The following is a 144179-nucleotide window of genomic DNA, read 5'->3' as shown; positions in this document are numbered from 1 at the left end:
TTGCTCTGCATTATGCATGTAACTAATGAAAACGACTATGCTTATTCCAGTTATTTTGCTTTATTTTTTTGCCCTCGATTAAACAGACTTCTGGTTTACATTTAATCCCGACCTACTGGTGTTGAGTTGCAAATTTTTTTTTACCAAGTTTGAGAATCCTGCAATTTTTAATTTATTCTAGTTACTGAGATAGATTGCAACTTGGAATATTTTAGTGGTGTCTTACATAATTTGAAGTAGAAAAAGTAGTCTAAAGTGATTAAATATATGTTTTAAAAAGAAACTCCTAAGTAACTCAGCAATTCTCAAGGTAAATAGGTTATGCAAAATTTTTGCTGAGTAATGGGAACACCTCTGGGTTCATAAATCATTTAAAGCTGTGGATGGGTATTAGTGCACTGGCATAAGGTACATCTGGTAAGACCATGTGTGGGCTAGGGGATCTAAGAGCCATTGTGGAATTTTATTACATCCTTCCTACCATAAGAAGGTTGCCTGGAAGTGTAAAGAAATAGCAGAAGAAAGATATTGGTGAGAATAACAAATAGTTCAGGGACTTAAGGAGAAGGTGTAAGTGGTACAATATTTAGCATTATCAGTCATGTTAGGAAACTACAGGTGAGAGGTCTCTGTGATGAGATTCTACCACAGTCCTGGTCACATAAGACCACTCCTGGCCCCTTTCCTCTCTTCTTATCCTCACTTCTTATCCCACTGTATAAGCCACAGATAAACACACAAGTACAACATAAATATAAGATATATAAGTATATATAAAACAAATGTGTTTGTGAGAGAGCGAGAGAGAAACTCTTTTAAGTAGGCTCTTTCTAAAAGGCCAATCAGATAAAATGGCATTCTTCATTTCCTCTATAAAACATGCTAATGCCTACAACACGCTGGTAACTCATGGCTTATAGTCCATTCTTCAGCATATCTGGGCACTTCCACTACAGTAGTTGAGCTGTGTGTTTATCCATACTTAATTTTTTTTTTCCTAAAAAACTTTTATGCCTGTAGTACTTGTAACTATATGGTACATTTACTTAAGTATATGACAGTTTATATTTCCATATTCCAAGTATTATATTCACAATCAAGTGTAAAATAGTTGCTATTTCTATGAGAAACAAGTAGAATATCCTTATTTCATTCTGTGATTCACAGTGATGTTTTCATAGCTTTTGTGTTTGTTTTGGACTGAGGTAGTACTGATGCCGTAAACCTGGTCTCTCTTCACTGGTGCCGAATCAAATCTTGGAGACAGAGTTTTGGGAGAAGTAGAAAAGAATAGTTTTATTGCTCTGCTAGGTAAGTGGGACACAGTAGTCTTGTGCCCTTCAAAAACTGTGTGTCCCAACATGGGGGAATCTGGTGAGGAGTTTTACAGCAGTGGTTCAAGGGTGGGGTTGCTGATAAGGATCAGGTGTGTAAAGGGCTTGCATTCCATTAATCTGAGCTCAGGTAATCTGGTGAGCTTCTGTGGTTCCTTGAATCTGGCCTCAGGTAGTCTCCTGGTCGTCTCTGAATAATGCTTCATCAAGTACTTAGCATCTTCCATTTGTTGGCAGTTTTAGTTCTTCAGAAGAGCTCAAAACTATTGTTATGTGTATCCGATGAGGCAGAACGAGGATTCTGTCCCAAGGCTGCACTGTTGTTTCTGGACTGCTACTGCCTTGTCTCTGCATCCCCTCCCTTCCCTAATTAGCAACTGTTTGAACCTGCCCTTTGCAGCACAGGGAAGGTCATAGAGGCTGAACAGAAAGGCTCCCCGTGCCCAGGAGCCCCACAGGGTCCTGCTCGGTTTCAGTACTCGTTTTTTTACAGGTAAAATCCTTACTTCTTCATGAAAATGTTTCTTGTTGCTTGGCTTGTAATATGTTTTCTGGTACATTTGTTAGACCCAAGCGGTCTACGAGGGATTCCAACTCGCCCAAGAACCGCCAAGAGTCGAGAGCCGTTGCAACACGCAAGAGGTTTATTAGGAGCCGATGCACCGGGGTTCCCTGAACCTCATGCAGGAGGCCGATGGGGAACCCCTAAAAGCGGAATCACATACTTTTTATAGGTTTATTTACTCATAGGGCGGGTATATTCTCACAATGATTGGGTAAATGTGGTGACTTTTGAATTCATTGGCTTAGGAACTTTTGTCCCACCTTCTGGCCGTTATAGTTGTCTGTTCATTGTGGCGGTTAGGGCGTATACCTGTTACGGGCAACTGGAAAATTACCCGCTGTCTGGCAAGTCCCCGTCAACTGAAAAACTCCAAGAATTGGTTTCGATAGGGAGAAGGAGTGGCGCACGATAGGGAGAAGAATTGGTTTCGATAGGGAGAAGGAGTGGCGCACGATAGGGAGAAGAATTGGTTTACGGGAACAAGTGAGGGGGTGGAAAGTCCCTAAAGGCCCCACACATTTTGATTTTTAAATTGTTTTTTAAAATACCTTCATCTTTGGATGAGATAAAGAATATAACAGTTTGTTGATTGTTAATATGTGAAGAATCCTTAGGCTGGATGGTACTTGTGTTACTTTTTACTTGAGATATACAGCACTGAGATATGCAACCTTGCTGTCGGCCATCACTCCATTATCTTTTTCTTTGTCTAGCAAGCTCTATTCTATCCCTAATGGACGAAGTATCTAGGTTCTTTTTTGCTTCCATTTTCTGCTTCTGTGATCCTTTGATGTACTGGAAATTTACAATCGCCAGAATGTACTAACACAAGGTTCGTCTTGTCTCTCTTTCTACATAAATCCCCTACTTTGGAAACTAGATCACCAGTATAAAATATTTCCCATTAATGGTCTCCCGCTTTAAAGGATTCATTTGCTACTATGTTTATTAGTAAATATAAAGGGAAATTAAAAAGCAGAAACATTTTGTTTGTTTGTTTCTCTATTTGTAGGTGGTTGGCAGAAGCTGATTCATAGTCCCTTAGCTAGCCAGTTTTCACGAAAAGACTTTCTGGTATTTTGGCATTGTTTAGTTTAACCCACTGAATGACTTAATATATAAAACTTGTGTTTTTGTGTTTTATAGTATAGACTATACGTCTTTTTTGTTTAAAAACTATTCAGTTCTCCTTAAATCAAAAATTACTTTTGTAATTCTGGGAACTTATTTAACATTGTCTGTATTGACTGTATTTTTTATTTAAGTTCTGTATTATATTTGAAGGGCAGAATAAATTAGTTTTGTGACAAAGGTAAATTATATTATAAATATGTGCTTAGTTGATGAATAAATATAACTGTGGCTTAAGATATATTATGACATAGTATCTTTACTCCTTTTTAAGGAAAAAAATGTTTTCAATTGTGATATTTAAGGAAGGTCAATGCTATCAAGTTAGTATTGCTACACTAACTGGTGCTAATTCTTTATTTACATCTCACTTTTTTTCTGAACGTTGATGGATGACCTAGACTGAGTACTAATCCTCCTCAACAGAGAAAGATCAGCAGTGGGTCAACTCTTAACATACAATAAATGGTTAGGTCATCCTTCTCTGAGTTGCTCAGTGATTTCTGAGGAAAACTCAGAACGATCTGATCCAAAGTAAAATAATTACAGTGATTTTTATGGCAATCTTGAGATTAATTACTGATGTTCTTTAAAAGGTTATGTGCGTTTTGCCAATTATTATGTTTCCTGAGGAACAAATGCATAATTATAGGAAACTGCTGCATCCTTATTTAAGAACATTAAAGGATATAATGATACCTAAAATCTAGACTGTTACTTTCAATTCAATGTGTACAGATTTCCTGTGTGCATTTTTTATATTAGTTTCCATTTCTCTCACTGATGGGAATACTTTCCAAGGTTTTAGCAGTGATGTGGCACTGATTGCACCATTTTTCACCTAAGCAAGTGAATATAAAGATAAGCCATGAAGCACAAAATATGCAGCTTTCTGAAAATTGCTGTGTTTGGTAAATGTCTTTCATATATTCCAGCAATTTTTAGTACAAATAATCTGTTCTTGTATTTTCAAAAAATTTGTAAATTATTTTAAAACAACTGATCTGCTTGATGTTATTCTCCAGCACATTGTTCTACAAATTGTTTATAAACATTAAAAACTTTGGATACTTCAAAAATAACTTTTGATTCTAAACTCTTAATTTAATGAAGTTTCAAACTGATGTCTAGACTGTTTAACATTCATGATGTCAGCAGAGTCTTGTAAAAGAATCATGAGGCATTAGCCAAAGGGAAAGACAGAAGAGGAGAGAAATAATCACTTTGAGATGTAATTAACCTCCTGTACCTTCCAAGATTTTGATAGTGATGCCTGGGGGATGGGGAGGGAAATCTGAGCTCTGGAAAAATTATTGGAGGATTTTCCAGGGTGTGTCTTCAGCTACTTACGTTCAATAGAGTGAATTTCTATTCTATGGTTCCTTGAAGGCAATTTGTGTGTTTCTATGATTATGTGTGTCAGGGTGTTCCTCTGTCCCTTTGTAACTTCTAGGAAAAATCAAATGAGAATTTCAAAAGTGTCAATGATCCAAAATGTGTTACATTAATACATCTGGGAACAGAGATATTAAGAAATGCTAAAGAAGTTATTCAATGTTGCTCGCTAAGCCAAGAATACTGCACACTCAATGTTTAAGGCTAAGGATATTTTAAAGAGAAGAATTTAAAATATCTGGTTAGAAGATTAAACCCTAAAAAGTCCCTGCATGTTCTATGTGTGTTGAAAATAATATGTATTCTGATGTTGGGTCCAGTGTTCTATAAATGTTAATTACGTCAATTCCGTTGATATTGGTGCTTAAATTATCACCCTCCCACCCTTTGTGCTATTGCTATCATATAATTCACTTCCACATATACTATAATCCCAATTATAGACATTGTTGTTATCTTTGTTAAAAATCAGTAGTGTTTAAAGAAGTTTTTTAAAAGTCCTTTATGTTTATCAGCATATCTATTCATTTTTTGTGTTCTCCATTTATCACCATAAAACTTGATTTTTAGCTAGTGTTTTTTTTCCCTCCAACACAATAAAAAAGTCTTTAGCATTTCTTTTTCTTTTGCGGTACGCGGGCCTCTCACTGTTGTGTTCTCTCCCGTTGCGGAGCACAGGCTCCGGACGCGCAGGCCATGGCTCACGGGCCTAGCCGCTCTGCGGCATGTGGAATCTTCCCGGACCGGGGCACGAACCCGCGTCCCCTGCATCGGCAGGCAGACTCTCAACCACGGCGCCACCAGGGAAGCCCTAACATTTCTTATAGTGCACGTATTTTTAAGTTTTTGAATGCCTTTATTGAATGCATTTATATAATTTCAAATGCTTTCCTTTTGATGACAATTTATTCTGGCATAGAATCCTTGATTGACAGGCATTATACTTCTTGCATTACTTAAAAGGTTTCTTTTGTCTTCTTGCCTTAGCCATAATTTTTTTTTTTTTTTTTTTTTTTTTTTTTTTTTTTTTTGCTGTACGCGGGCCTCTCACTGTTGTGGCCTCGCCCGTTGCGGAGCACAGGCTCCGGACATGCAGGCTCAGCGGCCATGGCTCACGGGCCCAGCCGCTCCGCGGCATGTGGGATCCTCCCAGACCGGGGCACGACCCCGTGTCCCCTGCATCGGCAGGCGGACTCTCAAACACTGCGCCACCAGGGAAGCCCAGCCATAATTTTTAAGATTCCTTCATTGTATCTGATATGTTTTTTTCACTGAATCTAATGTGTTTTTCTCTTTCTGGCTGTTCTCAAGATTTTACTTATTTTTTAGCAGTTTGATTTAAGCTGTGCTAGGTATAGTTTTTTTTTAAAAAAATTTGTCGTTATTACTATTGCTGTTATTTGCATTTATCCTGCTTGGAGAGCCATGAGCTGCTTAGATACGTGTGTTGACATCTTCCATGACTTTATTATCTTTTCAAGTATTTCTTCTGCCACATTTTTTTGTTGTTGGCCCTTCATTAACCTGTGTTAGATTGTTTGATATTATCTTGAAGATCTCAGACTTTTAAAAAATTTTTGCACTTTCTCCACATTATGTTTCAGTTTGAGTAATTTCTATGCACATGTCCTAAAATTCACTGTTTTCTCTCATGTCTAACATAATTATATGCCCATTGAATGAACTTTTTATCCCTGATAGTCATAATTCCACATCTAGCATTTCTGTTTTGTTCTTTTCTTTATGATTTCTATCCTAACTGAATTTCCCAACTGTTCACATATATTGTCTAACTTTTCCACTAGCTGTTTTAATCTGATCTAATAATTCTAAATCTGGGCCATCTCCGAGTCTCTTTGCATTGACTACTTATTCTCTTAACAAGGGGTCACATTTTCTTGCTTTTTTCACGTCTTATACTTTTTGATTACATATTGGACCTTGTGTGTAGAAAATAAAAACAGGAGATAAATAATACTTATGCCCCAAAGTCATGCTTATTCTTCTTTCAGGACATTAGAGTGGGGATTTGAGTCACATTCTGTAATTTAACTGGGTCTGGAATTTTTTGTTGCTTTAGTTATATTCAGTTTATTTTTGAGGGTAGGATCATAAGCTCCCTTTTAACAGCATTTGAGCTCTGAGGGCTAGAACTTTTGTCTCAGATTTTCTGCCCTGTATTCCTATTTTAACCCCCCCACCCCCACCCCGTACCTTCACCTTAGGAGTGTCACTCCCTGTTCTCCTACCTTTTCTCCAATGGTAGATGGTATTTTGATTGGCCCTAAAGGGACCTCCTCAAAGTCACCTATCTCCTCATAATCTGGGAATTTACCAGATGACTGTGCTAATGACATGGCAAACACCAAACGTAAACAATAAAAATGGATTAGTATTTCACATCAGAGACTCCCAGAGGATGGACTTCACCATCCTGAAGTTGGTGCTGACAGGGTAACTGGAGAAAAGGCAGGACTACAGAAGTGCAAGTATTTATACATTAATTAGGGAGGGATTACATTGCATATGAGTTGTCAACCAATTTGTTATATTTGAACTGTAACTGGCACTTGAAGGTCTGCCAAAAAGGGAACTTCTTTTTCTAAATTTGTTACAGCATGCCATAAGGATTGCTTATACGTGGGGTTATTTGAGATGTAAGTTAATGATGGAGGGAATTGGAAAGTGAGGGAACTTGGCTCAAAAAGGCCTTATGTCAAACAGTTGTCACTCAAACATCGCAAACCGGTTGCCCTTCTCATTGCAGATTGTCGATATCTCACACAAAATGTAAGACATAGAGTGTGGAGTGTTTCCACGTTCTTGCTGTGCCCTCACGTGACATACAAAAGGAGCTGTTTGTTTGACTCAGTGGAGGTTTCTCTCAGTTATCTGCCATACCATGAATGTTTAAAAATTTGCTTGGTTTTCTTGTTCCACCCTCAGGCTATATCTCACCAGTGCACCTGTGCCTCACAGGGATGCTTTCTTGGTTCTCTTCCCCTTCCCACAATTTTTGAGCTTCACTGAAGCCTGTTAAAAAAAAAAAGTTGGCAGGTGGGTGCAAATTCGCCTTGTATCTGAGGCACCTGGGGATTTTAAACTGTCAAGGGAGCTCTAGCTCAGCCTTTTCTAATTCACTGAAACTTCATCACGTCTTATTTTCTGCATCTATGATGGTTTCCTCCTCCTTTCTCTGATCAATCAGAAGAAAGCAGCTTGTGTCCATCACAGCTGAGGGAGATATTACCTACTGGATTTTAGTTTATTAGGTTACTTTACAATGTCAGGTCTTTGGGCCTAAAATAAACAGGATTTTGTAGGTAATGCATCTTGTTCTCACTGTTAGAATGAGAGTTATTATTTCTCTAGTGAGACTCCCTGAGTATGGGTCATACTTTTACTGACAGCCTTTTAATTTTTGTTTAAGACTCTACATTTTAGATAATGTGTTGTGGCAATTGTGGATTCTGAATTTTTTTCTGAATTTTCTATAGTGTATTTCCTGGACTCATTCTATGAAATCTGTCTCCTCCTTGGTGTGCAGTTGCTCATGTCTATGCTTTATGTTTTAAATTATTAGTTTTATTTTTTTCTTAATTTCTCAGGAGTTAGCCCTGTGTCTGGATATCATAAAGGTCAGCCAATTATTTGGGCAGAAGTTATGTTTATATTTTTTGAACCTGGAAGGATTCCACAGTCTGCTGTTGGATCTCTGAGACACTTGGAGACTGCACCCAGAGTTCAGCCATATTCAAATCTGTCTTAGCTTTTACTCTGTGCTAGGCCCTCCCAGAGCTTCCTTGCATACATGAAGAGTTTCCCAGCAAGGTATTTGAGAGGGGCTTATTTTGCCTTTCATAGGTTCTCTCCTTTATTTGAAACCCCACTAAAATTCTGGATGCTGTGTCACCCCATTTGTCATTTGTATCCCAAGTTCAATGGTGACCCCACGTCAGAGCTGCATGTTTCCCTCGTTCCTTTCCTAAGGAATTTGCTGTTTATACTGACAGTGCTGCTGTGGGTTTCGCTCTCCACTCCAAATTAATTCTTCCTCCTCTGGTAGTAAGGCTGCTGATTTTCCTCCTAGATTTATGAGATCATACCAAATAAAGTTTTTTTCTATTGATGTCTAATTTTATAGATTACTTCTGTATGCTTTTAAAATTTATGTAAAAACAAAAACAGACTTTATTATTTTGTGTCTGAATTCATTCATGTTGTTACATGTGACAGTATTTTTTTTTTCTTGCTGTATAGTATCGTGTTATATGGAAACACCCTATGTTATTTACCCATTCTTCTCTCAGTGGGTATCACTGGGATTTGCTATTGTGTTTAATGTTGGTAGGAACGTTTTTTTCATTGCACATTTCTTTCAGTGCCCGCAGTTCTGTTGAGTTTATTCCAAAAGAAGAACTGCTGGGTTACACCTTTAGTAGATGATACCAAACAGTTTCAAAATAGTTATACGATTATATACCCTATCCAGCATTGTATGAGAGCTCCACTTGTTACACAGACTCTCTAATACTGTATTGTTTGCGTTTTTCGTAGTAGCCATGTTGGTGTATTTTAAGGAATATCTTATGAAAGTTTAATTTGAATTTCTCTGATGACTAAAAATCCTGGGCATTTTCTTTAGCTGTTTGAATATCTCCTTTTATGAAGTGCATTTTCCAGTCTGTTGCTGATTTTTCTACTAGAGTATGATCTTTTTCTTACTGATTTCAAAGTCTTTACATATCCTTTAAGTCCTTTTTCATAGCCACAAGTCTGATTCCTTGGGAAGGAGACCCTGAGGTAGAGGTGCAGGGAGGAAATTTATGGTGGAATGGTCCCAGGATCAAAAACTTTGGGGGAATGAAGGAAGCAGGATTGAGGAGAAATGAAAGGAAGGTGTGCTCTGACGAAGTCACAGAAAAGGCCTCAGCTGACCCCTCTGGACTGCTGGCACTGCAATGTCTCTGCAGAATATTAACAAATTGGGACATGTGAGCCAAAACTTTACACCATGGTATCAAGTCACTAGATGCATGCTAACTCTAGGAGGAGGTCTGATATTAGCCAAGATTGTTGTCTTAAGCTAAGGACAGTTGCCAGGAGGGGAGACTAAGCTGGACAGTGTCAACTATTTAACACTCTTCAGCAGTTGGTGAAGTGAATGCTGGTGGCCTGCACACTACAGAATCTACTACATTTAGATATATGTATTGCAAATATTTACTCTCACTCTACACTTGACTCTCTTCTTGGTATCTTTTGGTAAATAAGTTGTTACATTTAATGTCATAAATTTTATCAATTTTTGTATGGTAGTGTTATTGTTTGGGATTTTACTTGTAGAACCTTGTATACTGTAACACTGTAAGGAATTTTCTTATGTTTGATTCCAAAGGCTTTACTGTTCACCATTCCATTTATATCTATAATTCATCTAAAATTGATGTTAGTATATAGTGTGAGATACAGGTCGAGATTGTCTGCACATGACTACCCAATTGACCCGGAAAACACTTATTTAAAAAAAACTTTTCCCATTGTTGTACTTTTGTCATAAATGAAATATTTGTATGAGGCATTTCTTAAAAAATTTTTTGTTTTGGTCTATTAGTCTGTCTTATCTCTTGCCTATACTATAATGCAGCTATGTGGATATCTGGAGGATCTAAAAATACATGATAATTCAATATGTGAATCTTGTTTGAATTCTGGTTCATGTTTTGAAATGACACAGGAAATTTAGGGACAATTGTGGAGATTTGAATGTAGACTATGCAGTAAGTGACTTTAGAAAAATATTGTTAACGTATATGGTAATTTTAAAAAGTTACACAGAACACTATTCTTATTTTTAGTATTTTCATGCTGAAATCTTTAGGAGTCAAGTGTCCCAAGATCTGTGGGTTATTTTCCCATTTATCAGCAAAAAAAAGAATTACACAGATGAATAAAGACTAAAAAAGCTACATGGTACCAAATACCAAATTGTGTTTGTTTTTTTATTTCTACAGCTTTTATTTTCAAATTTTTATAAAAAGTTGGGAAATTCAATTGGAAAGAAATTTCAGTGTTCTTAAAGGAATTCTAGGTAAGCTTTTATAGAGTTCTAAGTAAATTCTTATAATAAGTCTAATTAAACTCTTAAAATAGCCATAAATACTAGTAATCAAACCAATAATACTTCTAAAATATTTACTTTTAAATTAACATTCTTTATTTTATAATGAATGCATAATGCATTTTATAAAGCATCCCTTTTATAACAATATAGAGTATAGGCTATATGTGGAAGGGACAAAAGCCCATGGAAATGATCCTAATTGAGAATTGATAAAAAAATATGAACATGGAATAACTTTGCATTTATTTGTATCATATTCAGTTTTTTTCATCAATGTCGTAAAGTTTTCGAGTATATATCTTTTACTCTCAAGTTTATTCCTAGGTATTTTATTCTTTTCGATGCAATTGTAAATGGGATTGTTTTCTTCCTTTTTCTTTTTGATAGTTAATAGTGTATAGAAAAGCAACAGATTTCTGTATATTAATCTTACATTCTGCAACTTTACTGAATTCATTTATTCTAATAGTTTCATGGTGGTGACTTTAGGGTTTGTTTGTTTTTTTTTAACAAGAAGGAATTTTCTTTTTTTTTTTTTTTTTTAGATGTTGGGGGTAGGAGTTTATTAACTTATTTTTGCTGTGTTGGGTCTTCATTTCTGTGCAAGGGCTTTCTCTAGTTGTGGCAAGTGGGGGCCACTCTTCATTGCCGTGCGCGAGCCTCTCACTATCGCGGCCTCTCTTGCTGCGGAGCACAGGCTCCAGATGCGCAGGCTCAGTAGTTGTGGCTTACGGGCCTAGTTGCTCCGCGGCATGTAGGATCTTCCCAGACCAGGGCTCGAACCTGTGTCCCCTGCATTAGCAGGCAGATTCTCAACCACTGCGCCACCAGGGAAGCCCTACTTTAGGGTTTTTGATATACAGTACCCTGTCTTCTGCAAATAGTGACAGTTTAGTTTTTAATTTCCAATTTGCATGTCTTTTATTTCTTGTACTATGACCAGAATTTCCCATACAGTGTTAAATAGAAGTGGTGAGAGTGGGCATCTTTGTATTATTCCTGATTTTAGACAAAAAATCTTTCAGTTTTTCACCATTGAGTATGATGTTAGTTGTGGCTTTGTCATATATGGACTTATGTTGAAGTATGTTCCCTCCATATCCACTTTGCTGAGAGTTTATATCACAAAATGAGTGTGAACTTTGTCATGCTTTTCTGCATCTATGATAATCATCTGATTTTTATCCTTTTGTTAATGTGGTGTATCACATTGATTTGTAGATATTGAACCCTCCTTGCAATCCCTGGAGCAAATCCCACTTGATCATAGTATATGGTATTTTCATGTATTTTGAATTTGGTTTGCTGATATTTTGGTGAGGATTTTTGTGTTTATATTCATCAGAGATATTGGACTGTAATTTTTTTTTGTAGTGTCTTTGTCCATTTTTTATATCTGAGTCATGGTATTCTCATAGAATGAATTTGAGAGTGTTCTCTCCTTTTCAAGTTTTTTGGAATAGTTTGAGAAGAATAGGTGTTAACCTATCCCTATCTATATTTTTGGTAGGATTTCTCTCTGAAGCTATGCAGTCCTGAATTTTTGTTTGCAGGGAGTTTTTTGACTACTGATTCAGTTTTTTTTTTTTTTTTTTTCCCGGTACGCAGGCCTCTCACTGTTGTGGCCTCTCCCGTTGCAGAGCACAGGCTCCAGACGCTCAGGCCCAGCGGCCATGGCTCATGGGCCCAGCCGCTCCGCGGCATGTGGGATCTTCCCGGACCGGGGCACAAACCCGTGTCCCCTGCATCGGCACGCGGACTCTCAAACCACTGTGCCACCAGGGAAGCCCTGATTCAGTTTTAATACTAGTAATTGGTCTGTCCAGATTATCTATAGCTTCCTGATTCAGTCTTGTAAGATTGCATGTTTCTAGGAATTTGTCCATTTCTTCTACATTGTCCAGTTTGTTGGCATATAACTGTTCATAGTATTCTTTTTTGATTATATTTCTGTGATATCAGTTGTAATTTCTCCTCTTTCATTTTTAATTTATTTGGGTTCTCTTTTTCTTAATGAGCCTGGTTAAAGGCTTATCAATTTTGTTTTTTCAAAAAATCACCTCTTGGTTTTCTTTTTTATATAGTCTCTATTTTGTTTATTTTTCTCTGATTTCTATTAATTTATTCCTTCTGACTTTGGTCTTTGCTTGTTAATCTTTTTCTAATCCCTTTAGATGGTACGTTAGGTTGTTTATTAGAGATTTTTCTTGTTTCTTGAGGTATGCCTGTATTGCTATAAATTTCCTTCTAGAAGTGCTTTTGCTGAGTTCCATAGTTTTTAATATTGTTAAATTGGTCCGTACTACCCAAATCAATCTACAGATTTAATGCAATCCCTATCAAAATACCCATGACATTTTTTTTCACAGAACTAGAACAAATAATTCTAAAATTTGTATGGAACCACAATAAATCCTGAATAGTCAGAGCAATCTTGAGAACAAAGAAGAAAGCTGGAGGTATTGTGTTCCCTGACGCAGACTATACTACAGAGCTACAGTAATAAAAACAATATGGTATTGACACAGAAATAGACACATAAATAAATAGAACAGTATAGAGTCCAGAAATAAGTCCACACACATACGGTCAACAAATCTATGACAAAAGAGGCAAAAGTATACAGTGAGGAAAATACAGTCTCTTCAATAAGTAGTGTTGGGAAAACTGAACAGCTACATGTAAGAAAAAATGAAATTAGAAAATTTTCTCACACCATATTCAAAAATAAACTCACAGTGGATTAAAGACCTATATGCTTATAACCTGAAACTGTAAAACTCCTACAAGAGAATATATGCAGGACACCCTTGACATAAGTCTAAGCATGTTTTAAGATCTCTCTCCGCAGGCAAGGGAACAAAAGAAAAAATAAACAAATAGGACCTAATTAAACTTAAATGCTTTTACACAGCAAAGGAAACCATTGACAAATGAAAAGACAACCTACTGAATAACAGAAATTTTTGCAAATAATATATCTGAAAAGGGATTAATATTCAAAATATATAAAGAGTCATACAACTTAATATCAAAATCAAACAACCCCAATTAAAAAATGGGCAGAAAACCTGAATAGATAGCAATACTTTTCTGAAGAAGACATACAGATGGCCAATAGGCATATGAAAAGATGCTCAATATCACTGATCATGAGGGAGATGCAAGTCGAAACCACGATGTGATAATACCTAACACTTGTCTTTTTGATGATAGTCATTCTGGCAAAAATCATAAATGTTGGCAAGGATGTGGGGAAGGGGGAACCACTTGCTATTGGTGGGAATGTAAATTGGTACAACCACTGTGGAAAACAGTATGAAGGTTCCTCCAAAAATTAAAAATAGAACTACCGTATAATCCAGCAATTCCATTCCTGGAATATATATCCAAAAAAACCCCCTGAAAACACTAATTCAAAAAGATATATACACCCCAATGTTTAGAGCAGCATTATTTACACTAGCCAATATATGGAAACAAACCTAAGTGTTCATTAACAGATGAATGGTTAAGAAGATGTGATATATATAAACATACACAATGGAATAGCACTCAGGTGTTAAAAAAAAAATGAAATATTGCCATTTGCAGAAATATGGATGGGCCTGGAAGTATTATGTTTAGTGAAGTAAGTCAATCAGAGACAGACAAATACTGTATTTTTTCACTTACAGATGAAATCTAAAAAAAATGAATGAATATAACAAAAAAGAGACAGACTCATAGAGAACAAACTAGTGTTTATCAATGGGAGAGTGGTGAAGGGAAGGGCAAGATAGAGGAGAGAATTAAGAGGTACAGACAAGTATAAAATAATATACAAGGATGTAATGTGAAGCACAGATAATATAAACCAATCTTTTATAATAACTATAAAAATATTGAATCACTGTTGTACACCTGAAACTAATACAACAATGTAAATCTGTTCATCAATAAACATAAATATCTAATGGGCATTAAAAAATAACTGACATGATTTATATACTAACTGGGCATGACTTATTAGGAAACATTAATATTATGAACTAAATCATTATATTTACGTTTATCTTACACATTAGCTAAATATATATGATTAATCAGGAATTAAAACTCATGTGCTAACACAACATTAGAAAGCAACTATACTCCAATAAAAATTTAAAAACTCATGTATGTACAATGTACAATGTTCTTACAGTATTTAGGAGATTGAAACCTTATTTGAATAGAGCAGAAGTGATAACTATGAAAATTTATTATTGATAGAAAAGAAATTTCAACATCTCCAGAAATTTGTTGCCAGTTCTTCAATGTAGAAATTGGAATAACATCAAGGAGGCTGTTTTTGACTATAAATCCTATGTTCAGATTATCTGAAATTTAAATCTAATTAAAAAGCCATTTACATTTTTTATCCATCCAGTATAAGAAAGTCATACTTAAAATAAGAGTAACTTAGTGAAAGATTATTGTGAGGCATTTTGTGATGTAGACAACATATATAATTTAATAAATTACAAGAGCCAAGACTACTCAAACTCTAAAAACCCTAAAATTTAAATTAAGCAATATTTCAATGAGTGATATATTGATGAGATGTAGCTATTTAAGAAAGTAAGTAGCTTTGTTTCTTTCCTAAAGTATAATAAGATTCCCAGTGAAGTACTGTAATATCTTTGCAGCATAAATAGATGAACACATTTGAGATTTACTCTTTAGCTTAAATGTATGTTTAATTTTATCCAGAATAGTTGTAATTAGAAAATGTAGCTTCTAAAAATTAAAATTTGCTCATAAATATTTGAGGAACACAATGTCAAAATAAATACATCCCAATATGGTTGCCATTTCCATAGAAAATAAGATATCAGAAAATGTAAGCATCAGAATATCATAACGAATTGGCTCCTATAAAAGCAAGACATAATTATTTTATGTATTATAAATAACCGAGTCCCTAATTATGACTAAATGTCGAATTTTATGTTATTTTGTTTAATTTTATTAAATATAATTATGCTCAATTTGAACATATTTGAAATTCAGTGGTTAAATATGATTTTATATAAATTTAGGGAATGATTTTCTTTGATATAATTCTTGCTTCTAAGAAGTAAATGCTACATGGTTCTTAAAATTATGTTTGTGGAAAGATAGCCCTTTCCTAAGGCATAAGGAATCTGGGAGTTTGTACTTATAGTGGCCGCAATGACACTGCATTTTGGGGTCTACTGAATAGGGATTTCATAAGGGTGAATAGATTGCTCTGACATGATATCATCAGGAATCCCAAGAACAGTCTAACAGCTTCAGTTAGTGTATGGATGCTTACATCAGATAACTATTGGAAGAGTAACAGAAGCTTATAAACGTGACTCTTAACATTGTACAAGGGATGAGTCACAGGCTTCTTTTTGCTTTAGCTCTCAAATCCATAAAAACCAGGGCAATTCACATGGATGATTTTGTGTAGCATCTCCACAGATTTTTAGCCCCAGTTTCCAAAGATGTGTTTAGGAAAGGTGCAGCTATGTTAGTCTTTACAAATTGACTTTTCAGTGTCTCTCGTGTGTTATCCTCTTGTCTTTAGTAGTACTGATATAACAAGCTAGGTATAATCTTTTAGGAGTTTTTGCTCACAGTCATTTGCCATACATTGCTAATCTGAGATACATACAATTATTACCTAATATTCAAATCATTAGAAAATCTTCATTTGAATAAAATTAATGCAAAGTTAACAAATAATTTTCAAAGGAAAGAATGACTGCTCCCTTCCTAGGGAACTGAGAAACTAGGGGAGATCTTATTATAATATTGGAAAAAATGAATAGTAAAATATCATGAAGAAACTTTCTCATGGTTGCTTCATTTTCCTTGTGTATCATATCCTGGATTACAGGAAAATTCTGATAGTAATTTTTTCTGCTACCAAGGTACAGTAATGCTCTGGGTACACTATTCACCCCGCCAGTCTTAACAGTTCTTTTCTCACTTTGGAGCCTGACCTTGTAAATGGTAACATTTAAAATCACTTGTTACTTGGTTGTATTAAGAGAAAACAAGATGTGAGAAGAAGGAACAGCCTGTAGCCTTGACTGCATTATTAGTAAATTGACCATATTTTAAAAGTTGCAGCAGACTGTAGAATAAGAACAATGTTTATTCATAGTCATTAATTGTCTAAAAGCATGAGAGACAGTACAAATATGAACAAATTTTGAAAATTAAGAGTACATGCTTGAGTGTGTCAAATAAAAACAAATCCGGAATTAGATAAGGAGAGAGTTTTTTTTTTTTTTCAAAAAGACTATTGCAATGTGAAGAACCACTGTGATCTTAAGAGTCGTGTAGCACCTCAAAATCAAACCAAAGAAATATATTTTCTTTTATAGGAAGGGATAAGCAGAGCTATCAGGTACTTATAAGGGGAAATTGGGGAAGCAGGGGTCTTGACCAGACAGCATGAGTTGATAGGAAACGTTTCTTGCTAAGGTGACCACATTCTTGGAATGAACTCGTAAGGGAGGGTGTTCTGCGTTTCAGTGCTGGCTAGACTTGGAGGCAAGATAAAGTTCAGGGGTCTGCATGGAGGAGAGAAACCTGACTAAACTTTAGCCAAGGCAAAGCAGAGAGTAAGAAATTAGGCAACTGTGGACACTTGTTTAAGTGCAGTCAACTACTCCTAATACATATACACAAAACAAGAAAATATTCTGCTACTTCATGTTAAGACCAGACTACAAACCTTGGGCCAATTTTATCTTTCTAAAACTATACTTGTCTCTCTTTCATAATATACACAATTTTATGTATTATTATATCTTATTATCCACATATGCCAAAAATACATACACATATATAGTGTTACCAAACAGCAAGTTGAAAATATAATTACTTTTGTTCATATCCATTATGAAATGTTTATAATCCATTGACTGAATTTATCATCTTAGTTTGAATGGTGTAAAGAAAAATTATGTATAGATAGATGAGAATATATGAGTGAAAAAATACAGGGAATTGTCGAATTTTAATTTATTTGATGTCTTTAGAAATACAGATCATTAAAAAAGTATTGCAGTATTTCATTATTCCAAAACACTAAGGTATATTAGAGACTTTTAGAAAATATTTCTAACTTGACAGCATATTAAATTATTTATTATACTGGGAATTATTTTAAAAATATGATAACTAAAAACTTTATTTGGATAGTGCAAATAGGTTAACTTTGAGATCTAAGTATTTTGGGATGGGATAGGCCAGAGAACAACAAACATGTCTACTTTCTTGGCAGATTTCACCAATATGTAATTCACAGAATTGTATTTATATCTAGCAGCCATCTAACCTACTATTAGCTCTTTTCATTACATATAATATATGACTAGTAACTTATAAGCTATATCATATCCCATGAAATTTTCTCTGAATATTTAATCTCCTCAAGCTGGATTTCCCAATCTAGTCTAACAAATTTATATTAGCCTTGGTAGATCTTAGGGATATAGCAAAATAATATGTTAAACAGAAGTAATATTTGTTCTCATGGCTACCAATGTTGCCTTCGGATCACTTAAATTAACAGACGTCACACTGTAAACATTTACAATTACCCCACTAACATAATTATTGTTATGCTTTATTAAAGATAACATTAAAAAATTATTAAGTCATTACAGGGACCCTCTGCTACCACAGAGGAAAGCAAATAGATATAAGTAGAACAACGGAAAATGTATTACTCATGTACTTCAGTACTTTGTTATTCTAAAATGCATTTCTTAAAAGTGTTTTCATCCATGGCATAGAAAGCTTGTAGTTCTTTCTCTCATCAGATTGTCTCACTACCCTTACTTCGTGCTGTGGGATCCATGGTAGCTGCTTAGCACTCTCTGTGAAGGGAGTGTTTCCTCCTCTAACACACCGAGCCCTCTGATGCCAGACTGATTCCTCCTAAAACGCTACTTTTGCTGTGCTAATCTCCGTTCGTTTAAACCCGCAAAAATCCCCTAATGGCTTGTCACGTTGAGTTCATGTTCTTATGCCTTGTCTTATCAAATTATTCAAAACATGTATTAAACTTTTACTTTTTGCTCTCTCTCCTCTGGAATTCTCAGATGACTGTTGTCTGGGCTCATTTTGAAACAGTGAGGGTATAGAGCAAGGAACTACAGAATCAGAGACTGAAGGCAAGGTGAGAGAATGGAAAAGGGGAAACATCTTCAAACAAGAAGAAAGAAAAAACAATATTGTAATCTTGGAACTTAGAATTCAGCTGATAAAGCTGTGAGATTGGAAGAGAGACTCCCTTCCCCTGGTGCTATGGGATGGTGGTTTAGAGGCAGTGGGCACCAGGAAGCAAGAGTGTTATTTCTCAGGCGTTCATGTCATAGGTGGGGAGATCATTGAGAAAACAGCATAGTACAGAGAGAGTGTCTGAATTAGAAAGTTATAATTGAGGAATATGATACTTCTGGATTTGGAAGGAGTCTATGAGGGATTTTAACTTAGTTTTATTGAGATGAAATTTGCATTGGATTAATCTCACTGTTTGTTCAGTGAGTTAGAGTAAAAATTTAAATTTCCATTTCCTGTGTGCTTTGAAAGTGACACTTGCCCCCACCATGAAATCCTATGGTTTAGGATTTATAACCTCGCTCACATAGTCATTTTAACCTGATCTGCATGTGTAGAAACATCACAGGAAGAATATCCATTATATGATGACTAATGCCTTAGACTTACCTCAGGACTCCTTTCAGGGAAAGTTTCATAAATTCTACTCAAATTTCTTCCAGCCTAGGATTATACATTCAGTTATGTTATTCACATAATAAATTAGACACTAAACTTAATGTTACAGACTGCACCTTGAATTTTAATAATTAGTCCTTACTTGGCATAGTATCTGGCATTCAGGAGGCACATCTAAAAATAATGAAATGTGCCACTTATATTTTAAGCGAATACCACCTTCCAGCTATGTACTTGATGCTATTTTAAGAATGAAGGATAACCAATGAATCATAAACAAATAAGCTAAAATCCTTGGCTTCATCAAATTTTAGTTCCAGTGAGTGGAGATAATTGATACATAAAGAAATGAAGATAAAATAGGGTCTAGTGGCGATAATGGAATAGATATAAAATAAAAGAACCATGGAAAGTTCATCAGACATATACTTCTGTGTTTCCTTATTTTTAAGCCTATTTCTTTTTTCTTTTTTTTTTTTTTTTTTTTTGGCGGTACGCGGGCCTTCACTGTTGTGGCCTCTCCCGTTGCGGAGCACAGGCTCCAGACGTGCAGGCTCAGTGACCATGGATCACGGGCCTAGCCGCTCCGTGGCATGTGGGATCTTCCCATACCGGGGCACGAACTCGTGTCCCCTGCATCGGCAGGGCAGACTCTCAACCACTGCACCACCAGGGAAGCCCTAAAGCCGATTTTTTAAAATAGTCTTTTCTTCCAGTCTCACAACCTAGAAACTTCTGAGTTCTTTCCCATTAAATTCTGGAAAAAAAAAAAAAAAGATTAAAGAATGATTCAGTACAGCATTAGTGTCTTAACAGAGGAGTTCATTGCACCCTCTTGAATGAAGGAATAGGCAGTTCTTGCAGAAGTGTGGGGGCAAGTCATAAGAAGGCTGAGGACCAGCACTGCAGGTATAATGCATAGAGTAAAGGCTCACAGGCTGGAGCATGAATAGTGTCTTCCCAGAAAGAAGTGCTCAGTGTAACTAGAAAACTCAGAGCACAGATAAACATGGGAGGAGATAAAGTGCAAGAATATGGCTGGGACCCAGATTATGTAGGGACCTCTAAATCATGCTACAGAGTTTTACCCTTTGCTGATCGAGATGCATAGTGTAATAATGTAGCTCTCAATCTGGGCTGTACAAGATTATCACCTGAATTATTTCAAAAATATCATTGTCTAAGTTCAGCTCAGAGATACATGAGGTGGAAAGACTATTACTTCCACCTTTATGATAAGACAAAGAAAAAGATAGGAAAACTGAAAAGTAAATGACTTTTCTTAACCCATGAGAGAATGGAGAGCATAGAGCAAAAACTAAGCTCTAGTAAGGGAAAAAATATAGCATACTTATAAAACCCAAGCATTTGTATACCTGGGGCAGATGTTGCTGGATACGTTTTAAACTATGGAGTAAGACTCAGTTAAAAAGCATTAACAAAGCTGAGTGTGGGCTGACATGAATGTGAAGCCCTGGGGGCCACTGATACAAGGGAAGTTGAACTCTATCAGGCTTTTCCTCCACAAATCACCCCAGGGAACAGAGCAGGGAGAGAACTCAGGTCAAAGAGTAGAGTAGGATATTAAGAGGAACCATCTGAAAAATAAGATGTCACTAAAGAAATTTGGTGTACTGAGTGTAACCATAAAAACAGTAAGCTTCAGTTTCATCCCATTTCCTGACGAGAGTAACACAAACACTCATACTAGAGACTTAACAGAGGAAAATATGTGCTCACTTAGAAAATAAAATATATTTAACTCAGTATCCACTGGCCCATACAATTTGTCCAGCTTTCAATAAACAACTGGTGCAATATAAGGTAAGAGAAAACACAGTAAACACAGTGCTTTAAGTAAAAAACAGAATAATAGAGGTAAAGAATGCTTTTCTTGGGCTCAGCATTAGATAAGACAGAGGCAAAGAAAAATAAGTGAACTTGAAGATAGGTCAACAGAACTTAGTCCAACTGAAATGCAAAGTGTGAAAGACAAACAAGAAAGGAAGCAAACAAAAAAAAATACACAGCAGAGCATTCAAAAATTGTGGAACAATATCAGAAAGTTTAACATATGCTTAACAGGAATCCCAGACCCAGGCGATAAATGAGTCTACTCAAAGAAATAAAAAGCATTGCAAATAAAAATTTTAAAAGATAAATTAATTTTTCTCTTGGTATTGCTCTAAAAGATGACTATTTAAAGCAAAGTAGTGGCATTCATTGTGTACTTATAGCATATGTAAACATTTTACAATAATAGGATGAGAGAGAGGAATTTTGTAAAGTCCTTACAAAAACATGAAGTAGTGTAATTGACGGCAGTAGATTATTTTAAAGTGTCTTATAAACACGTTGAAAATTCCTAAAAAGTGTTTTTGAAGAGGTACATAGAATAATTCAAAATAGGAGATGAAGTGGAATATAAAACAAAAAATTAAATACATAGAAAACATACAAAGTGGAATAAATATACAACAAACAGAACAAATGAAAAAGAGCTAAAATAACAAAAGGAACAAACAGACAAGGTCTAGAAGGAGAATATTAATTCAGTCTTATCAATAACCACTTTCAATGTATAACCAAAAAAAAAACGAGCAGCTACATTGATTTCCAGCAAGTAGATACCAGAACAAGGAATACTATCAGCAATAAAGAGGTAGGTGACATATAAATAGAAATGTAATTCAAAAAGAAAAAATACCAACTATGTATGCACTTAAGAGAGTTTCGAAATTATGTGAAGCAAAACATACAACTGTATTTGCATACTTGAGCACATCTCTGTCAGTAGTTGATAGAATAAGAGGATAGAAATGAGTTAGAGCTGTTCAGATCATCTATATCCTATCAACCAACTTTAGCTAACTGACATTTATAGACCTAAAAAAATATAGTCAACTCTTTTTGATGATGATTCAAAGTCATTTTAAAGGAGAAATGGTAGCCTTTACAAGGATATGCGTATGCTAATAAATTAACCTCACACTTAGACAAATATTAACTCAAATCACACTATATTCTTAAATGTAGAACGTGAAACTATAAAAAATCTAGGACAAAAACTTGTGTGACCCTGTGTTTGATGATGAGTTAAGGTGTTTGCACAAGGGAGTATTTAGGATGATGGAACTAGTCTGTATGGCACTGTGATGGTGGATACATGACCATGCATTTGTCAAAACCCATAGAAGAATACATCACAAAGATAAACTTTTAATGTATACCCATTTGAAAATATATCAACAAGCATATAGGTGAGGTCCACAATGGAGTGTAAAGTGTAGCAAAAGAAGCTATTTTTATTACAAATGTATGATGTAATCTCCCTGAAAAGGATAAAAAAGAAAGGGGCAGAGCTAAATCTCTAGAAAGAGGGTCTTGTCTAGATACAGTAAGGCTAAGTATAAAAATAGCTATACATAAACAGTGATTTGTGTTGGTAAATATGTTTTTCACAAGAGTATGGCTTAACAGTCTGGAAACAACTTTACATGCACACTAGGATTGAACACATAAGCAAGTAAATTGTACGTAATGGGAGCCAGGTTTCCCACTGCCAGAGAAAGAATTTACAAATAATCAAGAGAAAGGCTGTTATGAAATCTGTGGTGCTGGATCAATCAGAGATATAGCTATGAATGCATATTTATTTTAATATACTTATTAATAGATACAGAGATAGGTATACTTATGTACGTATACATGAGTTAGTATACATACATGTATTTTCTCTGTGGTTGCCTAGAAGCAGTACCATCCCAGTAGCAATGAATTCATCTAGATCTTGTTTCCTAAAGAAACTTGGGCCCTTGAAGAAATGTCTGATTCAAAGTCTAAGATAGGAAAATGTAAAGTAAACCTGTTGCATCTTGTAGTGCCACGTAATGTACAAAAACAAAAAATAGCATATTTCAAAAGGAGACAGGAGATAATCTGAAAGCACTCCTAGTGGCCAAAGATGAAAAATAGGGGCAAAAAAAAAGGATTATAACCAAAGAATCAAATAAATATCCATGAATCCAACTGATATAAGTAAATAGAAAATTTCCCAATAAAACATGCAAAAAAAAAAAAAAAAAAGGAGGGCTTCCCTGGTGGCGCAGTGGTTGAGAGTCCGCCTGCCGATGCAGGGGACACGGGTTCGTGCCCCGGTCCGGGAAGATCCCACATGCCGCGGAGCGGCTGGGCCCGTGAGCCATGGCCGCTGAGCCTGCGCGTCCGGAGCCTGTCCTCCGCAACGGGAGAGGCCACAACAGTGAGAGGCCCGCGTAACGCATAAAAAAAAAAAAAAAAAAAGGAAATAGAAAATCACCGTTAGAACACCACAGTAAAAATAGCTGATGATGCTAAAATAAGTTGCTAAAATTAGTGGGTGAAACTTTGAGAAACAGGATATTTGCAGTTTCAAAAAATCCTCCCAAGACATTTATTAATTAGTATGGTGGTTTTAGCTTATGTCCACAATTTCTCAGATACTCTTTCCTTTTGGAGATAGATTTAATTCCCTGTTCTTTAATATGAATAGAGCATATTTAATCAGTCCTAACTAACATAGTATAAAAAAGGAAAACTTGACAGAGGAGAAATTCAGCTGGCATCACCTTAACCAAGTATCAAGTTAGCATCACTAATAATGTCATATTGATAGGATGTATTCCATGATATAATGCAATGAGAAGGGCACATCACTTCTGTGATATTTTTTCCAAAAGTTTCCAACCTCGGTGTAATTATGAGAAAACAGAAAAACCCAAATAGATGGATAGTCCACAGGTAGATGGATATTCTAATCAGAACTCTTCAAAAAAGTATCCAAGGTAGTAAAAACAAGGAAAGACTGAGAAGCTTTATGGATTAGAGTTGCCTAAGGAATCATGAGGACTAAACGCAGTATGGTGGCCTTAACTGGATCCTGGAGCAGGAAAAGGATGTTAGTTGAAAAAATGGTGGAATCCAAATAAAATATCTGGTTGAGTTAATATCAAAATCAGTGTTAATTTGTCAGTTTCAGTAAATAAAGCATAGTTATATTAGATGTTATACAAGAACTCTCTGCAACTCTTCTATAAATCTAAAACTGTTTCAAAATAAAACTATTAAAATTTTTAAAAACTCAATTCCTGTCTTTACTACCAGATATTTTTAATTTAATTGGTTTAAGCTTGGGCCTAAGAAAAAGTATTTCTGTTAATTTTTTTAAAGTTGATGTTTTTAAAAATGAATATGAACCAAGTTTTAATTAAACAATAGTAGTTATTACTCTAAAATAAATAACATTAACCATTTTTGGTGAGAGGAAATATTATTCCTCACTCATGATCCAGTGTTATATCTTGCTTGACTCTCTTGAGTATGCTGCTTTTTTAAAAACTGAGTATTCAGTTCTAGCTGCATGACAGCTTATTAAAGTTTCTTGGATAATTTTAAACATATACTGTTACTATTTATTTAACTTTTAATAATCAACTTTTATGTAGTATAAATTACATGAAATAAAATGCAATCATTTTAAATGTACTATGGAATAAATTTTGACAAATGTATTCATCCATTTAACCACCATGTCAATCAAGATACATAACATTTTTACCACAGGAGTTCCCTATACCCCTTTGTATTAAATTCACAAAGCCAACACCAAAACCAGGAAGATGCTGATATGCTTTCAGTCACTATTAAATAGTTTTAGCTATTTCATAACTTAAATAAAACAGGTTGTAACATTTTGTAACTGGCTTCTTTCACTCAGAATGAGCATTGTTGTTCATCTTTTTTTAGACTTTTGAGCAGTGTCCAGTTTGGGGCCATTAAGAGTAAAGCTACTATAAACATATTGTACAATATAAGTCTTTGTGTGCCCACATGTTTTTATTACTGTTGAATGAATTACTAGGAGTTAAATTATGAGGTTATATAGTAAAATATGTTAAACTATTAGAAACTGTGAAGTCCTTTTTGAAAATAATTATAAAATATTCTACTCTCACTAGTTATTCATGGGAGTTCATTCACTTTACATCCTTGCCAACACTTAATATTGTCAAACTTTTAACATGTAATCTTTCCAAGGAGTGTGTATTGGTACCTCATTGTACTTTAATTTGTATTTTTCGTACTAGTTATATCAAGCACTTTTTCATGTGTTTATTTACCTTTCATATATCTTCTTTTGTAAAGTCTCTGTTTAATTTTTTTTTATTTTTATTATTGAAGTATCAGCATTCTTCATATTTTCTGTATATAAACATTTTGTTGTATATATGTATTGGAAATATTTTCTTCCAGCCTGTGGCTTGCTTTTTCATAAAATATTCTTCCAAAAAGCACATGTTTTAAATTTTGATGAAATATATAATTTATCATTTTCTCTATATTATTTTTTTTTATTTTTCATGATTAGTGACTTGTTCTAGATACAGTATTTTGTGAAATTAAAACTATTTTTCCTCTGTTATAGCTACCTGATTAGAAGCACTGCTTTATTTAAAAAAGCCACCCTCTTGGGGTTAGACTAACATAAATTAAGATGGCTTGTGTCTGGTCCACTCTCTCAGAAACTGTATGAGTAAGTTAGGTAGTTAGGTACTGGAAGCTTTAAAGCAAAAAAAAAAGAAAAAAGACTCAACGTACATCTGTGAACCTCTGGATGCTGAGCCCTCAGTTTATTCATAAACCAGACAGTCATGCTGAAAAATACATGGTTATTCAATGTCTCTGTATTTTTCCTTAAAGGATTGAATTATAACCTTCTACCAAGGGCAGGGGACATAACAAAGCTTGTTTACAACTCACAGTGTCCACATCCTATTAACATACAACAAACAATCTTCTATTACTTCTGAGTGGGTTTTTTGTGTTAAATTACTAGTTCTGGTGAACTTAGTGTTTATTGTCTTTTTTAATGTTGCATGTTTCCTTCTGGGTAATGGTAAGAGGGTAAGTAACTAAAGAGTGAATGAGAATGAAACCTCTAACCTGTGGATCACACTGTTTTCACTGGGGAGTTTGTTTGAACAGTCTCCCACATCTGTTTGGGAGTCCTTAGTAAGCACGGCTGACAGAATCACAGAATATTTCTGGAATGCTGTTTACTTGGCAAATAGTTGCAGTCAGTGTCTTTACAACCACATATCAAAAATATTTTCATGGGAAAATATCATGCCGAGAATAGGATTCTTGGGAGACTACAATGTTTCGGGGCATAGTGAGGAATAAAATCAGCTTTGTTAATACATCAGAACAGAAATTATATTTACTATCTAATATAAATTCAACTTGAAAGTCTACCAAATAAATTAACTTTTGGTTTTGTTACCATATATATATATATATTTCTTTCTAAATTTTTATTGGAGTATACTTGATTTACAATGCTGTGTTTCATGTGTACAGCAGTGGATCAGTTATACATATATATGTATCCACTCTTTTTTTTTTTTTAGATTCTTTTCCCATATAGGCCATTACAGAGTACTGAATAGAGTTCCCTGTGCTACACAGCAGGTTCTTATTTGTTATTTATTTTATATACTGCAGTGTGTGTGTATATGTCAATCCTAATCTCCCAATTTATCCCTGCCACCCTTATCCCCAGGTAACCATACATTTGTTTTCTACATCTGTGACTCTACTTCTGTTTTGTAAATAAGTTCATTTGTACCCTTTAAAAAAAGATGATTCCCACATATAAGCGATATCATAAAATATTTGTCTTTCCGTGTCTGACTTACTTCACTCAGTATGACAGTCTCTAGGTCCATCCATGTTGCTGCAAATGGCATTATTTTTTTCCTTTTATGGCTGAGTAATATTCCATTGTATATATGTACCACATCTTCTTTATCCATTCCTCTGTTGATGGACATTTAGGTTGTTTCCATGTCCTGGCTAATGTAAATAGTGCTGCAGTGAACACTGGGGTGCATGTATATTTTCAAATTATGTTTTTCTCTGGGTATATGCCTAGGAGTGGGATTGTTGGGTCATATGGTAGTTCTATTTTTAGTTTTTTAAGGAACCTCAGAAATTAACTTTTATTTTTATGCCATGGCTAAGAATCAAATGATAGCGATTCTTCATGGCTATAGCTTATGCTTTAATTTATATGTCTGTTTTCAAAATTATATACGTACATATATAAATACACACTCACGTAAACATACATATGTGTATCACATACACACACATATAGAGACAGACTGACAGAGACAGAGATAGAATTTCTTTTTTTTTAATTAGAATAGTGAATCTAGGAATGAAAAAAAGCTAACAGGTTTTTCATGACAATTGTTCCCTTTTTCTATACACCTATATTACATGTACTCTGTACCATATGAGTCAGGATTTATGTAGTGTAATTATTTACTTGTACTTTTGGATTATCTGTCTTCCCAAATACACTCTATTTATACTTTAATGTATCATTAAAAACAGGTCATGACCACTTGACTCTCTTTCCTTAGCCATCCATCCTGGGTCTCTCCCTCACCCCTCTCTCAGGATAAGAAGGAACACTTTAGTTGGGATTGTTTATTGCAACAAGCTAAGCAGAAATACAAATTCTTTAAATAAGATTTCTTACTAAACAGTAGAGAACCAGGCCAGAAAAAAGTACAAGAGGCAAGAGAGTATAGGTTGAAAGAAGCACAGCCAGGTGGGTCCTCAGGATCAGTCTGGTTATGAAACTGCCTAGAACAATAGAGGTTCATACTCTTTTCAATTTTGAAAAAATCTTATACTGTGTGCATCTCTTCATTACTTTGTTAAAGAGGCATAGGTCCCAGGAAGGAACAGCCTAGTATCTAACAATTATCAGTGCCTACATTCTCCTGCTTGGAGATGCTTGGAAATTTCCTCCTCCCAAGACACAGCAGTGGTGGTTTTACCAAATAAGAAATTTCTTTGGATTATGGATAAGTATTGGGTTGGCCAAAATGTTCATTCGGGTTTTTCCAATAAGATGTTATGGAAAAACCTGAACGGACAGTTTGGCCAGCCCAATACATTACTACTGATTCTACAGACTCTATGGTTTTCCAGTCATGGGCAAACTCCCCCATGGTGCACTGGGCAGCCTCTTGGGTACCTGTACGTCAGGGTGAGGTTGAGAAGAATGGGGCACAGCTAAGCAGGGGCAAAGCCTGTGAGCTTCGGAGAGGTGGATGAAGTGGGCTTCACTGCTCAGGCTTGAAGTTTGCAACAGAATGGAAAAAAAAGTGGTCATGAAGCACAATCTGAGTCTCCTTCAGATGTGAAGGTCAGAAGGTCAAAATGTGCCCTTTTCTCCTCTATTTTCACTTAAGCCATGAAGTGAATGCTATTTTATATTTCCCTTTAGGTCCTAAAAGTGTTCAGTTTTTGGGGGGAGGGGGTTTCGTTTGCCATAAATACTTACAAAATTTCATCTTAGTATATTTTAATAAAATATATGTGAAACATCCTAATATAGTACTTAATACATAATAGAAAAGCATCTTCAAATATACTATCAATATCTAATAGTGTATATTTTTAGTAATTAATATTAATTAATATTGATGATCAGTCTACTCTTCAAGACCTCTGTCTAAACACCTAGAACAGGGCCAGGTACATGGCAAGCACTTTATAATGCTCAATGAATACATGAATACATATTTTTTCTCCATTTATTTTCCTTCCTTCATTTTCTGTATTCTTTTTTTTTTTTTTACTTCATGTCTTCCTTGTCTAAGGCACTTCTTATAAGGTTGTACAATAAATAATAAAGAAACAACATATTTTGAAAAAAACAGATGCCAACTTACCAGGATGGACAAAGAGAAATATATTGTCATACATTATATGCAGTTGAATATCTCTATCTTTTGAGGAAAAAAACAGGTATCTTCCATTCTATAGTTGAGGGAACTGAGATAGAGAATAAAAACAATAAAATTCGTCATTCATTGGTTTTAATATTATCCTTTATGATAATATTTTATTAGAGTTGCTAGAATATATAAAACATAATTGATATTAATTTACTTTGAATCTTTCATTTTTCCCCATTAATGTATTAGCAAGATGGTGAACAATTAAAGCTAATGTGACAAAAATTATCCATAAAATTAATCACTAGAATAATCAAAAGATGACTATAATTTATTTTTCCTGCCTCAATATTAAATTTTGAAGAAATTTTATTTTCTAAGTTTAATAAACTTAATACATGTAACAAACTCTTTGTGATTTATGCCAAGAAACTGAATCATATGAGAAACAGTCAGAACTGGGGTATTGTTATTTTAACAGGGGGACGAGTTTTAATGAACAACTTTTAAGTCATATGAGTTGTGTATGGAAATGTGTGTTCATTTGTCTATGTTAGTGTCGCTGTGGGAGGGTGGTGTTTTCTTGATTTTCTGTGAAATTAAGGAGGTAAACAACAGAGAGATGGGATGAATTGAATCCACTGGTGCTTTTTCCTCTTTTTCTCTTAATCAAAGATAATCCTATCTATATATGTTCATATATTTGCCAATTAATCTTTATTTTTCAGCATGACTTAAACTCAAAACCAAATTTAATAACTAGAAATATTGGTAAAAAGCATCTGAAATTATAAACTAGTGATATTTCAATGGGTCATGTGTCCTTCCCTAATTTCAACAGCATTACAAAAAATATGCAATCAAAAGACAGTGCTGCTAAATTAAAAAAAAAATTTCATTCTTATTCCATTAGTTACGTTTCAAGAAAGTCTTCAGATTTAAGTCTCATAAGTATCAGCAACTTCCCTTTTTCAACTGTTCTATATGTACTCAAGGAACCATGAGTACATTTCTAAACCATGTTTTTCATTCGATATTTTGCGTGACTGAATTAGACTAGGAACAATTTCAAAAATTGATATAGATAAGTAGATACAGTTAAATTGGTAGATAGGTAACTACTATGTTATACACCTATAATCATACATACTGGATAGCATAAACGATTACCTAAATGATTTTTTTTAAACATCTTTACTGGAGTATAATTGCTTTACAATGGTGTGTTAGTTTCTGTTTTTATAACAAAGTGAATCGGCTATACGTATACATATATCCCCATATCTCCTCCCTCTTGCATCTCCCTCACATCCTCCCTATCCCACCCCTCTAGGTGGTCACAAAGAACCGAGCTGATCTCCTTGTGCTATGCAGCTGCTTCCCACTAGCTATCTATTTTACATTTGGTACTGTATATATGTCCATGCCACTTTCACACTTTGTCCCAGTTTACCCTTCCCCCTCCCTCCCCATGTCCTCAAGTCCATTCTCTACGTTTGCGTCTTTATTCCTGTCCTGCCCCTAGGTTCTTCAGAACCATTTTATTTTTTTAGATTCAGTGTATATGTGTTTCTCTCTTTCTGACTTACTTCACTGTGTGTGACAGTCTCTAGGTCCATCCACCTCACTACGAATAACTCAATTTCATTTCTTTTTATGGCTGAGTAATAATTCATTGTATATATGTGCCACATCTTCTTTATCCATTCGTCTATCAATGGATGCTTACGTTGCTTCAATGTCCTGGATATTGTAAATAGAGCTGCAATGAACATTGTGGTACATGACTCTTTGAATTATGGTTTTCTCAGGGTATATGCCCAGTAGTGGGATTGCTCGGTCATAGGGTAGTTCTATTTTTAGTTTATTAAGGAACCTCCATACTGTTCTCCATAATGAGTGGCTGTATCAGTTTACATTCCCACCAACAGTGCAAGAGAGTTCCCTTTTCTCCACACCCTCTCCAGCATTTATTGTTAGTCGATTTTCTGATGATGGCCATTCCGACAGGTGTGAGATGATACCTCATAGTAGTTTTGATTTGCATTTCTCTGATGATTAGTGATGTTGAGCATCCTTTCATGTATTTGTGGCAATCTGTATATCTTCTTTGGAGAAATGTCTATTTAGGTCTTCTGCCCACTTTTGGATTGGGTGGTTTGTTATTTTCATATTGAGGAACATGAGCTGCTTGTACATTTTGGAGATCAAGCCTTTGTCAGTTGCTTCATTTGCAAATATTTTCTCCCGTTCTGAGGGTTGTCTTTTCATCTTGTTTATGGTTTCCTCTGCTGTGCAAAAGCTTTTAAGTTTCATTAGGTCCCATTTGTTTATTTTTGTTTTTATTTCCATTTCTGTAGGAGGTGGGTCAAATAGAATCTTGCTGTGATTTATGTCATAGACTGTTCTGCCTATGTTTTCCTCTAAGAGTTTGATAGTGTCTGGCCTTACACTTAGGTCTTTAGTCCATTTTGAGCTTATTTTTGTGTATGGTCTTAGGGAGTGTTCTAATTTCATTGTTTTACATGTAGCTGTCCAGTTTTCCCAGCACCAATTACTGAAGAGGCTGTCTTTTCTCCACTGTATATTCTTGCCTCCTTTATCAAAGATAAGGTGAGAGTTAGAGAGTTCTGAGGTTATCAAGCATCTTCCATGAAGTAGCTTCTACTAAAAATCATTTCCCATCCTTTCTTAAGTTATTTAAGTATTGCTAAACTAGATGACAGCTCCTGAATTAGTAGATGCTTATCAGTTTATGAGTCATTTTCAAGTAATATGGTCCTTTTATTTTATTTTTTTGTGGTACACGGCCTCTCACTGGCTCACGGCCCAGCCGCTCTCGCAGCCGCTCCGCGGCATGTGGGATCTTCCCGGACCGGGGCACGAACCTGTGTCCCCTGCATCGGCAGGCGGACTCTCAACCACTGCGCCACCAGGGAAGCCCGGTCCTTATATTTTAAGTGAAGGCTTCTAAAGGAATAGTGATTTAGGTAGAATAAGTATTCTTCTTGTAAACAAGATAGACTTGATTGCAGGTCAGCAGGAGCAAAGGATATTCTCGTATTAATTGGCCCCATCATATCACACCATATAAGATTCAAGCTACTGTGACTCACTGAGGTGATGCTGAAGAAGAAAAGTGAGTTACGTTCCCAAGAATTTACCAGAATTTTATGTTCCTTCACCTCTTGTATAGTTTGAAATATTTTAGTATTTGAAGACTGCAGTACATATGTCTTCTACAAATGAAGGGTATTCCTTTAGTCATTGCTTAGATCTCATTCAGTGATAAAACTGCAAATCTATAGTTAAAATGTCACCTGCCTTTGCCTCTTCATCCTGGAAAGATAAAAAATGAACCTATTTAGGGTAATACTAAAGGATAATTTTTGCAATGTTGGTATATATTGCAGAATGTACACTGTGGTTTTGTAAGGTGCTTAGCTAATTGTATAGTATTCAGTAAAATGCCCTAATGAGTCACCCACTGTATAGTGAAGATATAGCAAATCTTCATCATTCATTTGGTGCCTAGACTGCATAATTGAAATCATTGGTGACAGTTCACTGCTTAAACTGAAGATTCTAGAACTAGGAGGCAACGGTGGTTTTGCTGTTTTATTTTTTAATTCCTTTATTTATGATGCTTGATGAATAGAAACAGGTCTTATACATAAAAAATAGAATAGCCAAAGCACATAAGCAACAGCTCTGCCCATATATCATATTAACTAAGATCAATTTTTACTTCAAAATAACATATTTGAGGTGGTAGTTAAAACTGCTTTGATCACTAGTTTGTTAAGGTACAGTTGATGTTGTATAGGTGCATTATTATAAAATCTATTTTTCCTGAATTTAGACATTTGTTAAGCAAAAAATGAAACTCTATAATTTCTGTATAAAGGACTACAGCTTAATGATGAAAGTTTCATATAGCCTTTGGGGGGAAAAAAACAGTTGTTGACCAGGGATATATAAAGGACTTCCGAGCAATGCCGATCTTGCTCCTGGTGATACTGCCCAAGTTGGGGAACATAAATTTTTGTGGCAGTAATTCCAACAATTATGTAATTGTTGGAGCTCAGCAACCCAGGTTTAAAAGCTTAATTATGTTAACAAGGCACAATGTAATCAAGAGTTAATTGTACTTGTAAATGGAATGGTGGATTCAGCTCTAATTGAGTCACTGTCCCGCTTGAGTACCTCTTTTGCTCTCCGTCGCTTGCTGAATAAAATCTTAAGTCCTTAGTTTGGCATTCAGTTCACACACTTCCTCCCAACTCTCTCATACATACACACTTTTCTTCATCCCATTCCACTCTTAACAATGATTATTTTTCATTTGCTTGCCACTTTATTTTTTTCCAGTATCACGTGGCTTATTCCTTTTTTAAACTTTTAATTTTATATTGGAGTATAGTTAATTAACAATGTTGTGTTAGTTTCCGGTATACAGCAAAGTGATTCAGTTATACATATACATGTGTCTATTCTTTTTCAAATTCTTTTCCCATTTAGGTTGTTACATAATATTGAGCAGAGTTCCTTGTGCTATACAGTAGGTTCATGTTGCCACTCTCTTAACTGAATGGAGCTACTCACCGCTCCATGGAGATGACCTTTTTTTTCTAACCTTTATACTTTTACTCATATTTGCAAAAGACATCTGATAAAGGACTATTAGCAAAAATATACAAGACTATAAAAATTCAACAATAAAAAAACAAGCCAATTAAAAATGGTCCAAAAATATTAACAAACACCTCACAAAGAAGAAAATCAGATGGCAAATAGACATATGAAAACCATGTTATCAGAAAAAACAAACATGTAAACAATGAGAACACTACAGTCATATTAGGGTAACCAACATCTGACAACACCAAATGCTCCCATTCATTGTTGGTGGGAATGAAAAATGGTACAGCCACTTTGCAGACAGTTTGGTGGTTTTTTAAATTTAAATTTTATTTTATTTATTTTTCTAGCTAACTAAATATACACTTAACATGTGATCCAGCAATTGTGCTCCTGGTAGTGACATAAGGAAGTTGAAAAGTTATGTCCACACAAAAACCTGCACATGGATGTTTATAATAGCTTTATTTATAACTGCCAAAACTTGGAGCTACCAAGATGTAGGTGAGTGAATAAATAAATTGTGGTCTATCCAGAAAATAGAATATTATTTGTCACTAAAAATAAATGTGCTATCAAGCCATAACAAGACATGGAGAAACTTTAAATGCATATTACTAAGTGAAAGAAGATAATCTGAAAAGACTATGCACTGTACAATTCCAGCTATAATATTCTGGAAAAAGCAAAACTAAGGGGATAGTAAAAAAAGGCCTGTGGTTGCCAGGGGTTGAGAAGGTATGGTAGGGATAAATGGGTACAGAATAGAGAATTCTTAAAGCAGTGAAAATTCTCCATATGATATAATTATGAATAAATATCATTATACATTTTTTCCAGTCCCACAGAATGTATAACACCAAGGGTGAACTATAAAGTTAACTATTGACTTGGGCTGAATATAGTGGGTCAGTGTAGGTTTATCCATTGTAACAAATATACCACTTTGATGGGGGATTTTTTTATAATGGGGAAGGCTATGTATGTTTGGAGACAGAAGATATACAGGGTATTTCTGTACCTTCCCCTTAATTTTGCTGTGAACTTTAAGCTGCTCTTAAAAATAACGTCAATAAAAATGATAGATAGGGGCAAAATATCTGAATAGGTATTTTTCAGTTTTTGTTTTTTTTTTTTACAGCCCTTAAATGCTGTCAGGCTCATGCATCAGTTGTAGGGAATCTTCCTTTATCTACCTCTGGGAAGTTTTCAACCTCTGGGAAGTTTTTTCAACTATCTAGCTTCCAATACAACCTCTATGCTGATAAATCTAAACATGTACATCTTTTGAGTTATATATATGTATCCTCTTGTGAGTTAAATTTTCACTGGAATATTCATGGAGAGCCTTGATTTGAGTATTTCAAATTCTCCTCCCTCTTCCCAAACTGCTTTTACTCTAGTGTTCCCTGTTTCAGTATATGGCCCTATAATTCAACTAGTAACCCAAATCAGAAACTTGGGCATCTCTTCTAACTGCTTTTTAGCCCCACCCAGGCTCCAATCATCTTATATCCAGTCAGTTGTTCCACCTATCATTTATCCCCTAAATATCCCTAGACTCCGTGTTTTTATTTCCTATTTCTGTAATCATCATGTTAATACCAGCCTTAAATATGAAAATGTGCTCTTCTCTCTCACCTATAATCTGCAGACACATCACTCTCCCCAAAAGATGAAGTAAAATAAAATCTGATTTTATCACTCCCTGGCTTTAAAGTGTTTCCTTCAGTGGTACTTCCATACATGTAGGATAGTTACACCTCTTGAACATGGCTTCCAGGGCTTGATGTAGTCTACCCACCTCTTTAGATTCTCTATGTCCATGCTCACTCTCACTTTTTCTACTCTAACCAACTAAACAACTTTCAGGTTTTTGAGCTGCTATGCTTCCTTTGGCACTGAGCTTTACTCCCATTCTGTGTTTATTCTCCTCCCCAAAGTCATCTGGCCAGCTTGTGCACATCCTTTAGGTGTTTCCTGAGCCCAGAATTCATGATTTTATATACAGAGCTGAGCATAGCATCTGGCATGTGGTACGTGAAACATATTACATGTTTAATTCTTAGTAACTATCTATTGAATGAGATTCTTTTGACTCACAATGTCATACAAGGCTCTTATTAGACTTTCCTTTACACTTATAATTTTATATAAATATTATTTAATCAAGTACATCCTAATGCATGGAATTCTTTCTCCAGTCTTCCTTGTTTGACCTTCTTGGATCTCCCCACACACACACCCCCAAGGATGTTTAAGGACTAATCATTTTATAAATTGTAACATTACTTTTATTGCTAATGCTAATAGTAACATTAATCATAAAAGTAATGATATCATCTAATATTCATTAAACAATTATGTGCATGATTTTTGTGGTAGAATTATGTTGTGTATTCTTTTATATAAATATAATGGATATTGTACAAATGTATGATAAAAAGAACTGAAGATTTGGCCTCTAGGGAGATACATCTGGTTATAGAAATATCAAGTTAGACTTTAATATTCATTCTATTTCATTTTAATTTTTTACACTTGTAATCAATCCATTAAGTGTTTGTACAGTCAAACAGAAAGACAAAATATAAATTAGCCAATGAGCTGAATAATACATCCTTGGTTCTAGGTAAATAGAAAATGGGAAACATCTTGTAAATAATAAGAACTTGCTATCATTAATTTAAGGGAATATTTCCCAAAAACCATGCTAAACTTCTTACATGAATTATTTTATTCAAATTTCAGGTCAGTAATGTTGACATTTAAGAACTGTATTCAAGTCTAGGTAATTTGTAAATGATGAAATTAGGAGTTGTTTCTAGATCCTTTTGGTGTCAAAACCTAATTATGCAACCACTAAATTCAAGAGATAACAGAAAATTTGTAGAGAACTGAGCAGAAATGAAAGCAAACAAACCTACCCATTACATTTTCAGAAAGCCAGATGCCCTCAATATATAAAATTATATTAATTTTTTTTCTTATACTGGGTAATTTAAACTAATTTCCTCAGTTCTATAGTTCAGCTTAAAAACTAATTTAAAAATCATATTATTTCTTCTTCTTGTAGTTTTTACTATTATAAAGTAACATTTAAAAAAAATAACATTTAATAACTTATGTTATTAGTCACTTCTGTGTTGGCTTATTTATCCTGCTCTATTTAATATGGTAATTTATTCAAAATCTGACTATGTGTTTTGTTTCCTCAGGAAACAAAAGTACTGTTTCTTTACATACACTTTTTTTAAATTGAAGTATAGTTGATTTACAATATTATGTTAATTTAAGGTATACAGCAAAGTGAGTTATATAATTTTTCAGATTATTTTCCATTATAGGTTATACAAAATACTGAATATAATTCCCTATGGTATATGCTATAGAATAAATCCTTGTTGCTTATCTATTTTATGAATAGTGGTTTGTATCTGTTAATTCTATGCTCATAAATTGTCCCTCCCTCTCCCCTTTAGTAACCGTGTTTGTTTTCTATGACTCTGTTTCTGTTCTGTATATAGATTCATTTGTATTATTTTTTAGATTCCATATATAAGTGATCTCATATAATATTTGTCTTTGTTTTACTTCACTAAGTATAATATTCTCTAGGTCCATACACATCCATGTTGCTGCAAATAGCAATGTTTCATAACTTTTATGGCTGAGTAACATTTCACTGTGTGTGTGTGTGTGTGTGTAGATATATATATGTATTCTTAGGCCAATCATCTGTTGATGGGCACTTGGGTTGTTACATCTTCTTGGGTCAGTCATCTGTTGATGGGCACTTGGGTTGTTACCATGTCTTGGCTATTGTAAACCATGCTGCTATGAACATTGAGGTGCATGTATCTTTTTGATTAGACTCTTCATTTTTTCTGGATATATACCCAGGAGTAGGATTGTTCGATCATATGGTAGCTCTATTTTTAGGTTTTTAAGAACCCTCCATACAGTTTTCCATAATTGATACACCAATTTACATCCTCCCAACAGTGTAGGAGGGTTCCCTTTTCTCCACACCCTTTCCAGTATTAATTATTTGTAGACTTTTTGGTGATAGCCATAGTCATTCTGACCAGTGTGAGGTGATACCTCACTGTGGTTGATTTGCATTTCTCTGATAATTAACAATGTTGAACATCTTTTCATGTGCCTATTGACCATCTGTATGTCTTCTTTGGAAAAATGTCTATTTAGGTCTTCTGCCCATTTCTTTCTTCTTTTTTTTTTTTTTTTTTTTTCAGTACGTGGGCCTCTCACTGTTGTGGCCTCTCCCGTTGGGGAGCACAGGCTCCAGATGTACAGGCTCAGTGGCCATGGCTCATGGGCCCAGCCGCTCCACGGCATGTGGGATCTTCCCGGACCGCGGCATGAACCCGTGTCCCCTGCATCGGCAGGCGGACTCTCAACTACTGCGCCACCAGGGAAGCCCCTGTCCATTTCTTGATGGGGTTTCCTTTTTGTTTGTTTTTATGATATTGAGCTGTATAACCGATTTGTACATTTTGGATATTAACCACTTGTTAGTCACATCATTTGCAAATATTTTCTCCCATTCTGAATTTTGCCATTCTTTTTGTTGATGGTTTCCTTTGCTATGCAAAAGCTTCTAAGTTTGATTAGGTCCCATTTGTCTAATTTTGCTTTTACTTTTTTTGCATAGGGAGACTGATATAAGAAAATATTTCTACAATTTATGTCTGAGAATATTTTGCCCAGAATAGAAGTGGTGAGAATGGGCATTCTTGTCTTGTTTCTGAATTTAGCGGGAAGGCTTTCAGCTTTTCACTGTTGAATATCATTTTGGCTGTGGGTTTGTTGTAAATTGTTTTTATTATATTGAGATATGTTCCCTCTACACCCACTTGATGAAAATTTTTATTATGAATAGATGTTGAATTTTGTCAAATGCTTTTTCTGAGTCTTTTAAGATGATCATGTGGTTTCTGTCTTTCGTTTTGTTAATATATCACAATGATTGACTGGCATATGTTGAACCATCTTGTGACCCTGGAATAAATCCCACTTGATCATGATGTATGATGCTTATACATATTGTTGGATTCAGTTTGCTGATATTTCGTTGAGGATTTTTGCAGCTATATTCATCAAAGATATTAGCCTGTAATCTTTTTTTGTAGTGTCTTTGTCTTGTTTTGGTATCAGGGTAATGGTGGCCTCATAGAATGAATTTGGGAATGTTCCCTCTTCTTCAATTTTTGGAATAGTTTGAGAAGGATAAGTTTAAGTTCTTCTTTGTATGTTTGGTAGAATTCCCCATTGAAGTTGCCCAGTCCTAGACTTTTGTTTGCAGGGAGTTTTGGCTTATTATTATTATTATTACATATTCAATTACACTTCTAGTGATGAGTCTGTTCAAATTATCTGTTTCTTCTTGACTCAGTTTTAGGAGGCTGTGTGTTTCTAGAGACTTGTCCGTTTCTTTTAGGTTGTCTAATTTGTTGGCATATAACTTTTCATAGTATTCTCTTATGATTGTTTGTGTTTCTGTGGTATCAGTTGTTATTTCTCCTCTTTCATTAATAATTTTATTTATTTGGGTCCTCTCTTCTTCTTGGTGAGTCTGGCTAGAGGTTTATTGATTTTGTTTATCTTTAAAAAAGAAACAGCTCTTGGTTTTATTGATTTTTTTTTTTGATTTCTATTTCCTCTCTGATCTTTTTTATTTCCTTTCTGCTGCTGACTCTGGGTTTTGTTCTCTTTCTAATTCTTTTAGGTTGTTGGTTAGGTTGTTATTTGAAATTTTTCTTATTTCTTGAGAAAGGCCTGTGTTGCTGTGAACTTCCCTCTTAGAAATGTTTTTGCTGTATCCAATAGATTTTGTGAGGTTGTGTTCCTTTTCATTTGTCTCAAGGTATTTACTGATTTCTTCTTTGATTTCATCATTGATCCATTTATTTTTATTTTTTTTAGTAGGTTATTGTTTAGTCTCCATGTGTTTTTTCTTTTCCCACTTTTTCTGTGGTTGATTTCTAATTTCATAACATTTTGGTCAGAAAAGGTGCTTGAAATAATTTCTATCCTCTTAAATTTGTTGAGGCTTGTACTTCTTAATTTGTAAGGATACAAAACACAATAACATGAGAACAACTACAGAATGATCTATGCATGAAGCTCCCTCTAAGCAAATAGTTTTAAAATTTCACATTTCATACATCACTGATATTTAGCAAGTGGGCATTATAGTAGGGCATAATGGACTTCTAATTGGTCAGGTGACTGTTACATACCTATATCAACTCTTCATATAATACATAACAAATAGCTCCATAGATGTATTTTTACTACAGTTGACCCTCGAACAACACAGGTGTTAGGCACACTGACCCTCCCCCCAAGTTGAAAATCCATGTATAGTTTATAGTGGGCCCTCTGTGTCCTTGGCTCCGTATCCTATGTCTTTTTTTTTGATCCAGCCAACCACGGATCATGTGATATTTAACCACTGTATTTATCAAAAAACTCCACGTGTAAGTGGGCCTGCTCAGTTCATGGGTCAACTGTATTTAAAAGTATAAATCAGCCAAAATAGACATCCAATCTTCAGTTTACATTTACTGAGTGACAATCTACACCAGGCACTATGATAAATGTTTTTGTTCACTAATTATGTAACTCTTCACAGCAACTCCATGAGGTAGCAACTATAGTTAACCCTTTTAAGGAGCACCAGAGATTAAGTAAATTTCACAGAATTACATAGATAATAAGCAGGGAGTTGAAATTCCAGTCCACCACTATTTAATACCAAAGCCTCTTAAAAAATATGAAATGCATTCTTGTCTCTTTTTAAAGTAAAATACAGTTAGTCTAATTCAGAATATGTTAATTGTTCTTGATCCATGGAAGGTATTTTTCCACTGTTTAATGGTGGTTGATATAAATCGTAAGTAATTCTATACTACTTCTCTGATCTAGAATCCAAAAGTTACTATTTTTTTCTACATGAATATATTGAAACCAGAATATAGCTATTATTTTGTGAGTTAGGGAAAGGAAGAAATCATTGAAGGAAAAGTAGAAACTTGCAGTTCAGTTAACTACTTGATTTTGCTTGTGTATTTTAAAGTGAGATATATATATTTGCGTCTTGGACCTAATTATGAAAAATTTAAGGAAATCAGACATATAAATTTTTTGACTTCTAATACATAGCAGTATTGTGTATTGAATGTGGTGATGGCATAATCTTGATATTAATTTCAGGAATAAATATAATTCCAATGAGATTTCTTAAAAAATGAATTCAAGATTCCAACTGAAAAAAGTAAAGAAAAAAAAGAATACATGGGACTTTTTTTTTAAAAAAAAGAATAAGATTGGTGAACATGTACTCTCAGACATCAAACACATTATCAAATTACAATAAAAACAACAAGGTGGTAAGATCTGAAGAGTGGATGCTCATTGGAGCAGAAAAGAATGTCCCCTGGACATAGTAGTCATTTGTTATACATGATAACTTTGGCATCTCAAATCAATGAGAGAGCTTTATTTAACAAAAATTCATGATTTTCTGTCACATATTAAATTCCAGGTAAATTATACATATGATTAGACACTTTTTATAAATGAATGTAATAGCACATTGGAAATATTTATCTGATCATTATGGAAAAAATAACTTTTTTTTCTTTTTTATTGAAAAATAACTTTCTAATCACAAAAGCAAAAGTAGTTTATCACACCATTGTAAAGCAATTATACTCCAATAAAGATGTAAAAAAAAAAAAAGTAGTTTATGATTCCATTCAGAATATAGACGTTGACAAGAGAAAATTGCTTCCATCCTAACAATGAGGAAAAGACACAGAATTTAAATATATAGTCTGGGGAATTCCCTGGCAGTCCAGTCGTTAGGACTCGGTACTTTCACTGCAGCGGCCCGGGTTTGATCCCTAGTCTGGGAATTAAGATCCCACAAGCCTCGCCATACAGCCACAAACAACAACAAAACACATACTCCGATAAAGCCCATCAAGGAGCTGAGTCACAAGATAACCAGGAGCATTTGAAAAGATGGCAGGCCTCTCAGAGAAAGGACAGGACACAAGAAAATTGTGTCTTTTGGAGAGCACAGAAGAGGAGGCTGTCATACAAGTCAGTAAGACATGACTGCTGGGAAGAGGCGTGAAAGTACACTTTAATAAAAGCTACTAATGTGCAGGAGGTTCTGTGAGAAAACAGCAAAAAGCTCAGGAAATTAGGATTCACAGAGTATTGACATTTTTAAAGGTCAGGACTCAGTTGCAGAGAACAGAATCTACTCTGGCTAGTTTAAACACCAAGAAGTTTATTTACCGTGTACTTAGGTCACATGCTAAATCTTTAGGAGCGCTGAGGACACAAGTTAAGGTGGGCTTTTAGGAACTGTTCCGAAGCCACACTCCAGTCCTCACCTACTGAGGAACTGCATCTTCTCTTATGATCATGAATCTGCCTGATGAATCTGAAAGTTTCAGCAATATCTGGAGCTAGAACCAAGTCACCACTCTGCAGTCAAGAAGCAGACAGGAATTGAGTGTTAATCGCAGCCTGCATTGGAGCAATTACATGCGTACCATCATCCTCACCAGCGGATCAAATGCCCCATACCTGTGATATCCATGAAGCCAATGGCTATACATGCCAACTGCTGCTAGTGTTTCCCCAAGAAACTCCACCCAGACCTTATTTGCCAGTGAAGACAAGAGCAGAAATAAATTCTCTGTCTCCCTTCTGACTTCCACATTTAGAGCACATATGGCTGATCTCTTCAGCCAACCCAGGCTGCAAAAGTCTAGAAAATGTAGTTTTTACCTTCCCAGTCTCTATGGAGGAGGCTTTTCCATTAGAAGGAGGTTGGGATGGATGGTTAGCACCATTTCACCATAGACCGTATCATCATGTAGGCACTGGGCCTTAGAGAGCAAATAGGAATGTACCAGGAGGGGAAACTGGGAGGAGATTTTAGACAGAGGAAACAATGTTTGAAACAGTAAGGAAAGAAAATTAAAAAAAAAAAAATTGGAATTATTTTGAGAATCCTGAATTGATTGCGTGACTGGAAAATGTTTGGGTGAGTGGGGGAATGGAAAAGATTTTGAGTATAGTAATTGGGTTTTGCTTTAGGGGAAACACTTTTAAAATTAAAAAAGCTGAATCCTGCTTTTAAAAAAATACAGTTGAGATATTAAAGATCAAAGAAGTTTTAATGTTTTCTTAATGTTCTTCCTACAGGGATCTTGATGTACTCATGTATATTGTAGCTTCCCAGCATGAAATCCAGGTTTTAGTGTAGAAAGAATGCTCAGCATATCTTTGTGCCAGGCCTGAATGTCATAATGACCAAGATATAATTTAAAAAACAACAACAACAACAAAAGCCTAAAAACTCAATATAGACATTTGATAAGTAATATGTACTTTTAGCTCTCTGTATTAAGTGAACTCAGGAAAGAGAATCATAAACCAATTGGGAAAATTCCTTAGGAAAACATATTGGGAATTTTTGAGTTAAATACAATTCTCATGTTTTACTGAAAAATGCTCAGGTTTTATAAACTAATGTGCAATTTGAATCTTCATATGGTGATATATTATGCATTGTTTTTCACAATTATTTGACAAATGAAGTATATTTTCCTATAGCATTTTGGTGGGCTAGTGTTTCATGAAACAGATTTTGGATATACTGACTTAAAGTCATTGAATTTCTAAATTATTTTCAGACTCCTTAGGAAATAATATGGTTTAAAAATTTGGGTTAAGTCATCATTTAGTTTATCTTTGGCTATTTGTGTTCATTTTTAATGTGCTTCCCTTGGGTATTTACAAAACTAGGCTGTTTTTAATTTAGCTTGGCGGCTGGTAGGGAAAGATAGCATGCACAATTAAATTTATAGATTATTTTTAAAACATCTTTTATACATTTTCTTTATACTTCCTTACATAACAAACACCTTCTAAGAAATGGTAATCATTTGTAAAGTGGGCAGTATCTATTCTCCTTTCTTATGCTTCCCTACTAGGATTTAGAAAAAATAAGTGCTGTACATGGCTGAAAGCTAGGAAATGGGACAAATGAAACAAAAGTTTTCAAAATTCCATAGGTGGAATTTGATCCTAATTATTTCAGATGATCAAGAATGCTGATTTAAAAATATGAGAAGAGATAAAGTTGATATTTTAGCAGATGTCACAACAGAAACCGCTAAAGCTAAACTGGACAAAGTTAAGCAAGGAATACTTTACTCAGGGTTACTGCAGTAGGGTGGAGAGGCCAGAACTCAGTCTGAGCTCAACTCTACTTAAAATGTAGGACTGCAGAGTTTTTAAAAGCTAGGTTGGGATATCATAGGACATCACTTTTTGATAATTGGCTTTGCTCAGAAGAAAAGTCAACTCTCTCTTATTTTCATGTCAGGAGGTAATTTTACAACTTGGAGCAAGTCATTCTGCCAAAGTTAGGCTCCCAATCTTCCCACAGAAACTGGGAGGTAGGAGTTCTTATGTTCCTTGATGATTACATTTTAAAGAAAGGGCTCCCAGGTCCTTGAGAAAGACATGTCTGGGTTGTAAAACTTGCAAGAAATCTTAAAAAACCATCTAGAGGTTCACTGAAAGGTTTTACAATTAAATGTTTTCTAAAGTAAATTTTCTAAAAAAAGGGAGGTCAGGGGTCTAGAGTCAGGAAGAAGACCGTCTAAAGTTTAGTCAAGCTGAGAGGAAGATTAAGGCTGTCTTGGGCACAAAATATTACCAGAGTTGTTGAGCGCGAAATTTTCTGGACACCTTCACAGTGTTAAGTTTGAAATGTATGCATTGCCAGATCAGTAGAAGAACATATCTTCTCAGGAACTGGACTAAACTAATAATTTTACTATCTCTCTGTTTTCAATTTGACAGTTCATTGAAAAGCAGAGCAAGACAGGACACACTTTTATGCTTCTCCTTTGAAATTGCTCTCTAAAACAAAGTTGTAAGAACCATCATAATCCTAAAATTCCCAACGCAAACAGAAAAATAGCTACACTATTACATTACACTCTTATGTAATAATGTGTTCACAGTAGAAAATATATAAAATGACCTTTTCTCTCCTATATTATTTACTGTAGTTTCCCAACTCCCCACACCAAATTAGCCAGTAGTTACAAATGAGATCACATTTCATGACTCTTTACCTCTCTTTTATTGGTACTCTCCATACTATATACTTTTGGAACAGTTCAGCATTGTCTCAGATGTGCTCATGTACAAGTCTGGTCAGCCATCTTATCAGTTTTTTTTTTTTTTTTTTACACAACTTCTGCCATTGATTATACTTTCACCTCAGCTGGGTTTTACTGCACATTCCAGGCTATTCAACATCTGCTGCATGCCCCTACTATTACACCCAGGCAGTGTGGTCTTTTTTTTTTTTTGCGGTACGCGGGCCTCTCACTGTTGTGGCCTCTCCCGTTGCGGAGCACAGGCTCCGGACGCGCAGGCTCAGCGGCCATGGCTCATGGGCCCAGCCACTCCACGGCATGTGGGATCTTCCCGGACCGGGGCACGAACCCGTGTCCCCTGCATCGGCAGGCAGACTCTCAACCACTGCGCCACCGGGGAAGCCCAGGCAGTGTGGTCTTAACCAGGGCTTGATAATAATGTACTAATACTCTCAAGGTGATATTTCTAATGAACTGGGATTTGTGATTCTTGTTCTTTTTGCATAAAATTATTTTTAGAAGATTACGAACCTTTTGTAACGTGCTTTTATGTGTTCTAAAATTGTGAGTAAAAATTTTATCCATATTTATTAGTGGTTCTTCTCCTTAGGACCCACAGAAAAGTCCATGATGGAATGCACATTATATTGACCGCACTTCTCAGCATTTCTCTTCTCTGTCTATCCTTGAGGCTTTCTGAGTATGTTATGCTTGTCACATCTGGCTCTCTCTTCTTTTAGGATGAGTTCATTCCGAGAGTCCCATTTAGACGTTCATGCACACAGATTTCTGAGTAAAAACCCCATACGTTTTCTTGACCGTACTCAGACATGTCTGATTTCCAGCTGAGATTTCATCTGGGTTCTGTAATAATTTATGATGGTATAGATATCTTTTGCTTGCTTGCTCTTTCTCTTTCTATCTTAAATTCCATTAATTCACTGTGTGAAATTGTGGTTCTCCAGATGTACTCATTTTAAATGGGTATATAAGTTTTAGTTTTCCTTTAAATAAATATTGCATACAATTTTCAGAAATAATTAGAACATTGATGTATTGTACAACTAACAAGAAAGGCCGGGCCGTAGTACTGCTCACCTGCATTCGCCAATTGCTGTTTTGCTATTTTCTTTCAACAAAGTGTCTATCTTGTGTCAGTCTAGTAATTTGGCTACACTAGTGAACCGAGTGAACTAAAATTCTTGTTCCCATTAGGAAAGAAAATTATGTATCTATATCTATATACACATACACATATATTAACACATATGTATATATGTTTCCACGTGAAAAGCTGAGAAGAGATTAAGAATCTATCTTCCATACATATGTCAGTTACTTTCTGTTGCTTCTTTTGGGCTTAATTGTTTTCATAATTTTTTAATGAATACAGTTAAAATTTTGCATTTCCTTATAATTAACTTTGACAGCATCTTCACTCTAAATGTGGGCTCCTTTAACAGAAACTGTCAATCTTTGGAGGCAGAATATTAAATTGTTCTATTTTTCCTAAATAGAAATCCATGGTAAGGAGGCAAGACAGTGAAAAAGATTTCAGATCCAAGAATCCTGGCTTACTTTTTTTTATTTTGTCACTTAGTAATCATGGACCAACTACTTGATTACTGTGAATGTTTCCTCATCTGTAAAATGCAGCCAGTAATAACTTCTTTAAAGGTTTGTTGCAAGAATCAAAGAGCGTAGTAATTATGAGCTTGGCTGATGTTGTGCCTGGGACTTGTGAGCACTTACAGTGCTGACTCTTTTCCCTTGTTACTCTCTCAAATTTAGACTGACTATTTGCAAATCAAGTTTGTGTCAAATAAACCTAAGAAAACTGGTAAAATTAAATTAAAATAGCCTTATCAGAATCCTCTCCTCTTCAATCCCTCTCATTTAAATTTTGAATAAAACACTTATCACACTCTGTCTTGGGTCAGAGTTGTTATCTACATATCTCATGTCTCTTGTTATAGTATGAAGTCCTTGATGATCATAAATATATCAGGATTATCTCTGTTCCAAAGAATGCCGTTGGAAAGAGTTTTTGCTCAAAGTACATTCTTAATAAGTAATTTTTATGTTTTTAATTTGTGGGTATAGCCCTCTAAATTCACATAGTTCTCCCTCAATACTATATTTTTAAAACAATAAAAGTATGTATTATTTTAATAGCTTATTAGGAAGAATAATATTTACCTTTAAAAGTTCCCAAGATTTATTTTCCTCAGTTTAGCTTTTAATTGTCAGTATTCCAAACACATGCAAACATAAATCTCATTTCTTTTTGTATCCCCACGTGTCTCTTAAATATATTGCTTCTGCTGTAAGGAACAACCAAGAAAAATGATGTTGTATTACTATGCATGACAGAGAAACAGAGCACCATTGGGTCCAATTCACTCAATTTCTACATGTTCTTTATGAGCTTCCACACATAGAAGCAGGGGGTTTATATGCTCAGAAAGAGTTATGTATCCCAGCCATGTGAATTCTCTGTTCTTTTTAAGTGGAACACAGGCTTTGCCACATGCAGCCTCATCAACCATGTGTCTCAGGGGTAACTAAAATACTAAGGATGTCTAGTTGGCAAGATTTTCACTTTAATAAGTAATAGCACTCAAAGGGAAGAGATTCTAAAAAGTTTCCAAATATGCCAGATGCATATCAGAACAGTTAGGAGAAATCATAAGCAGTGACTCCCTTAAGCCTCATTGTACTTCAGTTTAGCCAAACCAGAAAACTTTCTCTGAAAAATAGGCAGGTTGATTGAGAAAGCAATGGATTTCAGGAGGTTTGGACTCCATTCTTGATCCTTCTTTTGACTTAAAAGGTCATTTCAGCAGTTCTTTAATGATTTTGTGCCCTTTTTATTCCTTCCAGAAAGGCAGGATTGAGAATTGGATATCTTCCACTAAGTGGACAGGAGAACACTGCTGAGGGAAAGTAGGTTTTAGTTTCTTATGTAAAAAGTCACTGACTGATAATAGTATGAATGGTATGTAAATTTAGATCTCTTGGACTGTCATCTAAAGGAGTGAGGAAAACAGGACTTTGAAACAAGAGTCTGAAAATACATTAGGAATGGTATTGAAACTGTGTAACGCAGATTGGGACTTGAACCCATGCACCAGGACTTGAACCCAGCCATAAACCCAGTTTGGAACTTGAACCCACTGTCTTTTAACTGAGATCACACACCTGGTCTCAGGACTTAATGAAGCTCAGGTTCTTGATGTCTCATCACAGAAAGAATTCAGTGAGAGACAAAGTGATAGCTAAGAAGTGGGTTTATTTAGAGAGAAACATGCTGCACAGAGTGTGGGCCATCTCAGAAGGCAAGAGTGACACCGGAGTTGTCAGTTTCTATAGGGCTGGGTAATTTCATAGGATAATGAGTGAGAGGAGTATTCCAGCTATTTGGGGAAAGGGGTAGGGATTTCCAGGAATTGGATCACCACCTACTTTTAGACTCTTATGGTCTGCCTTGGAACTGTCATGGCACCTGTGAGTGTGTCATTTAGCTTGCTGATGTTTACAATGAGTGTATACTGAGGCTCAGGGTCTAGTGGAAGTTGACTCATCTGCCATCTTGGACCTATCTGGTTCTAATCAGTTTATGTCATGTCCTCGGGCTATGTCATTCTTTTAAAGGTTGTGCCCTGCTCCCTTCCCTCCTGTTTCAGTATGATTATTAAAATTAGCATAGTTTATTGACTTAAAGTTTCTATTATTTTCATTCCTTCATTTATAGATTGCCCATACCCATCCAATCTTCTAACAATAGCAGCAACGAAAGGTGTTAGGAGAATTAACAACAAAAGAAAAAGAGAATTGAGAAAAAAATTTTAAATTTGTTGATTATATCATGACATTTTGCCAGAGTTGAACATTATAACAAGTTATAAGAAAGAAAGAAGAAAGTATACATTTTCTTGTTGACAGGAAAACTGGGAACTGGGGTGCACTGACAATGACCTCAGTTTGTGTTCTTTAATTATTACTACTTATGAGTAGTAATAATTAGGTCTCATTACTACAGTTTTGCAGGTGAGGAATTAGAGGATCTTTTCTGTTAAAGGAAATTTTTAAAGTTACATACGAATTATTTTTATATCTAGAATTTGGTTCTCTTGATAGAACAGTCCATGTTGTTCTTAACTTTATATAATAGCAGTTTTTTAAATCATTGAGTTTATAAAGACACAGCTCTAAGTGAGCAGTTATTATTTAGAAAAAAAAAATATATATATATATATAAACTGCCAGGGATATTACTGAAAAACTGCATTTACTTAGGTTTTCAGTTTTCTGAATGCTAAAGAACACACTTTAGTTATGTTAAAAGAAATTATACAAGCTTATGCATAGAAAAATATTTCTAATATTAAATTACAAGAGTATTTTATTATTGTTGTTTTATTCTTTATAGGGAGAACATAAAAAAATGCATCTACTGTAATTTTGCCAAAAGATGTATTAGTAAAATATGTGTTTACTTTTTGTCTAGATGTAAAAATTAAGAGTCCAAGATAAAAATCAGAGAAGCTAGTTCTGGGGAAGTTAAGATTACATGACCTCATCTTATGTCTTTAGACCATCTAATTCCACATTTTCTAAAATGTGCTACAGGAAACCCAATTTGGCAGAAGGATAATAGGGGTTATTGGTTAAGAAACATTCCAAGATAAATAAGCTTGGAAATTCTGAGTCAAATTAAATAGTTTTATTTACTTCAGGGTGATCAGATCTTTAGTTGTGACAGCGGATGCTTAAATTATCAGGAGGTAATTGTGGTGTGAAATATTTCCCAAGATGATTTGATCCTACAACATTTATCATGGAGCAACTTTTGGGAATCTACTTTGGAAAGTAAAGATCTAAGTTAAAGCTGTGGTAGAACATAGGCAACCTAGAAACGTAGCCACGTATTCGTTATGATTTCTCCCTAAATGCTAAATTACAATAAAGTCATGGTTGTGGCCCAAATATTAATGCTCTGTATTGGTAATTAAGTTGTGTTCCAGATCCTTTAGTTACCAAATAAATATTATGCTTTTTAAAATACAAAGAAATGTACTAGTTTTGTAATCTCACCAGTTTATTCCCTTAAGAGCCAAGATTATGGAGTTTCCAGGCCATCAGACTTATAAATTTTTCAAAATTTTTTTACATCTTTGTGTTCAGGCACTTTGTCAACCATCTGATTGAGACAAAAGAATTCTGAGTCATAAGGAATAGATAATTTTGTCTTGAGAAACTGTACGGATAGGATTATCTCTTCCATATCATATGTACCAGAATTCTTTTGCTTTGTAACAGTACAAACAAACCCAAAGTGGTAGCTTACAAAAATAAACATTTATTTCTTCCTCATCTTTCTGGTTAGCTATACAGGGTGAGTTTTCTGCAGCTCTTTCTGTGTGTGTATGTTTCCTATTCCAGGAGCCAAACGGAAAACAAAGCCTCCAACTACTGCATGCATCTCTTGCTTTGTTGAGACATACATTACTACTGCTCAGATGGAGTGGTTAAAGCCAATTACATGGCTAAGCCTGATATCAGTGGATAGAGAGGGGCATTGCTTCTCCAGGGAAAATTGCAATGGGGAGAGGTCTTTAAAACTCTTGTAGGAAGACAGAATTTTTTTACAAATAAGCTATCAATTTTGATGTAGTAATATTTTTAATAGGAAAGAGCAGGGTTTGTTGTTTTGTGTCATGTTCAAGAAGATTTTCACAACCCCTTACTTATACATACGTATTATCTTTTTTTTTCTGTAATGTATTTCTAGCTAAGTATACTAAATGCTTCAATCAGGTATGAATTGATTTTTAGATTCAATACATCAGTTTTATTCCAAGTGTACTATTGGGATATATGATACCACTAGTTATCTTGCACATTCTTTTCACACAAATTTGAAATGCCAACTTTTCTTATATTCTAAATACAAATTTTGTACTTTTAAATTTTACATTAGCATACTTGTTTAATACTTAGCAATACTAGACAATTTGTCACTAACCTTTTTACTGTATATATTCAGCATTTTGTATTTTCTATATTTTCCCATAATATTCATGAATCTTTTGCACATTCTTTTTTCCTAATAAATTTTAGAATAATCCGATTGCTATCACTAAAATATCTGGATAGGTCTTTGGTTACAACTGCAGTAAAATTGCAGAACAATTTCAAGAGAAATGATGTTTTTATTCATCTCATATTTCTTGGAATATTTTCCCAGTTATAGAGAATGAGCAAAAGAGAAAAGTATTACAATAGGGCTGGCATATTATAGACAATATTTTGAAACAATAGGTGATTAATAATATCTCAGGCCTTATGATGACCATGGCAATGTGTTGCTCCAATCTCCTAGTGGGGAGCATAATTTACTCACCCCACCTGCACACCTCTGAGTCCATTGCTGCCTTCACACTGTGGACACACATTCCCTAGGCAGCTCACAGGCCATCACTGAACATGACAGAGGTACTAAGCAGGCTCATGTGAACTCCTCCAGATGTAAACTCCTCCAATAGCTAACTCTGGGAGGAAAACTCATTGCATTAGCCAAAAATTTCTTGAAACTTGGCTTCTGCAGTATGAAAACTTTTTCCATTCACTCATCTTTCTTCTCTCTTTCCTTCTGTAGGTGTCAGACTTGCATCATGGTTTGAAGGCTCTCTCCTCCCATCCCCAAGAAATTTCTTCCACATGTAATCATGTCTTAGAATCTACTTTTAATAACTCAGATTTGTATAGAATGGAGACCTAACAAGATTCATTCATTTTTAAGTCTGTGGCTATTATCGTCTCTAAGCAGTCTGAAAGAGCCTTCTGAATGTTTATAAGGTTATGTTTGAATAGGCATTTGGTTCTTTGAACATTAATTTAAATTCAATCTAATAGTCACAATGTGTACATTTTGTTCAGAAAGACTAGAAAGCAGTTCAATTTCCACCCTGTCTATCCCTTTTTTGCTTTCCACATGACACTCTATCTTAGATACATACAAAGGCATGTCTTTTAGTGTTTGGATTTCAAAAATTATTGCCTTCTGGGTTTGACGTTGTTGCCTCCAAAGCCAGAAGCAGGAAGATGAGCAACATTTAACTACTACCTAAGCAGTGTAGGAAAAATTGTCAAATATTTTATAATTAATATGTATTTCAGGTTATCAAAGTTGTGATAATTAAAACATACAGAAAGTATTTGCACTTAAGGATTTATCCTTCTGCCAAACATTCAGGTTGACCACTTTTAAAGCAATACTGATGTATCATGTTTGTAATAAAGATTAATGGAAAGTAATTTTTGACAGAAAATATCTTTTGATGGCATGTGATATCTATGTACATAGATATGTTCACACTTGAATAAATATATGTTCAAGCTTAAAATCATTCACTGTGAGCCACGATTAACATTAATGTCTCAAATAACTGAATTATTATTTAATGTTCTCTCCCTGTACAAATAGAGAAGCAAGTTTTAAAAATATCATACCAGATGTCCTTCTGTTGTTCTATTTTCTGCTGGAATTTTATGAGAATGTCCCTGTATGTGCTTTGCTAATCAATGTAGCTAACTGACTTTGTAACAAATGCCCCTGTGAAGCCATCATTTACCCTGACTGTGTTGTAGTTGAACTAATGACTTGGTGGATAGATTTGTCAGGACCTTCTGCTAGGGTTAATGTGATCTGTCTTTCTTGGACAAAAGAAGGAACAAAGAAACAAAAAGGGAAAAGCAAAAAGCAGAAAGATTAGAGGAAATGGTGATCAGTATTACTGGAAATTTCAGCTATTCTTATTAGAACTTATCTTAATACTTACCACTTATATTATTAATCATATGATAAATTTCAATGATCTTTTATTTCCATGGTTTTATAATAATTTATTTGATTCATCCAAAATAAGTATATGAGATATTAAGTTTTATTTGGAGTGATCATCTTTGCATTTGGCAAAGACAATAAATATAAAATTATGGAAATAATTAAAACATCACCTAAATTATTGGTACCAAAGTTATGAAAAAGGATAACAATATTTTAATATAAAAAACTAAGGAGATTAAGAATTTAAGTAGAGAAAGATTTAGACTCAAGAGATATCACAAGTCAGAATTGTAATAAAATATAGTTAGCTATTGATACCATGAAGTAAAAACAGTATTATACATTATTTCCTAGAAAAAATGGAAATTGGCATTATTTCTGTTTCCAGGTATCAGTTAATTGTGTTAAGTCATAGTCTTTATTATGTTAGTACTGTTGAATTTTAGAACAATGATAAACTATTCTATTTGAGATAATTAGATTTGAACAAAATTATTTTTATTTTATTTTGAATAAATGAGATGGGGAAAATATTCTCATGTAATTGTTTCTGCTACTTAACTAATTCGATTTTTACTGGGAAATTGAATAAAGTAAGGAAAACAGAAGATGATGTTTTAATGAATCTGTTTTTTACTTTTAATTTGGGTAGTATGGAAGAAATTATAACAATAAAACTATTGAACCTAGAACACGGGTACTATCATAGGTGTTTTCATTTTGTTTTCTAACTAAATACAGTAAAATTAAGCTTTACCAAAAGATGGTAAACTACGTGAGTTACTTTGGGGTAATGCTCTAATCTACTTTTTTCACTAAATTATGTGGCAGTTTCTAAGTCAGCTCTGACATTATAATAAAATAACATAGCCAATTTGGCTCCTGGTGAGGACTCTCTTCCTGGCTTGGAGATGGTGGCATTTTCACTGTCTTCATCTGGTGAAGAGATAGAACTCTAGTGTCTCTTCCTCTTCTTACAAAGATAATGATTCCCTTGAGTGGGCCTCACCTTCAAGGTCTCATCTAAACCTGATTATCTCCCAAAGGCTCCATCTCCAAATACTACCACCTTGAGAGTTAAGGCTTCAATGTATGAATTTGGGAGGACACAGTTCAGTCCATAGCAGTCAGTTTTTCAAATAGTCAATCTTTTGAAACTAATTTTGTGCTTGCATGTTTGAGTATATTAAAGGGAACAAACAAAAAATTTTCATAATACTTTCTTTAGAAAGAATAAAAAGCTTCTGAGGCTTTGCCCATTTTTTTCTTTCTTTTTCTCTTTTTCTAGATGCCTGATTGGTGATAGGTTTTGGAGAAAAGGAGAATATACAGACCAGAGGACCTAGCAAGGTAAGGAAAGAGGTGTGTTTTTCTTATTTGTATATGTGTCTTAAAATTAGTTTTTAGTCTGTCTTTCTAGCAGTTGGAAAAATACCACCCGGTAGAAAAGGGTAGAAACGACAGACAGTGGCTCATTTTGGGTTGCTTTTGTGCTACCTTGAATTTATTTTTTATTAACTGGGTGCAGTGCTGCATGGGAGGGGTGGGGTACTATCTAACTGTGTAGGTTTCAGGTGTGCAGTAGCATTTGTATCTTTTCTCTAGCCTCTGCCCTTTGTTTCGTGTTTTAGTAGCTTAAGTTATAATAAAATTAAGCTTTGGATCTCTGTTCCATTCAATTTTCAAACAAATATTTCTGAAGTTACATTGATATTCTTCAGTATATTATTGAAATGCCTAAGAGTACCTGTCCATCGAATGCCTTCATCTCTACTGAGTTGTAAGACAGGATGGAACAGTGTGGGCTTAGCTGTTTGGTTAACCAGTAAAATGTGGAGTGGTGAACTCTGAAATGGTCTGAATCAAATCTTAAAAAATATACAATGACTGGACAATCTAAATTAATTCATTCAGATCGAAGGTACACAGCTGTCACATGGAAAGGCTTGATGCTGATTTTATCCTGTTTTTCAGTGCTTGGTATAGGATAATAAACAGGGGCTCTTTAAAGTTTGCCTGTGTATGAGTGTTTGGTTTGAGAGCGTATGTGCCACTTTGTGTTTATAGTAAAATATTAGAAGGAGTTTGTTGATTCAAAGATGATGATAATCTTGAAGGATTTGTACTTACGTTACTGGCTAATTTCACTTAGCATAATGTACTCAAGATTCATCCACTTAAATGAAGTATCTAATGTAGTCAAAATCATAGAAATGCAAAGTAGCATAGTGGTTGCCTAGGGCTGAGGGGGGACGGAACTGAGGGGCTATAATTCAATTTGTACAGAGCCTCAGTCAAGCAAAACGAAAAGGTTCTAGAGATCTGCTGTTCAACACTGTGCTTATAGTTAACAGTTCTACACTGTACACTTAAAAATGTGTTACGAGGATAGATCTCATGGTATGTATCTTTTACCACAATAAAATAATAAACATAAGAAGAGTGCTGCTGCCCTAGTAAACAGGACTGCAAACCAAGGAAATTTGAAGCACATAGTTTATTGTCAAGTTTCACTTGTTTTACAAACTAAAACAGCTGTCTAGCTGCTAAAAACCTATTTCTGTTTCGATAACTAACATGTACTTATGAAGATAAAAATATTTATATTTATGCACATAACATAATATGGTAATCATATAATAAACTAATATAATTTACATATGACATTTAAAGAAGGCATTTAAATAAGAGGAATATAACTATAACAAATAAAGACATACAAACCTAAGTGAGATCTAAGACACTTGCTTTTCATAAAAAAAAAAAAGGGGAATTGTCCACATCAGGAAAATGAGGCTGTCAAGAAGCCTCTGTAGGTTAGTTAGACTGGGTAATTTGAATGCAAGCAGTATCCACATATATTTTCAGATTACCACAATCCTACACAACAAATACATGGACACACAAACACATTGTGTACACTGCCTGTACCATTCACTCAAAGTCAATATGTGTGGCTTGCGTCAAACAAATAAGGTAAGATGTGGTTGAGTCGTCAGGTCTTGCATTGTGGACAAAAATCTGCCTTTTAAAAGAGTTTGGGTAGTCACATTGTAGCAGTTGCTAAAGAATTTTCTTTATTAACGATTCATTTCAAGGAACAAGTTCTTTGTTTTCTATTCAATTCCCATATCACTATTATGACCCTGAAAGTGTCAGCATTCTTGTTCTTCCTCTTGTTCTGCTGAAGGTAGAGGATACTGAAGTTGTAACTGCTGTGTTGGAAATACCATAAAGGCAGTATGTAGTAAACTCAGCATTACTTATTGGTGATATTGCATTTCTCTAATTTTAAAAATTAAATAAAATAAAAATAAGTATGTTTATTAATTTTATACAGTGGGCACACTTATTTTATTATTCTATGTACATTTCTTCACATTTCAACTTTTGAAATAAATTTAACATCCGCATCTTGAGGAATTCTATTTCAATGTCATCTTGGTAGACAGTGAAAAGTTCAAACTCAGGAGTCTGGGTTTAAATCCTTTCTCATTTACTATGTCAGTTCTCAATTGTTGTGTAACAATTCACTCCAGTACTTAAAACAGAAAAAACCATTTATTATCTCAGTTTTTCTGTGGATCAGGAATTTGGAAACAGTTTAGCTGGGTGTTTTTGGCTCAAGGTATCTCAGAAGTCAGTAGTTAGTAATATTGACTAGAGCTGCACTTATTTTTAGGCTTCTCTAGATTGGGGAAAGTATCTGCTTCCGAGCTCGCTCACATGGCCCTTTCGACAGGGCTGCCTCATGACATGGCAGCTGATTTTCCCAAGAGTAAATAATCCAAAGAGAGAAGGGGGCTTGCAAAACAGAAACTACAGCTATATAAACTAGTCTCTGGAATGACATCCAACTATTTCTGCCATGAATTTTTGTTATTGACATCATTAGAAGAAAGTCAGCAAATCTAACCCAAACTCAAGGAAAGGGATTACAGAAGCGTGGTGAATATTAGGAGGGAAGGATCACTGAAGTTATTTTAGAATGTCCTTACCACATTTAGCTTGTGTCACGTTTCTTTGCATGTAGAATTAGACTAATAATACTAGTCTCAGGGTGAATGAATTGACCTTAGTAAGACCTATAGCACACAGTGAGCTCTCAATAAATATCAGCTGTGATAATTATGATGGCATCTGTTGTCTGAGTGTCTCCTAACTTTTGTCCTAATTTCTCTGTCTAACTTCAGGCTTTCTCTGCTCCCATCAACTCTTCTTTTAGGCTATCGGATTATTCTTATTTAAATAGAACATTTATTGTTTACTTCTACACTATACATTCTACGAGAGTCCCTCTCACTAAGTTTAAACCCTACCTTTCGCTACCCTTCATAATCCAGTCCTGTATTTCCCAGGTACCCAAACAGACTCATGGTTTTATTGCACAAGACTCCTGATTTTCCTTGAAACATATTTTCCTTTGCCCCTTCCCATAGCTTTTATTTTCTACATGAATCTGTAATGCAAAGCTCCCTTACTAATAGAACTTTCTCAGCACTATGGATACAGTGTTGAACAAATTACTCCTTTCCATATGGAACTTCTGATTTAATGAAAAAACAGAGAAATGAGGGAGGATTACAGCATAGTAGCATACCATTAGGTTATAGACATTGTTGCTATGGAAAAAAACATATTAAAATATCCTAACCTATGTTAAGAATTAAGATATCCTGAAAGAAGTTACAGTTAATATTAGACCTAAAAGAGAAGAAGAGATAACCAGAATAAAAGATCTAGGAACTGACAGGTTGGGAAGAAATGAATGAAAAGTCCAAAGCATATAAAAATATTGTATTATTCCTAATTGTTTCATTTGAATAGCTTGTAATGAACCAATGGGATTATTACTCACCTATAAAGTAGCGATACTCTCCCTAATTCTCTTCCATATCCTCCATACCTAAATCCAGGCACAACAGAGAATGTATGGTAAGAGCTCAATAAAATCACTCAATTGATTAGTTTAGTACTAATGAGAGATTCTACTTCAGGCTGTGCTCATATTCCATGTGACCTGACTTTTAATCAATGATGAAAAACATGATTAATTTATTAATGTGAATTAAACACTATAGCTTTCAATATCTCTCTTTTATGGCTATATCTAGAATAGTTAACAAAATATTATAACTTCCAAGTTATACAAACCTAAACAAGCCTAAACCATTTTAAAGTGCTAATCCTATGCAATTCCCATTTACTCTAGTCTGCAGTTTTTAGATAATGGCTTTGGAGTCAGACTGACTGGGCTCAATTTAGAAGTAGACAGATAGATAGATACATACATACATATATACATACGTTCATAGAGTAGGAAATTATATATATGTGTATATATATGATATAGGAGCTATATATCCTACTGTATATCATATATATGAATATTTAATTGAGGTATACTTGGCATATATTATTCTAACTTCAGTTATAGAACATAATGTTATTTGTATATATTGCAAAATGGTCACTACAATAAGTTTAGTTAACATCCATCACCATACATAGTTACAAATTTCTTTTTGTGATGAGAACTTATAAGATCTACTCTCATAGCAACTTTCAAATATGCAATACAGTGCTATTAACTATAGTTACAATGCTATATATTATGTAATCAGGACTAACATTTTATAACTGGAAGTTTTATACCTTTTGACTCCCTTCACCCATTTCGGCCAGCCTCTTACAACTACCAGTCAGTTCTCTGAATCTCTGTAAACTCATTTTCTTTTCTTTTTTTTGTTCTTTATACTTCATGTATAAGTGAGATCATACAGTATTTGTCCTTCTCTACCTGACTTATTTCACTAGCATAATGCCCTCGAGATCCATTCATGTTGTTGCAAATGGCGATATTTCCTTCTTTTTATGATTGAATAATATTCATGTGTGTGTGTGTGTGTGTGTGTGTATTCATTCATCCACTGATGGACACTTAGGTTGTTTCCACATCTTGGCTATTGTAAATAATGCTGCAATGAAATGGGCGTACATATATCTTTTTGACATAGTGTTTTTGTATTGTTTGAATAAATATCCAGAAGTGGAATTGTTGGATCATATGGTAGTTCTATTTTTAATTTTTTGAGAAAATTCCATGTTGTTTTCATAGTGGCTGCACCAACTTATATTCCCACCAACAGTGTACCAGCGTTCCATTTTTTCTACATCCTTGTCAATACTTGTTATTTATTGTCTTTTTGATAATAGCCATTCTAACACATGTGAGGTGACATCTGGTTGTTGTTCTGATTTGCATTTCCCTGATGATTAGTGATGCTGTGCTTCTTTTCATGTGCCTGTTGGTCATCTGTATATCTTCTTTTGAAAAATGTCTATTCAAATCCTCTGCCCACTTTTCAATTATATTTTTTTTCTTTTTGTTATCGGATAGTATGAGTTCTTTGTATATTTTATACATTAACCCCTAGTCGGATAAATGATTTGTAAATATTTTCTCCCATTTGGTAGGTTGCCTTTTCACTTGGTGATAATTTCCTTTGCTGTACAGAAGGTTTTAGTTTAACGTAGTCCTCCCACTTGTCTATTTTTGATTTTGTTGCCTTTACATAAATATCTTTTATTTACATAAATATCTTAAGTTATTTAACCTCTCAGTCTGCATATCTTTGTATATAAAATGGACGTTAATTTAATAATTACTTTATGAGGTTTGGTAATTAGGTGACACAATGCATTTAGTTAGCACTGAGCCAGGCATGTAATAGAGCATATTTATTATTATTAATTATTATTCATTACATATTGAATAAAATTTCTCTGGCTTATAATACATAATTTAGTGAGCATTCATAGTGTTTATGGAATTCTGACTTAATATCCAGTTCTTTTATCTCAGTGATGCTGAATTCATTCATTTATTCATTAACAAGATGGAGCATCCACCATGTTCTGGGTTCCTGTTGGGTGCTAGTGAAGCAAAGATGAATAACAAATATTCCCTGTCCAGTAGTTGCTTATGTGCTAAGAGGCAGGGCAGATATTTAGAGTTTGGCGAATGTAATGGAACTACTGTCGTGGTATAATAATAAAAAAAAAAATTGACCGACTTTTCTTCAGGAAGAAAAAGGCAAAGAAGTTTCCCAGAGTAAAAAATGTTTGACCTGTGTCTCAAGTAATTAACAGGAGTTTGCCATGAGAACATACAGTGAATTCCATTCACTTAGGGGAACAATGTACAAAGAATAACCAGGTGGCCCGGTGATTATAGAAATGCAAATATTTTGGTACGGATAAATACTGAATTCAGGCATTATTTCTTGGTTTGGAAAATATTTACATGTTATTTCTATTACTATAGAAAAGCACATGGCGTAATTCTTCTTGTAAGTAAACAGTGTGCCTGCTCAGTCAAGGTCTACTCCTGTTTCCATTCCAGTTCTTAGTATCTTTAAGGCAACATACAAATTCAACACAGGTATAAAATGATACCTTATAAAGGGCAAGTTAATGAAACTCTGGATGGATTTCCATGGCAACAGTTTCTCCTCTTTCCGTGTTTATAACGTGCAATTGGACAGGATGGGGGATGGGTGGTGGCCAGAGAGAGAAAACATCTTTTTCTTTTCCTATTGTATAATAGGCATGAATGGAAGTAGGCAAGTTATTTACTAAATAAACAACAGTTCTGGTGAACAACAGCCACTCTAAAAAGTGGTATCATTTACCCTTAGGATAGGGTCAGAGGGAAATTATCTGCTGTGTCTGAAGATGATCTGAAACACTGTCTGCTAAAGCAGACATCTAGGGCCAACTCTATTTACTACTGTAGGAGTAAGTACAGAGTAAAATTTACCCTGAAAAAATATATACATATAGCAGAACTTAAATGAAGGAAAGAATGATGTCAAATTTAAACTGCTAAACACAGGTGAAGCAAGATATTATTGTCTTTTGAAATAAGGACTACTGTCTTTGTAAAAACATAAAGTAATTCCTGCTGGTCTGATTGTAAAATACTATGTCATATTCACATAAGGGATATTTTACTGCTAGTGTAGACATAATGGTGATGTATAACTGTCTGCTTCCTCCACACCCCTAAAAAGAAGCAGAGGAGAATCTTCTGCATGTCAGAGATAACTACTCTTATCTCTACACTGTAATCAGTGTAGCTCAGGAGAGGAACAACATTAAACACATTTAGAAATAGCATAAACACTTTAGGACTTATGAACTAGAGAAGTATAAACAGTACATTTTTGTATACCTGAAATAAAATCGAGCATTCAGTATGTTCTTGTAATATAAATTAAAGCAATTAATGTTATTTCAAATTAAGCTGTAAGTATGATAGAGCTGACAGGTAGTTATTTATTATTAGATTTAACCTCAATTTATATAACAAATTATTTAATGTCAAACAGCAAAATATCTCAGCACTGAGATAAACAGTACTGAGTTTGCATCTTTCTCCTTCTCTGTTATAATAATCACATTTGATTTTTGTGCATTTATAAAACACAATTTCATTTTGAACTCTAATTTTATGAAAAAGCTACAACAAGCTATTCTTCAATAATACGCATTTTAAGTTCACCTACACAGGTGCAACTTTGGAATGCACCTTAAGCTACTGAATCAATGTTAAAAAACAACACAGTCATTTATAAGATGTATTTTAGATAATATCACTTTAGAAATACTAATTTTAGTAATTACAAAAAAGGCATAAAAAGTTAGGCCTCTATGACATCCGTTAAGATTTATAATTCATGATGTAGAATGCTCTGCTTTGCAGAAGTAAAATTAAATATCTAGATATGGAAATTTATTATTTATTTTTCTTAACTTAGTTCCATAGTATCCATACTATAAGATAAAAGAGTCTTAGTACATATAAGTGAGCCTGTATAAAAATAAATATAAGTCAGCCACTACTTGAGTTATGAACAGTCTGGAGATGTCTAACATAATAATAACTGATTGGGTATTGTCTTTATTTCTCCACAACTTGCTCTCAGTGTTACTCCAGATAACACTTGAGCCAGCCCTATGCAATAGGGCTACCTGAAGGTCAGTCCTCGGGTCTCTGATCCAAATTCTCTTCTTACTGTGTATTTCCGCTCAGATCTACCTTTTCACTGAAAAATACAGATATTTAATTCAAGGATTTATCCTCTTCAACTCTTAGTAAAATTATGTAGGAAATTCACCTTTGCCTCTGTCCATTTTCATTCATTTACAAATCAAATTTGAACACTTAGTATAACTGATAAATAGCTGGATAGAGTTAGAAATAGAGCTCTATGAACGTACATGAAAAAAATATGGCTCAAATTTTAGAAATAAGAATAAAAACTGAGAGCTCTAAGGCTGATAGAAGACAGCAGCCACTTAAGTCAACTGGAGATTCTAAATGGAAATTCTGGAAACATTCAAACTATCTCAACACCAGCTCTTTTGTATTTAACTAAACATATCCTTAAAATTCAGAGTTTTAGTTATGCTTAAAATAATTGTATTTATTTCACATTTGATGTTATTGTAAATGGTATTTTTATTTCAATTTCTGATGTTTCATCAGTAGCATATAGAAATAGAATTGAGTTCTTATATTGTTCCTGTATCTTGCAAACTTGCAGTGTACTTACTTGTTCTAGTTGCTTTTCATAGATTTCATAGGATTTTCTACATAGACAGTCATGCCATCTGTGAGTAATGAGAGTTTTTCTTTTTTACTTTCCAATTTAGGTGACTTTTACTTCTTTTTCTTGCCTACTGTATTGTGCAGAACCTCTAGAATTATGTTAAGTAGAATAGGGAGAATAAACATCCTTGTTTTCTTCTCAATTTTATATGAAAAAACATTGTCTTTCACCATTAATTATCACTGTGACCGTAGATATGCCATGGATGAGGTTTAGGAAATCCCCTTCTATTTATAGTTTAGTGAGAGTTTGTTATTTTTTAATCAGAAATGGATATCAGATCTTTTCTATTGCTATTTCTGTATCTGTTGAGATGACCATTTGTTTTACATTTTCAGTTTGCTAATATGGTGAATAACATTGATTGATTTTAAATGTTAAACCATACTTACATTCCAGTTAAGAATTTTTGCATCCATATTTCTGAGGGATATCATTCTATGAGTTTTCCTTTCTTTGAGTATATCTGTGTCTGGTTTTGGTACTATGGTAAGGCTGACCTAGTTGGGAATTATGAAAACTCTCTTTATTCACAGATAAGAGAAAATAAACTCTTAATTTTCAAGAAGAGTTTGTATAGAATCATATATTTCTTAAATTTTTGGAAGAATTCACTAATAAAGTCATTATTATTATCTGGTGTTTTCTTTTTGAGAAGATTTTGGTAGTTGTAAGGCTACTCAAATGATTTCTTCTTGAGTGGGCTTTGGTAGTTTGAGACTTTTAAGGAATATCTTTATCAACATTATTTATATAGTTAAGATATCAAATTTGCCAGTTAAATCATTCATAACATTTTTTATTATTCTATAATATCGGTAGAGTGTCTTGATGTCATCTTTCTTGTTCCTGTAAATGGTACTTTGCTTTTTCTGTTTTTATTTTCAATCAGCTTGAGTAAAGGTACATCAATTTATTGATCTAAGAGCCATCTTTTTGTCTCATTGACTATTCTCTATTCTTTTTTCTATTCATTAATTTCCACTCAGATAATTATTGTTTGAATTTAATTGCTTTCTTTGTATTTCTGGGGTCTTCTTCCAATTTTTTTTTTTAAGATAGAAACTGAGGTCATGGATTTTAGACCTTCTTTTATAATACAGTGCTATCAATTTCCTACTTAGTACTGCTTTAGTTACATCCCACACGTTTTGATGTGCTTAGTTTCCTTTTTCATTCAGTTTAAAATACTTTCTACTTTCCATTTATATATCTTCTTTGTCCCACTGGTTATCTAGAAGTGTATCATTTACTTTGCAAATATTTGGGAATTTCTAGCTTATCTTTATGTTATTGATTTCTAATTTAATTCCATTGTATACAATGAGTATACTTTGCATATGTGTATCTTTTTATATTTATTGTGACCTTTTTATGGACTAGAATATGATCTATCTTGGTAAATGGTTTGTGTTCACGTAAATAGTATATGTTGCTATAGTTGAGTGTTCTATAATTATCAGTTAAACAAATTGTTTGATAATGTTGCTCAAGGTTTTAGGTTCTTAGTATTTTTTCTCTAGCAATTATTTAGGGAGGGATGTTGAGATCTCATTATAATTATGGATTTGTTTAATTCTCTTTGCAGTTCTCTCAGTTTATCTTCTTAAATATTCATATCATGCATCTTAAAGCTCTTTTATTAGATACATTAACATTAAGAATTCTCATATCCTCTTTAGGAATTGACCCCTTTATGAAATTACTCTCTCTGTGAAGGACCCTTTTCCTACCCTTTTGCAAGGTTGCATCCTATATCTCTTTCAGGTCATAGTTTTTATGCCATTTCCTGAAAGAGATTTTAAATTATCACCCAACTCAAAACTAGCCTCTGTTCCACATTATTCTCTCTCTCTCTTAATTTTTTTTTTGTTTTAGTGATAATTATGAAATTTCAAATATGTATTTTAAGTTATATTTGTGGCTGTATTTTAACTGTTTTCTCCACCATAAACTACATAGAGTAGGGATTCTTCTCTTCACATCATTGTGGCTGGCACATAGCGCATGGAGCTCAGAAATATTTGAATAAGCAAGTGAATGAATGATCTATTCTCTGTGACTTTATTCTTTGCTTTCATTCTCTCTGTGTTAAAAAGAAAATTACTTTTACCCTTCATCTCTGCCTGCTCTTCCCTCTAAGTACACCTAAATTCTACTGTTCCATGAATCTGTCTCTCCATCACCTCAACTTCTAAATCTCCAAATCTCTATTCCCATATAACTTTGAAATATACTTATTTATAAAACTTTTTAATCTTTTTTTTTTTTTTTTTTTGGTACGCGAGCCTCTCACTGCCGTGGCCTATCCCGTTACTGAACACAGGCTCCGGACGCGCAGGCTCAGCAGCCATGGCCCACGGGCCCAGCCGCTCCGCGGCACGTGGGACCTTCCCAGACCAGGGCACGAACCCATGTCCCCTGCATTGGCAGGCAGACTCTCAACCACTGCGCCACCAGGGAAACTCCAAAACTGTTCAGTCTTTATCCTAAGAAATAAGCACTTTACAAAGGGAAAATCGGACCATCCTAGCCTTTCTAGTGTTTGCATCTAGAAATGGACAAATTTTTTTACTAGAATAATTATCACTATTTAATATGTACCTGTGAGTACAGGCGCTGGTATTTACTCTGAAAGATATGTATAATTTTTATCCTGATACCTATAATCTACTTTAAAATATGTCAGCAAACAGTGTAATATATGGTGTATATTTTATTGTTTAAACTATAATCCAGGTACTGCAAGCATTCTCATTAAGAATGCACGTTCCAACGGAGGCTGGCTGTTCTTCTAATAAGGAATTCCAGTCTCAATACTATTAACTAGTATTCTGAATGTCAGAATTATTATTTTTTTTCTTTTTTGTGTAAGACAATAGTTGAAGTTTACTGACACGATAAATTTTAAAACAGATCTTTTAAAATCCAATATGATGAAGTAGTAGATTTGTGTCATATATTTTAGAGTCATGCCCCAATCTACATCAACTGAGTATATGAATTCAGCAAAGTGTGGGGCCTAAACCACTAGGGTTTTGGAATGGTAGCCAAGTCTTGACCTGGCGTTCAGTTATGGGATTAGATTTCAGTTTGATGCTGAAGATAGGGGAACAGAATTCTGCCTCTGGAATGTTGTTGTGTTTGATGTCAGAGAACAATAGTATGTCTCAGACTGCAAATAACATACTATGCCAAGGATATTTTACACTACAAGGAGTATTTTTCTTCTCCTTGCTGAAGGCATGATAGCTTTGGAAAGTTTTTAGAAATATTTTTATACTCATATTAAAATTAAAAAATTTTTCTAAGTAATGACTAAGACAAAGTAGTTCATAAATCATTTCTAGCTTTTTAATGCCACTTTTGCCTGAAACTGTAAAGTCCATGATAAGAAAAGCACAAATGTTTTCTTTAAGTATGTTAAGTATTATTATTAAGGAGAAAAGGTCCTATCAGAGGTGACAAATATATATTCAAATGCTATGAAAACTATCTAAAGTTAATTTTATAAGAAAATCTGTAAAGGAATTTGGTTCTTTTTATGCAAGGTTAAATACTACTTACAGTTTCACTTTTAGAACATTTTTGAAAAATGTTTTCTGATGCATAACTTTATACTGGCCACTTTAACAGTGTGGCCAAACTTTCTTGTGAAGATTTATCTCTCTTCCTCTCATGCTGCAGAAACACTTCCCTTTGTTACAGGGCTGTGCATACTTGCTGTTTTCTGAACTGTACATGATCTTCCCTCTGTTTTTCTCCTCAATGAATTACTCTTCTTTCATCTGTTTCCTAAATCATGGATGGTTTTCAGTTTGCTTCTTATTCCGCTTCCCATTGACTATCTCAGCCAATAGTGATTTTCTGTCTCTTGACCCCATTCTGGTATATTTTTTTCCAATTATCATGTATGTTTGAAATTTCTGTATTTCCAGTGTCTTCATATATGTCTTATATTCACAGTTTAATTGCAAACTGTTAAGCGCTTTTGTTCTTGACACAGTGTCTAGCAGTGTATCTTAAGCGTAAAAACACTAAGTAGGTAACTATATGTTGATTATGATAACCAGGTAGTATCTTAAAAATAGCAATTTAAAGACTCACTGTGCTAATAATTGGTATATCAGGTTATTGTCTATTTCATTGTCATCCAAAATTGTTTGTAGTTTAGTTTATTATCTGCATTCCTCTCTGTAATTCTAACATTTCAGTTTTGCAAAACTATCAAAAAATAACTTGAGAAGTTGTAGTACCTTTTATTGGAACTGATTTTTTTTTATTTAATTTTTTTATACAGCAGGCTCTTATTATCTATTTTATATCTGTTAGTGCATATGTCAATTCCAATTTCCCAATTCATCCCACCACCACACACCCCCTCCCCCCATGCTTTCCCTTTTGATGTCCATATGTTTGTTCTCTACATCTGTATCTCTATTTCTGCCTTGGAAACCAGTTCATCTCTACCATTTTTCTAGATTCCGTATACATGCATTAATATACGATATCTGTTTTTCTCATTCTGACTTACTTCACTCTGTATGTCAGTCTCTAGGTCCATCCATGTCTCTACAAATGACTCAAGTTCATTCCTTATTATGGCTGAGTAACACTGTATATATGTACCACATCTTCTTTATCCATTCATCTGTAGATGGGCATTTAGGTTGCTTCCATGACCTGGCTATTGTAAACAGTGCTGCAGTGTACATTGAGGTGCATGTGTCTTTTTGAATTATGGTCTTCTCTGGGTATATGCCCAGCAGTGCGATTGCTGGGTCATATGGTAATTCTATTTTCTTTACTTTTTAAAGGAATCTGCATACTGTTCTCCAAAATGGCTGTATCAATTTACATTCCCACCAACAGTGCAAGAGGGTTCCCTTTTCTCCACACCGTCTCCAGCATTTGTTGTTTGTACATTTTCTGATGATGCCCATTCTGACTGATATGAGGTGATACCTCATAGTAGTTTTGATTTACATTTCTCTAATAATTAGTGATGTTGAGCAGCTTTTCATGTGCCTCTTAGCCATATGTATATCTTTTCTGGAGAAATGTCTATTGAGGTCTTCTCCCCTTCTTTTTGATTGGGTTGTATTTTTTTAATATTGAGCTGCATGAGTTGTTTATATATTTTGGAGATTAATCCTTTGTCCATTGATCCGTTTGTAAATATTTTCTCCCATTCTGAGGGTTGTCTTTTCGTCTTGTTTATAGTTTCCTTTGCTGTGCAAAAGCTTTTAAATTTCATTAGGTTCCATTTGTTTATTTTTGTTTTTATTCCCATTACTCTAGGAGGTGGGTCAAAAAAGATCTTGCTGTGATTTACATCAAAGAGTGTTCTTCCTATGTTTTCCTCTAAGAGTTTTATAGTGTCTGGTCTGGGACTTAGGTCTTTAATCCACTTTATTTTTGTGTATGGTGTTAAAGAGTTTTCTAATTTCATTCTTTTACATGTAGCTATCCAGTTTCCCCAGCACCACTTATTGAAGAGCCTGTGTTTTCTCCATTGTATGTTCTTTCCTCCTTTGTCATAAATTAGGTGACCATATGGGTGTGGGTTTATCTCTGGGCTTCTTATCCTATGCCATTGATCTATATTTCTGTTTTTGTCCCAGTACTATGCTGTCTTGATGACTGTAGCTTTGTAGTATAGTCTGAAGTCAGGGAACCTGATTCCTCCAGCTCCATTTTTCTTTCTCAAGATTGCTTTGGCTATTCGGGATCTTTTGTGTCTCCATACAAATTTTAAGATTTTTTGTTCTAGTTCTGTAAAAAATGCCATTGGTGATTTGACAGGGATTGCATGGAATCTGTAGATTGCTTTGGGTAGGATAGTCATTTTCACAATACTGATTCTTCCAATCCATGAACATCGTATATCTCTCCATCTGTTTGTGTCATCTTTGTTTTCTTTCATTGACGTCTTGTAGTTTCTACATACAAGTCTTTTGTCTCCTAGGTAGGTTTATTCCTAGGTATTTTATTCTTTTTGTTGCAGTGGTGAATGGGATTGTTTCCTTTATTTCTCTTTCTGATCTTTCATATTTAGTTTATAGGAATGCAAGATATTTCTGTGCATTAATTTTGTGTCGTGCAACTTTATCAAATTCATTGATAAGCTCTAGTAGTTTTCTGGTGGCATCTTTAGGATTTTCTATGTATAGTATCATGTCATCTGCAAACAATGACAGTTTTACTTCTTCTCTTCCAATTGGTATTCCTCTTATTTCTTCTCTGATTGCTGTGGCTAGGACTTCCAAAACTATGTCGAATAATAGTGGCAAGAGAGGACATCCTTGAGAATGATGTTGGCTGTGGGTTTGTCATATATGACCTTTATTATGTTGAGGTAGGTTCCCTCTGTGCCCACTTTCTGGAGAGTATTTATCATAAATGAGTGTTGAATTTTGTCAGAAGCTTTTTCTGCATCTATTGAGATGATCATATGGGCTTTTTTGGGGTTTTTCTTGTTTTCTTTGGCGGTACATGGGCCTCTCACTGTTGTGGCCCCTCCTGTTGCAGAGCACAGGCTCCAGACGTGCAGGATCAGCAGCCATGGCTCACGGGCCCAGCTGCTCTGCGGCATGTGGGATCTTCCCGGAGCAGGGCACGAACCTGTGTCCCCTGTATCGGCAGGTGGACTCTCAACAACTGCACCACCAGCGAAGCCGGATCATATGGTTTTTATTCTTCAGTTTGTTAATATGGTGTATCACATTGATTAATTTGCATATATTGAAGAATCCTTGCATCCCTGGGATAAATCCCACTTGATCCTACTGTATGATCCTTTTAATGTGTTGTTGGATTCTGTTTGCTAGTATTTTGTTGACGATTTTTGCATCTATATTCATCAGTGATATTGGTCTGTAATTTTCTTTTTTGTAGTATCTTTGTCTGGTTTTGGTATTAGTGTGATGGTGGCCTCATAGAATGAGGTTGGGAATATTCCTTCCTCTCAAGTTTTTTGGAAGAGTTTGAGAAGGATGGGTGTTAGCTCTTCTCTAAATGTTTGATAGAATTCACCTGTGAAGCCATCTGGTCCTGGGCTTTTGTTTTCTGGAAGATTCTAAATTACAGTTTCAATTTCATTACTTGTGACTAATCTGTTCATATCTTCTATTTCTTCATGGTTCAGTCTTGGAAGGTTATACCTTTCTAAGAATTTGTCTGTTTCTTCCTGGTTGTCCATTTTATTGGCATAGAGTTTTTTATCAGCTGTTAACCTTATGGGAGTTCCCTTGTAAATTATTTGTAGTTTTTCCCTTTTTGCTTTTAATAATTTTTCTTTGTCTTTAATTTTTGTCAGTTTGATTACAATAGTCTCAGCATGTTTCTCCTTGGGTTTATCCTGCCTGGGACTCTATGATTCCTGGACTTGGGTAGCTATTTCCTTTCCCATGTTAGGGAAATTTTCAACTATAATCTCTTCAAATATTTTTTTGGGGTCCTTTCTCTCTCTCTTCTCCTCTGGGATGCCTATAGTGCGACTGTAGGTATGTTTAATGTTGTCCCAGAGGTCTCTTAGGCTGTCTTCATTTCTTTTCATTCTTTTTTCTTTATTCTGTTCCACGGCAGTGAATTCCACCATTCTGTCTTCCAGCTCACTTTTCTGTTCTTCTGCCTGAGTTATTCTGCTGTTGATTCCTTCTAGTGTATTTTTCATTTCAGTTATTGTATTGCTCATCTCTGTTTGTTCTTTAATTCTTCTAGGTCTTTATTAAATAGTTGTTGCATCTTCTGAATCTTTGCCTCCCTTCTTTTTCCGCGGTCCTGGATCATCTTCACTATCATTATTCTGAATTCTTTTTCTGGAAGGTTCCCTATCTCCACTTCATTTAGTTGTTTTTCTGGGGTTTTATCTTGTTCCTTCATCTGGTACTTAGTCCTCTGCCTTTCCATTTTGTCTATCTTTCTGTGAATGTGGTTTTCATTCCACAGGCTGCAGGATTGTAGTTCTTCTTGCTTCTGCTGTCTGCCCTCTGGTGGATAAGGCTATCTAAAAGGCTTGTGCAAGCTTTCTGATGGGAGGGACTGGTGGTGGGTAGAGCTGGGTGTTACTCTGGTGGAAAGCTCAGAAAACTTTAATCCACTTGTCTGCTGATGGATGAGGCTGAGTTCCCTCCCTGTTGGTTGTTTGGCCTGAGGCGACCCAGCACTGGATCCTACCGGCTGTTTGGTGGAGCTAATGGCAGACTGTGAGAGGGCTCACACCAAGGAGTATGTCCCAGACCTTCTGCTGCCAGTGTCCTTTTCCCGCAGTGAGCCACAGCCAACCCCTGACTCTTCAGGAGTTCTTCCAGTACTAGCAAGTAGGTCTGGTCCTGTTCACTCTCCTATGGGGTCACTGCTCCTTCTCCCTGGGTCCTGATGTGCACACTACTTTTTGTGTGCCCTCCAAGAGTGGAGTCTCTGTTTCCCCCAGTCCTATCAAAGTCCTGCAGTCAAATGCTGCTAGCCTTCAAAGTCTGATTCTCTGGGAATTCTTCCTCCCATTGCCAGACCTCCAGCTTGGGAAGCCTGATGTGGGGCTCAGAACCTTCATTCCAGTGGGTGGACTTCTGTGGTATGATTGTTCTCAAGTTTGTCAGTCAATCATCCATTGGTTATTGGATTTGATTTTATTGTGATTGTGCCCCTCCTACCAACTCATTGTGGCTTCTCCTTTGTCTTTGGATGTGGAGTATCTTTTTTGGTGAGTTCCAGTGTCTTCCTGTCAATGATTGTTCAGCAGTTAGTTGTGATTCTAGTGCTGTTGCTACAGGGAGTGAGCACATGCCCTTCTACTCCGCCATCTTGAACCAATATCCTGTAAATCGGAACTGATTTTTTAATAGGAAATCATATCCAGAACAAGATGCCCCTGGGCTAATAATGGACAGATGTGTCTATTCTCCCAAATACTATTTTTTAAACAGATGGAAATTTCAGAAAAGTCACATCTCATAGAATATGAAATTTAAAACAGGTTAGTCTAAATATAGTACTATAAGGTAAATGGAGAAACAAATACCCTCATACTTTTCAGCATATGTTTCAACTATTAGTTAATTCAGAAATATTATTAAATATGTACTATGTGCCAGACATTGTTCTTAGTGCCTGGGATTTGAGATATATCATCAACAGGAACCCTTGCCCTAGGTTCATATTCTACGTCAAGGATAAACAACAGACAACTGTATGGTGACTATAATATTAATGGGTGATAATTGCCTTGACTAAAGTTAAAGGTAGGTAAAGCAATAGGAAATAGAAAGTCACAATGGTGGGGAGTGAGAGACTACTGTAGAGAAGAGGGTTAAGGAAGGCTTCTCTGAGAAAGAAGTATTTGAGTGTATGCATGATTGAAATGAGGGAGACACATAAAGAAATCTAAAGGAAAAACCTTCCCCCAGGCAGGGGTAGGAGGAAGTGCAAAGTTCTGGGGAGGGACTGAGCTTGGAGATTTCCTGTGTCAAGAAAGCTAAGAAGGCAGATGTGGTTAGAGTTGATACTTTGTAAGGCCATCTAACTTAGAAAGAGGTAAGGATTATTTCCTGAATGGTGTAGGAAACCTGTGGATGATTTTGAGCAGGGGAATGACAGATACCTGGTTTTGAGGACTCTTTACTTTCTTCTCCCCTTGGGGAGTCTTCACTGCCTGCTCAGTGCAGGGATAGTCAGAGGGAGCGGCAGATGGTTTTGAGCAGGCTGTGCTCACCTCACAGTGCCTGGTTGGTTCATACATGTCGTCTAACAGTCTAAGTGAGTATCTGACTGGTTGCAAGAAACTACCTATGGCAGTTCCCATTTTGTTCAAATATATTAATTGATTTATCAGTATCTCTCTGAAATTAGAGAATCACTTAAGTATGAGATGCTGGGATAATGAGTAGAGGTCTTCTTGTTTAAAAGAGATGTGAGGAATAGTTCTGAGCTTTGATCTGTAAAGTTCCCAAAACATTTTAGGCAGATACCCATGATGATGGAGGCAAAGCTAAATGGAACAGGCAGAGGTATTTCTTCCCCTCTTCTAATGGACAGGACCCCCTTGGGCTAACTGAGGATTTACAAAGTCCTCAGGACCCCAGTAACGTTTCTCTTCCCTGGACCTGCCTGACATAAAGCTATGCAGTTTTCAATCTTTTATTAATCATTATATGTTATGTAAGGTAAACATTTTTTGTGGAGTCTCACATTTCTGTTGCATATTGCTTTTTGATAGCCACCTCAGGTGGACTTCAATAAATCATCTCTGTATTTTTGACATGTACTTTCTCAGAGTTCAGTGTGTATGCAGTTAAGTAAGATGAAATATTCTACTTTCTATTACAACATATCCTTGGGTGGTTTGTTTTATGACTGCAATGAAATGATGTTGTTACTGAAGTGATTATGGAGAGTCATATGTTTTAGAATGCTGAAAGGTGGGACCTTATTTTAAGGACATTTTTATGACCCAGGGGACTAAAGGTGCTGAAATGATAGGAATAAATATTGTATAAATAGCATAAATTTGGATTCATTCAGTGTTTTAAAAATCTGCCATCATAGTTTGTTCCGTGTAAGAAGACATGTAGATCCAGACTCTGTTGCTGGGCCTGGTCCTCATCACCAACATTCCTAAATCCATAGCCCGAGAAGTAAGCATTTCATTCCCTAGACACCCCTACTCCCATGAAAACTCACACATGCTTTGCCCAGTTCCCTTAGGACGTTGTTCTCTGAACAGGGCAGAAAAGTCAGCACTCCCAATATGTCGACTATCTCTGCATCTAAAATGCACTTTAATTTCTTAATGAATTGTTTTTTTTTTGTTTAAAAACATCTTAGCATGACTGTACAAATTACTGCTTTTTAAAATGTTTTATGTATTCTACATGAGCCTCATTTCCTTCTATGTAACTCTTAACATATACTGTGATGCTTTGAGTGTGGACAGAGACAAGACAATGAAGACAGAAATAGGAAGTAGCAGTTTGTGTATATCTGATCTTGCAAATAGTCTGTAGGAGGGAAGTGGGTAGAAATAGGAAGAATAGTAAGGAGTTAACTGCAGTAAGGAAAATGAAGTTTTCTCAAAACCAGATGGTAATTTTTAATTATGTTAATTAATTAAGGTTTAAAAATGGTCAATAAAAGAATCCAGAATATTTCTGGATAATCTTACATAATTAACATTATGTTAACAGTTACATAATGTTACATATAACATTATGTAACTGTTAACATAATGTTAATTATGCAATGAAATGATATGTTTTGGACGTGGTTGACTTAGATCGATGTTAGTATTTACTCAAACATAATAGAAGTGTGCATTTGCAAATCAGAGTTTGTTCTAGGTCAAGAATTATCATGGGAATTAGCATGCCAAGGTGTGTGTGTCTTTGCGTGTCCTGTGTGCATGTGATTGTGCATATGTGTGTGTGTATTTGTCCAAGAGTGCATTTCTAGTGTTTATTGCATATCATAGCAATCTTCATAAAATAGACATAAATACGTATAAATCATGCAAAACTAATATATATTGATCAAACCAAGCATCAAGAAAGGTAATAATTATACTACAAAAGGCCCAGTGCTATCTCCCAAACTGCTAGTTTACCTCTTGCAAAAATTTTAAAATGTAGTGATTTGTTTCTGTAAATTTACAAATGAAGTTCCTTCATATGGACTCTGCCTTTAAAGAGCTTAGTTCAGTGAGGTAAAAAATATGCCAAACATCATTATTATACAGTGTGAAAAGTGAAGCAGTAGAAATGGATCAGCTGTTACACAACTAAAGGGAATGATTAACTTTATCAATTATAACAGGGAGGGTTTCCATATAGCAGTGGCAATTGCTGTGCTTGGAAATATATCTGGGATCCTTGAATTCCTGCCATCTCTTTCCAGTTGTTTTTTTTTTTTTTTTTATGCGGGCCTCTCACTGTTGTGGCCTCTCCCGTTGCGGAGCACAGGCTCCGGACGCGCAGGCCCAGCAGCCATGGCTCACGGGCCCAGCCGCTCCGCGGCAGGCGGGATCCTCCCAAACCGGGGCACGAACCCATGTCCCCTGCATCGGCAGGCGGACGCCCAAACACTGTGCCACCAGGAAAGACCCCCTGTCTTTTTTTTTAGTTAACTGCTCATCATCCACCAGGTCTGAGCTCCTGTCTTTGTCTCAGGGTTGCCTTCCCTGACTCCCCGTGACTGATTCTTGTTCCTGTGTTTCACGTTTGCTTCCTACAAATGGCATTGCTTTCCTTAATTTGTAGTAATACATTCACTACTGAAATCACGTGCCTGCCTTTTCCTTAGCCTTCCCATTAAAAGCCCTGTGAGTGAATGTACGGAATATGTCAGTTTGTTCACCTTTGTGTCCCCAGCACCAAACAGAGTGCCTACCTTGACCAACAGGAGAAGGTCATTAATTATTAAATGGAGAATTAATAAATTTTTTAATAGTTGAGCTTTCAAGTACCTTAGTGAAATATAAGTTTGTGTCCTCATCAGATCTATAAATAGCTAATTGATATTTTCAGGTCTCTTTGTACTGAATTAACTCAACTGGAGTGATAATTTCCATTACTGAACTGCTAGATATGGCAGTTAACAAATGTACTTACTGCTTTGGCTCTTTAGTAAGTTTAAATATTGTTGTCAACAATTCATAAATTTCTGGTCATGTTACCTTTCAGTCTCCTCATAGTTCAAGTCTTCCCCATTCAGCTTCTTCATAGCTCTGTCAGAAATCTTATATTCTGGATTCTTTTATTGACCACTTTTAAACCTTAGTCTACACCCAAATAAATATACCAGAATAAGCTTGTCACAAATTCTATTTGCAAAATAGACAATAATTATAATATATGACTCTCTCTGTACTTAAACATTATTTTTGATTTTTAATTACTGTTTAATCTGTTGAAATTCCAACATCAGAAAGATAAAATATATTTCACTTCTGGAATTCTCTTACCAAAGATACAGTGTTGATTGTACTTCTTTTCCCCCCATGAAGAATGCATAATTTTTAATGAATTATTACTTAGAATCAACTATAGCTAATAAGACAAATTATTTGTGTCAGACAGAAATAAGAGAACCCAGTCTTTCATGGTATTACAAAAGTTCTCTACTTGTTGAAAAATTTTCCTGTTGGATTATTATTTTTATCACAGCTTAAGTTGAAAATTAGTATGAAAAGGAACATAATCTGTGGTACTTTATGAGAGATCAATTTTGGGAAAATATTAAAATCCTGAACATTTGCAGTCCTTTAAGTTAAGATATATATATATTTCTGGAAAGGAGAATCACACACATTTTATAGAAAATAAAGATGGCCAAATCTTTTCATGGGCAAAAGCTAAATCTATGCCATTTTTGAAAGAAGTTTTTAAACATAGAGGACTCTGCCAATCCTCAAAATAATGTCCACTGCTTTCCTCTCTGAATCTTCCACTGTTTAAATAGTACAATCTACCTTTGAGTTAAAGCTTTGTTTGTGAACATACCTCATTAATATGTATTAGTAAATCAAGATGGACTGAACACTTATTAGTCAGTGAACCAAGGTCAGGGTTCTTGGGGAAGAAGATATTTTTAATTATATAGAAATGTAATGTAAATGTTATGCTGTGAAGACTCTGGATTCTGTTGTATTCTTTGGAAGAGTGTTGACTTATTTATTTCAGTAGGCAGGCATTAAATTAGTTGGACTCAAACTGTAAACTCAGGCATTTGGGTATTAGCTTAAATCTCAATTCTGTTCTATCTCTAGCTGGGCTGCTTAGAGTATTACCTACTAGTGTATGACTCTGATTTGCTTGGAGATTAAGGAAGAGTTTATATACAGATTTTGAACACCTTCTCTTTAGTTCTGGTCTTTTTATGATTCTCCCTACCTCTACAAGAAGTTTGTTTGTCTAGTATTGTGTTTACTTCCTCAGGCCAGTTAGAGTTTCAGCAGTCTCTCATTATCCAACTGGGGTCTGGCCTTAATCCAAAAGGAGCCTGGCTTCAGTCCAGAAGGCAGAAATGTGAAATACACCCACTGCCACTCTCCTCCTCCAAATATAGACCCAGAATCATCTGCTTCTGGTCTGTCTTCAGTGCCTTTAGAAGCTAACTTCTGTGTGCTCTCTGGAACTCACAGTTGTCTACTGTGAGAGAGGTGCTCCAGTAGAAGCTTACTTGACCATATATACGATTTTAAAGTCAAAGTTATTAATTCATTCTAATTTGTCTGAGGAGTTATCTATTTATCAGGAAAATCACATGGGCTTCTTTTCTAATACAGTCTATAAATCTATGTAATTATAAACCAAATTGTTAAAATTAAAAAATATTATTCCACAGCTTTGATAGCCAAACACTTCTTTTTTTTTAAAGCCAGTAATAAAAGTCATTATGAAACTCTCAGTGAAAACTTTGTTTTTCTTTAAGCTGCAGCTTTTAGCAAGATAAAACAAGGTGCCAACATATGTTAATCACTGAAGTTTAACTTTTGCTCTTTCTGTCAAAGTTTATGTTGTATTAGACCTGGACAAGATATAACTTGAGTACACACATAATGAGAGAAAAAGGCTTTTGGTGAATTCATCTCCAAAGTTTTCCGAGAATGAGAGAAACAGTAAGAAAAGGGCCAAAAAGGAATATAAATGAAAGCTGCCTATGGCCAGATAGAAAGAATGTTATAATCAGTGGTTCAGTCAGCAGGAAGGTCTGAAGGGTGTTATATAATTCTGAGGGAGTAGTAAAGGGACCATGGAAGGAATTATATTGGACAAATAGGCCCTGTTCTATTAAAAGATTGTTTCTGAGATTCTATTACTAAAGATTGTTCTCACTAGTTCTCCTTGCAGTTTTACAGATACCGTTGGAAATTGAGTGTCATTGTCCCCCTTGAAGCCTTTTCATAATCTGTCAGAGGCTTCCAGTTCCTTTTGTCTTTTTGGATAGAATGGAACAATGACACTTCTGGTGACCTTCTTATATATAATACTGACAAGTTTTTCTACCTACACCAAAAAAAAGTGATTGATTTGAAGAGATAAAGGAGGCCTGTAGTGTATATGTCCAGGACAGGACTGAATTCTTCAACAAAATTTCCTTTTCCACCCTGAGACTTAGGAAGTCCTTAACCATAGTACAGAGAATTAAACACAATTAGGGTTTAAAGTTTTTAAATTAGGAAACATGTGGGTCCTTTTAATTAGAAGATGATAGTTTTAAGGGACATTGAAGTAGTATGAACACTTTAGGGGAAGGAACAGAAGGGAAATGTAAAGAGGGAAAAAAAATAAACATGTGGAATGAAATTTGGAAATATTATTTCCACACTAAGGAAGTATTAAGTTTCTCACATTTTAAATAGTTTTAGCTAGAGAGTTTGAGGGAGGTGATTCTAGATTTCACATCACATTCAAAAGTCTCATAGTATTTTTAAATTGTAGAACATTGGATAATCAAGATGTTATTTTCTTCTTGTTCGGTTGTGCCTTTCAAATAATTTTCTTCATGTCACAAAGTGTTCCACAGTAATTCTAAATTGTTCTTAGTGAAAGTATGTTAGTACGTTGATAGATATGCACCTAAATTGACATTATAATATGAAAGATAATGGAAGCAGGTACTTTATCCAGAAGTGGCACAGAATTACATTGATATGACCCAATATGAAACTTCAACAGCTATAAGGGATGGTGCTTGTGCAATATCGGGCCAAGTTTGCAGAAGCACATCAAGGATTCTAAGATATGTAAACTATTACCAGGTTGAGGGTCTGAGGTGAGGATCTGGAGATGATGAGTTTAGATTAGTATTTTGAAACATTTCGAAGGAATGTTTTTTCTCAAAAAGCAGAGTGTCTAAAGACAATAAAAGTTTTCATTTCATTTAGTTGTTTTAAGATCGTAGAGATCTCTGTCTATTGACAATAGAGGTAGAAAGTAGATAAGAGGTTGAAGATCATTTAGGCAGCTGGAGAAGGATGGTGGGGTCCACAGCCTAATTGCTATTCAACTTTTTATGGGAGGATAGCATTTTTCTCCCTAAGAAGAACAGAAAAGAGGAAATGACTTGAGAAAACAAAAATATGCAGAAATAGAAAATAGAAGGGTAAGGGGAAAAACCTAGAATAGTGCATAACAATGTATAATCACCAGAAGCTTCAAATATCCAGATTATGAGCCTTCATTTTGAATTTTACTAACTTTACACATTTTCTCCAATACCTCCAAAACAAAATCTAAATATTTTATTCACCCTTTGGCTAATAGGATATGGAATAAATTATTTTGTCTTCTGTAGACTATAGTAATCAATTGATGAAATTAACAAAGTGAATTTAGTAGCTTGAGGAACTGATAAAAAATTCTTACTTTAACAGGACTTTCTTTCCAGGGTAGTCAAACCTTTTGAAATGACTTGATTTACCTTTCATATTAACAACAGCAACAACGCTTGGTTTAGGAACATTTTACTCACCCCCTCTTCATAATCTTTCTCTCTGTGTGTGTGTGTGTGTGTGTGTGTGTGTGTGTGTGTGTCTGCTTCTGAATGGCAATTTGAAGTGACTGCTCTTTTGCTGAGGGCTTTCACTAATATAGTCAAGAGCCATTAGTGATTTTAGCTTAGATCTTTGTTCTGAAAAAAAGCCTGTCTCTTCCCCCACCTCCCTCAATACCCTGAAGTTCTTCCAGAGCTATTTGATATTGATTTTCTTTTCCAGCTTTTGTAGTTGTATATTTAGTATCTTCCTTAAGCAAGGCTATTTCTCCTTCTGATATTGCCTTCAAACTTTGAGGCCTGATCTATTTCCCCAACCTCCTTGGCAAATTACTTCTGATCTTTACTCTGCTTGAACACTGACTGATGCAGTCCCAGGGCTTATCAATCCAATCCAGTAGCTCCAGGTCTGCCTATAAGTTTGTATTTTCAATTCATTTCCTAATCACAGATAATATTTATTTTGTATGTGATCCCAGTAGTAAATTTTATAGGTTTTTTTCATTTTATATCCACTTTAGCTCTATTTTTGTAGCCAAGGGGAATTATAGGTACAGCTGACCCTTGACCTACATAGATTTGAATTGTGTTGGTGCCCTTATACATGGATTTTTTTCAATAAATATACAGTCCTCTTTTTTTGGCAGGTTTCACATCCATGGATTCAACCAGCCACAAATCAAAATTTCCATCCCAAATTGGTTGAGTCTGGTGGATGTAAAACCTGAAACCCATGGATAAGGAGGGCCAACTGTGCTGTGCCATTTTATATAAAGGAATTGAGCATCTGCAGATTTTGATGTACAGTGGGGCTACTGGAACCGATTCCCCATGGACACTGAGAGATGGCTGTATATGAAAACATCCTGTTATCCTGACCCCCCTTTATTCCACAGTTTGCTGAAATATCTCGAGTATAAATCAATGTGTAAAAATGGTTTAAAACCAGACATCAAATTGATTTTATGCTTATATGGCTGCAGGAATCTATTTTTAATAGACTTTATATTTTAGAGCAGTTTTAGGTTCACAGCACAATTGAGAGGAAAGTACAGAGATTTCCTATAACCCGCCCCACACCTGCATAACCTCCCCCATTATCAAGATCCTCCGGCAGAGGGCACATTTGCTATAATCTTTTTAACTTTTTATTTTATACTGGAGTATAGTTGATTAACAGTGTTGTGTTAGTTTCAGTTGTATAACAATGATTCCGTTATACATGTATCTATTCTTTTTTAAATTCTTTTCCCAATTAGGTTGTTACATAATACTGAGTAGAGTTCCCTGTGCTATATAGTAGGTCCTTGTTGGTTATCCATTTTAAATATAGCAGTGTACACATGTCAATCCCAAACTCCCTAACTATCCCTCCCCCTTACCCTTCCCTGCTGGTAACCATAAGTTCATTCCTTAAGTGTGTGAGTCTGTTTCTGTTTCATACATAAGTTCATTTGCATCTTTTTATTTTTTTAGATTCCATATATAAGCAATATCATATGATATTTCTCTTTCTCCATCTGACTTACTTCACTCAGTATGACAATCTCTAGGTCCATCCATGTTGCTGCAAATGGCATTATTTCATTCTTATTAATGGCTGAGCAATATTCCATTGTATATATGTAGCACATCTTCTTTATCCATCCTTCTGTCGATGGACATTTAGGTTGTTTCCATGTCTTGGCTATTGTAAACATCACTGCAATGAACATTGGGGTGCACACATATATATTAAAATCAATAAACCCACATTGACACATCATAATTACCCAAAGTTCACAGTTCCCATTATGGTTCACTCTCAGTGTTGTACATTCTATAGGTTTGGATGAATTTATAATGACATGTGTCCACCATCATAGTATCATACAGAGCAGTTTCATTGCCCTAAAAATCTTCTGTGCTCTATTCATCCCTCTCACCCCCTTAAACCTGGCAACTGCTGACCTTTTACAGTCCCTATAGTTTTACCTTTTCCAGAATGTCATGTGTTTGGAAACACATATTATATAGCCTTTTCAGATTGGCTTCTTTCACTTAGCTAAGAGTTATTAGAAACTGTTTACATTTACTTAGCATATAGTCAATGAGTAATATGAGGATATTACTAACATGCATCTAAGTTTTCTCCATATCTTCTGATGGACTGATCACTCATTTCTTTGTAGTACTGATCAATATTTTATGGCCAAGCTGTACCAGAGTTTATTTATCCATTCATCTACTGAAGTACATCTTGGTTGCTTCTAGGTTTGGGGAATTGTAATAAAGCTGCTATAAATATCCATGTGCAACTTTTTGTGTGAACATAAGTTTTCAAGTCCTTTGGGTAAATACTAAGGAGTGCAATTCCTGGATAATATAGTAAAATATGTTTAGTTTGGTGAGAAACCACCAAACTGTCTTCCAAAATAGCTGTACCATTTTGCATTCCTACTAACAATGAATGAGAGTTCCCGCTGCTCCACATCATTACCAGCATTTGGTGATGTCACTGTTTCGGATTTTGGCCATCCTATACACAGTGATATCTCATTGTTCTTTTAATTTGCATTTCCCTGATGACATATGACATGGAACATCTTTTCACATGCTTATTTGCCATCTGTATATCTTTTATTGTGAGGGGTCTGTTAATGAATCCAGCCCATTTTTTAGTTGTATTGTTTGTTTTCTTTGTTTTCTAAGAGTTCTTTTTATATTTTGGAAAACAGTCCTTTTTCAGACCTGTCTTTTGCAAGTATTTTCTCACAGTCTTTGGCTTGCTTTTCTTTCTCTTGACACTTTGGTAAAGTAGAAATTTTAAAATTTAATGAAGTTTAGCGTATCAATTCTTTTTTTATGGATCGTGCCTTTGGTATTGCAGCTAAAAAGTCATCTCCAAATTCAAGGTCATCTAGATTTTCCCCTATTTTATCTTTCAGCAGTTTTATAGTTTTGCATTTTACATTTAAGCCTGTGGTGTAGTTTGAGTTAATTTTTGTGAAGGGTGTTAAGACTTGTGTGTAGATTCTTTCATTTCATTCATTTTGTCCAATTGTTCAGGCACCATCTGAGGACTATTGTTGCTCCATTTTATTGTCTTAGCTCCTTTGTCAAAGATCTGTTGACTTTATGGGGTTCTATTTCTGGCCTCTCTGTTCTATTCCATTGATCTATTTGTCTCTTCTTCTGCCAATATCACACCATTTGATTACTGTAGCTTTATAGTAAGTGTTGAAGTAGCAGAATATCAGTCTTCCAACTCAGTTCTTGTCCTTTATTACTGTGTTGGCTCTTATGGATCTTTTGACCCTCCGTCTAACTTTAGGATACTTTGTTGATATCCACAAATAACTTGCTGAGATTTTATTGGTATGGCATTGAAATCAGTTTGGAAGAAGTAATATCTTGACAGTAGTGAATCTTCCAATCCCTGAATAGGGACAGGAATCTTTTTGAATTTTACTTATTGTTATTATTATTTATTGGAAAGAAATTATAAGCTCAGGTTTATAAGGAACCACGTATTAAATCTTAAATATCTGAGTATATTGCCTTCATGTCTAGTTTCCTTATAATAATATTGTCTAGTATATATTTCTTATACTACTGGCAAAATCATCAACATCCCTGTGAACATTAGCATCACTGACATTACCTCCACTGAACTTCATCTTCAACTTCTCTTTACCTGCAACTAAGCACATCTTTCAAACTTTGATATCAAATCCAGTGATAGCTCTTACTCATACCCTTCTAAACTATATTTTACTTATGAAGTTAGAAACCCTGTGAAAGAACAATTGATGGTGACGATTCCATGTGTGATAAACTACTTTCTGATGATAAATGCTTTTATGCAAAATAATAATTAATAGCTTGGAACTACTAAGGTAATATTTGGTAATTTTCCATTTCCAGCAGTCTAAATGTTTCCATCAGAAAGTTAAGTGATTAAAATATTCAAAAGTACATTTCTCAGGGGGAATCACACCAGGACATAATAATAATTAATAGAATAACCTTAGCAATTTGACAGTTTATAGGGACAGAGTGTACAGGTAAGTCACTGACACTGTAATTCTAAGCAGATTTATAATGGCATAAGAATGGAAAGTTTTCTAGAGCTGGAATTTTCCTAGTTCTAAAAAAAAAAAAAAAAAAAGAAGATTGCCTTGTCTGGAAAAGTTTAAAAAAATACCACATATAATTGACTTTTAGTTTATTAATATATCAAGAAACATTCTAAAAATACTGCTGTGGGGGTATAATAATTAGTAATGCACAAAATTTGCCTCGGTGTGGCTCACAGTCTAAAATGGTAATAAAAACACAGGTTAACTAATGAAGGCACAATTAGATTAAGTCTGTGATCATCTAATTAGCAAATATAAATAATTTTTATTTCTATTTATTTTGAGGTAGAGCCATTGCAGATATACAAACTTGGATAAATTTAAAAATATAGAAAATAACACTGTTAGCAGATTTGGATCCACCACCAAGTTACGGATATAACACTGGGAGTATAACTCAGGTGTCCTTTAAAGATTTTTTAGTCTGAATTAAAAATAAATAAATAAGACAAAAACAAACAAACAAAAAACCCCAAAACATCATGATCCCAATTTCTAAGTTCATCACAAGTCATTGTTTGTTAATACCTATATCTTAAAATTATCTCTCAAATATTTTTATTTTGTCTATTAAAATCTAATGTAGAGCTTCTGCTTTTGCTCAGAATGTGTAAAACTGAAAAGAATGTTGTTACCTCTCTAACAGTGAGAAAAAGCCAAATAAACAATTCGTAACTTCTCTTGAACTCATCAGAGAACTGAATTTGCAAGCAATGCATAACCTGAATTCCAGAGGGATAAACTCCATCAGAGAAAAACCGGACACACTAACTGTCTTAGCTGAAACAGAGAGTGGGAGCAAGAGGCATCACTCTGGCTGCAATAAGGTAGAAAAACAACAAAACCACCAAAAATTAACTTAAAAATCAGCTAAAAATGTTATAATACCTAGATATACTCTTGTATACTTATACTAGTGGACAGGTACAAGAATACTCACGTCAACACTCTTTGCAACAGTGGAATGCTATTTTACTTGAAAACCAATAGTGTCCATCCACAGGAAAGTGGGAGAATAAACTGTGATATAAGTCATTCATTTCTAAACAACAATTGGAAAACTGTGACCTACTGGTACTTGCATCAAGAATCATGAATCTCAGCCACATAATATTAAGTATAAAGCAAATCATAAAAATGCATACAATATGCATTTTTGTTTTTCTTTCTTCCAGTTTTATTGAGATATAATTGACATACAGCACTGTATAAGTTTCAGGTGTACAGCATAATGATTTTATTTACATCATGAAATGATTATCACAATAACTTTAGTGATCATCATCATCTCATATAAATACAAAATAAAAAAGAAGAAAGAAAAAAGATGTTTTCCTTGTGATGAGAGCTCTTAGGATTTCTTCTGTTAACAACTTTCATATATAACATACAGCTTTGTTATATTACATCACTAGTACTTCTTTATCTTATAACTGGAAGTTTGTACCTTTAGGCAACTAAAGATATATTTTGAGCTTTCATATCACATCCAATTCCCCCTCCCCTTACACCCTACCTCTAGTAACCACAAATCTGATCTCTTTTTCTATGAGTTTGTTTGTTTGTTTTCTGAAACATAATTGACCTACAACACTATGTTAGTTCCTGGCACACAGCATAGTGATTCAACATTTCTATGCATTACAAAAGGATCACTATAATTCTAGTTACCATTGACCATGGTACAGAGATATTACATTATTACTCAATATATTCCCCATGTTTCACCTTCATGACTCAGTTATTTTGTAACTGGAAGTTTGTACCTCTTAATTTCCGTCACTTGTTTCACTTGTTTCACTCATTACCCACTCCCCTCCCTTCTGGTAACTATCTGTTAGTTCTCTGTATCCATTGACTCTATTTCTGTCTTGTTATGTTTGTTCATTTGTTTTGTTTTTAGATTCCACATATAAGTGAAATCATATGGTATTCGTCTTTCTCTGTCTGACTTATTTCACCCAGCATAATACCCTCTAGGTTCATCCATGTTGTTACAAATGGCAAGATTTTATTTCCTTATGGCTAATATTATGTGTGTGTGTGTGTGTGTGTGTGTGTGTGTATACATATATATAACATTTTCTTTATCCATTCATCTATCTATGGGCACTTAGGTTGATTCCATATCATGGCTTTTGTGAATAATGCTGCTATGAACATAGGGATGAGCGTATCTTTTTGAATTACTGTTTTTGTTTTATTCGTTCTGAAAAAATACCAGAAATGGAATTTCTAGATCTTATGGTAATTTTATTTTTAATTTTTTGAGGAACCCTCTTTCCTTTTTTCCACAGTGGCTGCACCAATTTACATTCTCTACAACATTGCAACAGAGTTCCTTTTTCTCCACATTCTTGCCAACACTTGTTATTTATTGTCTTTTTGGTAATAGCCATCTGACAGTTGTGAGGTGATATCTCATTGTGGTTAACATAATGCCATTTGATAAAGTTCAAAAAACATACAAAACTCATCCATATTTTGTTAAAATGAAAATATTTTTAAATGATAATTCTTTGACAAGGAGAGGGAAGTTAGAAATGCTTATGAATGGGAATATTTAGAATATATGGGCTTTAAGATATTTTGTAAAGATGCTTCTTCTTAGTTACTGGAACAGTACTTAGGTGCTATATAGTTATTTTAATTAATGATTATTAGTTCTTAATTATTAGCAATATTTCACTGATACACTATAAGTAATCATCTTTCATAAATACATTTCATAATAATGTGATTAAATATTATTGAAAACACTAGAAAAGTTAAAATATACAAAAACAACTATAATTACGTGCATGTTTTTAAAACTAAAGTTATGTTTATACAAAGGCCAACAATAGCACTGCTAGATAGAAAGTTTCAGAATGAAGGTAAGTGCTGTTTCACATAGGGTTGCCAGAGAAGGTTTCTTGGATAAGGGGACAATATGAGCTGAGACCTCAACAAGATCAGGGATCAAATTAGATAAATGCAGGTAACTGTGGGAAGAACACTAAAAGTAAAAGGAAAGTCTCTATGTAAAGTGGCTAACTGAAATATATTAATATTAAGTTTGAATTAGCATTTATGGATACATAATTTTCTTCCTGGACAGATCAAGGTGGCAGGGAGTATGGAAGGGAAATTAAAATGATGAAGAAGGGAAACAAAGAGAAATTGTAATGGGCTTTTGTCAATTTGGGGCTATTCAATGGTCCAATATCTTATTATAGACATGATTTAATCAATAGAAACCTTATTCTGCCACTGTCCCAAAGGACATCAGTCTGGCATGCTAATAAAAATTGGAGGTAAAAATTACAGGTATCCTAAGAGATTTGGTAAAACACATGCCCAGAAAATGGGGGAAAAAATAAAGGGGTTTGTCAATTTATTGAACTTCCTGGGCCAGTGGAAGTCTGGGGTATATTGGATTATCCCTTCAATACTAAAAGAAAAGTTGATGTCAAAAAGCATCATACATTTATTTGCCTTTGGACTTTGTAGGAAATATCTACCTCATCTGGCTAGGATTTGATATAATTGCTTGGATAACTGAAGGGCTGACAGCTTTGAAACGAGTCAAGAGCAAAAAGTCTCTAGCTGGTCTACACTGCAATGCAAACAATTCTCACTCTTGGCCCATGCGACTTAACCAAACTATTTATTTAACTTGAATACTTGATGGCAGATCGAATGCTGTGTAGAGCCCTTAAGGAGCCTTGACTGAATTACAGCAGAGTATATTGGGGTTTGAGAGTAAAACTGCCTATGTTTGCCAAAGACTGGGAATGTAGTTGTCAACAGGGATTGAATGCAATGTAGCTTTACCAAAAAAAAAAAAAAGATTATGGGATACTGGCTTGTAAGAAGGATCAGATTGAAATAGGAAGATAAAGAAGCTTCGCTTTCAATGTTGAATGTATTGTGATTGCTGTTTCATCTTGGGGTGTGAGAGTTGCTGAGAGTATGGAAAAAATACACATACAAATGCAAAAGAGAAAAGTACATTAATATATTGAACAATATACTAATCACTTTTCATTACAGGTTGGCTAAATCAGTGCTATCTGATTTGTGAATAATAACACTGGTTAACTATTTTTACTTTTGGAATTTTTGTGTTTCCAAAATGGCTATTTAAGTAATAGAGTGGAAATTATACATGGGTTAGGAAATCGAGGTCCTAAAGCAAATATGACTGAAAAACTGAACCAAGGTTATGCAAGAGCAGGCAGAAATAAAAATAATAGTACTACTACTAATGATGATGTGATAATGATGTAAATAAGATATCCTTTGTCTCAGTGATGATTCTGGCACCCTGGTGGACTCTACCCTAAGGGGAAGAAAATCATACTTCATTAGAGTTGTCAATCTATTTTGAGCTATGAGTCAATAGATGTTTTCCTACAGGTACACTTTTGGCATTACTTCACCAGTCTAAGTTTAACTTTCAAGATATTCTAACTAAATTTCCACATCATTTGATTTATAACAATTTTTTGCAGGACATTCATTCAAACATGCAGCAACTTTTGTGTTCATACTAGTATGACAGTTAATGTGCTCAGTGCTATTTTTACATTGGTGAACAGAAATGAAACTTGTTCTCATGAAGTACAAGCATGCATAAGGAACATGATATTTGATATTGGCATTACTTTTAAAATTAAGAAGATATAATAAACTTAAATTTTAGACTCACACAAAATAGTAAGCCTATAGTATATTGTCTTTGCATCTGCCTTGTGACTTCCCTATTTTAGATAGACTGCCTGTATAGATGTAAAAGGCAGAAAATATATTTAAAGTAGCCTTAAAAAGTGAAAGAAAGTTGAAATAATTGTCAGTTCATACTCATACCAGATTGACATGTAGTCCCAAATCAAACAAATATGTATATACTTGATTATATATCTGCCAGATATTTATATTGTATGCAAATACATAAAATACTGTCTAGAAGTATAAAAAAACTGATAACATAGGTTAGCCTTGATACTAATCCTTTGAGGATTAGTAGAGTTCAAGAAGTACTTCACTATTTCCTTTTTTTTTTTTTTTTTTTGTGGTACGCGGGCCTCTCGCTGTTGTGTCCTCTCCTGTTGCGGAGCACAGGCTCCAGACGCGCAGGCTCAGCGGCCATGGCTCACGGGCCCAGCCGCTCCGCGGCATGTGGGATCTTCCCGGACCGGGGCACGAACCCGTGTCCCCTGCATCGGCAGGCAGACTCTCAACCACTGTGCCACCAGGGAAGCCCTTATTTCTTTTTTTTTAGTTTTATGATAAGAATGCATTAATGTATTATCTATATATTTGAAACGTTGCTTATTATTCCTATTATTGAGAACATGCCTCATATTGCTTGCCAGATATCAAAAGGTTAACCAAAGCTTGCCTACTGAAATGTGGATTCATGACCTTATATCTTATTTCATAAATGACCTAATGTCAGGCAGAGGAATGAGGAACAACATTTATCTTACAGAATTCTCATCAAGGTGGTATTCAGCCTAAGAACATTAAACTTTTTCATCGTCTTCAAAGGGACTAAATTGCAGATCAATGTAAAACAAGTCCAAATAAAACCTGCTTATCTCAGCTACCACACGGACTGATGTAGTAAAAACCATTAGTGACAGAGTCTTAGACGATTCAACAAAAATCCTATTTAAAAATTGCTCATTTCAATATGCAGTGTTCTGTTTAATAGAATACAATTCTGAGCCAGAAGTTTGGACTTATTTATGTAAATCTGACTTATTCCACATAAATAAGATATGTGGCTTAAGCCAGTTATTGACTCATGAACTTTTGTTGGCTTTCTCTAGATTTATTTAAAATGAAATGAATATTGAATAAAAGTACTAGGAAATGTATTATTTTACTTAAAGGATTACCAGAGTTTAACATAAATTAATGCATTTGAAATTGGCTAAGGTGTTAAAATTGAGGGGTTAAGCATTAAAAAAATACATTTGTGTTAGTGCATGTTCTGTAATCTTTTTTCTTGAAATAAAAATGTGTTAGAAATAGAAAATTGAGGGTTTGAAGATTCAGTATTCCAAGGATTTGATATAAATTGGAATAGCAATAAACATGAACAGTTTAGACCACAGGAAAAATGAAACATTAGAATATTAATGCTGAACAAAGGAAAAATAATTTTTAGAAGACAAACTGTGTGTGTGTGTGTGTGCGCGCACGCGTGTGCGCGTCTGCTATCTACATGCTAACTCATTGCATTTCTCTGATAACCATGAGTTTGAGCAGCTCTTCTATACCCTTGTGCCCTCTGTCCTCTCACTCCAGGCTCATGAGCCTTCTTCCTGTTCCTAATGTGTGATAAACACAACTCAACTACATGGCTATTATACTTTACTCTCTGTCTTGCTTAATTCCTCACTTCCTTTATCTCTCTGCTCAGAGGAAACCTATCAGGTGGTCTTCCCTAACAACTGGTAAAAGAGTAAACCACACACCCAATCTAATCAACACCTGGTACACCCTCCCTCCACCAAAACCACAGTCATCATTATTACTACTACCTTCCCTGCCTTCCCCACCATCCCAGCCTCACCTCCACCATTAATATCATCATAATTGCCTCGCCTCTTTACAGACTGTTTTTCTCATGGTGCTTGTCACCATCTGACATAACATATATTTGTTTCTTTAATTTCTGTTTTCATCCACTAGATTTTAAGTTCTTTAACAGCTGAGGCTTTGATTCATGGCTATATCTCCAGTCTCTTGGATAGATGGTGAAGCTTGGCATTTATAAGGTATCAAATATATATTTGCAGATTGGATAAAAAAATGATACAAAATTTATTTTTCCCAGTATAGAAAATCAGGTTTTTAAATAGCAACTTTTATTCAGTTTATATATTTCTCTTTGATAATGTATGATGATATTATAGCATGAATCTATCTAAACTCTCCCTTAATCCCATTTGTATTTTGTCTTTTCCAGAAGTATTAGCATTTTTTATTTTTACATCCTTATTGGAGTATAATTGTTTTACAATGGTGTGTTAGTCTCTGCTTTATAACAAAGTGAATCAGTTATACATATGTTCCCATATCTCTTCCCTCTTGCATCTCCCTCCCTCCCACCCTCCCTATCCCACCCCTCCAGGCGGTCACAAAGCACCAAGCTGATCTCCCTGTGCTATGTGGCTGCTTCCCACTAGCTATCTACCTTACGTTTGGTAGTGTATATATGTCCATGCCACTCTCTCACTTTGTCACAGCTTACCCTTCCCGCTCCCCATATCCTCAAGTCCATTCTCTAGTAGATCTGTATCTTTATTTCTGTCTTACCCCTCGGTTCTTCATGACATTTTTTTTTCTTAAATTCCATATATATGTGTTAGCATACGGTATTTGTCTTTCTCTTTCTGACTTACTTCACTCTGTATGACAGATTCTAGGTCTATCCACCTCACTACAAATAGCTCAATTTCGTTTCTTTTTATGGCTGAGTAGTATTCCACTGTATATATGTGCCACACCTTCTTTATCCATTCATCCAATGATGGACACTTAGGTTGTTTCCATCATCTGGCTATTGTAAATAGAGCTGCAATGAACATTTTGGAACATGACTCTTTTTGAATTATGGTTTTCTCAGGATATATGCCCAGTAGTGGGATTGCTGAGTCATATGGTAGTTCTATTTTTAGTTTTTAAAGGAACCTCCATACTGTTCTCCATAGTGGTTGTACCAATTCACATTCCCACCAGCAGTGCAAGAGTGTTCTGTTTTCTCCACACCCTCTCCAGCATTTATTGTTTGTAAATTTTTTGATGATGGCCATTCTGACTGGTGTGAGATGATATCTCATTGTAGTTTTGATTTGCATTTCTCTAATGATTAACGATGTTGAGCATTCTTTCATGTGTTTGTTGGCAGTCTGTATATCTTCTTTGGAGAAATGTCTATTTAGGTCTTCTGCCCATTTTTGGATTGGGTTGTTTGTTTTTTTGTTATTGAGCTGCATTAGCTATTTATAAATTTTGGAGATTAACCCTTTGTCAGTTGCTTCATTTGCAAATATTTTCTCCCATTCTGAGGGTTGTCTTTTGGTCTTGTTTATGGTTACCTTTGCTGTGCAAAAGCTTTGAAGTTTCATTAGGTCCCATTTGTTTATTTTTGTTTTTATTTTCATTTCTCTAGGAAGTGGGTCAAAAAGGATCTTACTGTGATATATGTTATAGAGTTTTCTGCCTATGTTTTCCTCTAAGAGTTTGATAGTTTCTGGCCTTACATTTAGGTCTTTAATCCATTTTGAGCTTATTTTTGTGTATGGTGTTAGGGAGTGATGTAATCTTATACTTTTACATGTACCTGTCCAGTTTTTCCAGCACCACTTATTGAAGAGGCTGTCCTTTCTCCACTGTGCATTCCTGCCTCCTTTATCAAAGATAAGGTGACCATATGTGCGTGGGTTTATCTCTGGGCTTTCTATCCTGTTCCATTGATCTAACTTTCTGTTTTTGTGCCATTACCATACTGTCTTGATTACTGTAGCTTTGTAGTATAGTCTGAAGTCAGGGAGCCTGATTCCTCCAGCTTCATTTTTCGTTCTCAAGATTGCTTTGGCTATTCGGGGTCTTTTGTGTTTCCAAACAAATTGTGAAATTTTTTGTTCTAGTTCTGTGAAAAATGCCAGTGGTAGTTTGATAGGGATTGCATTGAATCTGTAGATTGCTTTGGGTAGTAGAGCCATTTTCACAATGTTGATTCTTCCAATCCCAGAACATGGTATATCTCTCCATCTATTTGTATCATGTTTAATTTCTTTCATCAGTGTCTTATAATTTTCTGCATACAGGTCTTTTGTCTCCTTAGGTAGGTTTATTCCTAAATATTTTATTCTTTTGTTGCAATGGTAAATGGGAGTGTTTTCTTGATTTCACTTTCAGATTTTTCATCGTTAGTGTATAGGAATGCCAGAGATTTCTGTGCATTAATTTTGTATCCTGCTACTTTACCAAATTCATTGAGTAGCTCTAGTAGTTTTCTGGTAGCATATTTAGGATTCTCTGTGTATAGTATTATGTCATCTGCAAACAGTGACAGCTTTACTTCTTCTTTTCTGAGCATATTTTTTTTTTAATTCTTGAAATTTTATAGTATATCTCAATGAATTGCAGGGCAAATCTCACTTCTTTGGTATTCATTTTCAAAGTTACCTGAGCAATTTTTATGTCTTTATTTTGTCTCCTTAAAAATAAGATTTATTTAGTCAATTTCCTAAAACAGGTGTAATTGCATAGAATTCAGAAGTTTATTAAGGAAACCAGACATCTGAAACACTTTATAATTTTGGTGTTTTATTTTCTATTATGTTTTCTAATTGACAGGACACAGGGAAACTAATCTTAAGTTCAGAAACTTTATCAAAAATATTTTAAATATCTTTAATTTGTTAGATATACCCATCTTTTCTATGTGTTCTAGGTTTGGGGGGGGCTGTCACACTTTAAAAAGTTCATACACACTCATAGATTTAAATCACAACAACTACATCTTTTATTTTCTCCTCCTACTATTTTTTTTTTTTTTTTTTTTTTTTTTTTGTGGTACACGGGCCTCTCACTGTTGTGGCCTCTCCCATTGAGGAGCACAGGCTTCCGACGTGCAGGCTCAGTGGCCATGGCTCACGGCCCAGCTGCTCCACGGCATGTAGGATCTTCCTGGACCGGGGCATGAACCCGTGTCCCCTGCATTGGCAGGCAGACTCTCAACCACTGTGCCACCAGGGAAGCCCTCCTTCTCCTATTTTTTATGTTTATTTCTCTCTCTCTCTCTCACTAGCCTTCTAATTTACATTTAAATCTGCATCTGTATTTATTCTAGTGCAAGATGTGAGATACAAATCTAAATTTACCTTTTCCCAAATATCCAATCCATTTTAATAATACTCTTTATGGATTCTCATTATTTTTCCACACTATGTAGCTATTAATTTCCTGATCTTTCTGTACGTATGATAGTCACATATAATGAATGGTAGTATTATCACTCAATTCCTAATTTACACTTCTTATGTGTTACTCTTCTTTTATTAATACCTCATATCTAACAACATTGTCTGAATACTAGTTTACATAGTAATGTCTTCATCCCAGTATTAAAGGAAAAGCTCTAATATTTCTTCATTAAACATATTTATTGTACTTTTTTTTCACTGTGTGGCTTCCCTCTTTACTCTCTTAAGGATATCTTTTGTTGAGCAGAAGATTTAAACAACTTAATTTAACAAACTTTATATAACAGCCTTTAAGTAACTGTATAATACCATTGTTTTCAAGAAGTACAAATAATAATTACAAATGCTGACTATATATTAGAAAATAGAGAAAGTCTGAACACATTTCAAGTAACTGGAATGATAGAGAGCATTTTATTTGACCTCAGTGGAATTGGGTGAAAACTCAATATAAAAAAAGATAATTTAAAAATCCCCAAGTATTAGCAAATGAAACAATACACTTCTAAATAACCCATTATTTTTAAATGATATCACAATAGACATTAGGAAATGTTTTAAACTAAGTGGTAATGAATTTGTGGCATATATGAACTTGTGAGCATCAGCTAAATAGTTCTTAGAGGCAAATATATAGAGAGATCTTTTTTTATTCTCACCAGTTGGTTCTAGATGCATGAATGTCATCAAGCTAATTAAATTTCCCATGCTTCAGTTTTTGTCACTTTAAAACAGAAGTAACTCTTTACCTCGTGAACTGGTTATAAACATTATAGAAAAGTCACCTATACAAAAATGTTTTGTAAAGGAAAAGATAAATATAGCAACAACTTAGTCTGATGTAAATAAAACTTGAGATATCCAAACTTTTCATTTATTGTTTTGAAGTGAAAAAATAGGAATAGTAATTGTGTAAATTTAAATTCCTTACTATACTAAGTAAGTCCTATTGAAGCCATTAGATAGTTAAAATGCTTTGTTTATCCCATGAATATTATGAAAAGTGTAGTTCATTAACAAAATGATCTATTAGTTTGAAATCATTATGAGCCCTAAAACAGATTTAGAGTTTTATCTGAATTTTATTTTTACATTCTCACTACTGTACTAACTACATTCTGCCCAAGTAAATATACTGGTGCTTTAAAAGTAGATTGGATGAATCAGTGATGAAAAAATAGTGACCATGGGCCAACATCAAGCTGAAAAAACAAGAACCCATAATCTCCATACGAGATGAAACTATGTGAAAAGAAGAATTCAGTGCGTCCGAGCTAAAGAAGTAAAAACATGATGGGTATAGTTAAACAAACTACAACTTTTTAAACTAACACAGGAAAAATAGGGCAGGGGCATTCGATTTCATTAACAGGAATTTCAGTTTTAAATCAAAGTGAAAAATATAATCATTATAATATAGACATGGTCAGTAGAGTTGACTGTGTGAGAATTTGGCTAGTAATTTCAAAGGTCTTTGACATTTTAACAATATAATAGTATCTGTCTTGGACCAGGTTAAAATCATAAAGATATCAAAATTCAAAGAAGGAAGTCAAATGCATTTTTGGGGTAAGGAAGTTCGGGAGTCAATAATTCACATATTTTCTTTTATTCATAAGAAATGAAATTCAGTCTTTTATTTTTCTTCCCATCTAATATTGCAATACGGCAACTTTTGCCAGGCCGGAAAGATAAACATTTGGGTTGCTTTGGGTAAGTCCTTCTCTTTATTTTTCATCTTAAGGGCAGCCATGCTTTCCATTTTTCTGTAGTTCTCAAAATATTTCACTGTGCTTTTCTACATTTCATCTCTAAATTCTGCTTCATTAATTTTTTTTAATTGTCTCTAAAATTCATTTACTTTGTTTATATTCCAAGCAACTTAATGCTTGAATTTATTTGACTTTACATTTTAAATTATAGCTTTAACATTCTCTGACTCTAATCCTGGTTCTTATTTAAAAATGAAAATATTTTTCCCATTTAACTTTTTTCATTTTGATTATGTGATTGATTTTTATTTATATGTAAGTTTTTCTTTTCTATTATTTTTATATTTTATTGCAATTTGCTCCCAATATCTATATATCATCAATGTTTATACCTATATCTATCTATCTATGTGCATATATTAAATGGGTCTTTATTTTCATTCACATAACTCTTGGAGAAAAGTATTTTGTTTCATCATGAGAACATGGAAATATTTTTAAAATCATATTTTCTATTCTTTATGGGAGAGCTACTCTACGCCAATCCCTATATTTAGATTATGGCCAGTCCTCAAAATTTTAGTTACTATTAAGCCAATCAAACATGTGAAAACTGAAGACCACAGAGAATAAGTAACTTGCCAAAACCAGCTTGTTACTGAGCAAGTGAATCAGAATTGGTACCCACTTATTATGTCAGGTTTTTTGTTTGTTTCACTATATGTAACAGGTTGCCTGTGAATCAGAAAGTTAAAGATCTGACTGTAGCACTTTTGCAGTTTTTCTCTATTGCATCATTTAGAGTTTTGCTCTAGTGATGCTTTTCATTTTTTATTTTCCCTATTATTTAAAATTTCAGTAATCTGATGAATGAATAGTGTTTTATAAGTTGAAGGGGTTTTATACATGTTATGAATTTGTCAAATTAACACTTATTAAGTGGAACACAGGGTGCTAGATAGCAAGCCTCAGTTTAAATATGAGATTTGTTGCCTAGTACCCAACTTCTAGAGTTATTATGAAGTTTAAATAGCTGATAAATATAAAGCACAGTGCTCAGCGCACAGGCAGCAATCAATTAAACAACAGCAATCTTGCAAAGTGCCATTTTACTAAGGCAGTGGGTATACTCTATGTTATTACTTGGATATCAAGACATGCTAGAGTGGAGTTTTTCGTGGGATGGAAAGGTGAAGGGAACGTGTGAAGTATAGAGCAGTAGCTGTGCTAATTTTACTTTTATTTTGCTAGAGATGTGTAATGTGTCTAAACGATGTCCTGCCAACTCAGAAGCCAGGAGTAAAGGCACACAATTTTCTGAATCTTCTTGGTATTTAAAGAATATGATAGAAGAAGTGTCAACTTAGTGAAGTTTCCTTCAGCATATCCAATTAGGGTCATTCACTCCATCCTCAGGGTGAATCTGGCAGACTGATCCGCCTTCCTCCTGCCCCAGGAACTTCTAACTACATACTTTCTGTAAGATTTTTAAAAAACTGATCAGATTACAGTTTCTCAAGAAATTCTTTCCTATTAAATTTCTTCCAACTATATTTCTGTATACTATGTTTCATATATCTAAATTAATTTCCATTTGTTCTCCTGATACAAATCATAAATTCTTTAGAAAGTGGCTTGCGGTTTGATTCAATAAGTCACATAAACTTATTTTATAAAATTATTGAACATTTATTGACTGCCTGGAGAATGTCTTGTAGCCAACTTTAAATAAGTATATTGGCATTTTATTTATGCCATGGAACTGGAATAATCAGAGATTTGGCAAGGGGTGATATACATGTTTGAATAATTGAAACTTTTCTCAGTAATTCAAAGGAGCTAGAAAACAATTTTCTTAGAAAGCAACTTGAAATACTTCTTGACCATCTGTGTAAATAATAAGCCAGTTGAAATAACTTTTTAGCTTTCAGAGACAATAAAGAATTAGGCTCTTCCTTAAATTAATAAAATGTAATAGAAACATCATCTGTCTGTAGCACATAATTAAATTATAATCCAAAGGCATACATAATAAAAGTCTGTTCAAGCAAATGCAATATATATATATTTTTAAGTGATCACTAAAATGTGACTTTGGAACAAGCAGCAGATCCAATGTCAGATTCTCTAGTATTAGTCTCTCCTAAAGTTTAGTTCTCCTTCATTGGTATGTTCAAAACAATCACTATACTTCCCCAAAAGTAATCTCTGCACATATGAAAGGACAGTTCTGGTGGAAGCTATGAGGCTAGGTTAGTAAGTTAAGATTCTTGATAATTCTGAATATACTTTTAAAGAAATAACTGGTGAAAGTGTTTAGAGAACAGAAAGAGGGAGAAACAAGATGAAGGTCTCAACTGTTTTGTTAATTGAAATAAACAAGAGATAGGGAAAACTTTGTCTCAGAAGCTCTCTATAAACGTGCTAGAGATAGATGGTTTATGCAATTTTTACAATGATTTTCTAAACAATTAGATCATCATAAGCACCATTTGTTCTGCAGAGTGCTCTCTGCTAGAGTAGGTCTAAGCCTTCCCATTTGTTTTTATGGTTGGAGAGTTGAATGAAGGGGTATATTTATAATTGTTCTTCTGTAACATATATAGGGTAACTGAAAAGTTTAGAGGAACATTCTCCAGTAGTGCCTGTTAAAGATATTTGTGAATGCCAGCCTTGGTGATGGTGTGTTGGGCGTGAGAGGGGTGAATGCTTTGTGTAAGCTTGTATGGAAGAAGGCTAGAATTACAAAGATGTCCAGTGTCAAACAACTTTACTTTGCTTTCCTCATTCTCTCATTTGATACAGAATTTAATATCTTAATTTAATTAAACTTTATACTAAGTTTTTAAAGTTTTTGTTCTAAACTTCTACTGGATATATCCACCCCAGAAAGCCACATTGCATATTTCATATGTTTGATGTGAACTAATTGTAAATAAAGTAAAATATTATCAAAACCTTACCTGTAGACAGTAACAAGAGAAATAGTTGTGTTTAAAAATGTCAGTAACAGATCCTTCTACATTACAAAACATAATCATTGCCATCCTTGCCAGCGAGGCACAAGTCACATTAATCTAACCAAGAGGAAGTTATCCAGCTAAATATGTGGATCTCTGTAAAAACCATTTGAAACAATAAAGAGCAATAGAACCTTGCAATTATTTCCATTCAGTTGAATGATATAATATTACACAGTTTCATTTTCAAAGATAGAAATAATCTTAATAAAACAGAAATAAATTCTGTTAGTGTGTGATTCTTCAAAATAAGAATTAGTAGCATCAACATATAGTAAACATATATAGTAAATATGCATGTTGCAGTAGCTTCTAAATACTATCACTCTTCATCACAGGGCTAATTGTATATGATTAAAGGTACAATAATTGTTAATATTGTAATTAGCATTGATTTCAAACACATTGAATTGTATATCAAAGTAATTATAATGTGTTTTGCCTTTTTGATTTCACGTTTGTTACAAGTACTAAAATTGTATTATTAACTAAAATTTCTTTTTATTTAATGCTGTAATCTTATGTTTTATTACATTTGCAGAATGCAGCTGTGAAAGTATATTATTAAAAATATTCTTGAAATTGCTTCACCCTCTCCAAACATACCTCAAACCTTGCCAAAATTACATTTAGGAAAGAGAAAATAAGACACTCTGAAGTAATGAGAGTTTTAAGATGAGAGGTTTAAATGCACAGCCTGAATTTTTTGACAAATAATATTCACACTCAATGCATGAAATTCAAGCACTTTTTGTATATTAACTGTAATCACGAATGTATGCATATGTTGTGTTTGTCTGCTTTTTTTAAAATCAAGAATGTCTTTTTTCCCCTTACATCTCTCCAAATTAGTTTCATTTCTAAAAAAGTATACTAACAGAAGTTGAGCTCTACTGTGATAATTGGTTTGGTTTTTTGTGTGTGGGCACCCCGAGAAGCTGGAGGTCCAGCACAAGAGCTTCTGTAGATGATGCCAAACTATGTCTCAGAGCTTTAAGCCCATGTATATTTTTGTACCCTCTTTCATTCATGATAACATGATCTAATGACATAAATGAAAATCACAAGTTTTAAAAAATTATTACAAAGAGTCCAGAATGAGGTTTAAACAGAATCAGAATTCTGATTCCATTACGCTATTAAACTGATACCATTGCCCAAAGCTTTGGGATTATTCTATACATAGATATTGTTTCACAAATAAGAGAACTACTTGGATAGTGTAATCATCTGAAACTGTGCTAATTGTAAGAAAAGGGAAACCCATAAATCCATCTGTCATGGAAGGGTTTGTAAGGCCCTGTTGAATATATATTACAGGGAAGGAACTCTGAAATTTAAAGTGACATTCCTCAAACTGTACTCTGTGGGCAAAAAATTTCTTTAATAAAGGGATGGGGTGTAAATTTGTAAATTATATAAGGAAAAAGAATTAGCAGATTATCCATGACCTTGAACTAGATGAAGAATTCTTGAATGAACACAAAAAGCTTTATGTAATAAATATTTATAAGTTTGGACTTTATTAAAAGTAAAAAACTGTTCATCTAAGAACTCCACTTACAGAATAAAAAAGAAGATACCTATGGAGAGAAGATATTTGCAATACATACATTTGACAAAAAGCGTATCTAATATAAATGTATATGTTTATGAGTCAGGCTTCTGTATCTGCTCCACATTTGCAGGCATGGAGGGCTGACTGTAGTATGCCATTTTATATAAGAATTGTGAGCATCCATGGACTTCGCTATTGACAGGGGTGCTGGTACCCATCCCCTGTAGATACTGAGGGCAACTGTATATGTATGTATATATATATGTATACACATACATGCATACTTGTGTGTATGTGTGTGTGTTCATTACTTGCAATCAGTAACATATTTAGATAATGCTATAGAAAAGTAGGCAAAAAAAATTGTGTAGACACTTTGTAAAAGAAAATAAATATAAGAAAATAATCTAAACATCATTCAACAAGGAATGTTTAAAATCGCACAAGAATGGCTAACATTAAAAAGACAAACAGTAAATATCAAGTGTTGAGGATGGTGGAAAAAAAACAGAACTCATGGTATTGATAAATTGTTACCACTACTTTAGAAAACTGTTTGGCAGTATCTATTAAAGCTAAACATACGTATTATCCATTACCTAGTAGTCTCATTCTGGTGATTATTCCAACAAAAATGCCTTCACATATTCACCAACAGACAAAGTAACATTACTTTGTAATAACTAAAACTGTCAAATGTCCATCATTCTTAAAATGGATAAATGTAGTGTGTGTATAGCAGGTGAAGCCAACAGTTCTCTGATACCAAAACTAAACAAATCAGTACAAAAAAGGGAAATGATAGACCATTATCTCTCATGAAATTAAGTGTAAAAATCCCCAATAAAATATTAGCAAATTGCATCCAGCAATGCATACAAATAATTGCAAACATGGTTAAGTTGGGTTTATTCCAGGTATGTAATATTGGTTCAATATCTAAAAATGAATCGATTATCAGTTTTATGAGGAGCCTCCATACAGTTTTCTATAGTGGCTGTACCAATTTAGAGTCCCACCAACAATTTACAAGGGTTCCCTTTTCTCCACATCCTCAACAACATTTGTTATTTGTAAACTTTTTGATGACAGCCATCTTGACAGGTGTGAGGTGATATCCTGGTTTTGATTTGTATTTCTCTGACAATAATGTTGAGTATTTTTTCAAATGTGTGTTAGCCATCTGTATTCTTCTTTGAAAAACTGTCTATTCAGATCTTCTGCCCAGTTTTTAATTGGATTGTTTGGGTTTTTTTGATATTGAGTTGTATGAGATGTTTATATATTTTGAATATTAACTCCTTATTTGTCATATCATTTGAAAATATTTTCTCCCATTCAGCAGGTTGTCTTTTCATTTTGGCTTTTTTTTTTTTTTTTTTTTTTTGCTGTGCGAGAGCTTTTAAGTTAAATTAGGTCCCATTTATCTACTTTGCTTTTCTTTCTTTTGCCTTAGGAGACATGTCAAAAAAATACTGCTATGATTTGTGTGAAAGAGTGTTCTGCCTATGTTCTCTTCTAGAAGTTTTATGGTTTCAGGTCTTACATTTAGGTCTTTAATCCATTTTGAGCTTATTTTTGTATATGGTGTGAGGTAATACTGTAATCTCATTATTTTACATGTACCTCTCTAGTTTTCCCAGCACCACTTATTGAAGAGATTGTCTTTTCCCCATTGTATATTCTTGCCTCCTTTGTCATAGATTAATTAACCATGAACACATGGGTTTATTTCTGGGCTATCTGTTCTGTTCCATTGATTTATAGATCTTTTTTGTGCCAGTATCATACTGTTTTGATTACTGTAACTTTGTAATATAGTCTGAAGTCAGGGAACATGATGCCTCTAATCATTTTTCTCAAGATTGCTTTGGCAATTGCTTTTGTGGTATCATATCAATATTAGGATTATTTTTTCTAGTTCTGTGAAAATGTCATGGATATTTTGATAGGGGTTGCATTAAATCTGTATATTGCTTTGGGTACTATAGACATTTTAACAATATTAATTTTTGTTACAATATTCATTAATTCTTACAATCCAAGAACACATGATATCTCTCCATTTCTTTGGACCATTTCAAATTCCTTCATCAATGTTTTACAGTTTTCAAGGTATAGGTCTTTCATTTCCCTGGTTAAGTTATTCCTAGGTATTTTATTCCTTGTTGAAATTGTTTCCTTGATTTCAATTTCTGATACTTCATTATTAGTATATAGAAAAGCAACAGATTTCTGTACACTAATCTTGTATCCTGCAACTTTACTGAATTCATTCATTAGTTCTAATTGATTTTTTGATGCAGACTTTCGAATTTTCTATATATAGTATCAAGTCATCTGCAGAGTGATAGGTTTATTTTTTCCCTTCCAATTTGGATGCCTTTTGTTTCTTTTTGTTGTCTGATTTCTGTGGCTAGAACTTCCAATACTATGTTAAATAGATGTAGCAAGAGTGGGCTTCCTTGTCTTGTTCCTGATTTTAGAGGAAAGGCTTTCAGGTTTTCATCATTGAGTATGTTGTTAGCTGTGGGTTTGTCATAAAAGGCCTTTATCATGTTGAGATATGTTCCCTCTGTACCAACTTTGGTAAGAATTTTTGTCATGAATGAATATTGAATTTGTCAAAAGCCTTTTCTGTGTTTATTGAGATGATCATGTGATTTTTAAAAAATTTCTCCTCTTGTTAATGTGGTGTATCTCATTGATTTGCAAATATTGAACCATGCTTGCATCCCTGGAATAAATCAAACTGGATCATGGTGTATTATTCTTTTTATACATTGTTGAATTTAGTTTGTTAATATTGTGTTGATGATATTTGCAACTATATTCATTAGAGATATCAGTACTTAATTTTTTTGTAGTGTCTTTGTCTGGTTATGGTGTCAGAGTAATGGTGGCCTCATAAAATGAACTTGGGAATGTTCCCTCCTCCTCAATTTTTTGGAATAGTTTGAGAAGAATATGTATTAGCTCTTTATATGTTTGCTAGAATTCTCCTGTGAAGCCACCCAGTCCTGGACTTCTGTTTGACAGGAGAATTTTTACTACAAATTCAATCTTAGTACTAGCAATGGTCTGTTCAGATTGTCTATTTCTGCCTGATTCAGTTTTGGAAGGTTGTAAGTTTACAGAAATTTATCCATTTCTTCTATGTTGTTCAATTTATTGGCATGTAACTGTTCAGAGTGTTCTTATGATTTTTTCTGTCTCTGTAGTATCAGTTGTATATATACAATGGATTATTATTCACTAATAGAAAGGAATGAAACTCTGTAATTTGCAATAATGTGGATGGACCTAGAGAGTATTATGCTTAGTGAAATATGTCAGGCAAAGCAAATACTCTATGTTATCACTTATATGTGGAATCTAAAAAAATAAAACAAGTGAATGCATATAGCAAAACAGAAACATACTCACAGATATAGAGAACAAAGTGGTGGTTGGCAGGGGATTAAGAGGCACAAACTACCATGTACAAACTAAATAAGCAACAAGCATATGTTGTACAGCACAGGGAAATATATCCATTATTTTGTAATAAATTTAAATGAGGTACTATGAAGTATACCTGAAACTAATATAGTAAATTAACTATACTTCAATCTAAAATATATGAATCAGTGTAATCTACTATATCAGTTGACTAAGGCAGAAACATCATGTGACCATATTCATTGATACGGAAAATCCAGCACTCATTCTTGATAAAACTATTGCTAAGTTAGTAATAGAGGAGAACTAACCCCAACTTGTTCAGAAGACCTGGGGGGAAAATCCCTAAAAATACTATCATACTTAATGTTGAGAGACTAGGCAATTTTTCTTTAGGATTAATAATAAATGCCTGCTTTCCTCATTTTTATTTTATATATTTTTTATTTTTTAAACATCTTTATTAGAGTATAATTGCTCTACAATGGTGTGTTAGTTTCTGCTTTATAAAAAAGTGAATCAGTTATACGTATACATATGTTCCCATATCTCTTCCCTCTTGCATCTCCCCCCTTCCCACCCTCCCTATCCCACCACTCTAGGTGGTCAAAAAGCACCGAGCTGATCTGCCTGTGCTATGTGGCTGCTTCCCACTAGCTATCTATTTTACGTTTGGTAGTGTATGTATGTCCATACCATTCACATTGTCACAGCTTACCCTTCCCCCTCCCAACATCCTCACGTCCATTCTCTAGTAGGTCTGTGTCTTTATTCCCATCTTGCCCCTAGTTTCTTCAGGACTTTTTATTTTTCTTCTTCTTAGATTCCATATATATGTGTTAGCATACGGTATTTGTTTTTCTCTTTCTGACTTACTTCACTCTATATGACAGACTCTAGGTTCATCCACCTCACTACAGATAACTCAATTTCGTTTCATTTTATGCCTGAGTAATATTCCATTGTATATATGTGCCACATCTTCTTTATCCATTCATCTGTTGATGGACACCTAGGCTGCTTCCATTGCCTGACTATTGTAAATAGAGCTGCACTGAACATTTTGCTACATGATTCTTTTTGAATTATGGTTTTCTCAGGATATAGGCCCAGTAGTGGGATTGCTGGGTCATATGGTAGTTCTATTTTTAGTTTTTAAAGGAATCTCCATACTGTTCTCCATAGTGGCTCTATCAATTTACATTCCCACCAACAGTGCAAGAGGGTTCCCTTTTCTCCACACCCACTCCAGCATTTATTGTTTGTAGATTTTTTGATCATGGCCATTCTGACTGCTGTGAGGTGATATCTCACTGTAGTTTTGATTTGCATTTCTCTAATGATTAATGATATTGAGCATTCTTTCATGTGTTTGTTGGCAACCTGTATATCTTCTTTGGAGAAATGTCTATTTAGGTCTTCTGCCCATTTTTGGATTGGGTTGTTTCTTTTTTGATATTGAGCCACATGAGCTGCTTGTAAACTTTGGAGATTAATCCTTTGTCAGTTGCTTCATTTGCAAATATTTTCTCCCATTCTGAGGGTTGTCTTTTGGTCTTGTTTATGGTTACCTTTGCTGTGCAAAAGCTTTGAAGTTTCATTAGGTCCCATTTGTTTATTTTTGTTTTTATTTCCGTTTCTCTAGGAGGTGGGTCAAAAAGGATCTTGCTGTGACTTATGTCATAGAGTGATCTGCCTATGTTTTCCTCTACGAGTTTGATAGTGTCTGGCCTTACATTTCGGTGTTTAATCCAATTTGAGGTGTTTTTTTTTGTATATGGTATTAGGGAGTGTTCTAATTTCGTACTTTTACCTGTAGCTGTCAAGTTTTCCCAGCACCACTTATTGAAGAGGCTGTCTTTTCTCCACTGTATATTCTTGCCTCCTTTATCAAAGATAAGGTGACCATATATGTGTGAATTTATCTCTGTGTTTCTATCCTGTTCCATTGATCTATATTTCTGTTTTTGTGCCAGTACCATACTGTCTTGATTACTGTAGCTTTGTAGTATAGTCTGAAGTCAGGGTGCCCTATTCCTCCAGCTCCGTTTTTCTTTCTCAAGATTGCTTTGGCTATTCGGGGTATTTTCTGTTTCCATAGAAATTGTGAATTTTTTTTGTTCTAGTTCTGTGAAAAATGCCAGTGGTAGTTTGATAGGGATGGCTTTGAATCTGTAGATTGCTTTGGGTAGTAGAGTCATTTTTGCAGTGTTGATTCTTCCAATCTGAAAACATCATATATCTCTCCATCTATTTGTATCATCTTTAATTTCTTTCATCAGTGTCTTATAATTTTCTGCATACAGGTCTTTTGTCTCCTTAGGTAGGTTTATTCCTAGGTATTTTATTCTTTTTGGTGCAGTGGTAAATGGGAGTGTTTTCTTAATTTCACTTTCAGATTTTTCATCTTTAGTTTACAGAAATGCTAGAGATTTCTGTGCATTAATTTTGTATCCTGCTACTTTACCAAATTCATTGATTAGCTCTAGTAGTTTTCTGGTTGCATCTTTAGAATTCTCTATTTATAGTATCATGTCCTCTGCAAACAGTGACAGCTTTATTTCTTCTTTTCTAATATGGATTCCTTTTATTTCTCTTTCTTCTCTGATTGCGGTGGCTAAAACTTCCAAAACTATGTTGAATACTAATAGTGAGAGTGGGCAACCTTGTCTTGTTCCTGACCTTAGCGGAAATGGTTTCAGTTTACACCATTGAGGACGATGTTGGCTGTGGGTTTGTCATATATGGCCTTTATTATGTTGAGGAAAGTTCCCTCTATGCCTAACTTCTGCAGGGTTTTTATCATAAATGGGTGTTGAATTTTGTTGAAAGCTCTCTCTGCATCAATTGAGATGATAATATGGTTTTTCTCCCTCAATTTGTTAATATGGTGTATCTCATTGATTGATATGCAGATATTGAAGAATCCTTGAATTCCTGGGACAAACCCCATTTGATCATGCTGTATGGTCCTTTTAATGTGCTGTTGGATTCTGTTTGCTAGTATTTTTTTGAGGATTTTTGCATCTATGTTCGTCAGTGATATTGGCCTGTAGTTTTCTTTCTTTGTGACATCTTTGTCTGGTTTTCATATCAGAGTGATGGTGGCCTCGTAGAATGAGTTTGGGAGTGTTCCTCCCTCTGCTATATTTTGGAAGATTTTCAGAAGTTATAGGTGTTAGCTCTTCTCTAAATGTTTGATAGAATTTGCCTGTGAAGCCATCTGGGCTTGGGCTTTTTTTTGTTGGAAGATTTTAAATCACAGTTTCAGTTTCAGTTCTTGTGACTGGTCTGTTCATATTTTCTATTTCTTCCTGGTTCAGTCTCTGAAGGTTGTGCATTTCTAAGAATTTGTCCATTTCTTCCAGGTTGTCCATTTTATTGGCATATAGTTGCTTGTAGGAATCTCTCATGATCCTTTGTATTTCTGCAGTGTCAGTTGTTACTTCTTTTTCATTTCTAATTCTATTGATTTGAGTCATCTCCCTGTTTTACTTGATGAGTCTGGCTAATGGTTTATCAATTTTTATCTTCACAAAGAACCAGCTTTTAGTTTTATTGATCTTTGCTCTCGTTTCCTTCATTTCTTTTTCATTTATTTCTGATCTGATCTTTATGATTTCTTTCCTTCTGCTTACGTTGGGGGTTTTTGTTCTTCTTTCTCTAATTGCTTTACTGTATGGTTAGGTTTGTTTATTTGAGATGTTTCTTGTTTCTTAAGGTAGGATTGTATTGCTATAAACTTCCCTCTTAAAATTGCTTTTGCTGCATCCCATAGGTTTTGGGTCATCATGTTTTCATTGTCATTTGTTTCTAGGTATTTTTTGATTTCCTCTTTGATTCCCTCAGTGATCGCTTGGTTATTAAGTAGTGTATTGTTTAGCTTTCATGTGTTTGTATTTTTTACAGATTTTTTCCTGTAATTGATATCTAGTCTCATAGCATTGTGGTCAGAAATGATACTTGATATGATTTCAAATTTCTTAAATTTACCAAGGCTTGATTTGTGACCCAAGATATGATCTATCCTTGAGAATGTTCCATGAGAACTTGAGAAGAATGTGTATTCTGCTATTTTTGGATTGAATGTCCTACAAATATCAATTAAGTCCATCTTGTTTAATGTATCATTTAAAGCTCATGTTTCCTTTTTTATTTTCATTTTTGATGATCTGTCCATTGGTGATGGTGGGGTGTTAAAGTCCCATACTATGATTGTGTTACTGTCAATTTCTCCTTTTATGGATGTTACTATTTGCCTTATGTATTGAGGTGCTCCTATGTTGGGTGCATAAATATTTACAATTGTTATATCTTCTTCTTGGATCAATCCCTTCATAATTATGTAGTGTCCTTCTTTGTCTCTTGTAATAGTCTTTATTTTAAAGTCTATTTTGTCTGATATGAGAATTGCTACTCCAGCTTTCTTTTGATTTCCATTTGCATGGGATATCGTTTTCCATCCCCTCACTTTCAGTCTGTATGTGTCCCCAGGTCTGAAGTGGGTCTCTTGTAGACAGCATATATATAGGTCCTGTTTTTGTATCCATTCAGCCAGTCTATGTCTTTGGTTGGAGCATTTAATCCATTTACATTTAAGGTAATTATCGATATGTATGTTCCTATTACCATTTTCTTAATTGTTTTGGATTTATTATTGTAGGTCTGTTCCTTCTCTTGTGTTTTCTGCCTAAAAACTTCCTTTAGAATCTGTTGTAAAGCTGGTTTGGTGGTGCTGAATTCTCTTAGCTTTTGCTTGTCTGTAAAGGTTTTAATTTCTCCATTAAATCTGAATGAAACCCTTGCTGGGTAGAGTAAACTTGGTTGTAGGTTTTTCTCCTTCATCACTTTAAATATCTCCTGCCAGTCCCTTCTGGCTTGCAGAGTTTCTGCTGAAAGATCAGCTGTTAACCTTATGGGGATTCCCTTGTGTGTTATTTGTTGTTGTTCCCTTGCTGCGTTTAATATGTTTTCTTGGTATTTAATTTTTGATAGTTTGATTAATATATGTCTTGGCGTATTTCTCCTTGGATTTATCCTGTATGGGACTCTCTGTGCTTCCTGGACTTGATTAACTATTTCCTTTCCCATATTAGGGAAGTTTTCAACTATAATCTCTTCAAACATTTTCTCTGTCCCTTTTTTTTTCTCTTCTTCATCTGGGACCCCTATAATTCGAATGTTGATGCATTTAATGTTTTCCAGAGATCTCTGAGACAGTCCTCAGTTCTTTTCATTCTTTTTTGTTTATTCAGCTCTGCAGTATTTATTTCCACTCTTTTATCTTCCAGGTCACTTATCCGTTCTTCTGCCTCAGTTATTCTGCTATTGATCCCCTCTAGAGAATTTTTAATTTCATTTATTGTGTTGTTCATCATTGTTTGTTTGCTCTTTAGTTCTTCTAGGTCCTTGTTAAACGTTTCTTGTATTTTCTCCATTCTATTTCCAAGATTTTGAATCATCTTTACTATCATTACTCTGAATTCTTTTTCAGGTAGACTGCCTATTTCCTCTTCATTTGTTAGGTCTGGTGGGGCTTTGCCTTGCTCCTTCATCTGCTGTGTGATTCTCTGTCTTCTCATTTTGCTTAGCTTACTGTGTTTGGGGTCTCCTTTTTGCAGGCTGCAGGTTCGTAATTCCCATTGTTTTTGGTGTTTGTTCCCAGTGGTCAAGGTTAGTTCAGTGGTTTGTGTAGGCTTCCTGGTTGAGGGGACAAGTGCATGTGTTCTGGTGGATGAGGCTGGGTCTTGTCTTTCTGGTGGGCAAGTCCACATCTGGTGGTGTGTTTTGGGGTGTCTGTTGCCTTATTAAGATTTTAGGCAGCTTTTCTGCTAATGGGTGAGATTGTGTTCCTGTCTTGCGTATTGTTTGTCATAGGGTGTCCAGCACTGTAGCTTGCTGGTCGTTGAGTGATGCTGGGTCTTGGCATTGAGATGGAGTTCTCTGGGAGATTTTCACCATTTCATATTATGTGGAGCTGGAGGTGTCTTGTGGACCAGTGTCCTGAACTTGGCTCTTCCACCTCAGAGGTACAGCCCTGACATCTGGCTGGAGCACCAAGAGCCTGTCACCCACACGATTCAGATTAACATTGAGAAAAAAAAAAGAGAGAAAGAAAGAAGATAAAATAAAGTAAAATAAAATAAAGTTACAAAAACAAAAAATAATTATTAAATTTTTAAAAAAAATAATTAAAAATAAAGAACAAAAGAAAAAAGAAGAGAGCAACCAAACCAAAAACACAAATCCACCAATGATAACAAGTGCTAACAACTATACTAAAAAGAAAAAAACAAAAGCGGATAGACAGAATCCTAGGGCAAATGGTAAAAGCAAAGCTATATAAACAAAATCACACAGAAGCATACACATACACACTCACGAAAACAGAAAAAGGGAAAACTATATATATATCGTTGCTCCGAAAGTCCACCTCCTCAATTTGTAATGATTCATTTTGTATTCAGTTATTTCACAGATGCAGGGTACATCAAGTTGACTGTGGAGATTTAATCCACTGCTCCTGAGGCTGCTGGGAGAGATTTCTCTTTCTCTTCTTTGTTCACACAGCTCCCAGGGGCTCAGCTTTGGATTTGGACCTGCCTCTGCCTGTAGGTCACCTGAGGGTGTCTGTTCCTTGCTCAGACAAGACAGCGTTAAAGGAGCAGCTGATTTGGAGGCTCTGGCTCGCTCAGGCCAGGGAGAGGGAGGGGTATGGATACGGGACGAGTCTACGGCAGCAAAGGCGGCATGACGTTGCACCAGCCTGAGGCATGCCATGCGTTCTCCTGGGGAAGTTGATCCTAGATCCCAGGACCCTGGCAGTGGCGGGCTGCACAGGCTCCCCGGAAGCAGGGTGTGGATAGTGACCTGTGCTCGTACACAGGCTTCTTGGTTGTGGTAGCAGCAGCCTTAGCGTCTCATGCCTGTCTCGGGGGTCCGTGCTTTTAACCGCGGCTCGCGCCCGTCTCTGGAGCTCCTTTAAGCAGTGCTCTTAATCCCCTCTCCTCGCGCACCAGGAAACAAAGAGGGAAGAAAAAGTCTCTTGCCTCTTCGGCAGGTCCAGACTTTTTCCTGGACTCCCTCTGGGCTAGCTGTGGTGCACTAGCCCCCTTCTGGCTGTGTTTGCACAGCCAACCCCAGTCCTCTCCCTGGGATCTGACCTCTGAAGCCAGAGCCTCAGCTCCCAGTCCCCGCCCACCCTGGCGGGTGAGCAGATAAGCCTCTTGGGCTGGTAAGTGCTGCTTGGCACCGATCCTCTGTGCAGGAATCTCTCTGCTTTGACCCCCGCACCCCTGTTGCTGTGCTCTCCTCCGCAGCTCCGAAGCTTCCCCCCTCCGCCACCCGCAGTCTCCGCCCGCGAAGGGGCTTCCTAGTGTGTGGAAGCCTTTCCTCCTTCACAGCTCCCTCCCACTGGTGCAGGTCCCGTCGCTCTTCTTTTGTCTCTGTTTTATTTTTCTTTTGCCCTACCCCGGTACGTGGAGAGTTTCTTGCCTTTTGGGAAGTCTGAGGTCTTTTGCCAGCATTTAGTAGGTATTCTGTAGGAGTTGTTCCATATGTAGATATATTTCTGATGTATTTGTGGGGAGGAAGGTGATCTCCACGTCTTACTCTTCTGCCATCTTGAAGCTCCTCTCCATTCCTTTGACATTTTAAGGGATTATTTATAGGTATGTATTGGATTGGCCAAACACTGCCTTCGGTTTTTAAGTAAAAATAAAAGACACAGTTTTCATTTTCACCAAGAACTTTATTGAACAAAGTATTCACCTTTTTGTTCCACTTTCTTCTACCGTTTTTCAGGAAACTTCATAATTCCATGTTCCTACAACTTTTTATCTTTTTGAGTAAAGAACTGTTCCAGGTACCTTTTGCAGTCTTCCAGGGAGTTGAAATTTTTTCCATTAAGAGAATTTTGTAAAGATCTAAATAAATGGAAATCTGAAGGTGTAATGTCTGGTGAATATGGCAGATGAATCAGAACTTCCTAGCTAAGCTGTAATGGTTTTTGCCTGGTCATCAAAGAAACATGTTGTCTTGCATTATCCTGATGGAAGATTATGCATTTTCTCTTGACTAAGTCTGGACACTTTTCATAGAGTGCTGCTTTTGGTTGCTCTAATTCAGAACAATACTTGTTGGAATTAATTGTTTGGTTTTCCAGAAGGAGCTCATAATAGAGGACTCTCTTCCAATCCCATCATATACACAACATCACCTTCTCTGGATGAAGAGTGGCCTTTGGTGTGGTTGGTGGTGGTTCATTTCACTGGCCCTACTATCTCTTCCATTCCACATTATTGTATCCACTTTTCATTGCCTATCACAATTTGTCTTAAAAAACAGAACGTTTTCCTTATTTTTAAGTAGAGAATCGCATGTGGAAATATGGTCAAGAAGGTTTTTTTTTTTGCTTAACTTATTTGGAACCCAAACGTCAAGGTGATTAACATAACCAAGCTGGTGCAAATCATTTTCAACACTTGATTTGGATATTTTCAGTATGTTGGCTATCCCCTGCGTGATGTAACATTGATTGTTTTAAATTAATGTCTCAGTTTGGTCACTATCAACTTCAACTGGTCTACCTGGCCATGGAGCATTGTCCAGCAAGAAATCTCCAGCACGAAGCTTCGCAACCCATTTTGGACACATTTGATCAGTCACAGCACCTTCTCCATACACTGCATAAATGTGTTTTGTTTTTTTGTTTTTTTTCAGTTGCGTTTTTACCTTTCTTGAAATAATAAAGCATAATATGCTGAAAATGTTGCTTTTTTTCTTCCATCTTCACTATTAAAATGGCTACACAAAAATTCACCAATTTTGATGTCTTTTTTTAAATGCACACTGATATGACAGCTGTCACATACAATGTAACAAAATTGTTTCAAATAAAGTTAAAGACAACTAAGTGCTACAACAGCCATCTTATGGAAAAAAACGAATGAATCTTTTGGCCAACCCAATACTTATTGCCATTTTCTTACCTTTTTTACTGGTTGCTTTTGTAGTTCCTTTCTGGCGTTTTCTTCTTTCAGTTTCTTCCCTTGTGGTTTGATAATTTTCTTTAGTGGTGTGCTTGTATTCCTTTCTCTTTAGTTTTTGTGTATCTGTAGGTTTTTGATTTGTGCTTACCATGGGGTTCATGCATGTTGACCTATAACTGTGTCAGCTGTTTTAAACAGGTAGTCATTTTGGTTCAACACATTTTTAAAATCTTCATTTTTTACTCCTCTCTTTAACATTTTGTGTTTTTGATGTCATATTTTACATTTTTATGGTGTCCCTTTAATGATTATTGTTATAGTTGATTTTACAATTTTTTTCTTTTAATCTTTTTGCTAGCTAATTTAAGTGGTTGATCCTCAGCCTTTACTATATTTTTGCTTTTACTGGTGGGATTTTTCCTTTCCTATAGCTACTTACTTAGGAAAGCTCTGCTAAAAATATCAATAGCATAGATTTATTTCAAAATTTCTCTAGGAAAAACTAACATTGAAAAAATTTTAAACTAATAACTAAAATCTGGTGAATCTCACACATATGTTAATAATGTTTATGTAAAAATAAAATAGACCAAGAGTCATAAATAATATTTGTATTTTCATAAATAGTACTTCCCATGTGACTTTCTCTGGATTGAATTGTCTTCCTCCTAAATTCATATGTTGAACCCCAACCCAATATATGACTGTGTTTGGAGACAGGGCTTTTAAAAATAATTAAGGTAAACTGAAACCATAAAGTAGTAGTCTTAATCCTATAGAATTGGTGGACTTAGAAGAACAGGAAGAGAGCAGTGTCTGTCTCCACTCTCACACCAAGGAAAGGCCGTGTGAGCACACAGTGAGAAGGCAGCCATCTACAAGCCAGGAAAAGAGTACCCACCAGAATCTGAACCTATTGGCACCCTGCCCTCCTCAGACTTCCAGCCTCCAAGAGTGTAAGGGAATAACTTACACTGAGCTTACTTAAACTTTCTGTAGTTTGTCACACAGTATATGGTATGTTTTTTATGACAGCCCAAGCTGACATAGTGCTTTTAGTTTTTGTTCTGTCTGGATTTTAATTAAATGAGTCCAAATTTTGAAGCTATATTACCCAATCTGACTCTTCAAAAATTATTTCACAAAATTCTCCTGGAGAAATGGTTTTGTGATTAAATAAATTGGGGCAGGCTGCATAATATAGTCCCCTCTTGGAGACTCACAGTATATGTTCATTTATTACAGACTGCTATAATCTACTGTTTAATGTCATGTAATTCAAATAAATATAGAATTTCTTGAGATTAAGGTTTTAATTTAAATTTCATTTCAGCATGAAGCAAGAAGAAAAAAATCCTCACTCAAAACCTTGAAAAGTAGTATGTGCTTTCAGTGAAAATTTATTGAAGACATGAGGGAAAGGGTTACAGACTCATTACACTGTAACACTTTCTAAAATCTCCTTTAGCAATATAAATCTCCAAGTTCTATACCACATGGAGTTATCATCTTTCTCTCATTTCCCCCCTCTAAAATTCCTTGAAAAGTCATTATTTCCAAACCCGTTCTGATTTTATTCTCTTCTTCCTTATTTATATCTCATGGTGGTGCGATTATTTATTTATTATTTAGAGCATTCTAAACCTTTTCTGACTTCCACATACATCTTATTCCTTTATCTGCCTACATTAATAAATACAAGAAAAATAATTGCTTATAGGATGATGTTTTGTTGCTTCACATTTGTTTACTCAATATTTCACAAACTTTGTTATAATTCATCTATCAATAACATAAGGAATGAGTAGTTTATAGGATACAAACTTGGAATATGTGTTATAAACATAGTTTTGTGTTTAAAGGGTTTGAAACTTCAGTTATCCCTCTCACAGATGAGGTGAAGCCAAAAGGGAGAACCACCAGAAATCAGTAGGCTGAAAAATCCCATGGTTCATGCAGAGCTAGAAGTAGCTTATTCTCCCCAGCCATAGATAAGAGTTCCCATATCTTCTAGGTTGTTTTATTGGTGTCTAATTTTTCATAGTAATTTCTTGTGATCCTTTGTATTTCTGTAGTGTCAGTTGTAACTTCTCTTCATTTCTGATTTTATTGATTTGGGTCCTCTTTTTTTCTTTTGTTTCCTGATGACTCTGGCTAAAGGTTTATCAATTGTACTTATCTTTTCAAAGAACCAGATTTTAGTTTTATTGATCTTTTAAACCATTTTTTAGTCGTATTTCATTTCTTTTTTTCTATGGTACAGTTGGCTATGAGTCCAGGGGTCCCAGAATTGTTGTTGAACCACACTGGTGAGCAGGTAAGCACCTGGGTCCTGGTGCTAATAGGCTAGAAGGAGTACTGCAAAATGATGCTCGCTAACACTAATGTCTTCATGGTAGAATGAGCTTCCACAAATGAGTGCTGCCATCATCTATGTCCCCAAGGGGAGTCCCAGTTGCCTCCTACTCTGGCAAGATTAGCAAGTGGGTCTGACCCAGGCTCCATTCAAATTCCTCCCTGTGTGTTGGATCTTGGAGCATGGACCCTTGAATAGTGGAGTCTCTTTTTCCTACAGCCTTCTGGCTCTCCCATATGCAAGCTCCACTCGCCTTTAAAGCCAGACTTTCTGGGGACTTATCCTCCTAGTGCAGGACATCCAGGCTGGGGTGCCCAATGTGGAGAGAACCTCTTCAGTTGTGATTATCCATCTATTTGTATGTTGTCTACCCAGGCGTGTGGTTCTTGACTATACTGCGTCTCTGCCCCTCCTACCCATTTCATTGTGGTTGCTCCTTTAAATCTTTAGTTAAGAAATATCTTTTCTGCTAGTCTTCAGATCATTCTCACTGATAGTTGCTCTGTAAATAGTTGTAATATTGGTGTGCTTATGGAAGGAGAAGAGCTCAGGGTCCTCCTATTCTGACATCTTGTTCACCCTAAGTCTTTTAAATGATATTCACACTTTTTCTTTTCCCCTAGAATATAAGCTCCATGAAAGAAGGAACTGTTTTTTGGTTCAATGATGTGTCTCAGTCATGTAGTCTGGCACGTATTAGATGCTCAATATTGTTTTTGTTTCTTTTTCAATCTGTATTTCTTAAAATAAGTAGTATATACACATTTTTATTCTAAGTAAAATATCAATTTCAGTAATGTGATATCTTATAAATTTAATGTCATAAAATAGAGGCTTGAGATTCAAGATAACTTCTGTGTATATATTTTTAATATGTTTTTAGGTTATACTGTGTATTTTTAAAATTTAAGACTTTACACCTGTTTTAGTAAACATTTTTGATAGGAAAAGATAATATAATATCTTAGAAAAGAATATCATGAAAAGGAAGTTTTAGTTCTCTTAGAAATTTTGACATGAAAAGCAACCTACCCTTGCCCAGAAAGGGAGAAAATCTATTTTAATAATATTTTGTTTGTAATATTAGGTGGCAAAATGGTATTTATTATCAATACATGCTTAATAATTGTCAATTAGTTCAAATATAGAGAAATTGAAATTAAGAAATCAACTATCTGGAACACTTATTTAAATTGGATTTCTAAAAAGGACATAACAGAAGAATGAATGAATATCTAAACTTTTTGCAAAGCAGGCTGGTTTTAATTTAGAAGACATGATTTTAATACATAAAAAATGATGCATTAAGTGTAATCAAATGCATCTTAATGTTACCAAAGGCATATAAGCATCAGCCTTTTGAATATGTTTTCACACTTCTGAAGCTTTTAGGAATACTTTATGACAAGGCAAACTTTATTACATCAGTATGATGGACTTAAGTTTTAGTTTGCGTTTTAATCTTCTCTCCTGATAAATTGCTTTTAGCAAATGTAAAATTAATAAACACTGATTTCTGAGCTTTTTATTAATTCCTCTGTGTAGCAGATTATTTATAAATTTAAAGTAGCTTAAATTACCTTTGTTTTCTTTTTTGCGGTACGCGGGCCACTCACTGTGTGGCCTCTCCTGTTGCGGAGCACAGGCTCCGGACGTGCAGGCTTAGCGGCCATGGCTCACGGGCCTAGCCACTCCGCGGCATGTGGGATCTTCCTGGACCGGGGCACGAACCCGTGTCCCCTGCATCGGCAGGCCGACTCTCAACCATTGCGCCACCAGGGAAGCCCTTAAATTACTTTTAGATAACCTATTAATGAACTGTGAGAGTTGAAAGCCTTACAAATATTTTACAAGATCAGTTATCATTTTAGTAGGAAAATATGGTCTAATAATTAGTAGACTTAGCAAGGTCATATTCAGTTATCCTTATGTATGCTTACATTGATCTCATAGGTTATCCTTTGGGATTCTATTATTTTGTTAGAAGAGGATAATTAAAATTATAAATTAACAACAAAAAAAGGAAACAATATTTTATGGTCCAATTAAAATGGTACCCAACTCATGTTTGTTATTAGTGTTTTCTTTATAATTTAACATAATAAATAAATTTTAAATTGTTAAATTATTTTAATTGTAGGTATATCTAGTAATGTGGAGTTTAGAGGTGAGAGACCAATATATCTGCAATGTTGAATGTCCAGTTAAAAATTTCAAGTCCGTAATTACACACACCATTCTAATGGCAAACCTGACCAAAATTGAGCTCCTGAATGAGAAAAAATAATTAAATCCTCAATGCTACACAAAATTAGGTAATACGTTTTGCATATAACTTGAAGATTTTCCCTATATAACAATATATCTGATTGCATTGCCTTTAAAAGATCACCCTCAATTTATTCTGAATGTAACATAATGTATTTTTTATTTTAATGTGGATATATTATCTTTTTTAATGAAAATTTTTATTTTTGAGATAAATGTAGTTTCATTTGCAGTTGTAAGAAATACTGCAGAGTTACCATGTTAACCCTTTACCCAGTTTCCCCCAATGGTAACATCTTGCAAAACTGTAGTACAATGTCACAATCAGGAGATTGACACTGATATAGTCAAGATACAGAACATTTCCATTACCATAAGAATCCCTTATATTGCCCTTTTATAGACACATCCACCTCTGTTCTTTCCCAACCTCTGGAAACTGCTAATCTGTTCTCTATTTCTATAATTTAGATCATCTCAAAAAAGAATGTTATATAAATGTAATCTTTAGAGAGTGGCTATTTTTCACCCAGAATATTTCCCGTGATTCTTTCAAGTTGTTGTATGTATCGGTAGTACATTCCTTTATATTGCTGAGTAGTGTTGTATAGTATGGATATATCGCTGTTTGTTTAACAATTCTCCTGTTTAGGAAAACCTACATTTTTTTTCCAGTTTTGGGCTATTACAAATAAGGCTGCTATAAACATTTGTGTATAGGTTTTTGTGTGAACATATTTTGTGTGTGTGTGTGTGATCTTGCTGTACTTGCTTATTAGCTCTAGGGTTTTTGTTTGTTTTTGTTTCTGCTTGTTTAATCATAGATACCTTGGGATTTTCTAAGTAGTCATGTCATCTGCAAATAAGGATAGTTTTATATCTTCATTTCTGATTTTATGCCTTTTCTTATTGCACCAGCCAGAACTTTCACTTTTATGTTGATTAAGAATGTTGAGAGTGGAGGACATCTTTGCCATGCTCCTCATCTTAGGGGAAAAGTAACGCAGTCCAAAAATAGGTGTCATGTTGTCTGTAGGTTTTATGTAGGTTGGGGAAGTTCTCTGGGCTCTTTTTTTTTTTTTCAGGAGTATCTATAGTGAATAAGTAATGAACTTTGTCAAAGCTTTTTTTGCATTGACTGATATAATCATATGACATTTTTTTCCCCTTAGCCTGTTATTATGGTGAATTCATTGCCTGGTTTTTAAATATTGAACCAGCTTTGCCTCCTTAGAATAAACTTCACTTGGTCATGATGTAGAACTCTTTTCTATATAATTATGAATCCATTTGTTAATATTTAGTTAAAAGTTTTTGTATCTATATTCATTGGAGATATTGGTTTATAATTTTCTTTTTTGTACTGTATTTGTTTGATATCAGAGTAAAGGTATTTATTTGATATCAGGGTAACACTAGCTACATAAAGCTAATTGGGAAATGTTCCCCCTTCTTTTGTTTTCTGGAAGAGTTTGTACAGTTTGAGTGTTGATTCTTCTTTAAATGTTTGGTTGAATTTCCCAGTGAAACTAGCTGTGTTACCAAACCAAACTTGGGTCCACTTGCCCACACACAGTAAAACCAATCTACTGACACTAGGTTGTGGTGAAGGAAAGTGCAGCATTTATTGCAGGGCACCAAGCAAGTAGTCTAGGTAGCTGGTGCTTAAAAGGCCCAAACTCCCCGAAGGCTTTCAGGGAAAAGTTTGTGAAGACAGGGTGAGGGAGGGGGATTGTGGGGTGTGTGGTCAGCTCGTGGGCATTCTTCTGATTGCCTGGTGGTGAGCTAATCAGGAGTCAACATCCTCGACCTTCTGGTTTCAACTTGTCTGGGGTCTACATGCTTGCAGGCAGAATACAGTTAACTTCTTCCACTTGGTGGGGGTTCCAGTATCTGCAAAGCAGCTCAAAGTACATAGCTCAGGATATTACCTGTAGCCCTTGAGGAGAAACTAAAGGTCTTTGACTTTTTAAAAAATTTTATTTATTTATTTTTGGCTGTGTTGGGTCTTCTTTTCTGTGAGAGGGCTTTCTCTAGTTGCAGCAAGCGGGGGCCACCCTTCATCGTGGTGCACAGGCCTCTCACTTTCATGGCCTCTCTTGTTGCGGAGCACAGACTCCAGACGCGCAGGCTTAGGCTCAGGAGTTGTGGCTCACGGGCCCAGTTGCTCCGTGGCATGTGGGATCTTCCCAGACCAGGGCTCGAACCCATGTCCCCTGCATTAGCAGGCAGATTCTCAACCACTGCACCACCAGGGAAGCCTGGTCCTTGACTTTTTTAAATGGCTAAAGAATTGTTATTTTGTCCTGCTTGACTGTTTTCCTTTCTTTCTGCATTTTTTCACTTCTCTCATTAAATTTATTCTTTGTAACTTGGCAAAGGCCTAAGGGCTAATGTTCTTCTATAGACAAGAGGCAGGTGGAGGACATGGGTGTGGGGGGTCTCTTGTGGGAAGGCCCCAGAGGGTCTGGCTTGGTTACAGCAGGTCAGATAGGGATAGTCATATTACCTATTTCATGTTGTGTGACTTGTGGTAATTTGCATTTTTTGAGGAATTAGTCCACTGTGTCTAAGTTGTCAAATTTACGTGTATAGAACAGTTCATGGTATTCTGTCATTATCCTTTTCACATCTATAAGGTCTGTAGTGTTAGCCCCTTTTCATTCCAGATATTGATCATTTGTATCTACTCTCTTTTCTAATTTGTCGGTCTTGATCGAAGTTTGTGAATTTTATTGATCTTTTCTAGAAACTGCTCTTTGTTTCATTGACTTTTTTCTATTGTTTTACTTGTTTCATTTTCATTGAGCTCTTCTCTTATCTCTTTTGTTTCTACTGCCTGCTTTGGTTTCAATTTGTTCTTTTTCTAGTTTCTTGTGGGAATTTGGATTATTGATTTGAGATTTTCCCTCCTTTCTAAAATATGCATTGTGTTAGAAATTTCCCCCTCAGTCCTGCTTTAGCTGTGTCCAACAAGTTTTCATATGTTTTATTTTCATTTAATTCAGTTCAGTGTATTTTTCTAATTTCCCCTTGAAATTTCCTTTTTGACCATGGATTACTTCAAAGCACATGGTTTCATTTCCAAGTGTTTGGAGAATTTCCTATTATCTTTCTGCCCTTGATTTCCATCATGGTTGGAGAATAGCTGCATATGATTTCAATACTTTTAACTTTGTTTTAGCTTTGCTTTATGACCCAGGATATGGTCTTCATCCATATAGGTTCCATGAACTCTCAAAAAGTTGTATTCTGCTGTTGTTTGGTATATTGGCTGGAAATAAATTATCTTAATTTTTCTTCATCTGAGAATGTTCTGATTCTCCCTCTATACCCAAAAGATATTTTCAGTGGATATAGGAGTATGGGTTGGCCACTCTTCTTTTAGCAGTTGAAAAATACGGTGCCACCTCTTTTTGTTCCCCATGGTTTCTTATGAGGAAACTGTTTTCATTCTAATTATTTTCCCCTATAGTTAAGGTGCTGTTTCTCTGGCTACTTCAAGATTTTTGTCTTTAGTTTTCTGAAGTTTAATTATGTTGTATCTTGCCATGTATTTAGGGGGTGATTTTTATGTTTGGGGCTTATCTTATTGAATCTGTAGGTTTGTGTCTTTTGACAGATTTGAGTGATAAATTCAGTGCTATGGTTCAGTGGTAATTTCTTCAGGCACCTTTCTAGTCCTTCTCTCTTCCCTTCTCCTTCCAGGACTCTGATGACATGAATATTAGATCTTTTGTTATATTTCCATAAATCCCTTAGGCCCTATTCATGGTTTTCCAGCCTATTTTCTCTCTTTTCTTCAGATTTAGTAATTTTCATTGTTCTGTCTTTAAGTTCACTGATACTTTTCTGTATCCTCTTCAGTCTGCTGGGTTTCCCATCTATTGAGCTTTTTATTTGTTACTGTATTTTTCACTTATAAAGGTTTCATTTAATTCTTAGTTATATCTTCTATTTATTTGCTGATACTTTGTTTCTTTGGTGAGACTTTCTATTTTTTTTCACTTGTGTCAATTGTGTTTGTCACTGTTTGCTGAAACAGTTTTTTGAGGGCACTTTAAAATCTTTGTGTAATAATTCTAACATCTCTGTCATTTGGGCATTGTAATTTGTTATTCATTTTTTTTAATCCAATTTGAGATCTTTCTGGTTCTTGGTATGACAAGTAATTTTCTATTGAAATGTGAATATTTTGAGTATTATATTAAAAGTGTCTGGACTTTATTTAAACCTTCTCTTTTAGTTGGCTTCCTTTGATGCCACTCTGATAGCAGCACTGCCTCATTATTGCCAAGTAAGGATAGAAATTCAGTTTTCTCACTCAGCCTTCATTGACACTTGGTGGGGAGAGCTCCTAGTTACTCTTGGGTGAGTGTGACAGTGTCAGCTTCTCATGTGGCCTCCACGCATACCTCTGTGGTTGAGAGAAATATAAGTGTGTCATTATTGCTCCCTGAATGGCTTCACCTGATGCCATGGGGAAAATATGATAACTGTGTTCACACTTGGTGGAGGTTAAAGTGCTGAATCTCCACTGGATCTCCTCTTAATCCACTCTAGCGAAAGGGGTAGGAAGCCTCATTATTGCTGAGTGGGAATAGAAATACAGGCTTTCTTTGTAGTCTCCAATGACTCCTTAGGAAGAAGAGGGCATCATTACTACACAGCAGAGATGAAAGTTCACCTCCCTATTTCAGCCTTCTCTGATGCCACTCCAGTGGAAGTTGGGATGACTTGTCCCAGCCCTGGAAGGGTAGAAATCTAGGCTCTCTGCTCAGCATTTTCTGGTAGGGATGCATGTGGGGCCACTTGTTTTTCTGTGCTGTTCTATGGAATAGAACGGTTAATGTTGAAAAGTTTTCTGTATTGTTATGTGTCCCCTTTCCTAGTTTCCAGCTAAAGAGAGCAGCCTTTTCTTATGGCTTTTTATTAGTCTACGTTTTTTGGTGTTTCCAAGTTGATGGTTTCTTCAGCTCTAAGCCTGGGTTATATGAGGCAAAAAGAGAACCCAGTGAATTCACCTCAGTGATGTTCCCTGGAATTTGAAGTTTCTAGCCAATCTGCCACCTTCTCTAACTTTTAGAACTTCCTTGTATTTGTTTTATATATGAGTAATGTGTTAGTCATACTTAGGAGGAACAATAGAGAAACATCTTCCTAGAAATAAAAGTGATGAATGTTTTGTAATATTAAATATATGTATATATTTTCCCACAAATAATGCTTTCCCAAAAATATTCTATTAAAGCCTATGACCATTGTAAATCTTACTGCCAAATGAAAGAGCAGATAGCTAATGGCTATAAGAATGGATCCATTGGTTGATTTACTGTGTGAATTGTAAGATTAAAAAAAAAAAACAGTATTGAAATTTTTGGCACAGATAGAAGTTATTTATTTCCCATTCTAAATTATAATTTCTCTATTTTTATGGTATGTGTGCTTTGGCGACTTGGATCTTGATGCCTAATTATAAACCTTTGGTATAAAGAACTTAACGTGGGTTCTTCCCTTATAAGATATAAAAAAGGTCTTAATAACAAGGGAAGTAGCAGAACCTTTGGAGTAATGAGACAGAAGTGAGGTTAGAGGTCTTTTAGATATGTTCTTGTTTTATCTCCTACCACAACTCATGTTGAAAGGAAAACTCAAAACATAGGGGAATAGTGCCCTGTTCCTTTTTCAGGACTCCGATAGAGACTATGCCACAGGAAGTCTCATACAAATAGCAGTAGCCACTGCAAAGTAGGTATAGAGAGAGCTAGAAGTAGCTCCGTTGTACTGTACTGAGGTTCTGAAATTCCTTTTTCCTCCCAATTGGAAAGGTAAATGAGTTGACAGGCACTGAGGTTGCAGTGGGGCAGCAGTAGGCAAGGGGTTAGAGATGAGATAATGCTGTGGCAGAGGTCAGGGACTGAGAGCTAATCCACAAACCAGATGGAGAATGTGAATGAGGCTCAGAGACTCTGCCGAGAGAGCTAGAGTTGAGGTGGAGCTTAGTTAGTGGAGAGAAAGAGGTACACTTGACTCCTACTGTGTGGAGAGATTACAATGTGGGTTCTACTAGTTTTGTGCTTGAGTGAAATTTAGGAGCACATCCAGTCTATGTGAAAAATTTCATCTCCATGAAGGGTGGTGAGAAAGCAGAGGAAAGAAAAGAAATTTCTCAGCTTGGGCTTAATATCCCATAGTGTTTCCTTACATTCCAACTCCAGTTTGGAGGGAAAAAAAATTACAGGGACAAACAATTGTAGCAAGAAAATTAGTACTTAAGTAGAATTTTTACTTTGCAATTGAATATTTATCCAAACAAGGCTAAAATAAACCAACTTAAATGAGAAGAGACTGTTATAGCTTTTAATGGCAAGTTTTTTGTTTTCATTTTCATCTTTTGTTTTTGTATCCTATGGGTTAGGGCCTTGAGATGGATTAACTACAAAAATAAAGAACATAGTTGTTGAACAATAGCTGTACATCACCAGTGTACATTTTTGCACACCAGTGTTTCTCTCCCCATCCTCATATCCAATGGAAGATGCACTCAGTTAACATAAATGCTTTACCTGGACTGGATGGAAGAAAATATGTGCTAAGCTTCTTATGCTGCATCTTAGTATACAACCACTATTTAGATTGTCTTGTAAAATACTGTACAGATACACAAAACAACCCAACAAATTGTCTATTGTGGCATTCTTTTTTTTTTTTTTTTTTTTTCCGGTATGTGGGCTTCTCACTGTTGTGGCCTCTCCCGATGCGGAGCACAGGCTCCAGATGCGCGGGCTCAGCAGCCATGGCTCATGGGCCCAGCCGCTCCGCAGCATGTGAGATCTTCCCAAGCTGGGGCACGAACCCGCGTCCCCTGCATCGGTAGGCGGACTCTCAACCACTGTGCCACCAGGGAAGCCCTATTGTGGCATTCTTAGATCTACTGGATAGAGACCTCTCTTCCCCTTAAGGCAGATCAAACCATCTTTGAACCAGTTATAACTTTTGGAAAGTACGTCCTGATACAGAGCCTAAAATTATCTCCTTGTAACTTCTATAAATGATTTGGAATTACCTTTCAAGCTCAACTGAATAAATCTACTCCTGTCAAACTTCCTTTAAATGCTTAAAAGTCATCATTTTACACTCCTAATAATGTATTATAAAGCCTGTTTTGGCTTTTCTTAGTACTCTCATCATAGTACCCTGAATGAGTTCCATTCTGTATGTTCCACCTGAATTATGGCAGTCAGAACTACGTGCAGTGTTCCTAGTAGAATCTGGCCAACTCCAAATGCAGCAGAATTGACTATTTCTAAACAATGCTGAATCACTTGAATTGCAATCTCAATGTGATAGAATTTTTAAAATATTTTTTATTAGTTTCTTTTTCATAATAGTAGTAACATTTTATAGACTATTCAGTTTTTGTGCACATCTTTATAGACTTTTCTTGAAAAGATAATTATCATTCATTGGCATCATGACAAGGAGATGCCAGTCTCAATTAGCCAAGCCTGCCATGGTGAAACTTGAATTTGGGGATGAGTCTGCAACAGGCAGAAGCAAATTAAAAAAAACAAAACAAAAAAACAAGACAGATGAGTCTGAGTCCTCAGAGGGATTGAAAGATTGATATCAATCACTATACACTTTTGAACAGGATTTAGGGAGCAGGGGATATACACTGACTATGATAGGAGATGGGAGAATTAACACCATACATCAACTTGAGCTTGGGTCTCCAAAGGGCTTGGAAATAACAAGGCAATCCCTGAGGGCCAGCTTCTCATATAAAAGGATTCTAGGCACTAGAAGTGACTTGTTAAACCTGTATTATAAATGTTATTGTTGCCACTGAAATATGGAATCTGGTTCATAAGTGTAATCATCTGTCTAAATACATATAATGAGGAAGTGGCAACTCTGACATTTCAGTCTGCATCTTTTTGACACAAAGCTTGATTATCTTTTACAATATTCTGGCTTACTCTATGTTTCAGTTAGTTAGTGTTTCAAAAAATATTAAGTAACAAACCACCCAGAATTTAATGGCTTAAAATAGTAGTATTTTATTCTCATCATCTGTGGGTCCTCTGAGATTCAGGTGATATAGGTTGAGCCCAGCTGAACAACTACACTTGAAGTTGCAACAGCTGGTGAAGATCTGTTTCTCATACACCTTGAACCAGTGGGCTAGCTGGAGCATGCTACTCTCATAGCATGACAGGGATAAAAGGGTCTTACCTAGGTCTCTTAAGGCGTAGGACTGGAACTGACACACTCTTACTTACACTCCATCCATTGGCCAAAGGAGATCACTTGGATAAGCCACAAACAAAGGAATGGAGAAGTATTATCCACCCATAATGAGACTTCAACAAAGGTAAGGATGATGAAGGACTACCCTTTATCTGCCTTACTACATTTAGACCAGAATTTAATTATAAAAGAGAACTATAGTTTACGTACCTGATTTCCTTCTGACTACTCTTTAAGATGCTAATATTTCCACCTCATATGAAATACATTTACACCCAGAAACTTAAGCAACTCTAACTGTGCAGATGAAACAAATAGAAATGGGAAACATAAGAACTCCATACACTTTTATTTATTAAGCTGTTTTTCCTTTTTCACCTCTGAATTCATTCTACTTGTTTCAAATTTTTATTTATCTTCTTCAAGGCAGTGGGTACTGCACCATTTTCTATATTTCATAAAATCTATTTTTAATAAGCTTGTCAGAAGCACAGGATTAAATAATAATGTCTAAATTGTCTAATCCATGTTTTTCCTCTAAGATACCATTACATTTTTGAGAAACTTTCTTTTATCCAAAATGTTGGATGTCTTCTGAATGAAAAAATAAAAATCCTATTTCCCCAAATTTTGATAACAAGCCTTTGAATACACAGGTTTTTAAAAATCAGAGTAGAGTATCTGTTTTTCTGACTTCTTTTCTACAAAGAAACTCAGAGTTGCTGATAATTTTTCTTTTTCTTTTTTTTTTTTTTTAATTTCTCTTTTTCTTGAAAATAGGTTGCGGTTCCTTTTTTTATCCTTTTCATTGACAGAAAAATAATTTTGTGTGTATTTTCTGAGTCAGTAAATCCTTTTAATCATTAGATATTTTGTTGTGTGTGCTTTTCATTATACCCATATGTTATAAGCCACTATCTATAGTGATTCTGCCATCCTTTTGCTTTTGGATTAATACTATCAATATGCTTAAAAAACTTAAAATGATTTTTATTTTGACCTTTGCTCCATATATTATTAATATTTTTTCTTATTGACTTAATATGTTAACAAAATCTAGGTTTTATTACTCTTACTATTTCCACATTATGCAGAGGAAAGTGATGTGTTTATACCTTAGCCTTTCTGTATTAATTATGGAAAAAAATATATTGTATTTTTTGGAACTACATTTGAAAGATTCATTCTTGAAGCACTAACCAAGATCATTGCAGTGCAAAAACTGCAGCTTTGGCATGACCGAGGTATTATTTACTTAGTACATTTAACACTGAGTCCCTAGTCTTCTCATTTTCTCTCTTCCAGGTTGTTATATGCCCAGCAAGGTGCTTTGCTCAAAATATTAGGTGTGTAATAAATACAAGGAAAATTGTATTAAACTAAAGACCTTTTTGTAATTCTCATATGCCTAGAAAGTAAAGGGTGTTAAGATCTCTTTGACTCATTGCTTTCATCCTAATAGTTCAATATCTCCCACCAGTGTAAGAAAATGCCATGAAACAGCAATTTGAGGTTTATGCAGAAATGCTCTGCAATGATACTAATGTCTGTGATGATTTAAAAAAAGATCTTTAACATGTAATTTCAAAATTCTTCATAAAAACTTCTAATTTATAAATGGGTTCACTCACACTATAAGTGAAATGAGTATGCTTTGTATTTTTCACGCATTATTATCTACACTTTCCCAAATGTATACTAAGTCTTCATATCCATAGTTTCTTGTGTCTACATAATGTCCTATGAAATTTATATCCACAATGAGTATAATGTGTTTGGTAATTTCCAGTTATTATGTTTTTTATTTATTTTGTTATTATGTCACAATGCTTCTAAAAAAACACAAGCTTATTTATCTTTTCTTAAAATATACCGTAAAAGTAAATTACCAGAAACTAGCTAGTGAGTGCATTGTTATTTAGATACATGTGGTTTAATTTTATTTTTGTAACCCTTAGGTCAATAAAAGCACCAGTAATATATTTGAAAACGGTCAAGTCAAAGTAAGGATCATTTTAAGCCTTTAGGCAAATTTATTGGCCATCTACATTTGGACATAAAGAGAATACGATTTCGAGGTTGTTATTTTGTTGTTTTTTAAAATAAGTTTGTTCTGTGGTTTGATATTTACCTCTGGGATTTAGATCTGAGGTACACTCAATCACTGGTTAATCCAGATATTGAGATAAAAGAAGGAAAATTGTAATTCCAAAGAAATTTTTAAATTGATTATCCCAATTTACATATTGCTATTTGCCAGCAATTATTTTGGGTACATAGCTGGAGAATGTGTACTATAAGACGCTTTTCCCAAAATTCAGCATTATACATATAAACTGCCGGTTTTTCTACCTTCTCACTTTCCTATGCCAGGCTGACACATCCCTCAATTTCTATTGACCAGGGCAGGCTTACTGTTCTCTTAGCTTGACTGAACTTCAGACAGGCTTTTTCCTGACTGTAGGCCTCTGACTTCCCTTTTCTTAGAGCATTAACTTAAAAAAAAACCTTGGAATTGTAAATTCTTTCTCTGCCTCTTTGAGATGTAAATCTTCCCCCAGACTTTTGCCAGTTTTATATATCAGAACTATCTTTCTCAAAGACTGGGAGCCATCACTTTGAAATGTAATCATCAGGAAAGATTGTGTCTCTCTCCTAGTCTGTGTGGGAGGATAGAAGCCTAATTTCTATTAGCCAATGAGCACCATTTAGCAGACACAGATCCTAGTTCACCCCAGTACTTAAAATCTCTCCTGCTTTTTGTTTCAGTGGAGTTGAGTTTAATTTCTCTCTCCTATTGCAATAGTCTGGAATAAAGTCTTGGCTGTTTAACGCCATCCAGGACAATTTTTCTTTGATACACATGTATCTATATACCTATAGGCTATATAGGATATATATACCTACAGGATCATCTTCACCTTGTATTCATGTCTTTTTCCTATTAACTTATAGTCTTATCAAGAGGTAGAGTTAATTTCTCTGTCCCTTGAATTTATGCTGATCTTGTGGGGGGGGGGTTGATATATGGAATGTGGCAGAAGTGATAATGTGCCAGTGTGAGCCTAGGCATCAAGACACCTGGCACACTTTGCCCACAGTCAACCTGCTTCTGACTACAGGCACATGAGAAGTCTAGCTAAGACCAAGTCTAAGTCTAGCTGAGACCAGCCCTAATTGCTGACTTGAAGAATTGGGTACAAATAAATTGTTGTGCTTTTGAGGCTAGGAACAGTATAAATGTAAAGCAATGCTATAGTGAAATATAATATATACATACAGAGGTGATTCTGAAAATTTTTAACTTTCAGACTTGGCAACACCCTCTCTCCTATTAGGTGACCCTTGTATAAATTAAGATATATAGATTTCCATTTCTTTGCATCAGCAGAAATATGCTATGACATCTCAGTATTTGCACATCTTTTTGTCCTATGCTAGACTATCTACTTCAAGAAATAAAATATTTTCCCTCTTCTTCTAGGCTCAAATTGCCAAAATATATCAAATCTAATTAACTAAAAGTGAACAAATCTACTCTCTTTAAAGTGATCAATTTAATTATAGTATTTTGCTTTCTTAGTTCACTGGAGTCGCCAATTAAAATAACAGGCTCAAGCAGATGGCCTTTGAGCTAAGAGGTCAATTTACTGTATCAAGGAGAAAAATGAACAGAATTAAAGCAATTTACTAAACCATAACTTCAAAGAACCGATACTTTAAAGTGTGATCCGAAATGTTATTCACATCTATTTGTTTTAGTATATAGTGTTAGTTATCAATTAAAATCCAAGTTCTACCTCTTACAGAATTGTCTCTTTGGGGCACACTTATTTCTAAAAGAATCGTCTCTCTTTCTAGCAACAGGTGTTTTTACAATGAATGAAATTTGTCTTCATTTTCAAGATTTCAGGGCAAATTTGTTAGACTGTTTGTATCCGGTGTAACATGTGACCTAATTTTAATTTGCAGAACATAATTGGAGCTTGGGGATATCATTATTCATACCACTTTTCTAATTATGTCAAATGAGAGGTAACCTTTGAATAAAGAATGACATTCAAAGAAAACTGGATTGTTCCTTCTCTTAAATGTGGATAAAAACAGCACCAGTCCTTGCTACCTTTTCTGTTGCTGATATTTCACCCATAAATATGCATGTGGTCTCACTATTTGTAATCGCCTTGGGAAAGTATTTACCTACACATGTTGACAGTTTGGTAAAATAGGCACTTCATAAATTTACAATTTTTAATGCTTTCATCTTTCAATTAAATGTAAAGAGTGAAAATAGGGTCTAAATTTTTGGCATGTGCTATAATTTGGTAAATTCTTAAACTCAAGTATATTTCTTAAGCTAGTCATTGAAAACCAGTCAAAGGTTGTTTTCATGAATTTATTGCTGTATGTGTTTACTAAAATTGCAGATTTTACTTCTAGCCTTATAGAATTTTGAAATGTTATATTCAACAACTTTTTAAATGTCAACATTAAAGAAAGAATGGTATAAATAAATGCAACAAGATGCTTAGCTTTGATCTCATGGTTAAGTTATTGAAATTCTTTGGATATTGAATTACTGTAAATAAATTTAGGATAACTCTATGTTTTCTAACTCCAAACTCTTATAACTAATGAAAACTCTTTTGAGATAATGACAGTTATAATGCTCTATTTTTTAAATAACTCTCTTTGTTTGTGAAAGCATTTAAGGTAACAGCTACACTTATTAATTGCTTAGAGGTTTATTAAAAATAGTAGCTACCATTTTTCAACATTGCTTTAAGTTATATATTACAAAAATGTGCTATTTTATTTAATCATCAAAAAATCCATTTTGGGTTCAGTAAATCTGAGTAATTCTTTCTCATTCAGCTAATATTTGGGAGAGCAGAAATTACAATCTATGACTATCTTATATCAAGTCTATATTGTACTACTTTTATCAAGATACAGTTGATAAAAACTTAAACTTGAATACCTTTTAAATCTCTATATTTTTTCTTTTCTCCCCTCCCATCTTTTATGTTTTTGATGTCACATTTTATATCTTTTTATCTTGTATGTCCCTTCACCAATTATTGTGTAGTTATTCTTACTACATTTGTCTTTTAACCTTCATACTTGATTTATAAGTGATTCCCCACCTTTACAACATTAGATAATTCTAAAATTTACTATATATTTAGCTTTGCCAATGAGATGTGTCTCCATATGTTTTCTTGTTACTAATTACCCTTTCTTTTCAGCTTGAAGAAGTCCATTTAACATTTCTTTGAAGGCAAGTCTAGTGGTGATGAACTCCTTTAGTTTTTGCTTCTCTGGAAGAGTCCTTACCTCTCCTTCAATTCTGTATGTCAACTTTGTTAGGTAGAATATTCTTAGCTGGAATCTGCTGATAGTTTTATGGAGGTTCCTTGTATGTAACGAGTTGTTTTTCTCTTCTTGCTTCTAAGATTCTCTCCTTATCTTTGTCTTTTGACACTTAAATTATAGTATGACTTGTCATTGCTCTTTTTGGGTTCATCTTATTTGGAGCTTTTTGAGCTTTGGATGTAGATGTCTTTTCCTTCTCCAGGTTAGGAATGTTTTCAGCCATTATTTCTTCAAATAATTTTTTTGTCCCTTTCTCTCTCTTCTTCTGAGACCCTGATAATGCAAAACTTGATCCATTTGATGTTGCCCCAAAAGTCCCTTAAGCTATCTTCACTTTTTTCATTCTCTCTCTCTCTTTTTTTTTTCTCTTTTTGCTGCTCTGATTAGGTGAGTTTCACTGCTATTTCTTGAAGTTCGCTGATCCTTTCTTCTGTTATATCTAGTGTGCAGTTGAACCCATTTGGTGTATTTTTCAGTTCAGTTAATGTATTCTTCAGCTCTACAACTTCAGAAAACCAGAGCATCTGTCAATAGTATAAGTACCTTTTAGAAATGACCAGTGAACTAGAGAGTGGCGGAAGGAGAACACTAACTATCCTCCATTCCTTGAGAGTATCTACTTAGGTCCCTAGATGTGTGCCAGATCAGAAGTTTGGACCTCAGGCTGAAGCTCTTGGACAAGCTAATAGGTCTGTTTCCAAGAAAGATTAGGGTTTTATTCCAGTCTGCTGTCTGTGCAGTGCCCAAGGGTGGTAGCCTGCCACAAGCTGTCTCTCCAATTGTTACAGTCCAATGGGACCCAGAAACATAAACCTCCCTGGTCACCAGTGCTAGGCAATCAAGGGGCATCATTTGGGCCATAGTTACCAAAGCAGGGCACCAGATGTGAACACTAGGGCACCAGATATGCATAAGAGCTCTCTTCCAGAAGATAGTGGGCTCTGGAGCACAGCAGAGAGAGCATGAAGATAGTGCCATACTTCCAAGTTCTCTCAAAAGGTTTACCGTAGGCCCTTAGATATGTGTTTAATTACAAGCCTGCCCTTCAGACTGGAGCTGTGAAGATAAACTAATAGAACTCTTACTGAAAAATTGGGGTCCTTAGGCTATTGCCTCTTACTGTGCCCTAAGGGTGGTAGCTGGTTAAGAATTATTTTGCCATTGGTTCCAGTCCTGTTGAACACTTGAGCATAAACCCTATCAGCCACCAGAACTAGGCTATATAGAGTTGTCTCCCGGGCAGCAACTACAAAAATCAGAGTGCCAGTGAAGGGTACAAACTTTTCTCTGGGACATACTGGTGAGCTAGGTGAGGTAGATGAAGAGCACAAAGATGGTTCCTGCCAGCCTCTGACACTGGAGTGTATCCCAGCAGGCTCCTAGATGTGTGTTAAATTAGATGCCTTTAGGTCAATGCTTTAAAATAAGCAAATAAACCTCTTTCACTTAAAGTCTGGGTGCTTTTCAATTACATGCCTCTTCATTGGGCCCTGAGGAAGGTGACTCTGAACACACAAGGCCTTTAAGAGCTGTTTTTTCAGTTCATCATAGCCTTGTGGGTCTCATGGATGCAAGCTTCACTGGTTTTCAAAGCTAGATGTTTTGGGGGCTCATAACTCAGGTGCAGGCTTTAGAAGTTGTGGCACCCAATATGGGAGTCAAACCCTTTGCTCCTCAAGGAGAAGATTCAGGTTTTGAGTTCCCTTCTGATTGTGGATCGCTGTGCTGTGGTGGGTTTTGTGGTGATATTCTGTTTCTACTACCCAGTTTGAGGTTGGTTTTTTTCTCATTTGCCCAGTGTGTAGGAGTGGCTCAGCTAGTTTTTAGGTTAAATTGTTCCATATGTAGCTGTAGATTTTGTGTGTCTATGGGAGGAGGTAAGTTCAGGATCTTCATATGTCACCCACTTGGACCAGAACCTAAATTGTACTATTAATGATTATGATATATTATACTTTTGAATATACATTTCTTTTTCTAAATTAATCTCTGTTTAAAGTGATTGGAAGTATGTTAAATTCGTGTTAATATTTGAAGAATTTATATTTTATAGTATTGTCTTTCCATCCAAAACTGTGATATCTTTACTATTTCATTATTTTTTATGTTCATCAATAAAATTTAACAGAATTATGGTAACTGATAATATTGACCCTGAAGGGAGAGTGCTATTTCTGCTCCTCTCGGAAGTAAATTGTGTAACTTAGCAGGCAGATCTGTGTCTCAGTTACCTCATCTGCTGAAACACGGAATATAAGAATGACTAATTCCATATAGATTGTTTTGAGAATTAAAGAGATAGTACATATAATATACTTAAAATGCTATCTGTAATATAAGACCTCAATGGGGTAGTAATCATTGCTTGCATTGTTATTCTGTCTTGATATAAGGGCAATATATTTCTGTTAAGCTTTCCTAAATTTATTTGAGTTTTGGTACTATTACATATAGAATATTTTTTCCCATTTGGATTTATTTTTGCTTATCCCCAGGCTAAAGAAGAATTACTGAATTTGAATGTTTGTGTTGATTCTAACTACTAATTTGTTACATGTTCTGTTAAAGCTAGAACTTATTACTAGAAGTTATGTAGCTAAAAAAAATGCAAATAGCAAAATACGCAGTTGAATATTTTTATTAATGAAAATACAGGAATATTTTATATTTTATTTTCTAAAATCTCTAAAACAATATTGAACAATAATGTCAATGAAGATATCTAATTATTTCCTTTTTATTTAACTAAAATTATTTTAGTGGTTTGGGTTAAAGGATGTTTTATTTTTTATTTTTCTTTTTAATTAAATTTCAGTACTTTGATTCTATTACATTTTAAGTAGAACTCATTTTTATTTGAAATAGTTTTGTATATTTCTACCATCTATAGATATGATTAAAATGTTTCCTTTAATATGTCAATAAAATATATAATTTCTGGTAATTTGACACTGAATTACCATGGCTTTTATGGAAAAACTGTTCATTTAAAATTATATTCAAAAGTAAAGTTTTTTTTCCTATTCTCTTTTAGATATAAATTTAGGCTATCTTACTAAATCAAATCTAGGAGATGTACTTATATTTCTGTGGTACAAAATAATTTAAATATCATTGAAATTATTAATGACAGTAGATAATATTCACCTGTGAACTTATTTGTTCTTGGGCTCCTCAATGTTAGATTTTGCTTTTTCTCTTTTGTAATCTTTCTTCTGTTGATTGTCTATATAAGTGCTTTCATTTCTCTTGGGTTATTTTTTTTTTCGCGGTACGTGAGCCTCTCACTGTTGTGGCCTCTCCCATTGTGGAGCACAGGCTCTGGACACGCAGGCTCAGCGGCCATGGCTCACGGGCCCAGCCGCTCCGTGGCATGTGGGATCTTCCCAGACTGGGGCACGAACCTGTGTCCCCTGCATCGGCAGGCGGACTCTCAACCACTGTGCCACCAGGGAAGCCCTCTCTTGAGTTATTTTTATATAATTCGTATTTCTCTAGGAAATAATGTCTTAAATTTTGATTCCCCAGATATAATAGTTTTTCTATAATTACTTTATCATAACTATTTTTGTTTTCTCATTCCTAACTTTGAAAATTACTAACTTATTTTTGTTATTTGATTTGCCAAGTATTTATTATATTACCATTCCTTTCAAATTATCGACTTAAGAAGCCTTCCTTTTTAAGGTTGAATTATATTTCATTTTATGTATGTCATATTTTCTTGATTCATTCATCTATTTTAGACATTTAGGTTGTTTCTACAACTTGGTTGTTGTGAATAATTTTAATAAGTGTAAGAGTGCTAATGATTCCAGAAGTGGAATTTCCAGATCGTATTGTAGTTCTATTTTTAATTTTTTGAGGAAAGTCTATACCTTCCTGTGCAAGGAATCTAATTTTCCTCATTCTAACTAATACTTGGTTCATTTAAAAAATTTTTTATTTTTAAATTTTTATATAATGGCCACCTGCCAGGTATAAGGGTGGTTTTGATTTGCATTTTCCTGATGATTAGTGATGTTAGCTAACAGTTTTCACATACATTTTGGGCACTTGTATGTCTTATTTGGAGAAATATCTATTCAAATCCTTAGCTCACTTATTAATTGTTTGGTTTCTTTTTTTAGGTTTTTTGCTATTGTACAAGTTCCTTATACATTTTGAAGATTAACTGCTAAGCAGATTTATGGTTTAAAAATATTTCAACCATTCTGTAGGATAGCTTTTTACTTTGTTGATTGTTTCATTTGCTTTTTAGTTGTACAGAAGCTTTTTAGTTTGATGCTGTCCCACTTGTCTGTTTTTGCTTTTGTTGCCTATGTTTTGGGTGTCATATAAACAAAATCATTTTCACGACTAAAGTCGTGAGCTTTTCTACTGCGCTTTCTTCTAGTAGTTTTACAGTTTAAGGTTCTTAGTTTAAGTTTTTAATCCATTTTGATTTTAGTTGATGATATGGTATAAGATAAGGGCTCAGTTTCATTCTTCTGTATGTGAATATTCAGTTTTCTCAGCACTGTTTGCTGAGGAGGCTATCCTTTATCTCCTGTGGATTGCTGGCACCCATACTGAAGATCTGTTGACTGTCTATGTGAGGAATTATTTCTGGGATCTTTTTTTTTTCTGTAACATCAATCTGTGTGTCTGTTTTTATGCCACTACCATACTGTTTTGACTACTGTAGTGTTGTAGCATATTTTTTTAACTGCTGAACATTAACTTTATTTTTTTATTTTATATTGGAGTGTAGTTGGTTTACAATGTTGTGTTAGTTTCAGATGTACAGCAAAATCATTCAGTTATACATATACATATATCTATTCTTTCACAAATTCTTTCCCCATTTAGGTTACTACAGAATATTGAGTAGAGTTCTCTGTGTTATACAGTAGGTCGTTGTTGGTTATCTATTTTAAATATAGTAGTGTTGTGGGGGGAGGATGAATTGGGAGATTGGGATTGACATGTATACAGTATTAATACTATATATAAAATAGATAACTAATGAGAAACTTCTGTATAGCACAGGGAACTGTACTCAATGCTCTGTGGTGACCTAAATGAGAAAGATATTCAAAAAAGTGGGGGCATATGTATATGTATAGCTGATTCACTTTGCTGTACAGTATAAAATAACACAATACTGTAAAGCAACTATACTCCAATAAAAATTTTTAAAAAATAAATAGTAGTGTTGTAAAATATTTTGAAATCAGGAAGTGTGATGCCTCCAGCTCTGTTCTTTTTTCCAAAGATGAATTTGGTTATTTGTACCTTTTGTGGTTTCATATAAATCTTAGAATTCTTTTTCTATTTCTTTAAAAATATGCCTTGGGAATTTTATAGGAATTGCACTGAATCTGTTGATTGGTTTGGATAATATGGAAATTTAATATATTAATTCTTCCAGTCCATGAACACAAGAGGTTTCTCCATTTGTTTGGGTCTTACATAGTTTCTTTTATCGTTGTTTTATTGTTTACTGTATATAAGTATTTTACCTCACTAGTTTACTCCTAAGAATTTTATTCTTTTTAGAGTTATTGTAAATGGCATGTTTTTCTCAATTTCCTTTTAAGATAGTTTATTGCTAGTGTATAGAAAGGTAAATTATTTTTGTGTGTTTATTTAATATCCTGAAGCCTTACTGAATTTGCTTACTAGTTCCAACAATTTTTTTTTCATATAGTCTTTCTATGTATAAAACCATGATATCTGCAAACAGGGGCAATTTCACTTCTTTCACTGTGATTTGGATGCCTCTTATTGCCTTTTCTTGTCTAATTGGTCTGGCTAGGACTTCCAGTACCATGTTGAATAGATATGACAAGAGCAGATACCTTTGCCCTGCTCCTGATTTTAGAGGAAAAGCTTTCAGTTTTGTACCTTTGAGTATGATGTTAGTTCTTGGCTTTTAATATATGTCTTTTATTATATTGAGGTTTTCCTTCTATACCTAGTTCATGGAGAGTTTTTGTCATGAAAGGGTGTTGAATTTTGTCAAATGTTTCTACTGTAGTTATTGAGATGGATCATGTAGTTTTTATCCTTTATTCTGTTAATGTGGTATATCACATTCATTAATTTTTTTTTAATGTTGAATCATTCTTAAATCCAGGGATAAATTCCATTTGGTCACCATGTGTGACACTTTCAAGTTGGACTTGGTTTTCTAGTAACTTTTTGTTGAATTTTCCATCTATATTCATCAGGGATATTGGCCTATAGTATTCCTGTGGTGTCTTTGGCTTTGGTATCAAGATAATGCTGGCATCATATAATGAGTTTGGAAGTTTCTCTCCACTTAAATTTTTTAGAAGAGTTTGAGGATTGGCATTAAAGTTTCTTTAAGTGTTTGGTAGGATTTGTCCACAAAGCCCTCTGATACTGGGCTTCCTTTGGGAGGTTTTTGATTATTGATTTAATCTCTATACTATTTATATGTCTGTTCAGATTTTGATTTAACCCTGAATCAATCTTGGTAGGTTATGTGTTTCTAAGAAGTTAACGGTTTCTTCTGTTATCCCATTTATTGGCATATAATTATTCATAATAGTGTCTTATCATTTTTATTTCTATAGCTTCAGTTGTAATGTTTCCTCTCTGACTTATGATTTTATTTGTTTGCATTACCTCTTTTTCCTTAATCTGGCTAAGATTTGTCAATTTTGTTTAGCTTTCAAGAAAATAACTCTCAGTTTCTTTTATTATTTTTTCTATTTTTCTTTTTTATTTTGTTTTCTCTCTAATTTAAAAATATTTCTTTTTTCTTCTAACTTTGGGCTTAGTTTGTTTTTATTGAGGTGTAAAGTTAGGTTGTTTATTTGAGATCTTCTTTTATAATGAAAGCGTTCATTGCATGAAATGTCCCTCTTAATACCACTTTTGTTTCATACTATAAGTTTTGGTATGTTGTGTTTTTGTTTTCATTTGTGTCAAGTTATTTTATAATTTTTAAAATTTCTTCCTTGACCATTGGTTATTCAAATCGTCTGATTGTGGTCAGAAAAGATCTTTGGTATAATTTCAGTCTTCTCATATTTACCAAGACTTGTTTTATGATGTAAAATGTGATTTATTCTGAAGAAAGTTCCATGTGTGCTTGAGAATAATGTATATTGTGCTGATCTTCAATGGAATGTTCAGTATATGTCTTAAATATATTTTGTCTATAGTGATACTCAAGTCATTATTTATTGATTTTCTTTCTGCATGTTCTATCTATTATAAAAATTGACATATTGAAATCTCCTCTGATTGTTATATTGCTATCTATTTCTCCCTTCAGTTCTGTCAATGTTTGTTTTATATACTTAGGTGATCAGATTTGAGCGCATATATATTTATGATATATCTTTCTGGTGGATTGACCTTTTTATTTTTGTAAAAGGCCCTTCATTGTCTCTTGTGACAGTTTTTGAGTTGTTCTATTTTGTCTAATATAAATAGAGCCACTCCTGCTCTCTTTTGGTTTCCATTTGCATGGAATGTCTTTTTCTTCCCTTAATTTTTAGCCTTTTTGTGTTCTTAAATCTAAACTATGTCTTAATCCATTCAGTCATTTTGTCTTTTGATAGAGGAGTTTAATAAAATTACATTTGAAGTATTATCGATAGGAAATAATTCAATATTGTACTGTTATTTTTCTGTTAGTCTTATAGTTCTTTGTTTCTTTTTTCCTGCTTACTGTTTTTCTTACTCTTTTGTAGATTTTCTTTTTATTGATAGGCTTTGAATTTTTTCTCTTATTTTATTCTGTAACTTCTATAGGTATTTGCATGTGTAGGTGTGCTTACCTTGGGCCTTAGATAAAATATTTTATAACAGTCTATTTCAGGCTGATAACAAGAAGTTCAGTCATACATGAAACCTCTACATTTTAACTTCTCCTTCCTAATCCTTATATTATTGTTGTCACAATGTGCACTTACTCACATTTTCCTACAGCTTCGTTGAGATATAACTGGCATATAACATTGTGCAGGTTTAAGGTACACAACCTGTTGCTTTGATATACTTATGTGTTGCAACATGACTACCATGATCATAACAGTAGCTAAGACAATTATGTCACATGATTACCATTTCTTTTTTCTGGTGAGGACATTTAAGGTCTATTCTCTTAGCAACTTTAAGGTATATATACTACACTATTGTTGACTATAATAACTATGCTGTATATTAGATCTCCAGAATTTATTTATCATGTAATTGAAAGTTTGTACCCTTAGACAAATATCTCCCTATCCCCCCACCCTATCTCCTGGTAAATACCATTCTACTGTTTCTATAAGATAAGCTTTATGAGATTCTAGTGATATCATAGAGTATTTGTCTTTCACTCTCTGACTTATTTCACTTAGCATAATGTCCTCAAGTTCCGTTCATGATGTTGCAAATGTTATGTTTTCCTTCTTTCTCATGGCTGAATGAAATTCTATTAGATATATACATCATATCTTCATCCATTCTTCCATTGACGGACAGTTCAGTTGTTTCCATATCTTGGCTATTGTGAATAGTGCTGCAATAAACATGAAGGTGCAAATATCATTTTGAGTTAGTGTTCTTATTTTCTTCAGCTAAATACCAACAAGTGAAATTGCATCAAATGGCAGTTCTGTTTTTATTTTTTGAGGAACCTGCGTACTATTTTCCATAGCAGTTGCATCAACTTACATTCCTACCACCAGGGCACAAGGGTTCCCTTTTCTCAACATCTTTACCAACACTTGTTATCCTTTGTCTTATTTATGGTAGCACTTCTAACAGATTTAAGGTAATATCTCACTGTGGTTTTGATTTGCATTTCCCTGATGATTAGAAATGTCAAGTACATTTTCATGTACCAATGGGACATTTGTATGTCTTCTTTGGGATAATGTTTATTGGGGTACTCTTCCCATTTTAATTAGATTATTATTTTTATTATTCTTAATTTTTTTCTATTGTGTTTTCAGAGTTCCTTATATATTTTGGATATAAACCCCTTTCTGATATATGCTTTGCAAATATTTCTCCTATTCCATAGCTTACCTTTTTGTTTTGTTCATTGTTTCTTTTGCTGTGCAGAAGCTTTTCAGTGTTATAGTCCCCCTTATCTATTTTCACTTCTGTTGCTTATGCTTTTAATGTCATACCCCCCAAATCATCACTCAAACCAAATTCAAATAGCTCTCCCCCCATGTGTTCTAAGAGTTTTATGGTTTCATGTCTTATATTTAATTCTTTAATCCATTTTGACTTCATTTTTCTGAGGAGAGATGTAAGATAGGGGTCCAGTTTCATTATTTTGCTTCTGATTATTCACTTTGTCCATTTATTGAATAGACTATGCTATTCCCACTGAGTATTCTTGGCTTGCTTGTGAAATAGTCGTTGACTGTATATGTGAGGGTGAACATATGTGAATCTTGTGAACTCTAAATTCTGGTCCATTGGTCTATATATCTATAGACCAGTATCATACTGTTTTGATTATGGTACAATAACTTGTAGTATAGTTTGAAATCAAGAAGTGTGATGCATCCAGGTTGTTTCTTCTTTTTCAGAACTGTTTTGGCTAGAGTTTTTGGTAGTTCTGTACAAATTTTAGCATTGTGTTTTCTATCTGTGAAACATACCACTGGAATTTTGGTAGGAAAAGCACTGAATCTTTTAGATGGCTTTGGGATGTATGGACATTTAAACAAATTAATACTTCCAATCCATGAATGAACACAAGATATCTTTCCATTTGTTTGTGTGTCCTTCAATTCCTTTGATCAAATTCTTGTAATTTTTACTGTACAGAACTTTCACCTCTTTTGTTTAATTTATTCCTAAGTATTTTATTGTTTTTGATTATTGTAGATAGGCTTTTTTTTTTTCTTCTGTACACAGGCCTCTCACTGTTGTGGCCTCTCCCGTTGTGGAGCACAGGCTCCGGGTGCGCAGGCCAGTGGCCATGGCTCATGGGCCCAGCCGCTCTGCGGCATGTGGGATCTTCCCAGACCAGGGCACGAACCCATGTCCCCTGCATCGGCAGGCAGACTCTCAACCACTGCGCCACCAGGGAAGCCCTAGATAGGCATTTTTTAATTGCTATTTCAAATATTTTGTTGTTAGTGTACAGAAACACGACTGATTTTTATTTATTGATTTTTTTAGCTTGCAGCTTTACTGAATTTGTTGATTGGTTCTAACAGTTGTTTAGTACAGTCCTTGGGATTTTCTAAACATAAGATCATATCACTTGCAAACAAAGACAGTTTTACTTCTTCCTTTCTGATTTGGCTGTCTATTTCTTTTTCTTGCCTTATTAATCTGTCTAGAGCTTCTAGAACTATGTTGATTATGAGTAATGAAAATAAGCACCCTTTTCTTCTTCCTGATCGTAGAAGAAAAGTTTTTAACCATTCACAGTAGAGCATGATGTTAGCTGTGGCCTTGACATATATGGCCTTTATTATGGTAAGGTATGCTTCTTTTATCCCCAGTTTCTTAAGCATTTTTGTAATAAGTAATGTTTAATATTGTCAAATATGGGGCAAGATAAGATAAAGGATAGGGAAACATGTGATATGAAATGAAAGTAGTTCAAAATTAACATTTTTTTAGTTAAAAATACATTTGAAGTGCAGAGAGCTTTGGCTGGTAATAGAAAACATTCCAGAAAAACTTGGACAAAAATGTTTCAGACACAACTAAAAATATAAATGCTGTAAATGTCATATTAAGTTTTGCTTCAGTTTGATTATTTTAACTTCTTTCTCAGAAAGAGTCAGATTTCAGAAAAGCTTCCCAATAATTGGTATAGGAAACAATGTGTTTTAGAGCACATTCTACTGAGTTGGAAGGATTTGAATCACAATCCTTATCTCTAGTGTTCAGTAAGATGTGTATTTCTTAGAAATGGTTCTATTTGTCTGTGTACAAAACATGAGATTGCAAGCAAAATTGTGAAATGTCAGTGTTTGCCATAACGTATCTAATCACTTATCTAATAATTTTTTCTTATGTTTGGATATATCTCATGCCCCTTAGACAGAGCTGGCCAAGTTTCAGATCTGCACTTCCCGCCAGTGTCATGATAAGAGTGGCATTTGGTGAAGGAGTTCTAGGGACACCTAAAATGGGTTTCCTGAATTTGGGGGATATGTGAATAGAGAGACTGGATCCTGCTACCTTCTCAATAAATTTGAAACGTTTGCCGTAATCACAAAAATAATATAAAAGGGCTACATTTTCTGCTATCATGAAAATATTTTACAGAAGAAATGGAGAAATGCATGGAATGAGCTAGTTGTACCTCATTGTGTTCAGTCTCTAAACTTCCCCATGGGAATTTCTTTCAATAAGTCCCTGTTGCTTAAATTGTCCTTTATGAAAAAGTTCACATGCTTTTGTACTATGTTTTCCCACGGGCAGTCAGGTGCCTGTCCATGTGCTGTAAATAAAGTGGGGAGTGTGTCTCAGGTCACTCAATTTCTCTTCAAGCCTTGGGAAGAAATTCAACTCTACCAGTATTGAAGGTAGACATGTTACTTCCAGAACTTTAATTTGTGTGCAAGTAAATCATGTGATACTTAAAGATGTTATTAAAAGTGAATGATTTCATATTATGATTACTATTCCTATCAGGGAAGCCTTCTAAAAGATACCAGATGTGAATTAAACTCTCCAAGGGAAATCAGTGTTGTTTCTTGGTCTGTCACATAATAAAATGTCAAAGGAAAGATAAGGAAGCAAATTGATTAAGATGATGTATTTGGCATTATGGAACTTTGAGGTTTTATCTGCACAAACAGATTAGATAAAATTGGAGCTTAAAATTCTGTTTTAATTTGGCATGTCTTCCCTATCTAGAGGCAGACTGATGTGGATTCTAATATTCAATGGCCTATAAAAAAGATGACACCAAACTTCTGTTTTCTACTTTATCTCCAAAGTCTGATCAATAATTTTCCTTTAGGTGCTTTCTGCCTTTCAAAACAAAATCCCTCAGCCTGGCTTTATGCTATGTTTATGGCTGGTTTTTTTTTAAGTAAAAAAACTTTAGATAAAATGCTACTACCAATTATTTCACCTGATACTCAGTATATCATGAGTAACAGTAAATATTTGTCCTCTGAATATGCTATCATCCCACCTGGGAACAACAAAAATATCTTCAATATTTAAAGTTAAATCAGAATGAATATAATATATGAATTGTACAGATCATCTTAGGTTATCTAACTAAATTTATATTGACATTTTTAAAGGAAAATAATTATTAAAAATATAAGGGGTTTGATTGATTTTTTATGAATTAGAATCTGTCTTCCTGTCAAATATATATGACAAATACATTGTGTACATGCTTACATGTACCTTAAAGCAGAAAAACTTGACTTCAAATATTGATAATTGCTTCTGGGAGTCCATTAGGATAAAAGATTGTACCAAGTATATACAAATATATTGACACAGATGAAGACTTGTAAGAGAAAAAGTAATCTTTATTCTTCTATGACAGAAGATCTTTATTATACTCAACTTTCCCCAAATTATAATATCTCATTGTAACAGAGAGAAGTTAAATAGACTCAGTATAAATAAGTAGTTTATGAGTAACAATGTGTTGAGTAGAAATTATTCCTATTGACTTTCTTAAATATGTTTTGAAAGAAACATTTGTTCCTTTAGATGCCATTTGAAATCTTTTGTTTTCTTCTTCCCAAATTTAGTATGGGATTTTGATTTATTATAAAACCAATAGGGGAAAAACCTTCTTTTCCCTATTTATATATAGAGTTTGACATTTTTCCCCCACAAAAATAATTGTTTTCAACTCATCTATGTCTTCATCAGAAAAAAAATGTTACAAACATTTTTCTTTGAGAATTTCTAATAATGATCCAAATAAATTAATTGTAACAGCAAAAGAAAGAAAATTATTTACATTTATATGCCTGTGGAATAAATTTTATTGAGTGATATATCTTTCTTGAAACACCAACCAAAATATACAGTGTGTCTTTTCTTTTACTCTAGCATGATTTGAAGGTTTTCTGTTAATCATATGCTACTTTGGCCCTGGCTAAATCAAGATATTCTTATCTCTAAAGTATACTCTATATTTGCTATCCATTCATATGACACATACATATACATATATTTCTTTTCTTTTTCATTAGAATGAAGAAAAATTGATATTGAATATGATGGTAGTTTGTTTTCATGAGCAAAGAAAAAGAAAAGACTGAGATGGAGTGAGGAGAAAGTATCTGAAAAATTCCTTAGGTCCAGACTGAGTCACTAAACTTATTCTGATGTATGATGATTGGAACAAGTCCTTTCTTTGTGTGCTAAATTTTTTTTTTTTTTAATTATTTTATTTTATTTTAATTTTTGCTGTGTTAGGTCTTCGTTTCTGTGCAAGGACTTTCTCTAGTTGCGGCGAGCGGGGGCCACTCTTCATCACGGTGCGCGGGCCTCTCACTATTGCGGGCTCTCTTGTCGGAGCACAGGCTCCAGACACGCAGGATCAGTAGTTGTGGCTCACGGGCCCAGCTGTTCGGCTGCATGTGGGATCTTCCCATACCAGGGCTCGAACCCATGTCCCCTGCATTGGCAGGCAGACTCTCAACCACTGCGCCACCAGGGAAGCCCTGTGTGCTAAATTTTTAAGTGCAAAATTATTGTATTAAATATATTAAGCATTTTATGGGTTTTAGAGAAAAACAGAAAATATATAACGTAAATGTGCAAACAGTGGAGAAAAATGAATGGATCATGCAATGCTTTGAGGTTCCAACAACTATGTGATTCCTTAGGGTAAGGAATAAGATAAAAGAAAAGCTTTAGAATTGCCTGTACTTTCATCCAGACATATATTAGTTGAGTAGTCTTATGATGGCTATTTCTTGGGATAACCACTGACTGTTTATTACCATAAAAGAAGGTGGGTTCATTGTAGTAGAAGCAGTTGCCCTTCTTTGAATGACTATTTTAGTTTCCTCCAGCTGCCATAAAGAAGTCCCACAGACTAGGTGCCTTAAACAACAGGAATTTATTTCCTTACAGTTCTGGATGCTTTAAGTCCAAAATCAAGCTGTTGGGAGATTGGTTCTTCCTGAGGCCTCTCTCCTG

Source organism: Phocoena sinus, chromosome 3, assembly GCF_008692025.1.
Source record: "Phocoena sinus isolate mPhoSin1 chromosome 3, mPhoSin1.pri, whole genome shotgun sequence".
Taxonomy (NCBI): Eukaryota; Metazoa; Chordata; class Mammalia; order Artiodactyla; family Phocoenidae; genus Phocoena; species Phocoena sinus.
Note: the sequence above shows the minus strand (reverse complement) of the source record.